We start from the raw sequence: 141,636 nt of genomic DNA, 5'->3' as shown, positions 1-141,636 counted from the left end.
ACTCACACAACTGTGGGTATGCATGAGTCCAAATTCTGTAGAGCAGTCAGAAAACTGTCAACTCCAAGGAAGATGTCTGATGAACTCCTTGGGAAACGAGCTGGCAACTTCGACGAACTCCTCAGGAAATGAACTGGGATCTTCGACAAACATGTTCGATGAACTCCTCAGGAAATGAACCAGCAACTTTGAAGAACTCCTCAGGAAATGCTTCACTGGGCAGCCAAAGAAGAAGTGAAGGTCCTCTATCTGTCTCACTTATAAATCTTCAACTGATTAATTGGATTAAATCCAGCCAATTGCATTCTCTGGTGAAAGACATGCCATTTGATGAGTCATCAGTCACAGCTGCAGTCAATTGACTGAAGATTGTATAAACCAGCCACAAATGTCCTCATAGCAATTGTTAGGCCAGTGTTTGCTTGACCAGACATCTGGGTACTATCACCTGGCCAAATTGACACAGGAACCTCTCCCTTATATCCCCCTATTATGGACTTAGCTTTGGTGTATTGCCTTTGTTACAATTAAAGAAAGCATATTATTATGTTACTGTAAACTATAGACTTCAGTTTGCATTGATCATATTTTCCCCCATACCATCCAGGTTTCAACACCTTGCAATGATGACATTAATTTATTCTGCCTCATGTTAAAACATTCTTATATTAGTACACTTAGTCACCTTCAATGAATACTCTAAGCTTCACTAAGTTATACAGTCCCAGTCTTTATCCTCTATTTTTCTTTCTGGTATCATGCATGGCCTTACTCTTCCTCTTTCACCCATACTCACACTCATCTTTATTCAGATTACTTACAATATTGTGCTACCATCACACAGTATTATGCTGTGGATCTATACCATCAATCCTGTTGAACATTCTGTACTCTTTCAGCATCACATACCTGATCACTACACTCTTTCTATCTCCTGAAAACCTGTGTTCTCAACTTTAGCTTTCAAGGTTCTCTCACTAATATCACTTCATATTGTGCGACCATACAGTATTTGTCCTTTTGTTTCTGGCTAATTTCACTCAATGTAACATCTACTGTCTACCATTTTGTCTTTTGGATTTTATAGGACATATTTTATTTTATTTTCTCTCTCTCTCTTTACCATTACTGGCAGTTTTCATTTCTACACTCTTCTCCAAACCTCTCTCTCCTGTCTTTTCCTATCTTCCTGTAGTACTCCCTTCACTATTTATTGCAGAGCTGGTATCTTGTTCACAAACTCTCTCAGCATATGTTTGTCTGAAAATATTTTAAACTCTCCATCATTTTTTAAGGACAATTTTGCCAGATATTGAACTCTTGGTTGGCAGTTTTTCTCTTTCAGTATCTTAAATATATCGTACCACTGCCTTCTTGCCTCCATGTTTTCTACTGAGAAATCCACACACAGTCTTATTGAGCTTCCCTTGTATGTCATAGGTAGCTTTTCTCTTGCTGTTTTCTTTGACTTTGACATTTGATAATCTGATTATTAAGTGTCTTGGAATAGGTTTATTTGGGTCTATTCTGTTTGGGGTACACTGTGCTTGTTGGATATGAAATTTGATGTCTTTCATAAGAGATGGGAAATTTTCAGTGATCATTTCTTCCGTTATTGTTTCTGTCACTTCTCCTTTCTCTTCTCCTTGGATATCCATGAAATGTATACTCATGCTCTTCATGTTGTCATTCAATTCCTTGAATCACTGCTCATATTTTTCCATTCTTTTCCCTATCTGTTCTTTTGTTCTTTTGTGTTTTGGATTTCAGATGTCCTGTCCTCCAGTTCATGAATCATTTCTTCTGCCTCTTCAAATCTGTTGTTTTATGTCTCCATTGTGTTTTTCATCTCTTCTGTTGTGCCTTTCATTCCCATAAATTCTGCCATTTGATTTTTCAAGCTTATGAATTCTTCTTTATGATCACTCAGTGTCTTATTTATATCTTTCATCTCTTTTGCCACACTTTCCTTCAGCTCATTGATTTTATTTAGAATATTTGCTTGAACTTCTGTAAATAGTTGTTTCAACTCCTGTATCTCATTTGAAGTGTAAGTTTTTTCCTTTGACTGGACCATATCTTCATTTTTCCTAGTGCAATTCATAAATTTTTGTTGTCTAGCATCTGGTTTTCTTGATTACCCCAGTAAGATTTTTCCAGACCAGACAGGCCCAGGTCTCAGGAAGAGGGTGAAATCAGTATCAGGTTTCCCTGGAAATGAGCATCAGCAGATTGTCAGACTTTCCTGTGACGCCTCTAGACTCTGTGTTTTGCTTAGCCTGCCCTGCAGGTAGTGCTTGTCAGCCCACACTTCCCATTGGTGTAAAGAGGGTCAGGGCCTTTAATTCTCAGCATACTCTGTCCCCACCAGAGGCTAAGGGTTTCAGAAGCCAAGTTTAAGCTTTTTCTGTGTTTCTTTTTTCCCCAGGCCCTGGGGTCTGAATTCTTTGGGGGAGGGCAGCCACTTGAGCTGAGCCCCACCTACCTGTTCTTAGGAAAGATATGACCTTTAGGAAATTATTTCCTACACTGACTTCTTCCTTTGTCTCTCTGAATCTCTTAACCTCACCCTTGCCTGGGTCAAGCTTACAATTGAAAATGCCTGAGGCTTTCTCTAATTAGCTACTTAGAATGACAGGGAAAAAAAGAAAATAGAAAGAAATCCCCTTTTCAGAGCTATTCCATAGCACTCCAATTTCATAGGTTGAACAGAGTTGGTACCCAGTTCTAAGTGCCCCTTTTCTTGGGACACAGTTGTTTTCCAGTATTCTGTTCTCAGCTGTCTCCAAAAGCCTCTGTTTTTATTTGTTAATTGTTATTATTTTCCATGAGTCCTGCCTCCTTTCTGCTGGGCAAGACCTCAGGATTCCTTTTGTACTTACTCCAGGTTTTTCTGTGCTCATAGCTTGTATTCAGTAGTCCAAATTTGTTAATTAAAACCATACTTGAATATTTTTCAGTGAATGAATGAATGAATGTCTCTGGGCCTGCTATTTTGGAAAGCCACTTATGAGCTTTGGGCAGCTTGCAATCTGACACTACATCTATTCTGCTCTCCACAGATATACATGTTTATACATAGAAACTGAATGCATACTATTAAAACATGATCTATAATACCTGTGCCAGTTTGAATGTATTATGTCCCCCAAATGCCATTATCTTTGATGTAATCTTGTGTGGGCAGACGTTATCAGTGTTGATTAGATTGTAATTCTTTGCGTGTTTCTTTGGAATGCACCCCACCCAGCTGTGGGTGATGACTCTGATTGGCTAATTTCCATGGAGGTGTTGCTCCACCCATTTGGGGTGGGCCTTGATCAGTGGAGCCATATAAATGGACAGAGGGAACTCAGTGCAGCTGTGAGTGATGTTTTGAAGAGGAGCTACAGCCAAGAGGGACACTTGAAGAAAGCACAGGAGCTGCAGATGAGAGACAGTTTGAAGACAGCCGTTAAAAGCAGACTCTTGCTCCGGAGAAGCTGAGAGAGGACAGATATCCCAAGTGCAACTAAGAGTGACATTTTGAGGAACTGCAGCCTAGAGAGGAACGTCCTGGGAGAAAGACGTTTTGGAACCAGAACTTTAGAGCAGACGCCTGCCACGTGCCTTCCCAGCTAACAGAGATTTTCTAGACACCATTGGCCATTCTCCAGTAAAGGTACCCTTTTGTTGATGGACACTTATGGCCTTAAGATTGTAACTGTGTAACCAAATAAACCCCCTTTTATAAAAGTCAATCCATTTCTGGTGTTTTGCAAAATGGCAGCATTAGCAAACCAGAACAATACCCTTTTCCTGTTTAATTTTTTTGAGTAATGAATATGTTCAAGTGCTGATTGTGGTGCTGAATGCACAAGTATATGATGATATTGTGAACAACTGATTGTACACCATGAATGATTGTATGGTATGTGACTATATCTCCACAAAATTTCAGGGAAAAAATAATAAACAGAGGGATACAAGTGCTGGAGGAAACATGGAGAGAGGGCTGTAACTATTTACTGTGGAGAAGTAGAATGGTGTAGCATATCTGTAGGACAGTGTGGTGGTTCCACAAGAAGCTAAGTATGTGGGTGACATAAGGTCCTGCAACCTCATTACCAGGTATTTACTTGGAAGATCTGAGAGGAGGGACATGAATGGACCTTTGCACACTGGTGTTTATGGCAGTAGTTTTCACAATTTGCAATGGATGGAGGTGACCTAAGGGTACATTGACTAATGAACAGAATAGTGAACTGTGGTGTATGCATACAATAGAAAATTGAGGACTGCAAGAAGAAATGAAGTTGTGAGTCATACAACTAGGTGAATGGATTTTGAGGACAGCATTTTGAGTGAAGTATGCCAGAAACGAAAAGACAAACATTATAATGCCTCATCTAATATGGACTAACTATAATGTGCAAACTCTGAGAATTCAATCTTAGAGCATAGATTATCAGGGGAAGGCTTAAAGTAAAGGTCCTAGATTGTAAGCTCTTAACAGCAGTCACATCTATTCACAAGTTGTAATGCTTATTTCTAAATTCTGAGATGCTGAGCTCTTTGTGTATAACCTAGTTAGTCTCTGGAACCTTGGGTATCTGTGTGACACCCAAAACTCAGAGCTAGAGCCTGGCAGCTATGGATGTCAGTATTACCTCATACAGCAACTGTTAAAAATGCTGAAAAAGAGTTCAGACTTCAATTAGAGATATGAATGAAGCAGATCTGGTTAGGACTAAGGCAAATGAGGCCAAAGGATAAAGGACGATACTCACTGTGTTTTAAAACTTCAACTTCTCGCAAGATCAGGGAAGAGATGTTTATTTGGTGCAGGATCTATATTTTCTGCAGCACAATGAATAATTTAACTTGTACCGTCAGTTTGTTTGAACACCACAGGTACATGGAGCTTTGAATGGGACGTGAGATCTGGTGGGTTTGTACAGGTTGGGGTGAAATCCTGATATATCCCAAAGTGATTTGGGCAGAGAATAAAAATATATTTGTGAGGCCCTCCTGAGGAACTCAGGAAAAATGTGGAAATGTTGGACTTCCCCACCTGGGTTATTACTGATATTCTCACAAACATTGAGGACTGAGAATTTGATATGCCCGGCCCTCAATTTGGAGGCTTTCCCTTATGAGGCTTGTTACTGCAAGGGAGAGGCTAAACCTACTTATAACTGTGCCTAAGAGTCTCCCACAGAGAACCTCCTTGTTGATCAGATGTGGCCTCTCTCTCTCTCTAAGCCGACTTGGCAGGTGAACTCACTGTCCTCCCCACTACATGGGACCTGACTCCCAGGGGTGTGTAAATCCCCCTGACAACACGGGACATGACTCCTGGGGATGAGCCTGGACCTGGCATCATGGGATTGAGAAAATCTTGACCAAACGGGGGAAGAGAGATGAAACAAAATAAAGTTTCAGTGGTTGAGAGATTTCAAATGAAGTTGAGAGGTCACTCTGGAGGGTATTCTTATGTGCTATATAGATATCTTTTTAGTTTTTAGTGTGTTAGAATGGCTAGAGGGAAATACCTGAAGCTGGAGAACTGCAACCCAGTTGCCTTGTTTCTTGAAGATGATTGTATAACTTACACAGTGTGACCATGTGATTGTGAAAACCTTATTGCTCACACTCCCTTTATCCAGTGTATGGAAAGATGAGTAGAAAAATGGGGACAAAAATTAAATTAAAAATAGGGTGGGATGTGGAGATAGACTGTTTTAGGTGTTCTTTTTTACTTTTATTTGTATCTTTTTGGGAGTAAGGAAAATTTTCAAAAATTGATTCTGGTGATGAATGCACAACTATATGATGGTCCTGTGAGTAACTGACTGTACACTGTAGATGACTGTAGAGTATGTGAATGTATCTCAACAAAACTGTATTAAAAAAAGAATAGTTCATACTGATTTTTCTCTTTAAAAAAAAATTAAAGAGCAAACTATTGTGAAATTCACCAACAAGAAACCTATATTAGTTTCTTCTCTTATTAAAAAAGGTCATTTTTTATTATTGCAAATATTCATATTCTTTGTATAAATTGAAAAAATTAAAACAAAAATGACCTATGCTTTCAGTCACTTATAATCATTTCAGATAGATAATAAATATTGTTTCATTTACTAAAAAAAAAAAAAAAAAAAAAAAAAAAAAAAAAACCATACTTGAAGCTTGGTTGTGTTACTTTCCCTTGTTTCAGGTAGCCTGCTTCTTTTTTCCACAGGGAAGTGTTCCTGAGTAGCCTGCCATGCCAGTGGAGGAGGGGTGCTTTACTTACAGTTCTATGTTGCAATGTCAGCCATTCCACCCATTCCAGACTGGTGTATGATGTGTGTCCTGTCACAGATTCCCCCAACAGTTGTTCCAGGCTATTTACTAGTTGTTTCTGGCTATTTACTAGTTGCTCTAGAGGACTAAATTGACAGCTAAGTTTTTAGTCCATTGAATTTTCCTTCATGATAATTCTACATGTGTTTCCTTTTACATTGAGCAAAGATATATCTTGTGACCACATATTGTTTCATGCCTTTGCTTTCCTTGCTAAAGTGAAGCCCAGAAGATGGAACTTCCATTAGTCTTGCCCCAAACATACACTTGGCAGACTATTGTGCTTGATCCCATAGACTTCTCTTTTTCTCATTGCCTGTTTTTCCCTATTTATGAAATGTTCAAAGTGGAAAATATTCAGGTCTTCTAAATCCAAGGAATTCCTTAGTACTTCAAGGGAAATGCCCCCCATTTTCACAGAGTAAAGAGAATTGCTTTTTATTGTTTATATTGTTTGCTTGAAGTGAATATAGAATTTTCATTTGAATAAAAGCAGGTTTCCTGCCATATGTGATAAAGTAAGGTTGGGTATTAAAGGAAAAAGTGAACTATTTCTTGAAAAATGTGCAAAATATCTGTAACTTTTTACTCATTAAAGTGCTTAAATAGGTTACATAGTCTTCCTGGTTAGAATTGACTAACAATTGAGGTACCAGGTAATTAAAAACTAATAGGGTGATTGAGTACAGGGAGAGTAATGAAACTATTTTGAACTGAGCATATAAACTGGGTTACTAAGAAATAGCAAAGCTTCCAAGCATGAAGATATAAATACATATACAGATGTTCATTTTTATAAGATTATTTTCCATCTGTAGTGGTTTGAAGCTATATATACCCCAGAAAAACACATTCTTAAATTTAATGCATTCCTTTGGGTGTGAAACCATTGTTAAGTATGACCTTTTCATGAGGCTACTTCCTTTATGATGTGGCCCAACTCATTTAGCATGAGACTTAATCCTCTTACTAGAGTCCTTTATAAGAGAATCACATTCAAATAAAGAGAGAGAGAGGCATGGAAGCAAGAAGCTAAAATCAAAGGAAACCTTAAGAAAAGGGTGAGAAAAGGCAGCTGCTGCCATTTGCCTTGCCATATGAGAGAGAAGCCAATGATCACCAGCAGCCAGTCTTCAGGAAGAAAGCATCAGCTGGATAATGCTTTGAATTTGGACATTTTTCTGGCCTCAAAACTGAAAGCTAACAAATTTCCATTGTTAAAGCCAAGTCATTTCATTGTATTTGCTGATGCAGCCTAGGAAACTAAAACAGATTTGTTACCAGCAGTGGGGTGCCTGACCATCATAGCAATGCTTGAAGAGCATGGTGACTTTACCCCAGCGTTTTGGAACAGCATGGCCACTCTCTCTCCATCAGGCCTAGAGGATAAATCATTGTTCCATAGATGACACACAGACCTTGAAATCTAATGGAGTATGCCTTGCAGGTTTTAGGAATTGTTTGGTATCTGTGACTGTTTTCCTTCCAATTTCTCCCTATGGGGATGGGAATGTTTCTCCTGTGATTGTCCCTCCATTGTATATTGCAAGCAAATAACATGTTCTCCAAGTTTTGTAGGCCCACAGGTGGAGTGAAATTGTGTCCCAGGACAGCCCAAACCTTTAACCAATTTTAAAAGCAGTTTTATTGAGATATATTCACATACCATAAAATCCATCCAAACTGTATAAATCATTGCTCACAGTATATTCACAGAGTTGTGTATTTACCACCACAATCAATTTTAAGACATTTTCATTAATCCAAAAGAAAAACTACATACTCTTTATACTACCTTATTATTGACATTTGGCTTGGTGTGGTACCTTTGCTACAACCAATGAAAGAATATTGAAATATTACTGTTAACTATAGTCCATAGTTTGCATTAGGTGTATTTTCCCATATACCCTCTATTGTTAGCACATTGTAATAGTGATGTACATTTATTATCATTCATGAAAGAACACTCTTTTATTTGTACTTTTAACCACAGACTTCATAAAAACAAGGTTCACTATGCTACACAGTCCCATGTTTTATCTTCTAGCTTTCCTTCTAGTGACATACATGACCCTAAACTTCCACTTCCAACCACAATCATACCCATAATTCAACACTGTTAATTACATTCACAATAGTGCTACCATAACCTTAATCCATCTCCAAATATTGAAAACCAAAGTAATTAAAATTGTGGACAAATTATGCATCACCTCCCCGTTCTTCACCTCCCTTCTATCTCCTGGTATCCTATACTCTAGATTTTAGTTCTATGAGTTTGCTTATTACAATTAGATCATATTAGTGAGGTCATACAATATTTGTCCCTTTGTGTCTGGCTTATTTTAATAGACATAATGCCCACAAGGTTCATCCATGTTGTTGCAAGAATCAGGACTTCATTACTGAAAAATATTCCATCATGTGTATATACCATATTTTGCTTATCCGTTATCTATTCATCAGTTGATGGATCCTTAGGTTGCTTGCATCTTTTGGCAATTGTGAATAATGCCATTAGGGACATCAATGTGCAAATATCTGTTTGAACCCCTGCATTCAGTTCTTCTGGGTATATACCTAGTAACAGGATTGCTGGATAGGATAACATGGCAATTCTATACTTAGCTTCCTGAAGAAACCACCAAACTTCCACAGCAACTGCACCAATTTACATTCCCACCAGCAGTGAATGAGTGGTCCTATTTCTCCAACACTTGCAGTTTTCCATTTTTTTTTTTTTAATAATGGTTATTCTAATCATTGTGAAATGATTTCTCACTGTGGTTTTGATTTGCATTTCCCTAACAGCTAGTGATATGGAGCAACTTCTCATGTGCTTTTCAGCTATTTGTATTTCCTCTTTGGAAAAATGTATAGTCAAATCTTTTGACCATTTTTAATAGGGTTGTTTGTCTTTTTATTGTTGGGTTGTATGATTTTTTTATATTCTGGATATTAAACCTTTATCAGATATGTGGTTTCCAAATCTTTACTGCCATCAATCAGGCTGCCTGTTCACTTTCTTGACAAAGTACTTTAAAACACAAAGTTTTTAATTTTGAGGAGGTCCCATGTATATATATTTTTTTTATTTTTTTTTTTAATCATTTTATTGAGATATATTCACATACCACGCAGTCATACAAAACAAATTGTACTTTCGATTGTTTACAGTACCATTACATAGTTGTACATTCATCACCTAAATCAATCCCTGACACCTTCATTAGCACACACACAAAAATAACAAGAATAATAATTAGAGTGAAAAAGAGCAATTGAAGTAAAAAAGAACACTGGGTACCTTTGTCTGTTTGTTTCCTTCCCCTACTTTTCTACACATCCATCCATAAACTAGACAAAGTGGAGTTTGGTCTTTATGGCATTCCCAATCCCACTGTCACCCCTCATAAGCTACATTTTTATACAACTGTCTTCGAGATTCATGGGTTCTGGGTTGTAGTTTAATAGTTTCAGGTATCCACCACCAGCTACCCCAATTCTTTAGAACCTAAAAAAGGTTGTTTAAAGTGTGCGTAAGAGTGCCCACCAGAGTGATCTCTCGGCTCGTTTTGGAATCTCTCTGCCACTGAAGCTTATTTCATTTCCTTTCACATCCCCCTTTTGGTCAAGAAGATGTTCTCCGTCCCACGATGCAGGGTCTACATTCCTCCCCAGGAGTCATATTCCACGTTGCCAGGGAGATTCACTTCCCTGGGTGTCTGATCCCACGTAGGGGGGAGGGCAGTGATTTCACCTTTCAAGTTGGCTTAGCCAGAGAGAGAGGGCCACATCTGAGCAACAAAGAGGCATTCAGGAGGAGACTCCTAGGCACAAATACAGGGAGGCCTAGCCTCTCCTTTGCAGCAACCGTCTTCCCAAGGGTAAAACTTATGGTAGAGGGCTCAACCCATCAAACCACCAGTCCCCTATGTCTGTGGTCATGTTAGCAACCATGGAGGTGGGGTAGGCGAATACCCATGCATTCTCCACAGGCTCCTCAAGGGGGCACTACATCTTTTTTTTTTTTCCTTGTTTGTCTTTTTTCTTTTTTTTTTTTTTTTTTTAACTTTCCCTTCTTTTTTAAATCAACTGTATGAAAAAAAAGTTAAAAAGAAAACAAACATACAATAAAAGAACATTTCAAAGAGACCATAACAAGGGAGTAAGAAAAAGACAACTAACCTAAGATAACTGCTTAACTTCCAACATGTTCCTACTTTACCCCAAGAAAGTTACATAATATAGCAACATTTCAGTGAACTTGTTCCTACTACATCCATCAGAAATTAACAGACCATAGTCATTTCTGGGCATCCCCAGAACGTTAAATAGCTTATCTGTTCTTCTTGGATTATTGTTCCCCCTTCCTTAATTGCTCTCTACTGCTAGTTCCCCTACATTCTACATTATAAACCATTTGTTTTACATTTTTCAAAGTTCACATTAGTGGTAGCATATAATATTTCTCTTTTTGTGCCTGGCTTATTTCGCTCAGCATTATGTCTTCAAGGTTCATCCATGTTGTCATATGTTTCACCAGATCGTTCCTTCTTACTGCCGCGTAGTATTCCATCGTGTGTATATACCACATTTTATTTATCCATTCATCTGTTGAAGGACATTTGGGTTGTTTCCATCTCTTGGCAATTGTGAATAATGCTGCTATGAACATTGGCGTGCAGATATCTGTTCGTGTCACTGCTTTCCGATCTTCCGGGTATATACCGAGAAGTGCAATCGCTGGATCGAATGGTAGCTCTATATCTAGTTTTCTAAGGAACTGCCAGACTGACTTCCAGAGTGGCTGAACCATTATACAGTCCCACCAACAATGAATAAGAGTTCCAATTTCTCCACATTCCCTCCAGCATTTGTAGTTTCCTGTTTGTTTAATGGCAGCCATTCTAACCGGTGTTAAATGGTATCTCATTGTGGTCTTAATTTGCATCTCTCTAATAGCTAGTGAAGCTGAACATTTTTTCATGTGTTTCTTGGCCATTTGTATTTCCTCTTCAGAGAACTGTCTTTTCATATCTTTTGCCCATTTTATAATTGGGCTGTCTGTACTATTGTCATTGAGTTGTAGGATTTCTTTGTATATGCAAGATATCAGTCTTTTGTCAGATACATGGTTTCCAAAAATTTTTTCCCATTGAGTTGGCTGCCTCTTTACCTTTTTGAGAAATTCCTTTGAGGTGCAGAAACTTCTAAGCTTGAGGAGTTCCCATTTATCTATTTTCTCTTTTGTTGCTTGTGCTTTGGGTGTAAAGTCTAGGAAGTGGCCTCCTAATACAAGGTCTTGAAGATGTTTTCCTACATTATCTTCTAGGAGTTTAATGGTACTTTCTTTTATATTGAGATCTTTGGTCCATTTTGAGTTAATTTTTGTGTAGGGGGTGAGGTAGGGGTCCTCTTTCATTCTTTTGGATATGGATATCCAACTCTCCCAGCCCCATTTGTTGAAAAGACCATTATGGCTCAGTTCGGTGACTTTGGGGGCCTTATCAAAGATCAGTCGGCCATAGATCTGAGGGTCTATCTCTGAATTCTCAATTCGATTCCATTGATCTATATGTCTATCTTTGTGCCAGTACCATGCTGTTTTGGCAATTGTGGCTTTATAATAAGCTTCAAAGTCAGGGAGTGTAAGTCCTCCCACTTCATTTTTCTTTTTTAGAGTGTCTTTAGCAATTCGAGGCATCTTCCCTTTCCAAATAAATTTGATAACTAGCTTTTCCAAGTCTGCAAAGTAGGTTGTTGGAATTTTGATTGGGATTGCATTGAATCTGTAGATGAGTTTGGGTAGAATTGACATCTTAATGACATTTAGCCTTCCTATCCATGAACATGGAATATTTTTCCATCTTTTAAGGTCCCCTTCTATTTCTTTTAGTAGAGTTATGTAGTTTTCTTTGTATAGGTCTTTTACATCTTTGGTTAAGTTGATTCCTAGGTACTTGATTTTTTTAGTTGCTATTGAAAATGGTATCTTTTTCTTGAGTGTCTCTTCAGTTTGTTCATTTCTAGCATATAGAAACATTACTGACTTATGTGCATTAATCTTGTATCCCGCTACTTTGCTAAATTTGTTTATTCGCTCTAGTAGATGTATCGTTGATTTCTCAGGGTTTTCTAGATATAAGATCATATCATCTGCAAACAATGACAGTTTTACTTCTTCTTTTCCAATTTGGATGCCTTTTATTTCTTTGTCTTGCCGGATTGCCCTGGCTAGCACTTCCAGCACAATGTTGAATAACAGTGGTGACAGCGGGCATCCTTGTCTTGTTCCTGATCTTAGAGGGAAGGCTTTCAGTCTCTCACCATTGAGTACTATGCTGGCTGTGGGTTTTTCGTATATGCTCTTTATCATGTTGAGGAAGTTTCCTTCAATTACTACCTTTTGAAGTGTTTTTATCAAAAAGGGATGTTGGATTTTGTCAAATGCTTTTTCAGCATCTATTGAGATGATCAATTGATTTTTCCCTTTCGAGTTTTTAATGTGTTGTAATACATTGATTGTTTTTCTTATGTTGAACCATCCTTGCATGCCTGGAATGAACCCCACTTGGTCATGGTGTATGATTTTTTTAATGTGTCTTTGGATTCGATTTGCAAGTATTTTGTTGAGGATTTTTGCATCTATATTCATTAGGGAGATTGGCCGGTAGTTTTCCTTTTTTGTAGCATCTTTGCCTGGTTTTGGTATTAGATTGATGTTAGCTTCATAAAATGAGTTAGGTAGTGTTCCATTTTTTTCAATGTTTTGAAAGAGTTTGAGTAAGATTGGTGTCAGTTCTTTCTGGAAAGTTTGGTAGAATTCCCCTGTGAAGCCATCTGGCCCTGGGCATTTATTGTGGGAAGATTTTTGATGACTGATTGGATCTCTTTGCTTGTGATGGGTTGGTTGAGGTCTTCTATTTCTTCTCTGGTCAGTCTAGGTTGTTCATATGTTTCCAGGAAATTGTCCATTTCTTCTACATTATCCAGCTTGTTGCCATACAGTTGTTCATAATATCCTCTTATAATTTTTTTAATTTCTTCAGGATCTGCAGTTATGTCACCTTTTTCATTCATGGTTTTGTTTATATGGGTCTTCTCTCTTTTTGATTTTGTCAGTCTAGCTAGGGGCTTGTCAATCTTGTTGATCTTCTCAAAGAACCAACTTTTGGTGATATTTATCCTCTCTATTGTTTTTTTGTTCTCTATGTCATTGATTTCTGCTTTAATCCTTGTTATTTCTTTTCTTCTACTTGGTTTAGGATTGGTTTGCTGTTCATTTTCTAGCTTCTTCAGTTGATCCATTAGTTCTTTGATTTTGGCTCTTTCTTCCTTTTTAATATATGCGTTTAGTGCTATAAATTTCCCCCTTAGCACTGCTTTTGCTGCATCCCATAGGTTTTGGTATGTTGTGTTCTCATTTTCATTCGTCTCTATATATTTAGCAATTTCTCTTGCTATTTCTTCTTTAACCCACTGATTGTTTAGGAGTGTGTTGTTTAACCTCCTGGTATTTGTGAATTTTCTAAGTCTCTGATGGTTATTGACTTCTAATTGTATTCCATTGTGGTCAGAGAATGTGCTTTGAATAATTTCAATCTTTTTAAATTTATTGAGGCTTGTTTTATGTCCCAGCATATGATCTATTCTGGAGAAAGTTCCATGAGCACTAGAAAAGTATGTGTATCCTGGTGATTTGGGATGTAATGTCCTGTAGATGTCTGTTAAATCTAATTCATTTATCAGATTGTTTAGGTTTTCAATTTCCTTATTGGTCTTCTGTCTGGTTGATCTATCTATAGGAGAGAGTGATGTGTTGAAGTCTCCCACAATTATTGTGGAAACATCAATTGCTTCCTTTAGTTTTGCCAGTGTTTCTCTCATGTATTTTGTGGCACCTTGATTGGGTGCATAGACATTTACGATTGTTATTTCTTCTTGCTGAATTGCCCCTTTTATTAGTATGTAGTGGCCTTCTTTGTCTCTCAAAACATCCCTGCATTTGAAGTCTATTTTATCTGAGATTAATATTGCTACACCTGCTTTCTTTTGGCTGTAGCTTGCATGAAATATTTTTTTCCATCCTTTCACTTTCAGTTTCTTTGTGTCCCTGTGTCTAAGATGAGTCTCTTGTATGCAACATATTGATGGTTCATTTTTTTTGATCCATTCTGCGAATCTATATCTTTTAATTGGGGAGTTTAATCCATTTACATTCAACGTTAAAACCGTGAAGGCATTTCTTGAATCGGCCATCTTATCCTTTGGTTTATGTTTGCCATATTTTTCCCTCTCTCTATTAATATCCTTTATTGTACCCATACCGAATCTCTTTAGTACTGAACCTTTCTCCAAGTCTCTCTGTCCTGTCTTTGTTTCTCTGTCTGTAGGGCTCCCTTTAGTATCTCCAGTAGGGCAGGTCTCTTGTTAGCAAATTCTCTCAGCATTTCTTTGTCTGTGAAAAATTTAAGCTCTCCCTCAAATTTGAAGGAGAGCTTTGCTGGATAAAGTATTCTTGGCTGGAAATTCCTCTCACTCAGAATTTTAAATATATCGTGCCACTGCCTTCTTGCCTCCATGGTGGCTGCTGAGTAGTCACTACTTAGTCTTATGCTGTTTCTTTTGTATGTGGTGAATTGCTTTTCTCTTGCTGCTTTCAGAACTTGCTCCTTCTCTTCTAAGTTTGACAGTGTGATCAGTATATGTCTCGGAGTGGGTTTTTTTGGATTTATTCTATTTGGAGTTCGCTGAGCATTTATGATTTGTGTATTTATGTTGTTTAGAAGATTTGGGAAGTTTTCCCCAACAATTTCTTTGAATACTCTTCCTAGACCTTTACCCTTTTCTTCCCCTTCTGGGACACCAATGAGTCTTATATTTGGACGTTTCATATTATCTATCATATCCCTGAGGTCCATTTCGAGTTTTTCAATTTTTTTCCCCATTCTTTCTTTTATGCTTTCATTTTCCATTCTGTCATCTTCCAGGTCACTGATTCGTTGTTCAACTTCCTATAGTCTTGTACTATGAGTGTCCAGAATCTTTTTAATTTGGTCAACAGTTTCTTTAATTTCCATAAGATCATCCATTTTTTTATTTAGTCTTGCAATGTCTTCTTTATGCTCTTCTAGGGTCTTCTTGATTTCCTTCATATCCCATACTATGGTCTCATTGTTCATCTTTAGTTCTTTGAGTAGCTGCTCTATTTGCTCTGTCTTTTCTGGTCTTTTGATTTGGGTGCTTGGGCTTGGGTTATCCATATCGTCTGGTTTTTTCATATGCTTTATAATTTTCTGTTGTTTTTGGCCTCGTGGCATTTGCTCAACTTGATAGGGTTCTTTTAGGGTTTGTAGACCTATTGAAGTCCTTATCTCTAATTTATCAGATCTACAGCTTCATGGAGTACACTTTCTCTAACTAACCAGCAGGTGGTGTCCACGAGCCACCTGTTCTCCACAAGCCAGATCTCCCCTGCTTAGCCTTTTTGGTGAGTGGGGGAGTGAGTCTTGTGGGGCCCAATTGGTGTACCAAGCTTGCGTGTGTAGTTGGTGTTGCCTGCCCTGTATGTGGGGCGTGTTTCTGGGCAGTCGGGGAGGGGGGGTGGCCCTAACAATCAAATCTCCCTGATGATCCTAGAGTTTTAAAGCTGCTGCAATAGTCTAATCCTTCAGTTCAGTCCTGCCACAGTTTGTCTCTGCCACTGACCCACAAGTCCTTGGTATTGGCGTATGGCTCCTGAGACTTGCAAGTGGGCCCTTCTTCCAGGCTGTGCACCCCGGGTCCTCTGTTGAGGGATGACTGTGCTATGTCACAGGTGAGTGCCGTCCCCCCAGGGCAGTTCTGCGCTGCTGGGCTGTGTTGGGAGGCTCCCAGTCTGCTCAAATGATGGCTGAATGGGGCTTTGTTAATTCACACTACTCCACCTTCCCAGCTCTGGGACATTCAGCTGAGGTTGCAGGGAAGGCTAATGTCCACGCCCAGTTTTGTGGTGTGTGCCTGTTATTTGAAGCACTTCCGTCACACTGGGTTGTCTGGGGCAGCTCTGGGCTATGGGGCTGGCGATGGGCAGGAGTGTTTCCTGTCCACCAGGATGGTGGCTGTGAGCGGACACCCCCCTTTTCTTGGGAAGTTGTGTTGTTTAGTGAATTTTCTCAGCGACTGGATTATTGCCTTTTGTCTCAGAGCTCTCTTAGTTCTGCTCTTGACTTGACGTGCCCAAATTTCAATTCTTTGAAGCTTTCTGTATTGAGCTTCTTAGAGTAATTGTTTTAGAAAAAGCAAAAAGGATTTAAAAAAAAAAAAAAAAAAAAAAAAAAAACGGCCCTCCTCAGAGATCTAATGGGTTATTGAAATGCTAATAGACAAAGCAACCAGGGCCATTAAGGAAAGGTGCACAGGGCAGAGAGATCAGCTTTCCTTCGGGATTTGCATATGCGTCTCAAGGCCTGAGCTCCACCCTTCCCCTTTCTGTGTTCACCAGAACTCCAAAAATCCTCTGCTTTTATTTTGGAGTTTTTCGTGTTGTTTTTTTTCTATGCCTGTCTCCTCTCTGCTGGGCTGGCTGCTCTCAGAGTCTCTGGTGTCTGGTCTCAGTCTATCTATGGTTGGAGTTTGAATCAGTAGAATGAGTTTTCGATAAGAGCAGCCACTGCAGTTCTCCCTTCTCCTTCCCGGAGCTGACAGCCCCTCCTCCCCCGGGACTGAGCCTGGCAGGGAGGGGCGCGGGTCCCCTGGCCGCAAAAACTTACAGATTTCGCTGATCTCAGCAGTTCCACGTTTTCATGAGTGTTGTATGAAGTATGCCCAAAGACAGATTGCTCTGTGGTGTCCAGTCCACGCAGTTCCTGGCTTTTTACCTACTTTCCTGGAGGAGTAACTAAAACTTACAGCTCACCAGTCTGCCATCTTGCCCCGCCTCCCCTATATTTTTCTTTCTTTGTTTCTGTTTTCGGTGTAAAGTCTAAGAAACCATTGCCTACCACAAGATCTTGAAGATGTTTCCCTACATTTTCTTTTTTCTTTTTTTTCATTTTTATTGAGATTGTTCAGATACCATACAATTATCCAAAGATCCAAAGTGTACAATCACTTGCCCCTAGGTACCCTCATACAGCTGTGCATCCATCACACTTAATTTTTGTTCAATTTTTAGAAACTTTTCATTACTCCAGATAAGAAATAAAGTGAAAGATGAAAAAAGAAAAAAAGAAAAGGAAACTCTAATCCTCACCTATCCCTAACCAACCCCCCTCAATTGTTGACTCATAGTATTGATACAGTACATTTGTTACTGTTTATGAAAAAATGTTGAAATACTACTAACTGTAGTATATAGTTTGTAATAGGTATATAGTTCTTCCCTATATGCCCCTCTATTATTAACTTCTAATTGTATTGTCATACATTTGTTCTGGTTCATGGAAGTGATTTCTAGTATTTGTACAGTTGATCATGGACATTGCCCACCATAGGATTCAGTTTTATACATTCCCATCTTTTGACCTCCAACTTTCCTTCTGGTGACATATATGACTCTGAGCTTCCCCTTTCCACCTCATTCACACACCATTTGGCACTGTTAGTTATTCTCACATCTTGCTACCAACTCCCCTGTTCATTTCCAAACATTTAAGTTCATCCTAATTGAACATTCTGCTCATACTAAGCAACCACTCCCCATTCTTAAGCCTCGTCCTATATCTTGGTACCTTATATTTCATGTCTATGAGTTTACATATTATAATTAGTTCCTATCAGTGAGACCCTGCAGTAATTGTCCTAATGTGTCTGGCTTATTTCATTCAGTATATTGCCCTCGAGGTTTTGTCATCGACCCATTATTTTTTAATATGGTTTTGCTCTTGCACCATAGATTCCATCCCAAGTAAATAATCGGTGGTTTTCTGCATGGTCATACATTTATGTGTTCATCACCTTCACCACTATCTATATAAGAGCATCTACATTTCTTCCACAAGGCAGGAGGGAGTCAAAGAAGGTAGAGAGGCAAAAGAAAGAGGAAAAAAAAATGACAGCTAGGAAGCAGCAAAAGGAAAAATAACCTTAAATCAAAGTAGAATAAAGAATCAGACAATACCACCAATGTCAAGTGTCTAACATGCCTCCCCTATCCCCCCCTCTTATCTGCATTCACCTTGGTATATCACCTTTGTTACATTAAAGGAAGCATAATACAATGATTCTATTAGTTACAGTCTCTAGTTTATGCTGATTGCATCCCTCCCCCAATGCCTCCCCATTTGTAACACCTTGCAAGGTTGACATTTGCTTGTTCTCCCTCATATAAGAACATATTTGTACATTTTATCACAATTGGTGAATACTCTAGATTTCACCAAGTTACACAGTCCCAGTCATTATCTTTCCTCCTTTCTTGTGGTGTCTCACATGCTCCCCACCTTCCTCTCTCAACCGTATTCATAGCTACCTTTGTCCAGTGTACTTACATTGTTGTGCTACCATCTCCCAAAATTGTGTTCCAAACCACGCACTCCAGTCTTCTATCACCCTGTAGTGCTCCCTTTAGTATTTCCTGTAGGGCAGGTGTCTTGTTCACAAAGTCTCTCATTGTCTGTTTGTCGGAAAATATTTTGAGTTCTCCCTCATATTTGAAGGACAGCTTTGCTGGATATAGGATTCTTGGTTGGTGGTTTTTCTCTTTCAGTATCTTAAATATATCACACCACTTCCTTCTTGCCTCCATGGTTTCTGCTGAGAGATCCGCACATAATCTTATTAAGCTTCCTTTGTATGTAATGGATCGCTTTTCTCTTGCTGTTTTCAGGATTCTCTCTTTGTCTTTGACATTTGATAATCTGATTATTAAGTGTCTTGGCATAGGCCTAGTCATATCTCTTCTGTTTGGAGTACGCTGCACTTCTTGCATCTGTAATTTTATGTCTTTCATAAGAGATGGGAAATTTTCATTAATTATTTCCTCTATTATTGCTTCTGCCCCCTTTCCCTTCTCTTCTCCTTCTGGGACACCAATGATACGTACATTATTGTTCTTTGTTTCATCCTTGAGTTCCCGGAGACATTGCTCATATTTTTTCATTCTTTTCTCCATCTGCTCCTTTGCATGTAGGCTTTCAGGTGTTTTGTTCTCCAGTTCCTGAGTGTTTTCTTCTGCCTCTTGAGATCTGCTGTTGTATGTTTCCATTATGCCTTTAATCTCTTGTGTTGTGCCTTTCATTTCCATAAATTCTACTAGTTGTTTTTTTGAACTTTTGATTTCTGCCATATACATGCCCAGTGCTTTCTTTACAGCCTCTATCTCTTTTGCAATATCTTCTCTAAACTTTTTGAATTGATTTAGCATTAGTTGTTTAAATTCCTGTATCTCAGTTGAAGTGTATGTTTGTTCCTTTGACTGGGCCATAACTTTGTTTTTCTTAGTGTAGGTTGTAATTTTCTGTTGTCTAGGCATGGTTTCCTTGGTTATCCAAATCAGGTTTTCCCAGACCAGAACAGTCTCAGGTCCCAGAGGGAAGAAATATTCAGTATCTGGTTTCCCTGAGGGTGTGTCTTACAAAATTGCTCTACCCTTTGATGCCTCGGGTCACTGTGCTTTTCTTCCCAGCAGGTGATGCCTGTTAGCCTATAGTTCTTGACTGGTGTGACGCGGTATGGCCGTGTTCCCCCAGGCTCTGGGGTCTGGTTCTGAATGGAAAGGGCCCCACCCCTTTCCTCCTAGAGAAGACAGACCCCTCAGGTGGAGGTCATTAGCATTTCAATGGTCTCGCTCTCTGCTTGTGGTGTCTCCACCCTTCCCCGAGTCACAGCCCTGGAAACTGAAAATGACTGGGGCTTTCTCCACTGAGCCAAAAAAGAAACAGATAGTCTCCTTCAGACCCAGTCCAAGGCAACCCTCCGGCTCTCCCAGGTCAGTCGTCACCCAAAGCCTCTGTCTGTTTTTTGGGGATGCGTACCTGTAGTGAGCAGTTCACACTCGCTACTTAAAACCCCAGTTGGAGCTCAGCTGAGCTATATTCACTTGCTGGGAGAGAGCTTCTCTCTGGTACCATGAGGCTTTGCAGCTCGGGCTATGGGGGAGGGGGTCTCACGACTTGGTTCCACAGGTTTTACTGACAGATTTTATGCTGTGATCTTGGGCATTCCTCCCAATTTAGGTTGGTGTATGATGAGTGGATGGTCTCGTTTGTCCCCCCGCAGTTATTCTGGATTATTTACTAGTTGTTTCTGGTTTTTTTGTAGTTGTTCCAGGGGGACTACTTAGCTTCCACTCCTCTCTATGCCGCCATCTTGCCCGAGTCTCCCTACATTTTCTTCTACGTGTTTTATGGCCCTGCTCTTATTTTTAGGTCTTCATTCCATTTTGAGTTAATTTTTGATAAAGTGTGAGATAGAGGTCCTTTTTCATTCTTTTGGGTATGGGCATGCAGTTCTCCAAGCACCATTTTTTGAAGAGGATCTTCTGTCCTAGTTGAGTGGACTTGGCAGCCTTATCAAAAATCAGTTGACCATATAGTGAAGGTCTATTTCTGAACTCTCAATTCAATTCCAATTATCAGTATGTATATCTTTATGCCAGTACCATGATGTTTTGACTGCTATAGCTTTGTAATATGCTTTATAGTCAGGATATATGAGTCACCCAACTTTATTCTTCTTCTATAAGGTGTTTTTGGCTATTTGGATAGAATACCTTTCCAAATAAATTTGATAATTGCCTTTTCCATTTCTCCAAAGTAAGCCATAAGAATTTTGAGATTGCAAATCAATTTTGGGTAGAACTGATGTCTTAATGAGATTTAATCTTGCAATCCATGAACAAGGAAAGTCCTTCCATTTATTCAGATCTTCTTTGATTTCTTTTAGCAATGTTTTGTAGTTTTCTGTGAACAGATTCTTTACAACCTTGGTTAAGTTCATTCCTAGATATTTGATTCTTTTAGTTGCTATTGTAAATGGAATTTTTTTCTTGATTTCCTCCCCATATTTCTCCTACCAGTGTATAGAAACACTACTGATTTCAGGGTGTTGATCTTTTACCCTGCCACTGTTAGCAACTCATTTATTAGCCTAGTAGCTTTCTTACATATTTTTCAGGACTTTCTACATATAAGATCATGTCATCTACAAATAGTGAAAGTTTTCCTTCTTCCTTTCCAATTTGGATGCTTTTTATTTCTTTTTCTTGAATAACTATTCTAGCTAAAACTTAGCAAAATGTTGAATTATAGTGGTGACAGTGGGCATCCTTGTCATGTCCCAGATCTTAGAGGCAAAGCTTTCTGTCTCTCACCATTGAGAATGATGTTAGCTGTGGGTTTCTCATATATGCTCTTTACCATGTTGAGGACATTTTCTTCTATTCTTATCTTTCAAAGTGTTTTTTTTTTTCAAAAATTGTTGCTGGATATTATTCTAATGCATTTTCTGCATCAATCAAGATGGTTGCATGATATTCCCCTTCAATTTTTAATGTGGTATATTACATTAATTGATTTTCTTGTGTTGAACCCATCCTCTGCACACCAGGAATAAAACCCCCTGATCACATGCATAATTGTTTTAATGTGATGTTGGATTCAGTTTGCAAGTATTTTGTTGAGGATTTTTGCATCTATATTCACTAGATAAATTGTGCTATAATTTTCTTTTCTTGTAGTATCCTTGTGTTAGGGTTATGTCGGCTTTATAGAATGGGTTAGGTAGTGTTCCCTCCTCTTTAATTTTTTGGAAGAGTTTGGGCAGGATTGGTATTAATTATTTTTGGAATGATTGGTAGAAGAATTCACCTGTGAAACCATCTTGTCCTGGGATTTTCTTTTTGGGGAGGTTTTTGATGACTGATTTAATCTCTTTACTTGTAAAGAGATTAGATATTTACTAATTTTTCTTGTAATTTCTTCTTTGACTTTCTGATTGTTTAAGAGTGTGTTGTTTTATGATGATGCTGTGAACAATTTATTGTACACTGTGGATGATTGCATGATATGTGAATGTAGCTCAATAAAATTGCAGGGAGAAAAAACAGTGTGTTGTTTATCTTCTATATATTTGTGAATTTGCCTGTTATGGACTTCCAGCTTCATTCCATTATGGTCAGAGGAGACACTTTGTAAAATGTCAATCATTTTCAATTATCAGGACTTGTTTTGTGACCCCCCATGTGGTCTATCCTGAAGAATGATCCCTGAGCACTTGAGAAGAATGTATAGCCTGCTGTTTTGTTGTGCAATGTTCTGTGTATAGGTCTGTTAGATCTAGTTCATTTATTGTATTATTCAAGTTCTCTGTTTCCTTAATGACTCTCCTTTTAGATGTTCTCTCTACTGATGAAAGTGGTGTATTGAAGTCTCCAACTACTACTGTAGAGGTGTCAATTTCTCACTTCAGTTTTGCCATTTATTGCATCAGGTATTTGGGGGCACTATGATTAGATGTATAAATATTTATGATTGTTGTTTCTTTTGGTGAATTGCCCTTTTTATTAATATAAAATGTCTTTCTTTATCTCTAAACATTTTTGCATTTACAGTCTATTTTTTTATAGCTACTCCAGCTTTCTTTTTTAATCACTGTTTGGGTGGAATAACTTTTTCCATACTTTCACTTTCAATCTCTTTGTGTCCTTGGGTTTAAGGTGAGCCTCTTGTAGACAGCACATAGATAGATTGTACTTTTTATCCACTTTTCCAATCTGTGTCTTTTCATTTAGGAGTTCAATCCATTAACATTCAGTTATATTACTGTATAGGCAGTACATCAATCATTTTATGCTTTGGTTTTTATACATCATTATATTTTTGTCTTTTTACCCTTTTAGTTACCCTTATGGATAATCATCATTTCTATACTCTCCTCCAAGCCTTTTTCTCCTGTCTTTTCCTTTCACTCTGCAGAACTCCCTTTAGTATTTCTTTTAGGGCAGCTCTTTTGTTGAAAAACTCACTCAGTTTCTCTTTAGCTGTAAATATTTTAAACTCTCCCTCATTTTTTAAAGATAGTGTGCTAGTTTGGATATATTATGTCCCCCCAAATGCCATGTTCTTTAATGCTATCTTGGAGGGGCAGAAGTATTAGGTATTAGTGTTGATTAGGTTGGAATCCTTTGATTGTTTCCTTGGAGATGTGACTCAATCAACTGTGGGTGCAATGTTTGAATGAATTATTTCCATGGAGACATGGACCCTGCCCATTTAGGATGTGTCTTGATTTATACGACTGGAGTCCTATAAAAGAGCTTACCAAGAGCTCACAAACAGAAGGACCTCAGAGAAGCTGAGAATGACATTTTGGAGAACAGCTGAGACAGACATTTTGGAGATGGTCACTGAAAGGAGACTCTTGCTGGCACTTTGGAGATGCGAGCCCAATGTTTGCTCCAGAGAAGCTAAGAGAAAACAAATGCCCCAAGAGCAACATTTTGAAGAATGCACAGGGGCTTGAGAGGAGCTGGAACACAACCTGGGATCAGCAGATGCCAGCCATGTGCCTTCCCAGCTAGCAGAGATTTTCTGGATGCCATTGGCCTTCCTTCAATGAAAGTATATTCCTGTTGACATCTTAATTTGGACATTTTCATTGTCTTCAGACTATAAATTTGTTATCAAATAAGCCCCCTTATAAAAGCCAATCCATTTATGATATCTTGCTTAACAGCAACATTAGCAAAACAGAACAGACAGTTTTGCCAGATAAAGAATTTGGGGCTGGCAATTTTTCTTTCAGTATCTTAAATACATCATATCACTGCTTTCTCACCTCCATGGTTTCTGTGGTAGATTGAAGCTGTTTTGTACCCCAGCAAAAGCCATGTTCTTTTAATCCATTCCTGTGGGTGCAGACCTATTGTAGGTGGGACCTTTTGATTAGGTTATTCCAATTTAAATGTGACCCACCCCATTCAAGGTGGGTTCTAATCCTTTTACTGGAGTCTTTATTGGAGGATAGAAGCCACAGAGAAGCTGAGATGAAATTCAGAAAAGCACACCAAAAAAGACAGAGAAGCTAAGAAAGGAAGCCACAAAAAGAGGAGCCAGAATCTGAAGCAATGACACCTAGGAGAGAAGGACAAGCAGATGCCAGCCATGTGCCTTCCCATCTGACAGAGGTGTTCTGGATGCCAGCAACCTGCCTTCAGAGAAGGTATCATCCCATTGATGCCTGAATTTGGACATTTTCATGAACTTAGATTTCTAAACTTATATGCTAATAAATAGCCATTGTAAAAGCCAACTTATTTCTAGTATATTGCACTCTGGCAGCTTTAGAAATCAAAACAGTTTCTGATGATAAATTAGCACTTAACTGTATTCCATTTCTGTTGTATGTGATGTATCACTTTTCTCTTGCTGCTTTCAGGATTCTCTCCTTATCTCTGGCTTTTGACATTCTGATTAGTATGTGTCATGGAGTCAGTCTATTAGGATTTATTTTGTTTGGGATACATCGAACTTTTTGGACAAGTATATTTATGTCCTTCAGAAGAGTTGAGAAATTTCACCCATTATTTCCTCAAATATTCTTTCTTCCCCTTTTCCCTTTTCTTCTTCTTCTGGATATATATGTTTGAGTGCTCCATGCAGTCATTTGAATCTGCTCAATTTTTTCCATTCTTCTTTTTTCTATCTTTCTTCTATCTGTAATATTTCAACTGTCCTGTCTTCTCTCTCACTGATCCTTTCTTCTGCTTCTTCAAATCTGCTATAATATGCCTCTAATGTATTTTTAATCTTTTTTATTGTGCCTTTCACTCCCATCATTTCTGTCAAACTTCTTTTAATGTTTTCAAATTCTTCTTTCTGCTCACACAGTATCTTTTTAATATCCCTTAACTCTTTAGCCATATTTTCCTTCATCTCCTTGAGTTGATATTGGAATATTTTTTAAATATCTTTGACTAGTTGTTGCAAATTCTGTGTCTCCTCTGAAGTTTTAATTTGTTCCTTTGACTGAGCCATATCTTCCTATTTCTTAGTATGGCTTGTAAGATTTTGCTGATTCCTGGGCATCTGATTACCTTGATGAGTTTACTCTGGAGGTCAGTTTCTCTCTATGCCTAGGGTTTTCTTGTTGATTGGCTTTGTGCTAAGGCATTTCTTTGACACATGGTACAATATGATCTATTTTTAAAGATCTACTCATGTTGCTGTGGAATGGCCCAGGTATCTAAAAGCTAGGAAGCAACCAGAAAGCAAACAGCCTCAACTTTACTATAAAGTAAGAGAAGTCTTGGGTCTGAAAAATCCCTGTAATCAATTTTGATGGGACTTTGTACTTAGTATTGTTACTGAAATGACATAAGACTTTTGGAAAATGGTGATGGAATGAATGTATTTTGCAAATAGAAAACACCATGTCTTTTTTTTGGTTCCAGTGGGTGGGGTGTGGCAGTTTGAAGCTATGTATGTCCCAGGAAAACATGTTCTTAAATGTAATCCATTCCTATGAGCGCAGACTCATTGTTAAATAGGACCTTTTGATGCAGCTCTTCAGTTAAAGTGTGACCCATGTTAATCAGGATGAATCTTAATCTTCTTAATGGAATCTTTTATAAGAGAATGAAATTCACACAAAGACACAATGAGAGAGAAAGCCACAGAAGCAAGAATCTAAAATCTATGAAACCCAAAGAGAAGAGAGAGACCAGCAGATGCCCATGTGACAGTGGAGCCAAAGATTTCTGGAAGCCAGTTTATGGGAAGGAAGCATTGTCATGAAGATGCCTTGATTTGGACATTTTTCCTGCCTCAAAACTGTAAGCTAATAAATTCCCATAGTCTAAGCCAACTATTTCATGGTTGCTGGAGCAGCCTGGACACTAAAACATCATCTATCAATGACCTTCAAGGATGGAACCATAGTCACCGGGGCAAATGTTGCAAAGAAGTAAGAAAAGAAAGAAGTACATTTACTGAGTTTGGCTACCAGGTGTTTGAGCTTAGCAAGAACAGTGTGCATGGAATTTTCAGGTTGCATTCTAGATGGAAGCATGCTAAAAGTAATATTTTCCCTTACTGGATTGTACTTTCCCATTAAATAGTCTGAAATGATGTTGAGTTTGCCAAAACAACCTCAAAATGTGTTCAACCCATACTATGTCATATACAAAGCACATTGAAATAACATCATTGTCTACAGTTTTTCCTCACAGCCTTATAACTCAATGACCATTGATAAGTATTTATTGAATGCCTTATATGCAAAGCACATTTTGCATCTCTGAGAGATAAATAGATTTATGACAAGTTTCCTGCTTTAAAGAAGCTTACAATCTATTGGGAAAACAACAAATGACTGGTAAGAATAGAAGAGTCTGAGGTGTGTAGGGAGGGAGAAAAAAAGTGTGGTCTGAGGTGACTATATGGAGAAGAAAATATGTGATTGGATGTAGAAGAAAGGTCAGAAAATAGATGAAGGAGAATCAGAAGGAGCATTTCAGTCAGGGACACAGAAATGCCTAAGGGTCAAAGGGAGAAGTCTTCACACCGTTATCTGTGGAACCACAGGTAAGTTGCTTGGTTGAGAAATAGGAGATATGATTGAACACGGACAGTCATCAGGCTTGGGAAACCCTCAGTTCAGTTTTTGTTCTTTCCTGCACATAAGAGACACTGAAGGTGTAGCATATGTGCCAATCTAGAAAATTAATATACCTGTAGTGGTAGATAGATTGAGGTTGGATGAGGAGACCAAATATAATAAATTGCCATGAGATATCAGTTAGAGAAATGATAGAGATAAGCCCACAAAGGATGGATACAAAAAAACTATCAGGTAAGAATCATCAGGATTGGTGTCTGTCATGTGAAAAGACTCGTAGATGACCATAGCTCTGCAGGTCAAGGTAGAGGTGAAGAAGAAGAAACCTACTGACACATGCAGAGCAGCAAATGAAAATGGTCTTAGAAAAGAAGTGGGCCATCTCTCAGACACATGGATTTTTGAGGTGACACAGGCATTGAAAAGATGTCCAACAAGCAGCCATGGGACTTCAGGTCTGAGGTGTCAGAGGAGACATGGTGGACATTCCAGGCAGAGGCAACAGTGGGAAGTATGAAAATGAAAAATATATCTCAGAGGAAAGTACCAGAATATGTTCACATATTTTGGGTAAAAGAAAGAAAGGTTTATTTCAAGAATGCCCTTGAATGCGTTTTAACTTAAACTCTCTCTCTAACGTTTAGCCTTCTTAATTCCTTTAACAAATTTGAGCTTGAGCACCATTCCCCAGCCTAGTCCTCCCTGGTATGAGCTGAACAAACATAAAGTGCCCCCCGATTCCCCCACCACGTGCATACTGCCTGCACATAGTAAGTTAATGATAAATGTTAGCTGCTTTTTTTACTCTCCATATCCTTTCATGTACAAAGAAAATAAATAAAAAACCAAAGGAGCTATTGAAATATTTTTGCAAGAGAAACCAAAGCTTTTGTGACTACAGCTGCCCCACAATGAGAATATGACATCACAAGACACAGGAGCATGGTGAGAGTCCTCCTCTCTGAGCTCCTAAGCGGGGCTTACACTTTATCTGTCAGGTGTACATGTGTTATAGTACACATTGCCTCTAATATTGTCTTGAACTGTTACTCCTAGGTAATATTTGAAGGGCTTATGTGTTGCCATTGCAAAAACTGAGTTATTGCATGTATCTAATTCCCCCAGTAGCTAACATAGTACAATACATACTAGTATAAGATAGCAAATAAAGACATGTTACTAAATCTTTTGCCAGTTTAACATTGATAATAGTTGGCAATAAATTACACATTACTGTGGAGTTGTCAAATTTCATTATGTGTATCACACCTATGCTAAAAATTTACAAGGCAAACCAATACAACAGAAGTAAAAAGTACACTTATCAATCAGACTGAGGGTGATAAAGGAAATATCCTCTTTGGTTTGAATAGGTAATAGGCTTTATAGCATAAACTGGAGCTAAAATGCAGGTGGCTGAGCAAAACTGAAATTTCAAAAAGAATAGAGCTGATTTCCTCAATACTTATCAAAGAGATAGTAGTTAAAATAAAAATGAGTCTCCATTTTATATATTATTTCCACATAATTTTAAAATGTAAATATATAATTCACAAAAGTGGTCAAGTTATAGTGAAATTGTTGCACATCCCCGGGACCCTAGGCATTAGCATATTTACTATAAATTTTTATTTTCAAAAACAGTTGTGGAGGTCCATAGCATGTAGTGTTTTCAATGTAGCTGAGGCACAAATGTGAATTATTAGCCATGAGAGCCAAAGTTCAGGGACAAGTGAGCCTTATTGCCTGCCCAGGGTCCTTATTTCCATTCAATTCTGTTGCTGTCTACACATCATTAAAGAAGCTATCATTCCTGTGAAGTAGCCATAAAATGTTTCCCCCATATAACACTTTCCAAAGTGTTTGGTTTAGCAAGTGGTGAAAAAATAAAAAGGTTTAATTAATTAGTTCATTAATAAAAATTCATTTTACATAAAGAATGGAATAATAGTGAAAGTGATTTTATTGGCTGGTACCAACTAGTCCACTCTCTGGGCAATTAGGAAACAAGAGAAAATGACTCATGAAACAGGGTGCCATAACAGGTGTCAAAGTTAAACATTAAATGAGAAGTAAATAATGAAGAGTCTGAAATAATTCACATAAAATTTTCAGTTACTTCCCTGCATTTTGGGAGCAGGGAGAATTTATACAATAAATCTAGTAAACTTGATTACTTGTAACACCTTGAAAATACAATGGACATTACTTGCAGAAGTATGAATGTGTGCAACACTCTGGGAAAGCAAGAGTCTAGGAACTCCCCCGACACAGTGAGAAAAGAAAAAGGAGTGAAGAGCCACAGCACCCCCCACTGGAACAAAACTTGATGACTCCAATAATTCCCCATCTTGCCAGTTTTCCAGTTACACTGGGGGAATGCGATGGTCAGTTGGTTTAGTACTTCAGGAAGGTGGGGGGAATCTCTGGTCTCTATTGATAACGGAGTCTGTAGAATCTCTTTGTTACATTTCCAGAACTGTAAATAAAGTCGGTTGAATTTTAAAATGAGTAGAATTCTCTACTTATATAAATATCAGAAGTAAATATAAATCATTTTAGCACTTACACTGTGTATAGGAATTTCTAAATTATGTTAGAACTTGTTTCTAACTTTTCCTTGTATCATAATATTTTCTTCTTCAAACTAAATTTACCATTTAAAAAAATTTTTTGCAAGTAGTGTTTTATTATCAGTTTCTTCTATGCCCTCTTGAAGTCAAAAACTTATACAAAGTGACTTTCTCATCTCTACTCAGTAGTCTCCCTCACAGTAAGCAGGAAATTCAAAAATTCACCCTTTTCCTTGAAGCCTTTCCTTACTAATAGACACCAAGCACTCCCTGAACATCAACTCCATAGATTACATGTAAAATTTTATTCTAAATTTGTAAAAAAAAATTTAAATGCACAGCATAGATGATTTATATTAAAAAACATTTCTTCACAAATGTAAGAGCTTTATTTGCAGTGTAACAAATTTCTACAAAATTAGCACCATAAAACAATACCTATTTATTATCACACAGTTTCTGCAAGTCAAAATTCCAGGCATGGCTTAGCTTATTCCACTATCTTGCAAGGCTGAAACCAAGGTGACAACTGCTCTGCATTCCTGTCTGAAGTTTGGGATTCTTTTTCAAGCACATGTGGTTGTTAGCGGAATTCAGTTCCCTGAATTTGTAGAACTGATGCCTCATCTTTTGCTGAATGCTTCTTTGACATGTGGCTTGCCCCATATACCCTCTCACACTTTGAATTTCCTGACTTCTAATAATCCGACAATGTTTATATGGTGTCTTGTATAAGGAAGCATAATCCTGAGAGTGACCCTCCTGTCCCCATTTATTTGTCATATACTAGAACTTTTAATGTGTGTGAATATCCCATCATATTCACAGGGTCCATCCACACTTAAGTGTAGGGGCTACAATGCACATGCACCAGGGTATGGAGAGCTTGGGAGTCCTCTTAGAATTCTGCCTAGCACACCATGACAATAGAGTTCATACCTGGTAATCCGTGAGGCCAAGCTTTTATAACTTATTAAAGCATGAGAATAACTGCAATTCAATTACCATGCCTCTCTTCAAGACTTTCAACAATATCTGGCCTATCATTAGTTTTATGTGTCAATGTGTTTAATCTATAGTACCCAGTTACACAATTAAACACAAATCTAGGTGTTACTGTGAAAGTGTTTTGCAGATGTGGTTAACATCTGCAACCAGTTGTCTTTAAGAAAAGGAGATTACTCCTCTTGTAGGTTCAATATATTTTAGGTTCGATAATGTGGGTAGCACTCATTCAATCAGTTGCAAGGTATTACAGGCAAAACTGAGGTTTCCCTGAAGAAGAGGAAATTCTGCCTCAGCACCGCAGCATCAGCTCCTGCCCAAGAGTTTCCAGCCTTATGGCCTACACTCTGCATTTTGAACTTGCTAGCCCCCATAATTGCATAGACCAACTCCTTAAAATAAGGTTATATATTACCTTACCCAAAGACTAGCATATTTGGCAAAACAATTTTTACTATGGTGCAAATTGTTTAAATATTTAAGTATATATATTTATATATAAAGCTATTCCAGCACAGAATTACTCATCATCTGTAATAATTTATTTCCAAAGAGAAATGGCAGATGACATGAGTGTTGAAAATAAGTTTGGGAGCAAACGAGAAAAGGTGAAGAGATGGGAGAAAATGTGAATGGTGGGTGAAAATCTATTGTTGTGATACCTTTACTTCTTATGAGACATATCAATTCAAATAGAGAAGGAGATTGACTTTAATAATTTCATGAAAGTATTTTTAAAATGCTGGCAACACATATTATTGAGAAAGAATTATTATCTTGATAAGATAAAGACAAAAACTCAAGAACAAAATGGCCAATAATGGGAAAAAAAATGGCCAACAAGCATATGAAAAGGTGTTGTGCCTCTTTGGTAGTGGCCATTGAAACAGAAAAAAAAAAAAAAAAGTGGAGATATAGCTCTACCCACTTACTAGTTTATACTACTGGTGGAAGTGTAAATTATTACAGATTTCTGAAAAGTACTATCAATATTTATTAAAATTTACCACTGTATGACAATGAGATGTGGGCAAGAGAGAAGTGTCTGATTGTCCTCTTCTGAGTCATTTGAAGGATGGGCAGTGACTCTGGAGTCTAGCCTTAATAAAGCATGATGTGCCAAGACTCGAATTGCCAGAACTGACTCAAGCACTGGATAACTGTGGGACTCTTAGCATGTCTCCTGATAAAGTACATTTCTCTGCCCATTTGAAGCAGCAAACTTACCCCTCTCAAGAATCCTAAAATCTCTGGATAACTGGAATCTCAGAAAGATCTAGTCCCGCTAGGCAACCTGCGAGAGGATGGGACGGCAGGTAGACACCCACTGTGGTCAAAGTGTTAGAGGAGCTCCATTTTGCCAAGGAAGATGCTACCAGAGCTCTGTTGCAGGTTTGTCATCTTTGTCACAAGAAGGAATTTAAGGGTGAAACAAGTAGGTATAAGCAAGTGAGAAACGTTTATTGAGGAAAGTGAAAGTACATGCTCTGAGGGTTATATACTTTCACTTTTTTGAGCAATGCATGCTCGAGAGAGACTACAGACGAGCCACATGTGGTTGGGCACAAGGGCTTTTTATCAAATCAAACAAAGGGACCTGGGGTTTGAGACACTGGTACACTTGGCCCATTGTGATTGGTGAGTAATCATTCAAATTAAGTAGAGTTAATAGGCTATTGCGATTGATTGTCTCTACCTTCTTGTGATTGGTTAACAAACATATAAATTAAGGTTCATAAGTAAGCTATTGCAATAGGCTTAACATACATTTAAACCAAGGATTGTGAATGGGTTACTGTGATCGGTCCATGCAGCATGGTTGAACAATGTATTTGTTCAACCTCCTTGGGTTTTGGGAGCCAGGCTGTTCTCCCCAGATGCCCCTCCCGTCCCTGCACTGAGTCCAAAGGTGCCTCAGTCTGCAAGATGCTTTTCCTACATCTAACCTGCCTCAAAAGTAGCTGCTATAATAAAAGTTTAACTTGAGGAAGACCTGACCACACCAGAGAGATTAGGCAGAACTGAAGTGCCCATTTTTCAAACTTCTCTGTGCCATATTCTTAGGAGAAGACAAAAGCCCAAAGAAAACCTGGCAAGGACATGGAAGGATTTACCTCATGATCTGAGAAACTCAAACATTTAAAATATTTATTTATGTATTAAAATTATAAAAAATTATAAAATGTACATGTCCTTTCCCTAGTAATATTATACTTGGGAGTCAACCCCATACAGATTAAAGTATTTCTTCCTAAGATATAAAGACAAGTTTATTAGCTGCCATCTTGTTTGAAGAGGAAAAAAAACTCACCCAGTTGATTGACAGGCAGCCAATTACATAAGGAATCAGAAATTCTTATTTTGGAATGTTATATGTTGAAGAAGGATGTTTATGGTATATTCATTGAGTATAAAGAGCAAGGTACAGAATAATGTGCAATGTATGATCCAATTTTTGCACAAGACAAAAGAATTAAAATCCCTATTTATCAATATATAAGTTCGTATAAGAGTGAAGAAAGCAGAGAAATGTACAAAACAGGCTGTTTACCTCAGGCAACTGTAACTGAAGGGAGTTGCAGAACTAATGTTTATTTTTTAACTCCAAGTGTTTTGTTTGTCAAAATGAGCTTCACATATAGCTCTATTATTTTATTACTTACATTATAAACATAGAAATGAAATAAAGATTTGAGTTACCAATATTCATATATAATTGTGAAATTACTTACAGTTACTGTGATTCTTGTTTAAACCTTTAAAAAAAAATCAAAAACACCATCTGACCAAATAATTGTCAAAATAACACAAATTGATATCAGCTGCCTCTAAAGCCTTGCTAAGATTTTTGAAACTCTTTGTCTAGTTGCATATTACTTACAGAGTTATAGATATATTTATTTTCTTACTAGATCATTTAAGAACCTGAGTTTATCTAAAGCAGATATATGAGGTAACATATATCCAAATTTTCACAGGTCTTAAAAGAAAATATTTAGAGCTATTAAACATTATATTATAATGTATTCTAGATTTGGTTAATAGTCTTAAGATATTAATAGAATGGACTTTCTGGATCTACCTGCATAGTTCTCAGTTCTGTGTTTTTTTTCCCCATGTGACTTATATTTGAATCTTCAAGCACCCCTGTGGTATAATGAAAACTTGGCTGGTCTTTGTCCCCTATTTCTGGAACAGAAACCTCCAAATCTTTTGGAATTTCCCTTAAGAGGAGGGTTTTTTGCTCCTCATGGGGAGCCAAGTAGAACACAAGAGAGTTACAGGATGGGACTGACCAAACATGCAGTCTTGGGGTGGGGACTGGGCACACCAGAAAGACCAGCTGAATGATTAGGGTCTTGGGGCTTTGAGCCAGGTGGTATCATCCCACCTGCCACAGTTCTGGGAGGACAGGGGCCTGCAAACTGAAGTGCAACAGCGTGGTCATTAGGTCTATCAATCATGCCTATGTAATAAGACCCCATGCAACTTGGGACACTAGACGCCCACAAGAGCTTCCTAGGATGATAAGGTACATCTCTGTGCCAAGAGGGTGATGCAACCTGACTCCATGTGGAGGACACCGAAGACTGTTTGAGACCCTCCTGGTCATGTCTCTATGCATGTCTTCTTTTGGCTTCTGTTTATTTACTTCCTTTTAGTATAATAAAACTATAATTATGTTCACAATGTTGTGCTCCCATCACCTGAAATATATATCTGAATGTGATCAATAGGTGAATTGTTAGATTGCATATCTGGTAACAGAATAAAAATTAAAAGGAAAAAATCCATGGAACAATACTACACAAAAAGTGAAACCTAAATTATACCATGGACTACAGTTAATAGTACAATTATAAAAATGTGCTATCACCAATTGCAATAAATGTTCCATACCAATGCAAAGTGTTAATAATAATGTAGTAACTGGGAATCCTGTATTTAATGCATGATTACCTTGGAAACCCACTACTTCTTTGATATTAAAAAAAAAAATCTATGTCATGCTTTAAGTGAGCGCTGTGGGTCAATCTAGAGAATTTTCAAACATAAGGGGATGTTGGGAACCCCTAATTTGTATCCAGTTGGTAAGAAGTGGGGGCAGCTGGGCCCCAGTACTTGTGGCTGGTACCAGAAGGCCATCTTATAGAAGATTGCCCTCAACCTGTGGAGCCTGGCCTACTTCTGGGTAAAGTCAGAATTACATTACGTTACTCCAGTCTTTACAATTGGTGTTATAAGATGTCTTTCCAGAAGTTGTGGAAGTTGTAGGAATTTCTGCAGAATGCACGGACCCCATAGCCCAGTCAAACCCTAGGGTGCCTGCAACTGAGCTTATATCTTACACATTGAATATTGGAACATCCTCTGAAAATCTGACCAGCCCAAAAGAAAAGATCTAAACTTCTTGACATTGCAGATTCCCCAACAATAAAGCCCAGCAGACAACAATACGATGAATCCCACAGGCAGCAATCCCACTCATGTGTTTATTGATTGCAGACAGGTTGTTAGTGTCCTAGCCTTCAACATAAGCAGAAAAACAAATTCTCCAGGTGTCAGATGTGAATCTATATTTCTAATATGAGAGTTAGTAAACAAAGCAAACATAAAGAAAAAAGAAATTAGTGTAAACAATGCATAAATTGTAAAAACAAAAAATTTTCAAAACAGCTATATTTATATTCTCAAAGAGACAAGGAGATAATTGTAAATGACGAAATTAGAAAACTTTGCATAAAAAATTAACGTACAATATAAAGAGTTTGTGGGTATTAAAAATTATGATAGCAGGAATGAAAATCCTGTAAATTTTAAAACAACAACTAATTTCTCTACCAATGCACCATTTCTCAGGACACTTCCTAAGGAAGTGGGCCACAAATCATCACTTAATTCATGAGAGAGAAAGAAATGGGATTTGGGAAGAGTCTGAATACCCTGCAGAAAGTATAGTGATTCCCCAAGAACAGGGTGGGAAAGCTCCCAGGACAGCATGTGTGCCCAGAAGAAGAGTTCACCCAGGCAATACTGTAGCAAGTCTGCAATTCCAGGAAGACATGTGGCTGTTTATAAAATTTCCAATGATTATTTCAACTCTTGATTGAAAAGCAATTGCATCTTAAGCATCGTAGTTGGAAGGAAAGGTGACATGGTCTGGAAAACAGTGCTATAAGTAAAGAAATTAAAGCAAAAAGTAGCTTTAATTATGACAGAGACACTATTGATAAATACTCATTGGTAAAAAAGGATAATAGTAGTACTTACCTTCTATAGTGAAGTGTAAATGACTCGATAAATGTCTGTCACAATTGGCCAAATGAATAACATTTGTAGTCTACATTTATGGAGGGTTTTCCTGTCTGCTGGACTCCATGAAAGGTGCTTCATGGATTTTCTCACTTGTTCACCAAACAGCCCAATGAGGTGGGTACTATTATTCTTCCTTGTCTTTCAGTAAGGAAACTGAGGCAAGGAAGAGTTAAATAATGTGTCCATGTTCACACAACTAGTCAGAGAAAGGGTCTGGGGTCTGCCTAGACCCAAAGACCATAACATAGCCACTGCACCATATTGGCACCTGGTCAGGGTAGAGGCCATCTCTTATTCATCTTTGCCATATCCGTGGTGTCCAGAACAGCATGCACAGAGAAGTGAATGTTAACTGGTATTGAGTGGAGCAGAAATCCCAGGGGCAGTTAGCATCTATGCGTTGAATGCTTGGGTGTCTGACTTTTCTGACCTGAAGAGGAGAGTGCTGAATCAAATACATTCCTTTTCCTCCAAGCTCTCTCTGTCCTACCTCATGCGTTCTGCTTCTCTACTCTTTATACCAAACTACAACAAAGGGTTTGGAAACTCTAGTTAAGGAAAGACTAAGAGAAAACAGAACACTGTACTACTTTTATGGAATTAAGGGAGGGAAAAATATGAAATAGCAAAAAGGGAGAGAGTGATTAATGTTTATGTGTAGGGAAATATGTAACCTAAAGAAATTAAGAGAGCTGATTTTGGTGTATTGCAAACAAAGTTGGGCTTTGAAAACTGGGTCAGTGTCCTTTCCCAACTGATTCGGGTTGTCTGAGAATAGAGTGGTGGGTGTGGCTTTAAAGACCCCTGATCACATGTGTAAAACTGGGCATTACACAAGCGAACCAAATAACTGGCAATAACTGCTTTGTGTTCTTGAACAAAGAAGTGGTCCACAAAAATTCATTAGTGTTCCAGTCAGCAGAAAAGACTGAAACGTGCATAGCAGGAAAAGTAAACAAAAACAAATTTAACCTTAAAAATATTGCCTCCATTATATGTAAATAAATACAAATTTATTGTATAATAAAGGTATACAATTTTAACGAATAATTTAAATTTCAGGTCTAAATTAGAACCTATACAAAGTGAAATACAATGTAAAATTATGCTACAACATGCAATGCATCCTGTCCCTCAGTGAAAATGTTATTGCCATGTACATCTCAATCCATATTTATTAAGTTTGCTCTCCTTCTGTTAAATAAATGTGCACTAGTAGAGTGATAGTTTATCCAAGTCAATTGTTACTAACTTGTAAACCTAAATTAGAAATGTTTATAATCAAGATATTATCCTTCTATTCAAAAACTATAATTTAAATGTGTTATATAGTAATGTGAAGATAATGTTAATTCTTGGAACAGCCAGATTTGTAACTTTGGGAAAACTACTCAGTCTATTTCAGCCATAAGGCCAGAATCCAGTAGTTTCCCCCAGCCCCCCTACCCCATGCCACACACCATTGCATCCCTGGAAAGGTTAAAGAATTAGCATGGAAAGCCCCCAGGACAGGATACAGTGTGCCTATCAATCATACACACCAACACTCAGGACCTACTGCCATCAGTGTACATTTTCCAAGAGCTCTCATATTTATTGTGGCATTGGCCATAGCAAAAAGCCTGAAAATTGGAAGGATTTGAAAAATAGATGGAAATGAATTTCAAAGGAATCAATTTCAGTCTAATTGTTTTTATCATATTTGCATGTCTGTCAATTCTCTATTTACAAAGCACTCATATGCTTTCATCTGCCTTGAAAATGGGTTTTAAGGACCTTCTCAAACATTGAAAGTATGTGTTTAGCTCTTATTTTGAAGAATATCTATGGTCAAGCTCTCTGAGTTAGAAATTCAAACACAAGCACAGTTCTCCTGATTTTCAATTATATATGTATTCATAAGGGAGTGTATGTTTGTATTTTTCAGTGTGTGCTTTAACCTGTGCATTTTTGGTTCAAATGTATTTTAGAAGGAGTTCCTACACATAAGATACTAAAACAGATGCACAGGGCAAAATTCCAAATAAGTAATGAAAATAGAAGCACACAGAAGTGGTGGTAAAGGAAAAATCAAAGAAAGAGGCAAGCAGGGAAACAGACAAAGAAAACTTTCCTAGGCAGGAGGTAAATAATATCTCTTTTCATAAATTAACATAGTTTCAGATTAAGCAAAAAATTGAGCCAGAGGGCAGTAGGTTCTAGGTGAATACATACTTAATCTTTCTGTGAAAGTCAACAAAATAACAGTGACACAGGTCTTCATATCCAAGCCAACAGTTTGGATCAACAACCCATTGCAGGACAGTATTAGAATATATCAAGAATAAATGACCTTGGAGAAAAGAAGACATTTAAAAATGATCTCCTTATGGCTAGTTTTGATTTGTAACCTTCCTTCTAAGTTCTGAAACAGGACAAAGATGTACACTATCACCACTGTAATACAACATTGTGTGAGAAATTCTAGCTAGAGCAATTAGGCAAGAAAAAATGAAAAAATCATGAGGATAATTAAGAGTACTGAAATGTGAATGAATGTGGTCGAAAGAGGTAGTCTGAAGTCATCATGTATGTCACCAGAAGGATAGCTAGGGGTGAAAACATGGGAATGTATAACATAGTAAATCTTCTGGTGGAGGATAACTGTGATTAATAGCACAATTATTAAAAAAATTCTCTTATGAAACTAAATACAACAATTACAACATTATTACAACAATGTTCAACATTATTACAAAGGGTTAATAATAGAGGGGTATTTGGGAGTAAATGTACCTATTGCAAACTAAAGACTATAATTAACAGCAATATATTAATATTTTCTCATCAACAGTAACAAATGGTACCACATTGATACTAGTGTGCAACAAAATGGGGGGATAAGGGTTACAGGATAGTTTGGATTTTCTTTTATACTATTAGTAGTAGTAGTATTAGAGTAATGAAAATGTTTTAAAATTGAATGTGGTGATTATTGTGCAACTATGAGATGATACTGGGAGCCACTGATGGTACACTTTGGATGGATTGTATGGTATGTGACTATATCTCAATAAAATTGCAAATTACACATCTTATTTTGCAGAATTGGAAAATCTAATTATCAAATTTATTTGGAAGGGTAAAGGGACTCAAATAGCCAAAAACATATTGAAAAAGAAGAATTAAGTGGGAGGATTCATGCTCCCTGACTTTAAAGCATATTATAAACACAGTGGTCAAAAGAGCAGAGTACTGACATACAGCTAGACATATTGATCACTAGAATCAAATTTGGAGTTCAAAAATAGACATTTATATCTGTTGTCAATTGATTTTTGATAAGGATGCCAAGTCCACTCAGATGGGCCAAAACAGTCTCTTCAATAAATGGTGCTAGGAGAAGTGGATATCAATACCCAAAAGAATGAAAGAGAACCTCTATCTCACACTTTATACAAAAATTAACTAAAAATGAATCAAAGACCTAAATATAAGAGCCAGTACCATAAAACTCCTAGAAGAAAATGTATGGTAACATCTTCAAGATCTAGTAATGGGTAGTAGTTTTTTAGACAGTACAACCAAAGAATAAAGAATAAGCAATGAAAAAAAAAAAAAGATAAATGGGATCTCCTCAAAACTGAAGACTTATGCACCTCAAAGGACTTTGCTAAATGGGTGAAAAGGCAGCCATCCCAATGGGAGAAAATATTTGGAAACCACATATCTGGTAAGAGTTTGATATCCAGAATATATAAAGAAATCCTATATATATAAATCCTACAATGAAAAGACAATCCAATCAAAAAATGGGCAAAAAACATGAATAGACAGTTTTTCCAAAGGGAAATTACAAATGGCTAAAAAGCACATGAAAAGACATCCTCTTCATTGCTATTAGGGACATGCAAATCAAAACCACAATGAGATATCACTTCACACCTACTGGAATGGCTGCTGTTAAACAAACAGGAGACTAAAAGTGTTGGAGAGGATATGGTGAAATAGGGACACTTATTCACTGCTGGTGGGAATGTAAACTGGTACCGCCTCTGTTTAAACCTCTGGGAACACCTGGGAGGTTTGATTATTAAAGCTCCCCTACCTCCCTAACCACCCAGACACATGCCCCACATTCAGGGCGGACAGTACCATCAACACACCCAAACTTAGTGCAGCAGTTGAACCCCACAAGAATCAGATCCCCACACACCACAAAGACAAGTCGGGGAGAACTGACTTGAGGGGAATTGGTGACTTGCAGACGCCATCTGCTGGCTAGTTAGAGAAAGTGTATGCCACCAAGCTGTAGAGCTGACAAATTAGAGATCAGTATTTTTTATATCCGGAAAGAACCCTATCAAGTAAAGCAAATGCCAAGAGGCCAAAAACAACAGAAAATCTTAAAGCAGATGAAATGGCGAACCCAAACCCAAACACCCAAATCAAAAGATCAGAGAGACACAGTACTTGGCGCAATTAATCAAAGAATTAAGGACAAACAACAGAGCATGGCACAGGATATAAAGAACATGAAGAAGAGCATGGCACAGGATATAAAGGACATAAAGAAGACCCTAGAAGAGCATAAGGAAGAAATTGCAAGAGTAAATAAAAAAATAGAAGATCTTATGGAAATAAAAGAAACTGTTGGCCAAATTAAAAAGACTCTGGATACTCATAATACAAGATTAGAGGCAGCTGAACAATGACTAAGCGTTCTTGAGGACCACAGAATGGAAAATAAAAGAACAAAAGAAAGAATGGGGAAAAAAATCAAAATGGATCTCAGGGATACAATAGATAAAATAAAACATCCAAATTTAAGACTCATTGGTATCCCAGAAAGGGAAGAAGAGGGTAAAGGTCTAGAAAGAGTATTCAAAGAAATTGTTGGGGAAAACTTCCCAAACCTTCTACACAATATAAATACACAAAGCATAAATGCCCAGCAAACTCCAAATAGAATAAATCCAAATAAACCCACTCCAAAACATATTCTGATCAGACCGTCAAATACTGAAGAGAAGGAGCAAGTTCTGAAAGCAGCAAGAGAAAAGCAATTCACCACATACAAAGGAAACAACATAAGACTAAGTTAGTGACTACTCAGCAGCCACCATGGAGGTGAGAAGGCAGTGGCATGACATATTTAAAATTCTGAGAGAGAAAAATTTCCAACCAAGAATACTTTATCCAGCAAAGCTCTCCTTCAAATTTGAAGGAGAGCTTAAATTTTTCACAGACAACCAAATGCTGAGAGATTTTGCTAATAAAAGACCTGCCCTACTTCAGATACTAAAGAGAGCCCTACCAACAGAGAAACAAAGAAAGGAGAGAGAGAGATAGAGAAATTTAACAGACATGTATAGAACATTACATCCCAAATCACCAGGACACACATTCTTCTCTAGTGATCACAGATCTTTCTCCATATGCTGGGGCATAAAACAAGCCTCAATAAATTTAAAATAAATTGAATTTATTCAAAGCACATTCTCTGACCACAATGGAATACAAATAGAAGTCAATAACCATCAGAGACTTCTAAAATTCACAAACAACTGAAGGGTAAAAATGAAGGGGAGATGAAAACATTCCCAGATAATCAAAAGCTTAGGGACTTCATCACCAGTACATCAGTCCTATAAGAAAGGCTAAAGGGAATTGAGCAGATGGAAAGGAAGGGACACGAAACAATTGACTGAAACCACATGAAGAAATAAAGATTTCCAGTAAAGATCGCATGTTAAATATAGATACCAATACTACTGTATTTTTGATTTGTAACTCCACTATTTACTTCCTACAGAATCTAAAATACATAAACTGTAATGATAAATCAGTGGTTTTGGACTCAATGTAAAATATGTAATTTTTGACAAGAACTACATAAAGGTGGGGGAATGGAGGAGTATAGGAACATAGTTTATGTGTCCTATTGAAGTTAATTTGGTATCGAAGAAAAACAAGATTGTTACAGATTTAAGAGGTTAAATTTAAGCCCCACGGTAAACACAAAGAAAGTATCAGAGACTATCACCATAGAGATGAAAAGTAGAGTATGGATTATGAGAAGTGGGGGAAGGGGCAATGGGGAGTTAAGAAATAAGTGTAGGGTTTCTGTTTGGGGTGAAGGGAAATTTCTAGTAATGGATGGTGGGAAGGTGATAGCATTGCAACATTCTAAATGTGATTAATCCCAGTAATGGTATTCTAGGGAGGGGTTGGAATGGGAATATTTAGGCTGCATATGTTTCCACAATTGAAAAAAAAAAGGCAGTCTAAATAGATAATGACAATTAAATGCCAAGGATGATCCGGATGGGATCAGAGGATGGAGGAGAGGAGGCTCAAAGGGACACAGTTGGGACATAAGAAAGGAAAAAAAGGAAATATAGAATGCAAGCTTTGTATCAATGTTGAATTTCTTGAACTTCTTAGCTGCGCTTAACGGAATTGCATAAAAGAATGTTCTTGTCCATGGGAAATGTATATGTGAATTATATTGTTTGTTCAAGGATGTGTGCAACTTGCTCTCATACGTTCAGAAGACAGAGCAATAGATGATGGATGATAGGGACAAAGGGAGGGAAAGAAAAAAACAGTGTAGCAGGATGTTGAAGTTGGTGGATCGGGGTATCAGGAGAGGGGGGTCGGTGTATGCTGGAGTTCTGTGTATAGGGTTTGTATTGTTTTTGCAACTGTTCCTGTAAGTTTGAATTTATTTCAAAACAAAATTAATTAAAAAAATGAGGATATTCTGTTGAGTGAAATAAGTCAGACACAAAAGGATAATATTGTACAACCTCATTAACATGAACTAATTACAATATGTATATCCATAGAGTTAGAATCTAGGATATTGGTTACCAGGAAATAGAATAAGGTGAGAGAATGGAGAGCAGCTGCTTAAAATGTGCAGAATTTTTATCTAGGTTGAATTTAAATGCTTGGAAATGGAAAGAGGTGATAGCAGCACATTATTGTGAGTATAATTAACTGAATTTGTGTGTGAATACAGTCAAAAATGGAAATTTAGAGCCATGAATGTCACCAGAAGGAAAGCTAAAGATTAAAACATGGGACTGTTTAACCCAGCAAATGTTGTGGTAGACAATGACTGTGATTAACAGTACAAATATAAAAAATGGTTTTCATGGCCTAGAACTAATGTGAAACACCATAGCAAGGAGTTAATAATAGAGGAATACATGGGAGGGAAATGCACGTATTACAAACTATGGACTATAATTAACAGTAATATCTATCTTAACATTCTGTTATCAACAGTAACAAATGTACCACACCAATGCTAGGGGTCAATAATGGGGGGAGGGGAAAAGGGGTATGAGATGTTTTCATTTTTTTTTTTTTTTGGAGTAATGAAAATATTTTAAAATTGATTGTGGTGATGAATGCACAACTGTGAGATGATACTGTGAACCACTGATTGTACACTTTAGATGGATTGTATGGTTTGTGAATATATCTCAATAAAATTGCATTAAAAAAAACTAACAGTGTGGTTTGAAGTACAAGGATAGTAATGAAATCTGTGTGAACTCACTGTGTAAAATGGGTTACTAAGAAACAGATGAGCTTCCAGGCATAAAGATGTATACACAAATACAGATGTACATTTTTACAAGATTCTTTTCATCCATTAACCACCTTATATTAAATCATTCAATAACCCTGGCATTGGTTGAATAAACTGAAAACACCTTATATTAAATCATTCAATAACCCTGGCATTGGTTGAATAAACTGAAAACCTATTTTACCTGTTTGATATTGCTTTACCACTCACAGGGGAAGATTTGCAATTTTTGCTTCAAGGTGTCTTGAAAAGTTTAGTTATAGTTATATGTTTATTTTCAAATGTGCTATTTGTTGCCATATCTACTATCTACTTGATATTATGGTGAGGACTCCAGACGTAGAGACAATGATCTACTACTTACCGTGTTACATTCAATAAGTCACTCAAACGTTATGAACCTGTTTTACCTTTGTTTTAAAAAACTTATTCCAGCCACCCATTACATCTTTATGAAGATTACACGGATGATGCTGGAGGAAGGGTTGTGTAACTGCAAAGCACCATGTGAATTGGGGAATAGTTTAATTATGCTGTCAAAGATTCTGAAGAAGATATTGAGGGTCAAGGGAGGCTTCTGAATGTCCATGAAATAAATGATGAGATACTGACCGTTGCTGGGTTCTCTGAGATTTTTATATTGGTGGTGATAGTGTGGGATTCAGAGAAAAGAGAGAGTTTTCTAAATGCACATGACAGGAGAGTAGGCAAAAAATCCCGCTGGTTTTACAAAGAATGCATCCAGCTCCAATCCATCACCCTCACAGATTGTGGGGAGTAGAGAAGAGTTGAGAGCAGGTGGGCACTGTCAGTCTTCTCACAGACTGGCCAAGGCCCCCATGGGGTGTGGAGGGCGGGGCCTAGGTACCCTCTGTAACTCTGTGAAGTGCATTAGCTTGCACTTTTAGCCACATTTGGAATATTAAACCAGGGGGAAGGAAATGTTCAAAGTTTGAAGATAAAGCATTTCATGTTGACAGTTGATATAATAGCTCTGATGCACTGACTAAATCCCTCCAGCAACAGTATGTAAACAAGTAATGCAAACACAAGGGAACTCTGGATTACCCTTTGCTACTTTGCAAATAACGTAACTGCTCTAAGATTAGAAAAAAAATCAATGTGGGAGAATCAGTAAAAAATTACTCAGAAATTGAAGTAGAGGGAGGACAAATCTATGTTTGATGATTGCATACTAAAACATCTGACATTTATTAACAAATGATTATTGCACAAATAACTACTGTTCAGTATCCTCTGAAATTTTAAAGTCACAATTTTATTGAGCTGGCTTACATTATATTTGTCTATCAAATACCTCACAATATTTAGGAGTAGGCCATTGCATGAGAAGAAAAACCAAATTGGTAGAACAAAAAATGAGATGGAAATAGAATGGGAGCTCTAAAGCTGGGGCCAAACACTCTTTTGATGAGATTAATGGTCATACCAATGGACTTGGTTTGCTCAATTCATTCACATGGGACTCAAAGTGCACAAAACTATCTGCACAGTGATATCACAAACATCAAGAACACCCAGAGGTCGCTTGCTACTTTGCACTCAAAGTTAAGTGGAGAGAGAAAATGTCTAGTGTTCTTCTGCAGGCTTGCTCTTTAATGTATGCAACTGGTCAACAAATAACTCATTAGATTAATCATGAATGATAGCAGAGCAGAAGATCACCAAATAATTTTACCTTATTATGATGTTTGAAGTCCGACATTCACAAAGAAAGCAGTAATTTGCAATGTTTTTGGAAGTATCCAATTGTTTGAAGGTATATAATTACAGTTTCAAAACAAAAAAAAATAGTTAATGCTAAATTAAAATATAAATATCCCCTAGATAACACATATTGCAGGGTGGTTGGGAGAGAGGTAGGGAAGAGCCTGCAAGCTAAGTATTTCTGAATCCAAGTTTCAGGCAGCTGGATATCAAGGGAAAGCTGGAATGAAGAAAATTCCTTAAATAATAAAAGGAAATAGGGAGGCATTTGCTTTTATCTTTCCAAAATCTTTAAACATTAATGAGTGACAAAGAATTTAGAATAGTTGTCCATTTGTTTTAAATTCACTCACTTTTCCTCCCTTGGTAGGCTATTAAAATATTTTTTAATATTTTTTGTGACAGCAGCTTCCTCACAATGAGAACATGACATCACAAGACACAGGAGTGGTGAGGTTCCTCCTCTCTGAGCTCCTGAACAGAGTTTACAGTTTATATGCTCGGTGTTCACGTGTTGCTTTACACATCACCTCTAATATTGCCTTAAACTGTTACCCCTACATAACGTTTCCAGGGCTTGTGTCTTGTCGTGGCAATAACCCTGTTTTTGCATGTCTATTTCCCCCAGTACCTAACATAGTACAATACATAAAAGTAGGAGGCAGAATAAAGATATGTTACTAAATATTTGCCAAATGAACATTGCAGTTGGCAAAAAATCACATATTACTATGGAGTAGTTAAATTTCATTAGGTCTATCACACCTAGGCTGAAACTTTACAAGGAAAAATAGGAAACAGAAGTAGCGAGAATACTTGTCAATCAGGCTGAGAGTGAAGAAGAAAATGTTCTGTTAGGCATTAATGCAAAAACTAGAGCTAAAATAGAGGTGGCTCAGCAAAACAAAAATCTCAGGAAGAATAAAGAATCAATTTCCTCAATACTTAATGAAGAGATAAAGTTCAAATAAAATCCAGTCTCCTTTTTGTGTATTAATTCCACATAAATTAAAAATGTAAATATATGAATCCCCAAAGTAGTCACGTTTTAGTGAAATTGTTGCACATGCCCCAGACCCTTGGCATTAGCATATTTAGTATGTTAAGCTTTTACTATTAAAGAAAGCTGTGGAGGTCCATGACAAATAGTGTTTTCAATGTAGCTGAGGAATGAATGTGAATTATGAGCCATAGAGCTAATAATTCACAGTGTAGAGACAAGTCAATCAGGCCTTGAGTGAGCCTTATTGCCTACCCAGGGTCCTTACTTCCATTTAGTTCTGTTGCTGTTTATACATCATTAAAGATAGTTTATTTCCTGTGAAATAGCCATAAATTTTTATTCCCCATAAATCACTTTGCAAAGGGACAATTCTATTTCTTTTTAATTTGGCAGGGAGTAAAAGAAACACAGAGATTTCATGAATAAAATTCATGAAATAAAAATTCATGAATAAAAATTCATTTTAGAAAAGGAAATGAATAATAAACAATGAAGGTGATCTTTTTGTGTCCGTGTTCTGGGCAATTAGGTAACAAGAGAAAATGATTCATGAAACTGTCCTATCCAGAGTCAAAATTAAACATTAAATAAGAAATAAATCATAAAGAGTACAAATAAATACATTTAATTTATTCAGTTACTTCCTTACATTTTGGGAGGGGGGAAATTTATATAACAGACCTACAAAACTTGAGAATTTGCAACACCTTGAATATAAAGCGGGCATTGCTTGGAGAAGAGTGATTCTCTGCAACTCTATGGGAGAGTGAGAGTCTTGGAGTGTCCACCACATTCTTGAAAAGAAAGAAGAGAGAAGTGATGACCCACTATACTCCCCACCAGGACAAAAACTCATGGCTCCAACAGTTCCCCCTTTTCCCTTTCCAATTTTCCAGATATACTGGGGAACGGGAGGGTCAGTTTGGCTTAGTAATTTATGAGAGAAACCTCCGGTCTTAATTGATAATGGAGTCCATAGAGAGTCTTTATTACACTTCCAGAATTGTAAAAATAGTTGGTTGAGTCCTCTACTTAAAACTCCTGTGTATAAATATCAGAAGTAGAAATAAATCATTGTAGCATTTACCCAGTATATAGGACTACCTAAATTACGTTAGAACTTGCTTCTAATTTTTCCTTGAATCATAACATTTTCTTCCTTAAACTAAATTTTTCATTTCTTAAAATTTTTTAACAACTAGTATTATATTGTCAGTTTTTCCTATGCCCTCCTGGAAGTCAAAATCTTATCCAAAGTGACTTTCTCATCACTACTCAGTAGCCTCCCTCCCATTACTAGGAAGTTCCAAAAATTCACTGTCCTCCTTGAAACTTTCCTTATTAACAGAAACTAATCACTTCCTAAATATCATCTCCCTTGATTACACAAGAAATTTTACTCTAAATTTGTAAAAATATATTGGGAAAAAAAAAAGTATAAGTGATTAATATTATAAAACATTTCTTAACGTGGTTTTCAGTTTTCTATTGCTGTGTAACAAACTTCTCCAAAATTAGCGTCTAAGAACAATACTCATTTATTACCTCACAGTTTCTGTAGGTCAAAATTCCAGGCATGGCTTAACTAGTTCAGTGTCTTCCAAGGCTGAAACCAAAGTGACAACTACTCTGCATTCTTCTCTGGAGCTTGGGATTCTCTTTCAAGCACATGAGATTGTTGGCAGAATTCTGTTCCCTGAAGTTGTAAAACCTAAGCTGCATCTTTTACTGACTGTTGGGAGGGGTTAGTCTCAGATCCCAGAGGCTGCCCATAGTTCCCTGTCATGGGGCCCACTCCACATGCCTCTCATACTTTGAATCTCCTGACTTCTAATAATCCTCCAACCCTAATATAGGGTCTTATATAAGGAAACATAATCCTGAGACTGACCCTCTTGTCCCCATTTATTTGCCATATAATAGAACCTATCATGGGTGTGAATATCTCATCATATTCACAGGGTCCATCCACACCTAATTGTAGGGGCCACAAGGCACGTGCACCAGGGTATGGGGCTTGGGAGTCCTCTTAGAATTCTGCTTAGCATACCAAGACAAGAGAGTTTATACATGGAAATCTATGAGGCCAAGCACTTATAATTTATTAAAGCATGAGATTGACAGGAATTCAATTACCATGCCTCACTTCAAACACTTTCAAGAATATCTGGTGTGATGATTAGTTTTATGTGTCAACCTGGCTAGTCTATAGTATCCAGTTGTGCAATCAAACAAGAATCTAGGTGTTGCTGTGAAAGAATTTTGTAGATGTGATTAATGTTTGCAATCGGTTGTCTTTAAGGAAAGCAGATTACTTCAATAACATGGCTAGCATGCATTTAGTCAGCTGCAAGGACTTACAGGTAAGACTGAGGTTTCCCTGAGGAAGAGGAAATTCTGCCTCAGCACCGCAGCATTGGCTCCTTCCCAAGAGTTTCCAGCCTTTTGGCCTACCCTACAGCTTTTGATCTCACCAGCCCCTCCAAAATTGCATAAGCCAACCCCTTAAAATAAGTCTATATGTTACCTTACCCAAAACCGTTATATTTGGCAAAGCAATTTTTACTATGAGGCAAATTGTTTAAATGTTTAAGTATATACATTATATATAAAGCTATTCCAGCACAAAAATTGTTAGGTCTGCAATCAATTATTTCCATGACATGACATGAGTGGTCAAAATAGGATTTTGGAGCAAAACCAAAAAGGTGAAGAGATAGGGGAGAAAATGTGAATGGTGCATGATTCTTTTACTTCTCATGAGATATATCAATTCAAATAGAGAGGGAGATTGACTTTAATAATTTCATGAAAGTATTTTTAAAATATTGGCAACACATATTTTGACAAAGAATTCTTAATCTTGGTAAGAAAACAGCAAACATCTCAAGAGCAAAATGGCCTTCATGGGAACTCATAGCAGAGGAATAAAAATTGCTAACAAGCACATGAAAAGGTGTTGTACCTCTTTGGCAGTGGCCAGTGATACAGAAAAAAAAAAGTAAAGGAGATATCACTATCCACCTGCTAGCTTATACTGCTAGTGGAAATGTGAATTATTACAGGTTTCTGAAAAGCACTATCAATATTTATTAAAACTTACCACTATAAGAGAAAGAGATGTGGGTAAGATGGAAGAGTCTGACTGTCCTCCTGCTAGTCATATAAAGGATGGGCAGTCATATAAAGCATGACGTGCCAAGACTCGAGTTGCCAAACCTGACTCAAGCACTGGATAACTGTGGGACTTTTAGCATGTCTCCTGATTAAGTACATTTCTCTGCCCATTTGAAGCAACATACTTCTCCTCCTTCAAGAATCATAAAATCTCTGGGATAATTGTAACTTCAGAAAGGTCTAGTCCCACCAGACAACCTAAGAGAGGATGGGGCAGCAGGTAGACATCCCAGTGTGGTCAAAACAGCTGCTTTAATAAAAGTTTTACTTCAGGAAGAACTAACTACCACAGATGGATTAGGAAGAACTGAAATGCTCATATTTTCAAACTTCTCTGTGCCATATTCTTAGAAGGAGACAAAAGTCCAAAGAAAACCTAGCAAGGACATGGAAGGATTTACCTCATTACCTGGGAAACTCAGATAGTAAAAATATTTATTTATGTATGTATTTATTTATTTATTAAAATTTTAAAGCCTACAAGGCCTTTTCCCTAATAATATTACACTTGGGAATCACGTCCACAGAAGTAATAAGATATAAAGACAAGCCTATTTGCTATTGTCTTGTTAGGAGAGGCAGGTAAAAAAAAAAGAAAAAAAACTTCTTTAACCCACTTGGTTGATTGACAGAGAGCCGAATGAATAAGAATCAGGCATTCTTATTTTGAAATGTTCATTGGATATTTAAAAGAGCAGATTATATCTTACAGAGGGATTTATGATGTATCACTGAGTGTAACGACAAGGTACAGAGTAATCTGCGATATATGATCCATTTTTTGCAAAAGAGAAAATAAAGGAACTAAAATCCCCATACATTCATATAAAGTTTTATACAAATAGAATGGAGAAAGGAAGAGAAATGTACAAGACAGTCTTTTTACTTCAGGCACCTGGAAGTAATGCATTTTTTTAGCTCAGCTTTTGCTATGGTAAAAAGAACAGTCACCAGGGTCACTCAAAGTCTTTGGCAGTTAAACTTGGAGAAAGGCCACAAGAAAACACTAAGCACACACAATCACTCTGAATGAATTGTTTCCTTTTCTTGTAATTGATTTGCTTTTTAAAATTGAAGAAGTTTTAAACAAACAGGCTCTCATTTGGTCATCCTTGCAACCCATTTAGTTCTAGTTTGGAATCTGACAAATTGAACAAAAAGAATCTTGAATTTGGTGCATACTTTCGTTTTTGCATTGCTGCTCTCATGATCATCAGCAGGGACTCAGAAAGAACTCAGTGTGCAAAGCAGATCCCTGAAATTGGCAGGCTTCACTTCATGACAAATTGCTGTGTTTTCACATTTTTCTGTTCAGGACTACTAAATGCTAAAATGTGGATACATACTGAAATAAAAGCAATTCATTATGTTCTAAAGTTTTGTTTTTTTTTAAATTTTGTATTTGTGTAAAACCACCTTTCAAAAGCTGCAAATATCTAGTCTGAAAAGCGATTGATGTTTCCATGAGTCTTTTTCTGGGGAAAACCTTAATTTTAAGAATTTAACACCCTGTAAGTAAAGTTTTACTTTATTGTTGTCAGACCATCACCAAATTTAATTTTTATTATCAAACCATCACCAAATTTCAATATACTAAAAGCTACTGGGGTGGGCGGGGCAAGATGGCAGACTGGTGAGCTGTAAGTTTTAGTTACTCCTCCAGGAAAGTAGGTAAAAAGCCAGGAACTGCGTGGACTGGACACCACAGAGCAATCTGACTTTGGGCATACTTCATACAACACTCATGAAAATGTCGAACTGCTGAGATCAGTGAAATCTGTAAGTTTTTGCGGCCAGGGGACCCGCGCCCCTCCCTGCCAGGCTCAGTCCCGGGGGAGGAGGGGCTGTCAGCTCCGGGAAAGAGAAGGGAGAACTGCAGTGGCTGCTTTTATCGGAAACTCATTCTACTGATTCAAACTCCAACCATAGATAGACTGAGACCAGACACCAGAGACTCTGAGAGCAGCCAGCCCAGCAGAGAGGGGACAGGCATAGAAAAAAAACAACACGAAAAACTCCAAAATAAAAGCAGAGGATTTTTGGAGTTCTGGTGAACACAGAAAGGGGAAGGGCGGAGCTCAGGCCTTGAGGCGCATATGCAAATCCCGAAGAAAAGCTGATCTCTCTGCCCTGTGGACCTTTCCTTAATGGCCCTGGTTGCTTTGTCTATTAGCATTTCAATAACCCATTAGATCTCTGAGGAGGGCCGTTTTTTTTTTTTTAAATCCTTTTTTCTTTTTCTAAAACAATTACTCTAAGAAGCCCAATACAGAAAGCTTCAAAGAATTGCAATTTGGGCACGTCAAGTCAAGAGCAGAACTAAGAGAGCTCTGAGACAAAAGGCAATAATCCAGTAGCTGAGAAAATTCACTAAACAACACAACTTCCCAAGAAAAGGGGGGTGTCCGCTCACAGCCACCATCCTGGTGGACAGGAAACACTCCTGCCCATCGCCAGCCCCATAGCCCAGAGCTGCCCCAGACAACCCAGTGTGACGGAAGTGCTTCAAATAACAGGCACACACCACAAAACTGGGCGTGGACATTAGCCTTCCCTGCAACCTCAGCTGAATGTCCCAGAGCTGGGAAGGTGGAGCAGTGTGAATTAACAAAGCCCCATTCAGCCATCATTTGAGCAGACTGGGAGCCTCCCTACACAGCCCAGCAGCCCAGAACTGCCCTGGGGGGACGGCACTCACCTGTGACATAGCACAGTCATCCCTCAACAGAGGACCCGGGGTGCACGGCCTGGAAGAGGGGCCCACTTGCAAGTCTCAGGAGCCATACGCCAATACCAAAGACTTGTGGGTCAGTGGCAGAGACAAACTGTGGCAGAACTGAACTGAAGGATTAGACTATTGCAGCAGCTTTAAAACTCTAGGATCTTCAGGGAGATTTGATTGTTAGGGCCACCCCCCCTCCCCGACTGCCCAGAAACACACCCCACATACAGGGCAGGCAACACCAACTACACACGCAAGCTTGGTACACCAATTGGGCCCCACAAGACTCACTCCCCCACTCACCAAAAAGGCTAAGCAGGGGAGAACTGGCTTGTGGAGAACAGGTGGCTCGTGGACACCACCTGCTGGTTAGTTAGAGAAAGTGTACTCCACGAAGCTGTAGATCTGATAAATTAGAGATAAGGACTTCAATAGGTCTACAAACCCTAAAAGAACCCTATCAAGTTCAGCAAATGCCACGAGGCCAAAAACAACAGAAAATTATAAAGCATATGAAAAAACCAGATGATATGGATAACCCAAGCCTAAGCACCCAAATCAAAAGACCAGAAGAGACACAGCACCTAGAGCAGCTACTCAAAGAACTAAAGATGAACAATGAGACCATAGTACGGGATATGAAGGAAATCAAGAAGACCCTAGAAGAGCATAAAGAAGACATTGCAAGACTAAATAAAAAAATGGATGATCTTATGGAAATTAAAGAAACTGTTGACCAAATTAAAAAGATTCTGGACACTCATAGTACAAGACTAGAGGAAGTTGAACAACGAATCAGTGACCTGGAAGATGACAGAATGGAAAATGAAAGCATAAAAGAAAGAATGGGGAAAAAAATTGAAAAAAATCGAAATGGACCTCAGGGATATGATAGATAATATGAAACGTCCAAATATAAGACTCATTGGTGTCCCAGAAGGGGAAGAAAAGGGTAAAGGTCTAGGAAGAGTATTCAAAGAAATTGTTGGGGAAAACTTCCCAAATCTTCTAAACAACATAAATACACAAATCATAAATGCTCAGCGAACTCCAAATAGAATAAATACAAAAAAACCCACTCCGAGACATATACTGATCACACTGTCAAACATAGAAGAGAAGGAGCAAGTTCTGAAAGCAGCAAGAGAAAAGCAATTCACCACATACAAAGGAAACAGCATAAGACTAAGTAGTGACTACTCAGCAGCCACCATGGAGGCAAGAAGGTAGTGGCACAATATATTTAAAATTCTGAGTGAGAGGAATTTCCAGCCAAGAATACTTTATCCAGCAAAGCTCTCCTTCAAATTTGAGGGAGAGCTTAAATTTTGCACAGACAAACAAATGCTGAGAGAATTTGCTAACAAGAGACCTGCCCTACTGGAGATACTAAAGGGAGCCCTACACACAGAGAAACAAAGACAGGACAGAGAGACTTGGAGAAAGGTTCAGTACTAAAGAGATTTGGTATGGGTACAATAAAGGATATTAATAGAGAGAGGGAAAAATATGGCAAACATAAACCAAAGGATAAGATGGCCGATTCAAGAAATGCCTTCACGGTTTTAACGTTGAATGTAAATGGATTAACTCCCCAATTAAAAGATATAGATTCGCAGAATGGATCAAAAAAAATGAACCATCAATATGTTGCATACAAGAGACTCATCTTAGACACAGGGACACAAAGAAACTGAAAGTGAAAGGATGGAAAAAAATATTTCATGCAAGCTACAGCCAAAAGAAAGCAGGTGTAGCAATATTAATCTCAGATAAAATAGACTTCAAATGCAGGGATGTTTTGAGAGACAAAGAAGGCCACTACATACTAATAAAAGGGGCAATTCAGCAAGAAGAAATAACAATCGTAAATGTCTATGCACCCAATCAAGGTGCCACAAAATACATGAGAGAAACACTAGCAAAACTAAAGGAAGCAATTGATGTTTCCACAATAATTGTGGGAGACTTCAACACATCACTCTCTCCTATAGATAGATCAACCAGACAGAAGACCAATAAGGAAATTGAAAACCTAAACAATCTGATAAATGAATTAGATTTAACAGACATATACAGGACATTACATCCCTAATCACCAGGATACACATACTTTTCTAGTGCTCATGGAACTTTCTCCAGAATAGATCATATGCTGGGACATAAAACAAGCCTCAATAAATTTAAAAAGATTGAAATTATTCAAAGCACATTCTCTGACCACAATGGAATACAATTAGAAGTCAATAACCATCAGAGACTTAGAAAATTCACAAATACCTGGAGGTTAAACAACACACTCCTAAACAATCAGTGGGTTAAAGAAGAAATAGCAAGAGAAATTGCTAAATATATAGAGACGAACGAAAATGAGAACACAACATACCAAAACCTATGGGATGCAGCAAAAGCAGTGCTAAGGGGGAAATTTATAGCACTAAACGCATATATTAAAAAGGAAGAAAGAGCCAAAATCAAAGAACTAATGGATCAACTGAAGAAGCTAGAAAATGAACAGCAAACCAATCCTAAACCAAGTAGAAGAAAAGAAATGACAACGATTAAAGCAGAAATAAATGACATAGAGAACAAAAAAACAATAGAGAGGATAAATATCACCAAAAGTTGGTTCTTTGAGAAGATCAACAAGATTGACAAGCCCCTAGCTAGACTGACAAAATCAAAACGAGAGAAGACCCATATAAACAAAATAATGAATGAAAAAGGTGACATAACTGCAGATCCTGAAGAAATTAAAAAAATTATAAGAGGATATTATGAACAACTATATGGCAACAAACTGGATAATGTAGAAGAAATGGACAATTTCCTGGAAACATATGAACAACCTAGACTGACCAGAGAAGAAATAGAAGACCTCAACCAACCCATCACAAGCAAAGAGATCCAATCAGTCATCAAAAATCTTCCCACAAATAAATGCCCAGGGCCAGATGGCTTCACAGGGGAATTCTACCAAACTTTCCAGAAAGAACTGACACCAATCTTACTCAAACTCTTTCAAAACATTGAAAAAAATGGAACACTACCTAACTCATTTTATGAAGCTAACATCAATCTAATACCAAAACCAGGCAAAGATGCTACAAAAAAGGAAAACTACCGGCCAATCTCCCTAATGAATATAGATGCAAAAATCCTCAACAAAATACTTGCAAATCGAATCCAAAGACACATTAAAAAATCATACACCATGACCAAGTGGGGTTCATTCCAGGCATGCAAGGATGGTTCAACATAAGAAAATCAATCAATGTATTACAACACATTAAAAACTCGAAAGGGAAAAATCAATTGATCATCTCAATAGATGCTGAAAAAGCATTTGACAAAATCCAACATCCCTTTTTGATAAAAACACTTCAAAAGGTAGGAATTGAAGGAAACTTCCTCAACATGATAAAGAGCATATATGAAAAACCCACAGCCAGCATAGTACTCAATGGTGAGAGACTGAAAGCCTTCCCTCTAAGATCAGGAACAAGACAAGGATGCCCGCTGTCACCACTGTTATTCAACATTGTGCTGGAAGTGCTAGCCAGGGCAATCCGGCAAGACAAAGAAATAAAAGGCATCCAAATTGGAAAAGAAGAAGTAAAACTGTCATTGTTTGCAGATGATATGATCTTATATCTAGAAAACCCTGAGAAATCAACGATACACCTACTAGAGCTAATAAACAAATTTAGCAAAGTAGCGGGATACAAGATTAATGCACATAAGTCAGTAATGTTTCTATATGCTAGAAATGAACAAACGGAAGTGACACTCAAGAAAAAGATACCATTTTCAATAGCAACTAAAAAAATCAAGTACCTAGGAATAAACTTAACCAAAGATGTAAAAGACCTATACAAAGAAAACTACATAACTCTACTAAAAGAAATAGAAGGGGACCTTAAAAGATGGAAAAATATTCCATGCTCATGGATAGGAAGGCTAAATGTCATTAAGATGTCAATTCTACCCAAACTCATCTACAGATTCAATGCAATACCAATCAAAATTCCAACAACCTACTTTGCAGACTTGGAAAAGCTAGTTATCAAATTTATTTGGAAAGGGAAGATGCCTCGAATTGCTAAAGACACTCTAAAAAAGAAAAACGAAGTGGGAGGACTTACACTCCCTGACTTTGAAGCTTATTATAAAGCCACAGTTGCCAAAACAGCATGGTACTGGCACAAAGATAGACATATAGATCAATGGAATCGAATTGAGAATTCAGAGATAGACCCTCAGATCTATGGCCGACTGATCTTTGATAAGGCCCCCAAAGTCACCGAACTGAGCCATAATGGTCTTTTCAACAAATGTAGCTGGGAGAGTTGGATATCCATATCCAAAAGAATGAAAGAGGACCCCTACCTCACCCCCTACACAAAAATTAACTCAAAATGGACCAAAGATCTCAATATAAAAGAAAGTACCATTAAACTCCTAGAAGATAATGTAGGAAAACATCTTCAAGACCTTGTATTAGGAGGCCACTTCCTAGACTTTACACCCAAAGCACAAGCAACAAAAGAGAAAATAGATAAATGGGAACTCCTCAAGCTTAGAAGTTTCTGCACCTCAAAGGAATTTCTCAAAAAGGTAAAGAGGCAGCCAACTCAATGGGAAAAAATTTTTGGAAACCATGTATCTGACAAAAGACTGATATCTTGCATATACAAAGAAATCATACAACTCAATGACAATAGTACAGACAGCCCAATTATAAAATGGGCAAAAGATATGAAAAGACAGTTCTCTGAAGAGGAAATACAAATGGCCAAGAAACACATGAGAAAATGTTCAGCTTCACTAGCTATTAGAGAGATGCAAATTAAGACCACAATGAGATACCATCTAACACCGGTTAGAATGGCTGCCATTAAACAAACAGGAAACTACAAATGCTGGAGGGGATGTGGAGAAATTGGAACACTTATTCATTGTTGGTGGGACTGTATAATGGTTCAGCCACTCTGGAAGTCAATCTGGCAGTTCCTTAGAAAACTAGATATAGAGTTACCATTCGATACAGCGATTGCACTTCTCGGTATATACCCGGAAGATCGGAAAGCAGTGACACGAACAGATATCTGCACGCCAATGTTCATAGCAGCATTATTCACAATTGCCAAGAGATGGAAACAACCCAAATGTCCTTCAACAGATGAGTGGATAAATAAAATGTGGTATATACACACGATGGAATACTACGCAGCAGTAAGAAGGAACGATCTCGTGAAACATATGACAACATGGATGAACCTTGAAGACATAATGCTGAGCGAAATAAGCCAGGCACAAAAAGAGAAATATTATATGCTACCACTAATGTGAACTTTGAAAAATGTAAAACAAATGGTTTATAATGTAGAATGTAGGGGAACTAGCAGTAGAGAGCAATTAAGGAAGGGGGAACAATAATCCAAGAAGAACAGATAAGCTATTTAACGTTCTGGGGAGGCCCAGAAATGACTATGGTCTGTTAATTTCTGATGGATGTAGTAGGAACAAGTTCACTGAAATGTTGCTATATTATGTAACTTTCTTGGGGTAAAGTAGGAACATGTTGGAAGTTAAGCAGTTATCTTAGGCTAGTTGTCTTTTTCTTACTCCCTTGTTATGGTCTCTTTGAAATGTTCTTTTATTGTATGTTTGTTTTCTTTTTAACTTTTTTTTTCATACAGTTGATTTAAAAAAGAAGGGAAAGTTAAAAAAAAAAAAAGAAAGAAAAAAATAAAAATAAAAAAAATAAAAGCTACTGGGTACAAAATTATCATAACAGGAAGGAAACTCCAATAGAAACTTAAAGGACATCAAAAAAAATTATTTCCCAGTGCACTATTTATCAGGAACCTACCTGAGGAAGTGGGCCCCAATTGATCAATTAATTTAAGAAAAAGAAAGAAACGGGATCTGGGAAGAGTCAGCTCACCCTGGAGAAACTGTAGAGATTACTGAAGAGGAGGGTGAGGAAGCTCCCAGGACAGCACATGTGCCCAGAAGCAGAGTACATCCTGGCGATACTGTCACCGATTACAGAAAGATATGTGGCTAGGTATAAAATTTCCAATGACTGCATTAACTCTTGATTGAAAATGAATTGTGTTTTAAGCACCGTAGGTGGAAGGAACATTGACATGATCTAAAAAACTATGCTAGAAGACCCAAAATGTGGCTATAATGTTTGCAAAGAAAATGTTATAAATATTCTTCTTTAAAAAGGGATAACAGAAATTCTTGCCTCATATAGTAAAGTGTGAATGAGTTTATAAATGTAAAATAATTAGATTAATACCTGATAACACTAAGAGTGACAATGATATTGGCTGTGATCTTGATGATGCTGATGATTATGATTAGTGGTATATGCATAGATTCTGGAGTTAGGCCTCTGGGAATTCTGGCTTCTATATTAGCTGTGTTCCTTTGGAAAATTTAAGGAAACTGTAAGCCTCAGGAATTTCATCTGTAAAATATGTGTTGTGATGTTATCTATCTCATAAGTTAACTTGAGACTTGAAATAAATGACAATGCTTGATATCATTTTCTGACTTCCTGCTAACCAACTGAGGGTGCAGTAATCTGTGCCAGTAACAATAGAAAACTAATGAAGTAAACATAGCCCCTAAGTCACATCTGCCTCTCTAAACACAGCCAGGAATGCTTCTCCAATTTTGAGACCATTATGATTAGATTTGGATCACCTGGATAATTCAGGATAATGTCCAAATTTTGTCTTTAACTTAATCACATCTACAAAATCCTTTTTGCCATGTAATGTGACAAATTCATAGGTTCCAGGGATGAGAATGCAGACATATTTGGGAACCATTATTTTGCCAACCACATGGGGATTCCCTGACCAAGCTGAACCACTCATATTCTCTCTCCCCAGAATCTGAGTTTAGGAGGTGATGGATGCTTGAATAGAAATGTGATATAAAACTGGGATTGGGTTACAGAAAGAGAGAAAGAGGAGTAGAGGTGGGTGATAGCCTGTGAACCTTGAGGGTTTTACAGGATTACTTTTGGACAGTCTACATAATGTTCCAGGCCTATCATTGTCATGCTGACTTTGGAACGTTGATATCCTACCTTGAGCCCTCTGCTTTCCCCACCTGCCCATCTAAAATTCTAGATGGGAGAGTGAGGGGTGAGCACAGAGAAAACGCCAGATGGTATCAAGAAAAGTCACCTGACTCAAGGAAGTTTGTCCCATTGCATCTGAGGAACTTCATGAACCCATGAGTTCCTAGAGTGACAGAAGCTCATGACAGCTTTCAGGGTTCCAATTTCATGCGGGCCTTGAATATAAGGTGGGAACTACTGTAAGTACTGCAAACTCTTCCTCTCCCCATATGGAGAGAAGTAAAAAAGAAACCACGTAAAAGAAGGTATTAAAAGAAAATGATTTGCTCAAGATTCTTTGTCCATGCTGTTGAATTCATCTATTTCTCTCATTTCCAATTCACGTTTTGAGAAAATTCTTAATAAATATCTTAACTTTCTTTCAAGGCTACCCTTAGTGAAAGTAGAAGTTGCTCTTTCAGTTTTCTCAACAAATACCTGAGCACTCACAGGATACCCATCTTTGAGTCACATATCGAGAAAGCTCAAATGAAGATGCACACTGTTGTGTTCCTCCTCTGAACTCCAATTTAGAACCTTCTCCTGGCACTGACCACTTTGCCTCTCACATGAGAGTTCCCTGTCATGTCTGCCTGACCTCTGCTGACCCACTGCTGATCTTCAAGCACTAACAAGAAGGAACTGGATCCTGTTCATTATGAGATTCCTGGGTATTTCTGTCCTAAGGTAAAGAAGCATAATTATTCAACAACCATTAAACACCTGCTGTATGCATGGCATTGTACTAGGTACAATTGACATTGTCAATGAAATTTAAAAGGCCTCTGACCGGAAATTTCCAGAGTTTGAGTGATTGATCTCCACACTAACACAGGGAGCAACAGAAGGGAATGGGTCCCAATGATGGAGAGATGCTAGAGCTAAAGGGATGCAGAGAAGGAAGAGTGACTGTGAGATGGAGCAACCGTATCTCCAAGAGGGGGGACTTGACCAGAGTATCAGTTAGGGTTGGAGTCGATGGAGCCAAGAGGTGTAAAAGTGGAGAAGGAACCTGGTAAGAGAGGGCTTGAGTGTGGAAGGGGCTTAGATTTAGGAGACAATAGAGATGCAGATTTTTAAAGATCACAAATACTAGGGATGAGCAAGGAGGATGAGAAGTTTAGAGTAAGACTATGATGGGCCTTGAATGCCAGAGACAAGATTTAGGACGTTCCACTTTCCTCAACTTTCCTAAGTAGTAGCACCCTGAAATCATAGGACCTCCCTTATCTCTCTGCTGGGGAAATGCTTTCTAGCCCTGGTGTGATTGCCAACAAATACATCAAAAAAACAGTGCTCCCACTGCAGTAAACCAGTCATGAAATTCTTCATTTGGCAATTCTAGAGAGATGTCTTTTATGTTATAATATACATGTGAATATTATATCTAATAACTACATGCATTATGGATTACAGAACTTCCAAGTATGGAAAAAGAAATTCCAAATTCCTGCACTATGGATACCCTACACATAACAGTTACCATGAATCAAAGACAACAGAAATGACAAAGTGAGGTTTTATCTCTGTTTTCCAAGATGATTTAAAGTCTAATTCAAATGACTGCTCCTGTACAAAACTTTCTTTTTAGAATCAGTCTTTTATTCTAAGCACAATATCTCTCCCCCCATTCTCACCCCTAAAATACTATCTTATTCCTAATACACAGTACTTCCTGGATAAGCTGACATGTATAAGACTGTGTCCCATGCCCATAGATTGTAACATTCTTTCATGAATAATAATTGCAGCCACATTTATTGAGGGTTTTCATATCTGCTGGGATTCATGAAAGATGTTTTATGGATTTCTCATTTATTCACCAAGCAGCCCTGTGAGGTGGGTACAATTATTCTTCTTTGTCTTACAGATAAGGAAACTAAGGCAAAGAAGAGTTAAATGATGTGTCCATGTTCACACAACTAGTCAGAGAAAAAGTCTGTGTAGACCCAAAGACCATAACTGCCCCATACGGGCACCTGGTCTGGGTAGGGGACATCTTACTCGTCTTTGCCACCCACATGGTATCTAGAACAGCCTGACACAAGGTGGTGCTCTGTTCAGCACTGACTGGGATTGAGTGAAGCAGAAACGCCAGGGCAGTGAGCACCTCTGCTGTGACCCTTTGGGTGCCTGACTTTTCTGCTCTGAAAGGGAGAGTGCTGGATCAGATACCTTCTTCTAACTCACAGCTCTCCTTGTCCTGCCTCATCTGCTCTGCTTCTTTACTGTTTGTACCAAACTACAACAAATGGATTGGCAGTTGGAATTTATTACAGACAAAGAGAAAATAACTCTGTACCACCTTTGCAGGATTCAGGAAGTGATAAATATGAAATAGCAAAAATGGAGAGCTTGATTAAAGCTCACGTGTAGGGAAATATGTAACCTAAGGAAATCAAGATATCTGAATCTGGCATACTGCAAACTAAGGCAGGTTTTGAATACTGGGCCAGTGTCCTTTCCTAACTGATAGGAAGTTGTCTGAGAATAAAGAGGTGGGTGTGGCTTAAAGACCCTTGATCACATGTGTGGACTTGGGCATTACTCAAGCAAATAAAAGATGTGACAATGTATCAGCTTTGTGTTCTCGAACAGGGAAGAAATCCACAAGAATTTACCAGCATCCAAGCCTGCAGAAAAGACAGAAATCAACATGAGCACAGCAGGAAAAGTAAGCAAAAAAAATTTTACCTTAGAAGTATTTTTTCCATTGCAGAAAAATAGATATTAATTTATTATATTTATTGTGTAATAAATAAAGGAATACAGTTTTTAAAGAATAATGAAATTTCATATCTAATTAGAAACAATGGATAGTGAAATACAATATACAATTGTGCTACAATATACAATGCATCCTAAACCTCAATGGAAATAAGTTGTATCCATATACCTTTGCCAGAATAGATATTATCTGTCTTTATTAAGTTTTCTCTGCTTCCATTAAATAAATGTGCACTAGTTAGAGTGATAGTTTATTCGAATCTATCATGACTAATTTGTAAACCTAAATTAGAAATGTTTAATCAAGAAATTATCACATTTCAAAAACTATAATTTAAATGTGTCATGTAGTAGTGAGAAGATAAGCATGGATGCATCTTATTTTTGGGGATAGCCAGTTTGCAACTATGGGAAAACTAATCAGTTAATTTAAGCCTCAACATTTGCATCTGTAAAATAAGGCCAGAATCCAATAGCCACCCAACCCCAGAATCCCTGAAAGAGTTAAAGAAGAAGCATGGACAGGCCCAGGAAAGGCCACAGTGTGCCTGTCAATCATAGGCACCAACACTCAGGACCTACTATCATCAGTGTACATCTAGCAAGAACACTCATTTTAATTGTGGGGTTGGCCATAGCAAAAAGCCTGAAAATTGGAAGGATTTAGAAATGAATTTCAAAGGAAAAAATTTCAATATAATTGAAATCATATTTTTAAGTATATCAATTTTCTACTTAAAAAGCACTCTTACTGCACAAATTTTGCCTCCTTGGAAACAGGTTTTAAGGACCTTCTTAAACATTGAAAATCTGTGTTTATCTCTTATTTTGAAGAACATCTATAGTTAAGCTTTCTGAGCTAGAAATTCAAACACAGGCACAGTTCTCCTGATTTTAAATACATATATATAGATATATATATTCAGGCAAGAGTGTGTGTTTGTATTCTTCACTCTCTAGCCTTAAGCTGTGCATTTTTTATTCAAATTTATTCTGGAAAGTGTTGCTATGCAGTAACCAGATAATAAAACAGATATTCAAAGGCAATGTTCCAAAGAGTAATACAAACAAGAAGCACACAGAAGTGGTGGGCAAAAATCAAAGAAAGTGGTAATCAGGGAAACAGTGAAACAAAGAAAAGATTCCCTAGGCAGGAGGCAAATAGTACCTGTTTTCAAAAATTAAGATTGTTTTGGCTTCAGCAAAAAATTGAGCAAGAGGGCAGTAGGTTTTACGTGAATAGACAATCTTTCTGTCAACATTAATGAAATAACAATGCCACACGTCTTCATGTACATACCAACAGCTGGGGATCAACAACCCATTCAGGGAAGCATTAAAATATATCAAGAATAAATGTCCTTACTAAGGTAAATCAGAATACAGGGTAAAAAATGATATTGTCTTTATTTTAAAACTTCAACTTCTGTGTAGGACTAAAGGAAGAGATGTTTATTTGGGCCAAACTTTAAATTTTCTGTAGCATACTATCCAATTTAACCTGTCTGGTCAGTTTATTTAAACAACCTAATTTCATGGAACTTAGAATAGGGAATTAGATCTTGTTATTCTGTATAGGTTATTGTAATACCCTGATATATTCCTGAGTATTTGGGCATAAAATAAAAAAGTATTTGCAAAGTCCCTTGAGTGACTGGAGAAAAAGTGTGCAACCATTAAACTGCCCTACCTGGGAAATTCCTGATATTCTCTCAAGCATTAGGGACCCCCAATTTAATAACCCAAACCCTCGATCTTGAGACTTGCCCTTATGAAACTTATTTCTGTAATGGCAAAGCCAAGTCCATTATTATTCCTATGAGTCAACCCCAGAGAACCTCTTTTGTTGCTCAGATGTGGCCTCTCTCTCTCTAAGCCAAACTCTGCAAATAGACTCACTACCATCCCCCCTACATGGGACATGACTCCCAGGAGTGTAAGTCTCCATAGCAATGTGGGACATGAATCCAACGGATAAGCCTGGCCCTGGTATTGTGGGATTGACAGTGCCTTCTAGACAAAAAGGAGGAAGGAAATGTGCAGTCGCGGTTACTACTTCTAGGGGGAGAGGCGGCCGGTAGCCGAGCCCTCAGCTCTCGGGGCTGCTCAAGGGGTACCGGCGGCGGGGGCTCTTTCCCGGAGGCGAGGGCGAGGCGGAGGACGTGGCCGGGGTCCTCGGCGGGAGGCGTGCAAGGTATGGAGGGCGGCGATAGGGACGAGACACTCTTCATCCAGTAGGAGTATGCGCCAAAGAGATTTATTCAGGGGTGATTACAGGTTATATAGGCTGGTAAGAAGGGCAGGGCTGGAAAGGAGGTGAAGCAGCCTTAAATGGCAATATTGAAGGGATAGGGGCTAGGATTGGTTCTGAGAGAACGCCGGAGCCGTTGCAGCGGGGCGGGGGGTTGTTCTGGCCACGGGCATGCGCGCTGGCGGTGGCAGGAGTGGCCTTGGCACCAGGGAGTGAGTGGGTAAGATAAGGAAGTGGGGAAAGGGCAGTTGGGAGAAAGGCGGTTTCCTCCAGCAAGCCTCCCCTGCCCGTGACATTTTGGGTGAGGAAAAGGGAGCTGCCTTGACCTCGCTCCCCAGGCTCGGGGGGGCTGCAGAGGGCATTCACGCCCGTACCTACTACCCTCCCCAGGGGGTGATATCAGGTCCCCTGGCCCAGGCCTGGTAAGTTGAGGTACAAGCTCAGTCACCCGCAATTCCCCTTTCTTTTCTAATTAGAGGAAGAGGCTTTACCGGAGAGGCCCGCTACGGGTGAGGGAAGGGGGAGGTCAGGGAAGGGAAAAAGGGGTTGACGGTGGCTCAGCGAGGCTGGAGCTCAGTGTTGGTGTGGTGCCCGGGCGCTTGACAATGGCTTCGCTGCAGCGGGCTGGGCGAAGGTGAGGGGTTTAAAGTTCAGGGGTTCAGAGAAGCTGGAACTCGAGGCGAGAACGATGTTCAGGTAATTGAGAAGGGTCTCGCGGTTGGCGAGTCGACCGGTGGCGTTGAGGTCGCGGAGGGTTGGCGGTCATCTTGGAGTGGGGGGCGTCAGAGGTGGCGAGTCGCTGATACTGGATTTGCACGAACGAGGAAAAAATGGCATCCGTTTGTTTTCTTACAAGCTGGACAATTTTGCGGATGAGGCAGGGTCCTAAGATGAGAGCTAGAATAATTATTAATAAGGGGCCAAGAAAAGGAAGGATGTATGGGAGGATGGGAGTGAAAAAACTGGACCAATAACTGGTGGCTTCACGATCTCTTTTACGCTTTTCCAGTCCCTCTCGGACCCTTTTTAGGCTGTCCTCGACGAGACCTGTGGAATTGGCATAAACACAGCACTCTTCTCCTAGGGCGGCGCAGAGGCCTCCTTCTTTGAGGAGGAGAAGGTCAAGACCTCGGCGGTTTTGGAGCACTACCTCAGAGAGGGAATCGACAGAATTTTTTAGATGGTGAATAGCGTTTTGTAAGTGATGAATGTCTTCGTCAACAGCCGCCCTGAGGTGAGATAGGGCGGAGCCTTGACTGGCTAGTGCAGCAATTCCGGTGCTAGTGCCGGCAAGACCTAGGAGGGAGGCAATTGTAAGGACGGTGATGGGCTCTCGCTTTTGCAGTGGGGCAGGAGCCGCAGTTTTTTCCAGACGGAGGAAGAAGTCTTCTTCGCTGTGGTATAAGACCCTAGGGATAAGGACAATTAGGAGGCAAGTTTCTTTATATTCACTGATGATATTTGTGCTGAGACAGGGGGTAAGTCCTGTAGAGGAGCAGAGCCATTGGGAGGAGTTATGAGGAATGAGAAATTTTGCAGAGCTGCTGGGAGATGAATAACTGGCACAGGCAGTGAGGTCGGGAGAGTTACTGGAGCGAGGGCGGACGCACTTTCCTGTATAGGAGACTGAATGAAAGGTCAGGGGGACGGCAGAGGTATTCCAAATGCATTCCAAGGGGTTGTTTTCTGTGCTTTCTGAAAAGGAGAGGTTGGAGGCAACGGGCTCGTACAGTGAGGAAGAGGTGGAGAGGCAGAGCCAGCAGGATGAGGTAAAATTGGGGTTGGAGGAGTTTACTGAGGCAAAGGCGGCTTGGATGAGGCTGAGGAGGGGAGAGGAATAACGAGAAGGGGGCAAAGGAAGCTGGGGTGGTGGGGTTGGCGATGCGTTGTTTGCAGCTGAGGTGCGGCTGGTTGGAGTTGAGGTGAGGCTGGAGAGCTGTGGAAAAAGGGGGTTAATGACTTGGTTGGGACCTATGCCAGAGGGTGTTTTTAAAGCAGTATTTTGGCCTGGTTGGTTTGCAGCCTCTTTTTTTATTAGAATAAGTGATCCTCGGTCGGTTCCTTTCTCATAGATTTTGAAGCCCCAAGTTTGACCGAGTAACCAAGAGGGATTAGTGGGGAGCTGCACTGTAAGATTAAGATGTGTGCAGGATCCCTTACTTTCTTGGCTGAGCCAGTTAACAGTAGGGAGTTTGCACCCTGTAGGGGCCCACTTTAGGGTAAGGTAATGATTAGGAACAGGAGGCTTTCAATTAGTGGTTAGTGTTTTACACCCCCAGTATGCACAGTAGTACTCGTTGGGGGAATTACAGTACGATTTTCCAGGATTTGAGGATGGACACATGTAATATTGGGCCTGGGGATCACTTACCTTTCGAGCGCAGGTTTCTTCGACTCTGGAGACAAAGGTGGCGAAAGGCTTACTCGGCTCCTGGAAGAGCTTGGTGAATTTATTAGGCCGACAGGCAGAGCAATTGGCAAACGTGCATAAGGTGATGCCTCTGAGGACAGTCCAGAAGGTGGCAGGGACATTAATATAAGCAGACGCATTTAGAAACGCTCCAGTGCCCAAATAGGCTTCAGGGGGATGATAGACTCCAAGGGCTGCGTCTTGCTCACTTTGCTTAGCTGCTTCCGCCTGGAAGTGAGCACGCCAGTCAACAAACTGACCAGGGTTAAGAATGGAACGGGCAAGCGAGGCCCAGTCTTGGGGGATGCAATAGTCCATGCCGAGATCCTGCAGTATTTGGGAAGCGTATGGGCTACCTAACCCGTCCTCCTTGACGGCCCTGCGAAGCTGCTTGATAGTATCTGAGTCAATGGGATACCAGTCATACGGTTTCTGTGGGGTGGGGGCAAGGTTAAGAGGAAAGCAGCGAAAAGCACGAGAGAAAGGAGGACGCGCTTGAAGAGGGCTTGGCGCGGGAGTGGGGGTAGGTGGAGCGTTGCCCCAAGGGTTGCCTTGAGGTGTAGAAGGCAGCCAGGGGTTGTTAGCCGGTGGGGTGGAAGGAGCGGCGGCAGCTGCCGGTAGCGGCTCCGAGGGGGAGCTCGCCGAAGGGGGAGGTGGGAGTGGGAGGCCCCAAGCGTCGCAAGATGGCGGCGCGGTGGGCGTGGCTAAGACACAAGATGGTGGATCAGCCCCGCCCTGTGAAAGGGCGGGTTTCAAGGCATAAGATGGTGGACTAACTCCGCCCTGTGGAAGGGTGGGGTAAAGCGTATGCGGTTTCCGGCCCAGCTTAGGGCTGATGTCATTGCCGGAGCATTTCCTCCCCTCGATGGAAGAAGAAGGAGGAAGTTCGCCATCTTGGCGTGGCGCAGTGTTATTTTGCTTTTTGGGAGTCATCTCGAGCGCGTTGTTAATCTGCTTGACTAAGGACTCCGTGTCTGAGTTATGATTTGAATTAGTATCGCTATCTGAATCTGTTGGCTGGGTTGATAGGGCCTCCTTGGATTTAACGAGGCCTCGATCAGGGGGGAGGGAGCCTTGAAGGCAGGAGCGGATGGTTATCAAGGTGGGGAGCAAGCCGGGAGGGAAGCGCTTGCTCTCATGTTCCATGGCATTAGTGACTCAATCAATAAGACGATCATAAGTAACAGGGTCCCAAAGATGGCAAGTGGTGAGCCATGGGTTAAAGGGCAGCAGGAGGTCCCAGTACACCTGCAGCTGCCGGACAGACACTTTACAGCTATGCGTGTCTAGGAGACCCGCTAGAGCACGAACTTGAGGTGCCTGACACGTAGATATACGATTACCCATAGCTGAGGGGGGAGGAGGGGGGGTTACTCCCGAGCCGGGCCGGCCTGGCTGGCGGGGAGGAGGAGGAGGAGGGAGGAGTTGTTTACCGAGCAGAGAGAATGAGATAAGCTGTGGCCGCGAGGCTGAAGGAGACGGCGAGAGCAGAAAGCAGTGCCCTTTGGCAACGGGAGTAGTCGGGGGGGGCGGTTGCAAAGAGGCACACGGCACCAAATGAGGAAATAAAGATACAAAGAACTACAGCAAAGTAATGGAGGGGAAGAGGGAGAGTGTTAGGAGGAACAGGGGTCATAGAAGTGCGCATACAAAAGGACGAAGAGAGCGTAGGGGAAGGGAGGAGTTCCTACTGGATGAAGAGAGCGTGGGGGAAGGGATGAGCGGCTTCGGAGCAGTGAACCTTCCACGGCTCCAGAAGCGGCGAAGGAGAGGCGGCCCTACCTTGCAGGCGAGGAAACGGGAAGCTGGAGAGGCGTCCGGGCGAGCGAGCGACCTGCTGAACTGTTGTGTGGAGACGTTCCTCACACGGGGCACCAGTTGCGGTCGCGGTTACTACTTCTAGGGGGAGAGGCGGCCGGTAGCCGAGCCCTCAGCTCTCGGGGCTGCTCAAGGGGTACCGGCGGCGGGGGCTCTTTCCCGGAGGCGAGGGCGAGGCGGAGGACGTGGCCGGGGTCCTCGGCGGGAGGCGTGCAAGGTATGGAGGGCGGCGATAGGGACAAGACACTCTTCATCTAGTAGGAGTATGCGCCAAAGAGAGTTATTCAGGGGTGATTACAGGTTATATAGGCTGGTAAGAAGGGCAGGGCTGGAAAGGAGGTGAAGCAGCCTTAAATGGCAATATTGAAGGGATAGGGGCTAGGATTGGTTCTGAGAGAACGCCGGAGCCGTTGCAGCGGGGCGGGGGTTGTTCTGGCCACGGGCATGCGCGCTGGCGGTGGCAGGAGTGGCCTTGGCACCAGGGAGTGAGTGGGTAAGATAAGGAAGTGGGGAAAGGGCAGTTGGGAGAAAGGCGGTTTCCTCCGGCAAGCCTCCCCTGCCCGTGACATTTTGGGTGAGGAAAAGGGAGCTGCCTTGACCTCGCTCCCCAGGCTCGGGGGGGCTGCAGAGGGCATTCACGCCCGTACCTACTACCCTCCCCAGGGGGTGATATCAGGTCCCCTGGCCCAGGCCTGGTAAGTTGAGGTACAAGCTCAGACACCCGCAGAAATGAAACAAAATAAAGTTTCAATGGCTAAGAGATTTTAAATAGAATCAAGAGGTCATTCTAGAGGTTATTCTTATGAAAGCTTCAGCCAGATATTACAAATTGCCACAGTATGCCAAGCCCCAACCAACCAATAGTATTCCTGAAAACCCTAAAGGGTACCTTGGGCTCTATCTAAGACTCTATAAAATTTTTACCCTTTAAGTTTATTTTTTCAGAAACTTAAGGCCTCCAAATGGCTCCTGTGCCAAATAAGCCCTGAAATTCAATGTTCTGTCCAAGAGCATCAACCAATTTCATTCCTCTGCCTGATAAGGTCAACACCCCTTTCCAGCATGAAGAAGTTAAAATGGTCATTGCTCAGATATCCCTGAAGATTGAGAGAATGATCAAATGAGAGGGAGGAGTTGTGAATGAGAAGTTAGGATTTAGAAAACGACTATGACTACTGACTCATTATACAGAGATTCCTTTTTAGTTTCTCGTACATTAGAATAGCCAGAAGGAAATACCTGATATCGTTTAATTGTAATCCAATGGCTTTGATCTTTGATAATCATTGTAAAACTACATATCTTTCATCTTGTGACCATGTGATTGTAAAAACCTTGTGACTGAGACCCCCTTTATCCAGTGAATGGGTAGATGAGTAATAAAAATAAAGACTTGCAAGAAAAAAAAAATGAATAAATATCCTCGGAGGAAAAAAAGACATGTAAAAATGATCTAGAAAAATATATTTACCTCAATGTCTACCAATGGCTGCTCCAGCTTCTATCTCCTCAAGTCATTGCTTTACAGGTTGTTGTTTTTTTGTTTTGTTTTTTTTAAAAAAAAAACAAAAGGATTTTTGTTCTTTCACCAACCAGAGGTTGTTCGTATCTATATAGTAGTTATTCATACTGGATATGGGGCTAAATATTGAATATACACAGATGAAAAGACACAATCTCTGACTTCAAGATTGGGAGAAAACAAGTAATATCTTGTGTTGATTTTCCAGGTAATAAAATGCAAAGCTGCTGTGCTTTGGGAGCAAAAGAAACCCTTTTCCATTGAGGAGGTGGAGGTGGCAGCCCCCAAGGCCTATGAAGTTCGCATCAAGGTGAAAATTTTTCTGTCTCTATTAAATTTAGGCTTATAGAAACCAGAGAATATTAGAAACAGGAAAAAACAAAAAATCCACTAAGCAGGGCTTTTTATATAACATGATAATCAGAACAATAGAATTACATTGGTTGTTACAGAAAAAAATAAATGGCATATATTGTTAAATTTTTTTAAATGACCGAAGTAATTCCAGTAAAATGTAAAAACAAATTATGTGTTTATAGAATTACAGTGCAAAATGATATATAAAAAGATTTCAATATCAGTTAGCAATTCATGGTAGACTATAAAGACCATTTTCATTATGCTATTATGCAATTTCTACTTCTTTGGAAAACTTGCATTACTATATATTATATAAGACTTACAAAATTACCTAAACAATTATTTTGTAGATTATTCCAGATTATCTAATCTGGAAAGGAAAGTGCAGGATGATTTTAGACTGAATAGTCTTAGGGGTAAATTGAATTTTTTTGAGAAGAGTAGATGTTAGCAACAATTTTGAAAACTCTTTAGAAGCCCAGTTGAGGGAATTCTGTAAAATAGGCACATGTGGAGGCCATAATTCTCTCTGAACCCAATCACTCTCCCTTCCCCTCCTAGATGGTGGCCACAGGAATCTGTCGCTCAGATGACCATGTGGTCACTGGGCATCTTTTCACACCACTTCCTGTGATCTTAGGCCACGAGGGAGCTGGCATCGTGGAGAGCATTGGTGAGGGGGTGACTGCAGTCAAACCAGGTACAGGATTCTCACTCAGGGATTGTGTCTCCATTCAGCCCTCCCAAGGTCATGCAGCCTGGAGGGGGAAACTGAGGCAGTGAGAGGTGAACGACCTGCACAGGGTCCAGCAGCAGCCAATGGCAGATCAGGACTAAACAGGGATGTCCTTGTTGCCCCTCTCCCTGCCTCACTTCCTCCCTGTGTCCAGCCATGGCCCCAGGACAGACCTCATGATTCTCTCCTTCAGCAGTGACTCATGGGTTCCTCCCAGACATCAGGAGTCAGAGTAGATCCTGGGGATGCTGGGAGACCAAGGGACACAGAGAAACTGCCACCCTAGAGTTCACACTCTAATAATGCTGTTTCAGTGTTCCTGAGCACTGCCTTCCTTCAGGGCCCAAAACAGAACTACATGTGGGGCAAGGGAAAACTATTTGAGTCGAAGAATAAAACTACCTCCATGTCCGGAGACTCTGGGTTGGTATAGGGCAATTGTGACTTGCTGAGTTCACAGAACGGGGCTGGGAGGCTCTGGCTGAATCACCATGAAATCTTTTATGTCCAGCAGTGGAGCCTGTGCACTGATTCCTCTTCCTTTGTGGCCTCCCTTCTTGAATATGGAGCAAGTAAAACAGATCAGATGGAGGAGGCCTGGCAGAAGGCATCCTGCCAGAAGAGTGTCTATTTTATCACCTTTAACCACAGCTAAAAATTTTGATTATAAATTATAAACTAAATATTTTAGTTTTAATATTTATTTTATCTTAATTATGTAATAATATAGGCAAATATTTTAGAGGTAAGGGGTGAATACAATAGAAAATTTCCATGTTATCATTTCACATAAATGTAATGGTCCAATCATTATTTTGACCATATAGAATGGGTAGCATAGATGATTAAAAATAAAATTGTATTTAATTCCAAAACTCTCTTTAGTCAATGGATTCAATCTCTCTCTATTTCAGATATTTAACTGACCGATGAACAGAAAAAAATAAGTTGTCTAGATTGAATTCGAAACTTTATTATCTTTTTAAAAAAATAGAAATAATAAATTGACACCCTTACTTTTTATCCCTACTCCGTCCACCCCAGGAGAAAACAGATAATTCACAAATGAAATTAACCAGTAAAATCAATTTAAATCAGGATATTTCTTATCATACAATAAAGTTCCTACCTCGGGAATGTGAGATATTCAGAGAAATTTCCCAAATTCCTCCTCTTTGACCCACTCTTATTAGCATTCTTTAAAAATAACTAATTAAAAATAAGAACTAACAAAAATAGTAAATAAAAAATAAGCATTCACTTCATAGTAAAGACAAGCACAGTCTCTCCTAAAGGCCAAGAGATTTTGTAAATTATGGTTATAAAAACTCTCATATTATTGTAACACAAACTATTACATAATATCAGAACTTCATTATGATGGTATGCTTGGCAAATAAAATTTATATACTTAAAATTTAATTAACTAAGGTTTAAATAAGACAAAGTATGTAAAACCCCAGTAGAAATCTAGACACAACGAAAGATAATTATTCATACAGTACAAACAACACAAATTCATGTGGTTAACCACAGTCACACATTTCTTCTTTGGGAGTCTCAGGCCCATAAAAAATCAGGCTGATAAAAAACTACTGACAGGCAATCATCAAAGACATTGTGGTGATTACACTGTATTTCTTGGGAGACCTTTCTAAGACATATGCCTCTAATATATACACCTAAGCTTTAAGTTCTTGCTCTATAAATTCATGGACAGAAATTTAAAATGAATATGTTTATCTTCTTCCAGGTGATAAAGTCATCCCACTGTTTATTCCCCAGTGTGGAAAATGCACCATTTGTAAACACCCAGAAGCCAACTTATGCTCGCCAAAAGTGTACGTTTCTGATACTTTGCATATAGAGCCAATAAGTTTGCATATCACTTAAGCTCCTGTCTCATGCCCTTCTGTTTCTGTCTGACCAGCCATCCGGGGACCATGCAGGACGGCACCACCAGGTTCACCTGCAGAGGGAAGCCCATCCACCACTTCGCCAGCACCAGCACCTTCTCTGAGTACACAGTGGTGGATGAGATCTCAATAGTCAAGATCGATGCAGCCGCACCACTGGAGAAAGTCTGCCTCATTGGCTGTGGATTTCCCACTGGTTATGGGTCTGCAGTCAAAGTTGCCAAAGTAGGAATGAGAAGAGTTGATAAAATCAATTATATTCAAACTATCAGGAACCAAAAGGGAAAAATTTTCTCCTAGTAATAAGAAACTATTTCCATAAATTAAGTGATAACTTTCTGCCTGCTACCACAATAGCATTGATGTTTTCTATAGAATTTGGGGATATGATTATAGGTAGAATTCAGCACCAGAAGGAATTAAGAGAATGATCTACTTGCTTATCACAGATAAACAAGGTGTACTTGCTTATCACAGATAAACAAGGTATTGATACTTATTCTAAACAGAATGAGATTTAATTTTCATTAGTTATTCTTCTATTGAACTTTTTGGATTTATTACGTTTTAGAGCTGGGAACTCATTTAATCATTCATTCTACACATAAAGGATCAGCTAAAGAAGGTTCTGCTAGGTTCTGAGGCAGCCAAGTTAAAGGAAATGCAGAGTTTGTCTTTAGGGTACTTCTAATAGACGGATCCCCTGCTCCCAGAATTAGAAGCAACAGTAGTTTCAAAGCCTTACCTGATCACACCTCCAAACCAATGTCTCCAACACAATCATTCTGTGGCATTTTCCAGGATTCCTAGGGGGAAATTAATGAAACTTCAGTAGTGCATTTATTCTACTTCATTTAGGATTCTACTGCCACATTTCACACCTCTGCAATGAACACACACACATATATTCACACATATTATCATATACAAACACATTTCACAAGTGGTAGATTTTAAGATGAAAATCTTTAAAGGCTCCCCTTACCAAAAGGTTTGAGAACTACAATCTAAGACTATCATCTCATTTGGATGATAATAAAACATGAGGTGCAGAGATGTAAAGCTGTATGTCCAAAGCTCACAGCTAGTTTTGAGAGAGCTGAGATTAAAATATATTCCTGAAAACACCTGCAATATACATCATAATACTTAATTTCCATCACTTTGAAATCACAATCACAAACCTTGTATATTTCTAAATAAGGCAGGTAGTGGTGTAGTGTCCCTATAGAATTTAATAACATTTGGTGAATGGATGAGTGAATAAACCCTCCTCAGAGAATCTTACAAAGAGTTCACTTGGAACACCAGAATATTTTACCCACATTGAAGATAGACCTTGAAGATTAGATTTATGGAATGGTACAGAACCAATTACAATAGAGAGCATATCTTCTCCAAATTTCTGTGATTCTAGCACTAAGTCCCTCCTCCAAAGTGCATCATCTAAGTACAAGTGAGCCTACACACAGAGCAAGATCTGAGGTCAATCATATTAATGAATACAATGCATTTTTAAAATGTAGACCAACTTTTCATTGCATGATTGTTCATTAATGTTTTTTTAAACCTGGGGGAAAAGCCCTAAAATCACATAGATTTCAAGCGGTATTATCTTAAAATTACCTGTTGAATATCAACAGTTTTTGAATTTACTTCAAGCTAAGAATAAATCCACTATATTTAACAGCTAATTTCTGTTCACATTTTAATGGAACTGCCTACTGTAAGTTAATGAACCAAAGAGTTCATTTTTGAGGGATTGATTGGATTTCTTCTGTCTCCTAGAATATCCTTTGCATTTATTATTTCAATTGCCTTTCTGTATATATGGTAAAATGAAGATGAATATCACTGGATTTGAGCCACTAAGATTCTCTTCAAGATTAGAGTCAGTCATTCAGAGCTCAAGGATCATCTAATCCATTGATTTCCAAACTGAGCTGCCTACTTGCAAAGATACTATATAAGTGGTATGCATTATGGCTGGGTTATTGGGATTTGTAAAGCTCCCCGGGTGAGACTACTTTGCAGCAAAGTTCAGGACCTATGGTGTAGTTCAAACAGAACTTAAATTTTAAGCATGAAGCAACTGAAAAAAAAAAGACATTTTCATTGCAGATTGGATGGAGTGCAAGTAATTCCTGATAAAGATCAATAGTTGACACAGCTTAGATTGTTGCTAACAATCATTACTTAATCCATTCTTGTCCTTTGTGAAAATGCAGGTCACCCCAGGCTCCACCTGTGCTGTGTTTGGCCTTGGAGGAGTCGGCTTGTCTGTCATCATCGGCTGTAAGGCAGCTGGAGCAGCCAGGATCATTGGGGTGGATATCAACAAAGGCAAATTTGCAAAGGCCAAAGAGCTGGGGGCCACTGAGTGCATCAACCCTGAGGACTTCCAGAAACCCATCCATGAGGTGCTGATGGAAATGAGCGGGGGTGGTGTGGACTTTTCCTTTGAAGTCATTGGTCGGCTGGACACCATGGTATGTATCATGACATGCCCTGATTCATGCATCTTTTTGTTTTTAAATAGCAGAATATTAATATTGTGTATAAGTACTAATTTTCAAATTATGAATTGCAATGTTTTATGTCTTGTTTCTTACCTACCTTTACTTTATTCATTGTTATAAGGAATCTCTCATTCCATCAGCTAAGGAAACATGTCTCAAGTCATAGTTTCCCTTTAGAGGTAGTTTTATATTAAGCCATTATAAACTTATTTTATCAAATTTTAGTAAAAATTTCAAAATGAAGGAAATATAAATAATACAAATTCTCTTTTCAAACTGAGAAAATTTAATTTTCCCCACATTCTTAAAAAATTTTAATGATTTTATATGTCCAATGAATTCAGATTTGTTTTAAGCCAAAAATCATTTTATTAATAAAACTTTGCCCTAAAGAATGTTTACTGCCTCAATGCATCACTAGATATTCCCACAGCAGGCAGAACAGTGCCTGGCACTTGATAAGCACCCAATATCTACGTGTTGGACTGAAACCTATAAAGGAGGACAGATTTTACTGTCAAACAAATTTATGACATATGTATCTCTAGCATTGCATGCATGTAAAATAGCATTAAAAGAGCATACATATCTCATAGCATTACAACCATAAAACAGCCTTGCATACCATTACATGCATGAGAGACACTGAGCACAGGGCCACCTGGCTACGGGTAAGCACTCAACAAATTTTAACTGGTGTTATCATAGTCAAATGCTATTTCCAATCTTAAAATGCTTACAACATCTTTGGAATATTCATGATATACCTTTAAAATAAAAATAAGTATGATCAATTGTGATGGGTAACATATCTCCAGTCATTTACTTCCTAACCAGAACTCTGTTGAACCCAAATGAGAAAGTCCCCAGAGATCAGTCAGTCCCCATTGTTGAGATTCCCCAGTAAATTCAAGCAGCGTTAGTGCTGTGGAACATCACCCGGAGAGTAATGATCTTTGCAGCTGTGCTCTGGGACAATATGCCACAGACAAATGAAGTTCCAAGGGAATCCAACTTTTTGCAAGATGGCAGTTTTTCTCCTCAGGTTCTTTTATATTGTTTTTCTCCCATTCTCTCCATGGACAACAGTGTTACTCTAATTCATGATTCCAAATGTCTGATAGCCACACGTTCTATGGATATCTGATCTTCCAAACTGCATACTTGAAACCCAAAGGATTAGTAATTATATATTCCTGGAGAATCCTACACCATTTTCTTACTATAGTATGTGTTCAAAAGCCAGATGGGAGGGCAAAGACTCTCTGGAATATCTTTTGAGATTCAAGAACAATAGGTGTAGTTTAAAGTAAAACCAATACACAGTTTTGGGAATTGGATGTAACATTTACAACACATCCATTTTAGAGATAGAGAGTAAAATAAGGATCCATTAAAAACGGAGAGCACCATGGGAACACAAGACAAATTTTGATGATGTAATCAACATTACATCTTGTTCACCATCAAAATGCCTAGTCTGAGGTTTAAATTGCCTCCTAAATAAATAAATGAAACATGATCAACCAACTCATAGAAGGCCTAACAGTCATGTGGTGAAGAAATAGCCATTGCTTGAGAACAAGCTTTATATATGTTTACGATGATGTTTACTTCTTTAATATTTATGAGTAAATATCATGTAGACAAAAACTCATCCATCCATTCTCTCAGCCAAACATATTTTCTGGGCATTCACTAAAGCCACAGCACTAGCTTACACACAAATGGGAACAAAGAAACAAAAGACAAAATCTCTATACCCTCCACATACTCACAATCTAAGCTGACCTTACGTGAGTTCTTAGTGTGTTGTGAGTGGGAACAATCAGAGGACCTGTTGTTACGATGCTGAATACTGATTTCATTCCAGGCGGAGGCCCTGTCATGCTGTCATGAGGCATATGGTGTAAGCGTCATTGTAGGGGTGCCTCCAGTTTCCCAAAACCTCTCCGTGGACCCCATGTTGCTGCTGACTGGACGCACCTGGAAAGGGGCACTTTTTGGCGGTAAGTAGTTGGACTTACAGGCTGAATTCTTACTAACCTCAAGATTTTTCCATTTTGTAAGTGACAGGGCAAGTTTTGAATAGAAATGTGGTCAAAGACGAATTAAAAGTCCTGAGCTACCTTTAGGCTCCAAATCAAATAGATGTGGAACTAATTCAGACTGACGTTCCCAAGACACATCTTCTGATGTCCCGAGAACTATAAGAAAATCTGTATCGTTGGTGGTGACTGAATAAAGCACTGAAATACCCAATAGGACGCAGGAATCCATAACAATTGTTCATGTCTGCACTCATTGCCCAAATTTAGACAACTCCTAAATTGGCTCCCTTAATTTGGGCACAGTCATCTGTACTATAATTTCTTAATGAGAGAGCTGATAACAAAGGGCCTTTATTGATTGGGGGTTAAATCAACAACTCAAAAAGTCAAATTGTTGCAAAAGGATTAAAGCCCACTGTATTTTATAAACCCCGGTAGTGGCAGTTAGTGGAATGCAGCTTGGTTTATATACTTTGATTTTAATTCCATTCGAACAGTCTCCTCTCCAATTATCCTACGTACCCCTGTCTGAATCTACCAATGATATTTCTCTCATTTCAGGGTTTAAGAGTAAAGATTCTGTTCCAAAACTTGTGGCTGATTTTATGGCCAATAAGTTTCCACTGGATCCATTAATAACACATGTTTTACGTTTTGAAAAAATAAATGAAGGATTTGACCTGCTTCGCTCCGGAAAGAGGTAGATTTTTTCTCTCTCTCTCCTTATAGGGGGTGGGGTAGCCTTACAGGGAAAATTTTGCTCAGAGATTTGACATATCCATGGGACGGTAGAAGGTTGAGGAAAACAGTGGAGTGGAGTGGTTGGTTTTCCCTTACCAGTTCATTTGCATGTAGAACATTTTACATCTTATTGTGAGAAGCCAAGAACAGTTGCATTGCATTTCCTATTCTGCTAAAGCCAAATTTTATGGCTTGCCACAAATCTGAATGATCAGAGCAAATCAGCCCTGTGACAGGTGGCTCTCACACTTGAAAAGAAAGGCAGACAGACTCACATAGTCATCATCAGATCACGGGCATCTGCAGCTTCTGCCTGGACCCTCATGCACTGATGGATGGAAATTTAGATTCTAATCAGGACGTCCCAAAATTTTCATTATAAGAGTAAGTGAAGCTACATTGGGATTGATTCCTATACAAATCTCAGTAGTTTTTTTCATACTTCTTTTTGCAGTTTTCCAAGATATTTTTCACAAATAAAAGTTACTTTAAAAGGGTAGGATGCGAAAAGCTGTTTAAAAATCTAACTTAGAAATATGTCAATACTATTTTTAACCTCTAACGTTCAACTTTTACAATAATCTAATAAGATAAATTTTTTCACTTGCATTTATATGAGGCAAAACTTGTAATAGGCAGTTTTATTCAACCCCCAATTTCTAGCTCTACAGTCCCTGCTTTTCTGTGGCCTCACTCTTCTCATGAGGTTTTCAAATTTAATAGTATTCCTTAGGCCAGTACACAATATAATATTATACTAGACACTGCACCTGACAGAAGATATACCTATGTATATTCCTGAAAAATCTAAAAAACTAGCATCCACAGAGCAACAACTACTCCACTAACTGTCTTATCATCATTACTGCATCTAAATCACAATAAATGCTGACATGCTAGTCTCAATTTCACTATTTTAGAGTGGAGAAAACTGACACTCAGAGAGGACATATGGTTACTAAGCAGAACCAGAATTCAAAGTTAGACCTGTTTCTTAGCAAAGCCAATTTATTTTCCATTTCCCTGCACTGACTCACAAGAACGCATACATTCATATATAACATACAGACATTATATATATATATATATATATATATATATATATATATAGTGGAAAACTGTAGTCAGGGAATCTTAGTCATTGTCTCTTGGCATCTTTGCTTAGTTTGAGGTTTAAATGAAATAATACATGAAAAGCAGCTACAAAGTGCATGGCAGATAACAAGAATTTATTACATGTTATTAGCCATTGTTGTTTTATATTCATTAATATGCCAGACATTTGGAGCTTCAAAAATGATATTTTGAAGATGCTAATTTTGAATGAAGTCTAAAATGAAGTCATAATAGGATGTGATGAGTGACCTTAAGTCTGAAGAGAACCAGTAAAAGATGAACTTCCTTTTTACTTGTTTCCACTTGAATATATAGGGATAGGGATAGGGATAGGGTGGCCAAAAACACAAGCAGGCTTCCCCTGAGGCACATCAAATCCTCCTTGGACTATCACAAGGAAGAGTATCAAATACCTGATGTTAAAATAATGAATATATTTCATTTTCTATTTCAGTATCCGTACCGTCCTGACATTTTGAAGCCATGCGGATGCTTTCACTTGCACCCGCCTTCTGACTGCCCCATGGCCTCATCATCTAGAGCATGAGATCAACTCCAGCACTAACCTGCCCTTCAGAGATGCTATCAATAAATGCACATGGGGGTATTCCAAAAGAAACAGAAATGCCTGGGAAGCTTTTCTTTAAGTTTGTTAAACACAACTTATTTCTTAGAGCACTTCAGTTTACAAAAAAATTGCACAGAAAGTACTCTCCATATGCTTATTCTCCCCCACACTTATAGGCAATCTCTCCTTTTAATGATATCTTGCATTAGTGTGATACATTTGTAAAAGTTTCTGACCCAATTGGTACATATTATTATTATTAATTAAATCCATGGGTTACTTTAGGTTCACACTTTGTGTTGCACAGCTCTATGGGTTTTTTGAAAATGCATCATTTCGTGTACCCATCATTACAGTATCATACAGAATAGTTTCCCTGCCCTAAAAGTGCCCTGTGCTTCCTGAAATCAATTCTCAAGCAAATGTTTGAAATCTAAGTGGGAGAGAAAGAGAATGAAATGTTCAGTATCAGCTGGGTAATTGAAGCCAGTAAACTTTTCTTCTTGATCATTCTATATATGTTGTATTTCCCATTGAGCAAAGGTATTTCTTGTGATTCCATATCCTTCTTGTACCTTTGCTTCCCTTAGTCATTAAAGCCAAGTGGAAGGAACACTCATTCCTTTTGCCTTCAAAGCAAAAGTGGTGGTCTATTATGCTTGAAGCCATCAACTTCTACTCTATTCCCACTATCTATGTTTCCCTTCTTATGAAATGTTCCAAAATACTGGGGTAAAAACTGCAGCATAAGACAGTATGGACTCAGAATTAAAAGTGGAGAGGTTCCAGGTCTTCTAAATCCAGGGAAATTCTTAGTAACCTAAGGGAAATGCTAGCCATTTTCATAAAGTATTGGAAATAGTTTTTAAGTGTTTAGACGGCTTGCAAGCAGTAAATATAGAATTTTCCTATTAAATTAAAGCAGATTTCCTGCTACATGTGATAAATGAAGAGTTTTGATATTAACAGGAAAATGAATTATTCTTAAAAGTATATCCAAAATTTCTGTAATTTCTATTCCTTAAAGTGTTTTATTAAATAGTCTTCCTGATTAGAGCTGACTAAGAATTGAGGTATAAGGTAATTAAAAAGTAACAGAAGAGGGATCCAAATGGCAGAGTAGGAGAGACAGAGCAAAATACTTCTCCATGAAAAACACTAAATAAAAGACGGGAAGTGCCCAGAATACCAGTTCCAGCATTGTACCAGCTGCACGAGTTCAGCTAAATCCACAGGGACTGTGCACCTGGTGAAACCGAGAGTCTGCGCCCAGAAATGAGTGAGTGAGGCTGCTGGGGAAACAGCAGCCATGCTGCAGTGGGGAGAAATTGGGGGTTGGTGTTTGGAGACAGATTAATTTTAAAACCCCAAAAGTGGCTGTGGATTTAGCAATTTCTCTTGCTATTTCTTCTTTAACCCCCTGATTGTTTAGTAGTATGTTGTTTAACCTCCAGATATTTGTGACTTTTCTAAGTGTCTGATGGTTATTAACTTATAATTGTATTCCATTGTGATCAGAGAATGCACTTTGAATAATTTCAATCTTTTTAAATTTAAAGAGCCACACAGTGGAGCGCAGTAGGGAGTGCCTTCCACGTCCTGGGCACCCACCTCAGTAACTGGCGTGGATGATAGCCTTTCACACACCTGCAGCTAATTGTCCAGAGCTAGGAAGATGGCAGGCCATGAAAGGGGGAAATTACCACTCCCCATACAGCCATATTTTCAGCAGGCTGGGAACACCCCTACATTGTGCAGCACCCTGGCCCAGAGCTTCCCTAGGGGATTGCACTCACCTGTGATGTTGCACAGTCTTCCCTCCGTGGAGCCCACAGAGGGTCCTGCACGGAAGTCCCAAGACCATAAACCAATCCCAGGGACTTGTGGGCCCATGGCAGAGAGAGACTGTGGAGAGTCTAAGCCAAAGGGTTGAACTCCTGAAACAGCTTTAAGTCTCCAGGAACAGTTGGGAGATTTGAGTTTTAAAGCCACCTCCCCTCCTAACTATACAGGGCACACCTTCCACCTTCAGGGCTGGCTGCACCAACTACACACAGAAATTGGGTGCACTGATTGGACCCCCACAAGATTTGGATCCCCACGCACTGCACAGATGAAGTTAGGGGGAATTGGCTTGAGGATAATACGTGGCTCAGGGGGTGTCATCTGCTGGTAAGTGAGAGAAAGTGCACTCCACCAAGCTGTAGCTCTGACAAATTATAGATAATTGTTCAAATAAGTCTGCATATCCTAAGTGAACCAAAGCAATATAAGCAAATGCCAAGAGGCCAAAAACAACAAAATTTTAAAGCATACGAAGACACCAGAAGAGATGGATAACCCAAACCCAAACACCAAATCAAAAAATCAGAGGAGACACAGTACTTGGAGCAATTAATCAAAGAAGTAATCACAAACATCATGGCATAGGATATAAAGGATATGAAGAAGACCCTAGAAGAGCATAAAGAAGAATTTGCAAGAGTAAATAAAAAATAGATGATCTTATGGAAATAAAAGAAACTGTGGATCAAACTAAAAAGATTCTAGATACACCCAGTACTAGGTTAGAGGAATCTGAGGAAAAAATAAGTGAACTCAAAGAATGCAGAATGGAAAGTGAAAGTACAAAAGAAAGAATGGAGAAATATATCAAAAAAATCAAAATGGATCTTAGGGATATGATAGACAATGTAAAGTGCACAAATATAAGACTCATTGGTGTTCCAGAAAGGGAAGAGAAGGGTAAAGCTCTAGGAAGAATATTCAAGGAAATTGTTGGGGGAAAACTTCCCAGTCCTTCTAAACAACATAAATATGCAAATCATAGATGCCCAACAAACTCCAAACAGAATAAATCCAAATAAACCCATTCTGAGACATATTCTGATCAGATTGTCAAATGCTGAAGAGAAAGGAGCAAGTTCTAAAAGCAGCAAGAGAGAAGCAATTCACCAAATACAAGGGAAACAACATAAGACTAAGTAGTGACTACTCGGCAGCCACCATGGAGGTGAGAAGGCAGTGGTATGACATATTTAAAATTCTGAAAGAGAAAAATTGACAACCAAGAATTCTTTATCCAGCAAAACTCTCTTTCAAATTTGAGGGAGAGCTTAAAATCTTCACAGACAAACAAATGCTGAGAGAATTTGCTAATAAGAGACCTGCCCTACCTGAGATACTAAAGGAATCCCTACCAGCAGAGAAACAAAGAAAAGAGAGAGAGAGAGATGGAGAAGAGTTCAGAGCTAAAGAGATTTAGTAAGGGTTTACTAAAGGAAACAAGGGGGGGGGGGGTGGATATATCTGACAAATATAAACCAAAGAATAGGATGGCTGATTCAAGAAATGCCTTTGCAGTAATAACATTGAATGTGAATGGATTAAACTCCCCAACTAAAAGATATACATTGGCAGAATAGATTAAAAATATGAACCATCAATATGTTGCTTACAATATATTCGTCTTAAACACAGGGACACAAAGAAATTGAAAGTGAAAGGATGGAAAAAAATATTCCATCCAAGCTACAGCCAAAAAAAAAAGCAGGAGTAGCAATATTAATTCAGATAAAATAGACTTTAAATGCAAAGATGTTATAAGAGACAAAGAAGGTCACTATATACTAATAAAAGGGACAATTCAACAAGAAGAAATAAAAATCATAAAAGTCTATGCACCCAAGCAAGTTGCCCCAAACTACATAAGACAAACATTGGCAAAACTGAAGGAAGCAATAGACGTTTCCATGATAATTGTGGGAGATTTCAATACATCACTCTCTCCTATAGATAGATCAACAAGACAGAGGACAAATAAGGAAACTGAAAACCTAAAAAATCTGATAAATGAATTTGAATTAATAGACATATATAGAACACTACATCCCAAATCACCAGGTTACACATTCTTCTCTAGTGTTCATGAAATTTTCTCCAGAATAGATCACATGCTGGGCCATAAAACAACCCTTAATAAATTTAGAAAGATTGAAATTATTCAAAGTGCATTCTCTGATCACAGTGGAATACAATTAGAAGTCAATAACCATCAGACACTTAGAAAAGTCACAAATATCTGGAGGTTAAACAACATACTACTAAACCAATCAGGGGGTTAAAGAAGAAATAGAAAGAGAAATTGCTAAATATATAGAGACAAATGAAAATGAGAACACAACATATCAAAACTTATGGGATGCAGCAAAGGCAGTATTGAGGGGGAAATTTACAGCTCTAAATGTATACATTAAAAATGAAGAAAGAGCTAAAATCAAAGAACTAATGGAACAACAGAAGAAGCAAGAAAATGAACAGTAAACTAATCCTAAACCAAGCAGAAGAAAAGAAATAACAAGGATTAAAGCAGAAATAAATGACATCAAGAACAAAAAAACAATAGAGAATAAATAACACCAAAAATTGGTTCTTTGAGAAGGTCAACAAGATTGACAAGCCCCTAGCCAGACTGACAAAATCAAAAAGAGAGAAGACACAAATAAACAAAATAATCAATGAGAGAAGCAACATTACTGTAGATCCTGAAGAAGTTAAAAAATTGTAAGTGGATACTATGAACAACTGTATGCCGACAAACTAGATAATGTAGAGGAAATGGACAATTTCCTGGAAACACATGAACAACCTAGACTGATCAGAGAAGAAATAGACGATCTCAACCAAACAATCACAAGCAAAGAGATCCAATTCGTCATCAAAAATCTTCCCACAAGTAAATGCCCAGGACCAGATGGCTTCACAGGGGAATTCTACCAAACTTTCCAAAAAGTACTGACACCAATCTTACTTAAACTCTTTCAAAACATCAAAGAAAATGGAACACTACCTAACTCATTCTATGAAGCTAACATCACTCTAATACCAAAACCAAGTAAAGATGCTACAGGAAAGGAAAACTTCGGCCAATCTCCCTAATGAATATAGATGCAAAAATTCTCAACAAAATACTTGCAAATTGAATCAAAGACACATCAAAAATGTCACACACCATGACCAAGTGGGGTTCACTGCAGGCATGCAAGGATGGTTCAACATAAGAAAATCAATCAACGTATTACAACACATTAACAAATCAAAAGGGAAAAATCAAATGATCATCTCAATAGATGCGGAAAAAGCATTCGATAAAATCCAGCATCCTTTTTTGATAAAAACATTTCAAAAGGTAGGAATTGAAGGAAATCTCTTCAATATGATAAAGGGCATATATGAAAAACCCACAGCCAGCATAGTATTCAATGGCAAGAGATTGAAAGCCTTCCCTCTAAGATCAGGAATGAGACAAGGATGCCCAATGTCACCAGTGTTATTCAACATTGTGCTACAAGTGTTAGCCAGAGCAGTCCTGCAAGACAAAGAAATAAAAGGCATCAAAATTGGAAAGGAAGCAGTAAAACTGTCATTATTTGCAGACGATATGATATTATATCTGAAACACCTTGAGAAATCCACGACACAGCTACTTGAGCTAATAAACAAATTTAGCAAAGTAGCAGAATACAAGACTAATGCACATAAGTCACTGATGTTCCTATACACTAGAAATGACCTAACTGAAGAGACACTCAAGAAAAGATACCATTCTCAATAGCAACTAAAAAAATCAAGTACCTAGGAATAAACTTAACCAAAGATGTAAAAGACCTATACATAGAAAACTACATAACTTTACTAAAAGAAATAGAAGGGGACCTTAAAAGATGGAAAAATATTCCATGTTCATGGATAGGAAGGCTAAATGTCATTAAGATGTCAATTCTACCCAAACTCATATACAAATTCAATTCAACTCCTATCAAAATTCCAACAACCTACTTTGCAGACTTGGAAAAGATAGTTTTCAAATTTACATGGAAGGGGAAGATGACTTGAATTGCTAAAAACATTCTAAAAAAGAAAAACAAAGTGGGAGGACTTACACTCCCTGACTTTGAAGCTTATTATAAAGCCACAGTAGTCAAAACAGCATGGTACTGGCACAAAGATAGACATATTGATCAATGGAATCAAATTGAGAATTTGGAGATAGATCCCAGATCTACAGTCGACTGATCTTTGATAAGTCCCCCAAAACCACTGACCTGGGACATAACAGTCTATTCAACAACTGGGGCTGGGTGAGCTGGCTATCCATATCCAAATGAATGAAAGAGGACCCTTACCTCACACCCTACACAAAAACTAACTCAAAATAGACTGAAGATCTCAATATAAGAGACAGTACCATAAAACTCTTGGAAGATATTGTAGGGAAACATCTTTAAAACCTTGTATTAGGAGGTCACTTCCTAGACCTTATACCCAAAGCCCAAGCAACAAAAGAAAAAATAGATAAATGGTAACTCCTCAAACTTAAAATCTTCTGTACCTCAAATGAATTTGTCAAAAAGGTAAAGAGGTAGACAACTCAATGGGAAAAAATTTTTGGAAACCATGTATCTGACAAAAGGCTGATATCTTGCATATATAAAGAAATCCTACAACTCAATAACGATAGTACAGACAGCCCAATTATAAAATGGGCAAAAGATATGAAAAGACAGTTCTCTGAAGAGGAAATACAAATGGCCAAAAAACATATGAAAAATGTTCAGCTTCACTAGCTATTAGGGAGATGCAAATTAAGACCACAATGAGATATCATCTCACACCAATTAGATTGGCTGCCATTAAACAAACAGGAAACTACAAATGCTGGAGAGGATGTGGAGAAATTGGAACTCTTTTTCATTGTTGGTGGGACTGTATAATGATTCAGCCACTCTGGAAGACAATCTGGTGGTTCCTTAGTAAACTAGATATAGAGTTACCCTTTCGATCCAGCAATTGCACTTTTCGGTACATACCCAGAAAATCTGAAAGCAATGACACGAACAGATATCTGCACGCCAATGTTCACAGCAGCAATATTCACAACTGCCAAGAGATGAAATCAACCCAAATGTCCTTCAACATATGAGTGGCTAAACAAAATGTGGTATATACACAAGATGGAATACTATGCGGCAGTAAGAAGGAAGGATGTCATGAAACATATGACAACATGGATGAACCTTGAAGACAGAATGCTAAGAGAAATAAGCCAGGCACAAAAAGAGAAATATTGTATGTTACCACTAATGTGAACACTGTGAAAAATGTAAATTAAATGGTTTATAATGTAGAACGTAGTGTACCTAGCAATAGACAGCAAATAGTGAAGGGGGAACGATAATCTAATAAGAGCAGATAAGTTATGGAGGGTAAACTTAATGTTCTGGGAATGCTCAGGAATGACTATGGTTTGTTAATTTCTGGGAAGGAGGTATGATAGGAACAAGTTTGCAGAAATGTAGTTATTTTAGGTTATTTGTTTTTCTTATTCCTTTGTTGGGTTATAGTCTGTCTACTTTCTTGGGGTAGGGTAGGAACATGTTGGAAGCAATGTAGCTATTTTAGGTTGCTTTTTCTTATTCCTTTGTTTTGGCCTTGTTTGAAATGTTGTATTTTTATTGTTTGTGTTTTTTTAATTTTTTGATAAAGTTTAAAAAACAATGAATGAATGTGAAAAAGAGGAAATGAACAATGGGGGGAGGAAGGGAATCGAATGTTTTGAATGTTCTTTTCTACTCTAATTTTTATTTTATTTTTGGGGAGTAATGAAAATGTTCAAAGATTGATTGTGGTGATCAATGCACAACTATGAACAACTGATTGTACACTTTGAAGGACTGTATGTTATGTGAATATATCTCAATAAAATTGCATTAAAAAAATAACAGAGTTGCTTGAAGTACAGGGATAGAAACGAAGCCATTGTGAACTCACCATGTAATGTGGGTTATTATGAAATGGCACAAGCATCCACATCTTGTAGATATATACACAAATACTGATGTACATTTTTACAAGATTATTTTCCATCTATTACCTACTATGTCTTAAATCCTTCTATAATCCTGGAATTACTTGAATAACGTGAATATATAAAATCTATGGTGCTTATTTGACACTGATTTCTACTCAGTGGAAGATTTGCATTTTGAGCTTTTTCTTTAAAGTGTCATGAAAAGTTTAGCTATAGTTAGATATTTATTTCCAAATGTGCTATTTATTGCTATTTCTACTATCTATTTGAAATTGTGGAGATGATTCCAGACTTGTGAAAATCATCTATTCTTACTGTGTGATCTTAGTAAGTCACTCAATCATTCTGTGCCTCTTTTACCCTGTTTTTTAAAAATTACTCCACCAACCAATTATATTTTTATGAGGATTACAGAGATGATGCTAGTGGAAGGTTGTTTAAACTGCAAAGCTCCATGTAAATTTGGTAATCATGAAGGAGATATTTGGGGTCAAAGCAGCCTTCAGAATGTCTCTGAAATAAATAATAGAACACTGTCTGTTGCTGGGTTCTCCATGATTTTTATATTGGTAGTGGTGATGTGAGATCCAAAGAAAGGAGAAATTGTTCTAAATGCACATGACATCAGAGTAGGCATAAAAACCCACAAGTTGCAGAGGCCTCCATTGACCTCCAACACTGTTCCTCCCAGATTGTGGAGCGTATAGGAGAGGGGGAAGTGGAAAGGCCCTGTCAGTATCAGAGGCCCCCCCATCTGAGTTTGAGGATGGGGGGCATAGGTGCCTTCTGCACCCACACCTGGCTCTCTGTTATAATTAACACTGTTGGGGAAGGAGGCTGGTTAAAGTCAAAGTAAAAAGGGAACCCCAGAGTGGCTTTTATCCAGATGGGCCTGTAAGGATATATATGGTCAGGGTGTCCTAGTGACTCCCAGAAGTTTTATTTTTATTTTAGAATTTTATTCCATTCTAGAATCAAGAACTCAGGGCAATGGGAGTTTGGCTAAATGGAGGGGGGGCGGGGTGCAGATTGTTGATGGGATCAGATTGCCACATTGGCAAACACATTCTTCTGGAACTGGGTAGTGTGCACAAAAGGTAAGCAGAGGAACAGAGAGAGTAACAAGGCTTTAGCTATGTGGAGGCAAAAGAGAATTGAGCCTGAATTAGAGCAATGTTAATGGGGAAGAAGAATATCAGATCTATCAATCGTACATTCTTAGATGCACACAAAATATGATTCTGCATCAAGATTACATGAATGTGGTGCACAAGATGGAGGTGCGGGAATCAAGGCTGATTCCAATATGTTTGTCCTGACCACTGGGTGTGGATGACAGGCCCATTCAGCATCTTGGGCTCTAAACTTTCTCTGTTCCATCACATGTTTCTTAGTGAATATTAATTTTGGAATTGAACTTGGACAAGTTGAACATCTAAGATGTTCACATGAGTCATCTACATGAAGTCTGGAGCCAAGAAGTATCTTCTGAGCAACCTATATAGATTTTGGGTCAATTTTCCTTTTGATAGTTTGGCATAGTGTAAATCCTCTTTTCCTAACATTGAAAATAAAAACTACAGGGTGCATAAGTGTGACTGATGTTCTTGCAATCAAATACACGCCTGAGAGGCCATGATCCAGACTGCTTTTGCCAGGAAGAGGCTGGATTTGGAGCATCCATTCTGCTGGGGTAGATAACAGTTGGGCAGGGAGATCTGGAGTCAGCAGAGGTCCTTACAAGTCTCTGGTTGGCAGCCTACTGATCAATTCAGGTAAACCTGTGCTGAATTTTTTTCCTTAAAGCTCAGCTTAGAATATGTTTTATCAGCCTCTCAATGATTGTGAAAGCTACGTACAGCCCTCAGTCAATGCCTTTTGAGTAAACCAACTTGCAGGAATCTGTTCTTTTTAAAAATGAACTTTGACAATGACAAGCTGAATCCCTGGGGATAGATAATATTGTTCAAGGAGACAATTTAGGATGCTAGGGGAAGAATTCAGGAGATAGGTCCTTGAGGGACAGTAATGGTTATAGGACGTCTTATGAATAAAGGAGACTGCAACAGTGACCAAGGTAATACAAATAATTTGAAAGGTCTGATGATAACTGAGAGAGTTCATTGTCAAGGAAAACTAACTTTTAAGGTTTCATCAGTGGAAAGCATAGAAAAGAAGAAAAATGGGGACAAAAACAGTATCCAGTGAGTTTGGCAAGTACATGATATTGGTGACCCTAGCAAAAACATTATCTATGGAGATTTCTGGTTGGATTCTAGATGGAAATAGTTGAAATATTATTTTTCTCTACTGAATTGTACTTTCCCATTAAATAGTCTAAAATAATGCTGAGATTGCCACAATAGCCTAGAAAATATGTTCAACCTATACTATATTACATACAGAGTACATTTGAAATAAGAGTACTTTTTATCATTTTTTCTCACAGCCTTATAAAGTAATTGCCATTGACAAGTAATTATTGAATGTCTATATATGCAAAGCGCATTTCATATCTCTGAAGAATAAAAAGATTCATGACTAAGTTCCTGCTTTCAAGGAGCTTACAATCTATTGCAGAGACAGCCAACCAAGGGCTAAATCAGTTGTAAAGATAGGGAAATTTGAGGAGTGCTGGGATTGAGAATCACTGTGTGGGCTGTGGTTACTGCATGGAGGAGAAAAAGTGTGATTGGGCCTTGAAGAAAAGTTAGACCATAAATAAAGGAGAATCAGAATGGGCATTTCAGTCAGGGAGAAGGAAATGGCTAAGGGCCAAAAGAAGGCGTGTTCACAGTTTTCTGTGGAACCACGAGTAAGTTAATTGGTTGATAAACAGGAGATATGATTGAACAGGAAGAGTCACCAGGCTGAAGAGATCCTCAGTGTCAAGTATTTGTTATTTCATGTAGAGAAGATCCATTGATGGTTTAGCATATGTGCCAATCCAGAAATTGGAATGTTGCAAAAGAAAATGTTTTGAATACTGGTTCAGTGCTCTTTTCCTTCTGATTTGACATGATCTGAGAACAAAGTGTGATAGGTGTGACTTAAAGACCCAAGATCACAGGTGTTGAACTGGGCTTTAGACAATCAAACAAAATATACATCTACTACATCTGCTTTGTGTCCTCAAGTAGGGAAGAAGTTCACCAGGAAGAACTCACCAGTCTCCTGGCCTTTCAGAGAAGACAGAAACAACATGAGCACAGACAAAAAAATTTACTTTGGGAAATAGATTATCATTAAAATAATAAATAAAATGAAATAGTATTTAATGAATAATTTTAAATTCATATCTAAATTGGAAACAATATATACAAAGATAGATTATATAGTGAATATATATATAATTATAGGCTACAATATACAATGTATATTGATTACAATGGAATAGGCTATTTCTATATATCTTTAACAAGAATTTTAACATCTGAATCTATTCAAATCTTTCTTTCTTATATTAAATAAATGCAGAAGTCTGTGCAACTTTTTCCAGTACATTATTCGGTTGCAAGTGGATCACAAAGTATATTGTCTTGCTATAAAAACTCAATTTAAAGATTCTGAGGCTGCTACATGGATACTGTGTGACAGAGCAGACATATTTCCATAAGATGGGTATACAATCACATGATTGGCCAATTGTCAGTTTTCTCATTCCAATTCTTTATTTTAATTCATTACAGATTAGCACTTACAATTGTACATTCCAAATGATAAAGCAATAGGAAAAGGAAAAATTAAATATCCCAAAACTCTGCTTAAAACAAATAATAAAAAGTTGATAGAGCAAAAGAGTAAACTAATTGTATTAATGAAAATCATAAATAATGAAATAAGTTAATATTACTAATGCAACATCAGTAGCTTAGCTTAGTGACAACACTTCATATGTTTATCCTTCTGCAATTTACTTAGCTCAAATATTAAATGGGTATAGTAATAATACCTACCTCAAAAAAATGGTTGCATTTAATGAATTAATACTGTAAAGCACATAGAATAGTGACTGCTTCATAGAAAAAAGCTCAGTAAATGTTAGACACTGCTATTATTATTATTGTTGTCATTGTTATATAACTTTTTGTTAAGGTATTTGGACTTCATAGAATAGCGAAAACATAAGGCTGCATTGATCTTAATTTTCAAGACGACAGTTTTGTGACTCAAAACTATTCAGTCAATTTCAGCCTCAATCTATTCACCTGAATATAAGATCAATTATCCAATAATACCAGCCTGGTAGCGTCCCTGTAAGGGTTAAATATCTAGCAAGGAAAGCTCCCAGGACAGAAGATGATGTACCTGTCAATCATAGGCACCAACACTCAGAACCTACAGCCATCAGTGTACACTTTCCCCATATATATTCATATATATATATATGTGTATATATATATTTATAGTGTAGTCATGTCAACTCTCCTTGTAAAAAGCTTTCTTAACAGTACAGGCTTTGAAACAATGAAGACAGTTTATAAAGTACATTCTCAATCACAAAAATATGTGTTCAACTTTTATTTTGAAAAGCATCTATACTTAAGCTGTCCTAGCTAGAAATTCAAACACAAACACAGTTCTGCTGGTTTTAAATATACATGTATTCATATTGGAGTGTGTGTTTGTATTTTTCATTCTCTACCTTTAAGCAGTGCATATTTGGCTTCAAATGTATGCTGGAAGGAATTACTACATATAAATCTAATGATAAAAAGCTAAGTCCTTAATAAGTAATACAAACATAAAGCACACAGAAGTGGTAAGCAGGGAAAATTAAATAACAGAACAAGCAGTGAAAAATAAGAAGCATGCTAGGCAGGGAAGCAAGTAGTAACTATTTTCATAAATTCAGATTGCTTTGGCTTCATAAAGAATTAAGCAAGAGGACAGTAGGTTTTATGTGAATAGACACTGACTCTTTATGACAACAAAATACAGTGATATAGAATGTCACATACAAGCCCACAGTTGTAGATAAACAACTGATTTCAGGATAGAATTAGAAAAGAGCAGGAATAAAAATCCTTGGACAAAAAAAAGAAAAAGTGGTTTAGATGAATATATTCAACTGTATCTCAGCATGGTATTATGATTAACTCTGTTTTTATTTTGTGTTATTGCTTTGCACTCTGAAAAAAAAATTATTCTGCTTATAAACTGGAGGTTGTTCATGTCTATAAAACAGCTATTTTTACTAGACCTGGAGCTAGAAGTTGCACATACAAAGATGAAATTACATAATCCTTGACATCAAGAGTGGAGGAAAAATGCCGTCTTTCTGTTCCATTATCCAGGTAATAAAATGCAAAACTGCTGTGTTATTATAGCTAAAGAAATCCTTATCCTTCGAAGAGGTGAAAGCTGCACCCCACCAAAGCCTTTGAAATTCATATTAAGGTGAAACTTTTTTTTCCACTTCTATTTAATTTTAGATTTAAGAAAAACAGAGAGTAATAAAAAGGAAACAATCAAAAATCTGTTAGGAGAAGTTTTTCATAAAAGTTAGGGTTATCTAGAATTTTATGTAAAGGTAAGATATAAATACTTCATATTATTAAATTTTTTAAGTGTGAACAAAGAACATGTACAATATAGCCCCAATAAAATAAAGAAGAATTTAAGTATTTGTACAGAAAAAAAACACCAAAGAATATTTCAAGATTTCAAAATCAGTTAGCAAGAGATGATAATTTTGAAGTGACTTTTATTGGGGACAATCTGCAATTTCTATCAATATAAAAAGTATGCATTCTTATATATTGTATCTGACACATATTGTATATTTTCTTGTATACTCTTTAATATTGTATTACATTTGTATCTTATATGTGACAAATATTTCAGAAACAAATATTTCTGAGATTATTCCAGATTGTGTAAAGCAGGAAAATAAAGTAGAAGAGGGTTTTTATTGGAGGAACTGAATCTTTTTTTACTCGGAAAGTGAAGGGATTAGCAAAATCCTCAAAATTCTGAACATCATCAATATGGCCATGTAAAACATTGCGTGGAAAAGTCTTTCCTTAGAAACAAATAATAAAAGGACAAATCCCACTTGCTTGGGATTCTGTAGGATGACAGAGACTAGAGAAGGATTGCACAATGAATAAAAGAAAAAGAAATAAAAGCACCCAAAAAAGGCAGCATACCTATGATGCAGACACAACAGTCTGGACCCCTGCCCCTCACGCAGCCCCACGCATCTTAAGAGTCACTCGGAGGCAGCACGACCCAGGCACCTCCTGCTGTGAATGCAGACCAAGGAGCCACTCACAGCAGTGAGTTAGAAAACCACTCACATCCAGGCACAGGGCCCCAAGTCCACAGAGACCCACGGTGGAACATGAGTGGCTGGCGAAACAGAAGAGACTGCAGCAGAACTGCTGGCAAGATGTGCACACAGTCAGCCCAGGCTCTTACTGTTGGATCATCTAAATTTAGAAATAGACCTTTTTGGATGGAACCCATCTGGCTCCCTGGGGCAGGATGCCATATCATGAAAATAATCAGAGGCAGAAAAGACTTATGAAAAAAAAAAGGGGGGGGGGGCGGTACTGCTATAAGGCAGGACAGGGTCCTAGAACTGAAAAGTGTAATGAAAAGGGAGAACTAAGTGAGGGAAAGAAGTCAATGACCTCACAGAAATAAAAAATTGTCATAAGAGGATACTATGAACAGCTGCATGCCAACAAAATAGACAACCTAGATGAAATGCACAAATTCCTAGAAACATATAAGCAGACTACAATGACTCAAGAAGAAACAGAAGACCTCAGCAAACCAAGTACAAGTAAGGAAATTGAAACAGTAATCAAAAACATCCCAACAAAGAAAAGATCAGGATAAGATGGCTTCACAGGTGACTTCTACCCTCAAAACTATTTACAGATTCAATGCAATCCCAGTGAAAATTCTAACAGCCTTCTTTGCAGAAATGGAAAGCCAATCCTCAAATTTATATGGAAGGGTAAGGGGCCCCAAATAGCCAAAATCATGTTGAAAAAGAAGAATGAAATTGAAGGACTCTCAATTCCTGACTTTAAAACTTAGTACAAAGCTACAATGGTCAAAACAGCAAGGTACTGTCAAAGGAGAAATATATAGACCAATGGAATCAAATTGAGAGCTCAGAAATAGACCCTCCATATCTATAGCCAATTAATCTTTGGCAAGGCTGTGAAGTCCACTCAATTGGGAAAGAATAGTCTCTTCAACAAATGGTGCTGGGAAAACTGAATATCCACATGCAAAAGAATGATGGGGACCCTAATCTCACACGATATATAAAAATCAACTCAAAATGGACCAAAGACCTAAATACAAGAACCAGGATTATAAAATTCCTGGAAGAAAATGTAGGGAAGCATCCTCAGGATTTTGTGTTAGGCAATGGGTTCTTAGACTTTACACCCAAAGCACAATGAAGAAAGAATAGATAAATGGGGCCTCATTAAAAGAAAAAGAACTTTAGTACATCAAAGGATTTTATCATGAAGGTGAAAAGACAATCTACTCATTGGGAAAAAATATTTAGAAAACCCCAGGACTGATAAGAGTTTAATATCCAGAATAAATAAAGAAATCATACAACTCAACAATAAAAAGACAAAAAACCCAATTTTAAAGTGGGCAAAAGAGTTGAATAGACATTTCTCTACAGAAGATATATAAATGGCCAAAAAGCACATGAAAAGATGCTCAACATCATTTGCTATTAGGGAAATGCAAATCAACCACATTGAGATCCCATTTTACACCCACAAAAAAAGGCTACTATTTAAAAAAAAAGAAAACACAAAATTGCAAGTTTCAGAGAGGGTGTGGAGAAATAAGAATGCTCATTCATTGCTGATGGGAATATAAAATAGTACAGCTGTTGTGGAAGTCAGTTTGGCAGTTCCTTAGAAAGTTAAGTATAGAATTATCATATGACCTGGCAATATCACTTCTAGGAATATACCCAAACAATCTGAAAGCAGGGACTCAAACAGATATCTGTACACAGTTCTTCATAGCAGCATTATTCACAATAGCCAAAAGATGGAAGCAACCCAAGTGTCCATCGACCAATGGATAGATAGGCAAAATGTGGTATATAAAATCTATAGAGTATTATTCAGCAGTAAAAAGGAATGAAGTTCTGATATATGCAACAAAATGGGTGAACCTTGAAAACATCATAGCTTCCCTTGTAATTGCAAAACAGTAGCTTTATAATAATATTATGACCTTGTGCCTGCCCTTTATCTTATCTTTTGTAACTTAACAGTTTTATGATCCTGCTAACCATCCCTCATGTTTATTAATGAAGAAACCTGAGTAATCCACCCCAGTTCTTGTTTCTTCTTTTCCTAAATAAAGCCAGTTTCCACCAGAATTGACCCTCTAGACATGCACAATAGCACAGAAACTTACCCTAAAGTTAATTATAATAGTAAAGTTCACACTCACCAATCAGCCTAAGTCACCATTTCTGAACGTGCAACCAACATGAAGTAGCATGATTTGGAACTGCACATGCTCCACTTAAGCCTTCCCCTTAACCCACATCAACTTGTCTTATCCTATCCATTCCCTAGACCCACCTACCTGAAATTGCAAAAACCCCTCAAACCTCTTCTGCTCAGGCAGACTTATCTGAGACTTGCCTCCAGTCTCCTTACTGGTTGACTGTGCAATAACCCCTTTATTTTCTTGAAAGCCTGGTGTCATGGCATTAACTTCTGTGCACACTGGGCAAACAAGCCCACTTTGTGTTGTTTATAACCTAGGACTTTTTATAAATTATTATGAGAAATCTTTCATTTCATCAGCTAAGCAAACATGTCTTAAGTAATAGTTTCCCTTTAAAGATTGTTATATATTGAGTCACTATACATTTATTTTATTAATTTTTAGCAAAAAATTTCAAACTCAAGGAAGTATAAATAATACAAATTCTGCTCTTTAATTGAGCAAATAGGTTGTCCTCACATTCTTAATAAAAATGATTTAGCATCTTATATTTTTTAATGAATTCAGATTTTTTTTCACAGATCAAATTTTGGCCAAAACAAGTAGTGAGCAATTTTAGAACAAGCATCATTTTATTAACAGAAAATATATCATAAAGAAGTGACTTTTTTAATGCATCAGTAGATTTCCCCATAGTAGACAGTCGGGGGCTGGCACATAGTAAGTACCCAATATCTATGTTTTGGATGAATCCTTTAAATTGTCATTAGATTTTACCCCAAAAACCTTTAAGATAAATATATTTCATAGCATTACATAAGATAATGCACTTAAAAAAACAGCACTGTGCCACCTGGCTTATGGTCAACTCTCAATAAATATTAACCGGTATTTTTATTATACAATATTATTTCCAATCTTGAAGTGTTTACATCATCTTTGGAATATACACGATATTATGTTCCAATAAAGACAAATTATGATCAATTTTGATAAGGAAGACATCTCCAGCTATATTCCACACAACCAGAATTCTATAGAATCCTACTGATAAAAGCCCCCAAAGACCAACAAACCCCCAATGTTGAAATTCTTCCAGTAGATTCCAGCAGCATTAGTACTATAGAGCAGCACTCTGAGAGTAATGATCTTTACAGCCCTGATCTGGGACAATATGCCAGAGACAACTGAAGTTCCAAGAAAAATCAACTTTTTTTAAAGCTGCAGTTTTTCTTCCTATACTCTTTTTGTATTGTTGTACATCCCATTTTCTCACATGGACTGAATTGACAATTTTTGTGATGATACCAAATGACTGATAGCCACATGTTCTTTGGATATCTGATCTTCCAAACTTCATACTCCAAACCTAAAGGATTAATAACTATAAATTCCTGGGGAATCCTAAACCATTTCCTTACTACAGAATATGTTCAAAAACCTGACAGGAGGGAGAAGCCTCTCTGGACTGACTTTTGAGGTTCCAGAATAATAAATGCAATTTAAGGCATGATAAACATTTTTTAGAAGTAAAAGCAACACTTACATGTACATTTTAAAAATGGTCAGTGAAACAGGGATTCATGAAAAGGTAAAGCATTTGGGAAACAAATTTTGATGAATTAAGCAGCATTACATTTTCTAACATTTATTGGATGTTTATTATGTAAATTATGTCAGTCTTTTTCACATACTTCATCATGTGTTCTTCATATGTTACTTAACATTTTTACATTTTATAGTGAAATATATATACAGAAAAGTGATAACTTTCAAAGTTTGATTTAATGAGTATCTAGGGAGCAAATTTCAAAGAATGTTATGGGTTACTGTTCCACAATTTCAGTTATTTCCTTATTGTGAAATATATAAAAATATGGAACACTTCACGAACTTGCGTGTCATCCTTGAAGCGTTACCTTTTGTTCACTGTTAAAATACCTGGTTCAAAGTGCTGGGTTCAAAGTACCTGCTTAATAAATCACTGAAGAATGATTAACCAACTCATAGATTGCCTAAGAGTCATGTGATGAAAAAATATTACCTTTACTGAGGAACCAACTTTATATAACCTTGTAATGATTTTTGGCTCCTTATTATTTTATAAAGAAGAATTATGTACACTCAAATTCATTCATCCATTCTCTCATTCAAAAAAATATTTTCTGGGCATTCCCTAAAGCCATAGCACTCACCAACGTGCAAAGTGGAACAAAGAAGTAAAAGATATAATTGCTTCCCTTCGTAGGCTCATATCTAACTAAGTCAATATTGCATGAGTGGGGACTATTGGGGAACTAATTTTAATGATGCTAAACATTAATTGCATTCCAGATGGAGGCCCTGTTAAGCTGTCAAGATGTTTATGCATAAGCATCATTATAGGGGGCCCTCTAATTCCCAAAACCTCTCCATCAACCCTCTGTTGTTATTGACTGGATGCACCAAGAAAGGAGCAATTTTTAGTGGTATGTAGTTAGCCTTGAGGGCCAAATTCTTTTTAATTTCAGGACTTGTTTACAGGTGACATGGCCAGGTTTTGAAAAGCACTGTGACTAAAAATAAATTAAATGCTTCATGTATCTATAGACTCAAAATCAACTAGATGTGGAACTAATGCAAATAGAAGATCCCAAGGTCCAAGAAATCCATAGCAATGGTTCATGTCTGCATTTATTATCCATATTTAGACAACTGCTAAATTGGAGCCTTGACTTTGGGCATAATCACATGCACTACAATTTCTCTATGAGTAAACTGATAACCAAGGACCTTAGCTTATCTGGAGGTATTGAAAAATAAGTCAAATGGCTGCAAAAGTATATTGATGCACATTAACTCTTATTAAGCCCAGATGTAGCAGACAGTGGAATACAGAACTTCTCATAAAACTTTCTCCTTTCCAATTCTCCCACGTACCCCTGACTGAATCTAACAATGATATCTCCTACTTTTCAGGCATTAAGAGTAAAGATTCAGTCCCCCCAAACTTGTGGCTCATTTTATGGCCAACAAGTTTCCATTGGACCCATTAACAACCCATGTTTATCTTTAGAAAAAATAAATGAAGGATTTCGCCTGCTTCATTCTGGAAAGAGGTAGATTTTAAGATTCATTTTGTGGTGGAGGATTTCTTACGAGATAAAAAATTCTTTTTGCTCAAAGACTTTACATATCTATGAGAAGGTGGATGAGGAAGACTTCAGAGTGTCTTGGTTTCCCCATACAAGTTCACTCCTTGCATGGAGAACATTTGACATCTTATTGTGAAGAGCTAAGAACAGTTGCTTTGCATTTCCAATTCTGATGAAAACAAATTTTACTGCTTACAGCAATAAATGATCAGATCCACTCACACCCTTGACAGAGAACACCCACCCTTGCAAGGACGGAGAATCAGAGTCATTTGGTCATCACTCTACCTTGGAGCCCCTGCAGCCTCTGCCTGGCCTCCTAATGAGGGCTGACTGATAATGACTGGAAATGTAAATTATATTCTACACTACCAGCTCTGATACACTGACTTAGCTCCTCCTGGAATAGTACATAATACACACACACACACACACACACACACACACACACACACACACACACAGAGGAACTCTGGATTTACCCTTTGCTACTTTACAAACCACACAAACTCCTCTACTTAGAAAGCAAGTCAATTTGACAGAATCATTAGAAAATTACTCAGAAGTTGAAGTAGAGTAAGGGCAAGTCTATATTTGATAATTACATACCAAAGCACCTGATATTTAGTTCATTTGCTAATATTATTGCACAAATAACATTTATTAAGTGGTCTCTGAAAATTTTAAGATACATGCCTTGAAGTGAGTTAAATTCTATTTGTCTCCTGTTTCAGTTTCCTCAATATTAAAGCAAATACCATGCAACAGGTTGGCTTAAACAATGGAAATTTATTGGCTCATGGTTTTGAGGCTAGAAGTACAAATCAAGGCATCATCAAAGTGATGCTTTCTTTCCAAGGACTGGCATTCTGGGGCTGGTTGCCAGTGCTCTTTGGTCCCGAGCTCTTATGTCACATGGCAATGCACACAGTGGTCTCTCCTGGCCTCCCTTTCTCTTCAGGGTTCTGTTGACTTTCAGCTTCTTGCTTTCCATGACTTTCTTTCTACATATCTGAATTTCATTCTGTTTATAAAGGAAACCAGTAATAGGATTAAGACCCATCCTGATTTAATTACGCCAACACCTTAACTGAAGCAACCTCATCAAAGGTCTTACTTAAAATGAGTTCACACCACAGAACTGTATTAAGTTTAAGAACATGTTTTCCTGAGATACATAGGCTCCAAATCACCACCTCTCCCAAATCTCACAATACTCAGAAGGTGGGTCATTGCATAAGAGAAACCAAAATTGATGGGCAAGAATAAACCAGAAATAGAATGAAAGCTCTATAGCTGGGGCCAAACACTCTTTTGATGAGATTAATGGTCAGATATTTGCACTTGGTTTCCTTATTTCATTCACTCAGAACTCAGGGACCAGAAGACAATCTACATGGTGGTGTCACAAACAACCAGGAAACCCAAAGGTAGCCTACTAACTTACAAAGATAACTAGAGAGAGAAAAAGAATATCTGGTGTCCTTATCCAGGTTTGCTGTTTGAGGTATTGTGAAAATGGAATGGTTAATGACTACCCGTATTTGCTTGAGCTCTCATGCTATCCAGGGGAGAACCAAGTCAACTGGTAATCTGATGGAGCAGCTCCAGCTTGACATACCTGTGATCCCTTGTGTGCCAAGGACATTTCTGTAGCTACAGCAATCTGCAAGACCAGAAGGAACTAGTTTAAGCTAGCCGCAAAAAGACAAGTCCACTAATGAACATACTATTTTTGTGGTACCTGAAGTGGCCAGGTCCAAGGACACCCCACTGTGCTGTGGTATCTGAACTGGCCAGTTGTGTCCAAGGACATCTGCCCTCAGACCACTCCTAGCATTGCCCAATCCCCTTCCCAAAGCAGCCCAGGTCTCAGATAGCCCATATAAGCTGCTCCTTAAGTTCCAATTCTTAAGCAGGTGCTACTTTCTGGCTCTGCTTCACATGCATGTTTGCTCTTGCTCAATAAAACTTCATTCCTGTCTTTTCAGCAAGTGTCCTGGTTATTCCTTTCTTTGACAGCATGTAGCAGGTCAACAAATAACTCATTAGATTTATTGTGAATGAAAACAGGTCAGACAGATCACCAGATAATTCTTATCTAAAGACAACCACTCACCCAGAAAACAGTAATTTACAATTTTGGGGGGTATCCAATTGTCTTCAGGATATATAATGACAGTAACAAAACAAAACAATTCTACTTTACTCTAAATTAAAATAATAAATATCCCCTCGGTTACAACACAATTAGGGGTGGGTGGGATGGGAAACTTGGGAAATAACTGCAGGACTAAGTTTTCTTTTTAAACCTGAATTTAAGCCTCAGGGAATTGTAAGCCAAAGGAAATAGGCATGAAGTAAATTCCTTCATTAATGGGAGGAAATACTATGTAATTTGGTTTTATCCAAACAAATGAATAGCAGAGAGGTTTTGAAGTAGTTGATAACCATTTAATTTTATATTTTCTATCTTCTCCTTCAGGGACATTCCTAAGCAGAGGACATTTAAATGTTGGCTGACACAAGTTTGAGAGATATTTGAGACTCTCTGAGCTATATGTATCTCCAACTTTCTAATAGTTCTGAAGAAAAAGAAAGGAATGAAAAAGGAAGTGGAGGAGATGACAATTATGTGCAATACTAATACCTAAAAGATAAATCTGAAATGTTTTACTTTAAATTTGCAATCTGTGATTATGCTGATTGTCTTATCTAGAAACAGATATTTACACCTAAATTTAGAGGTTGAGGAGGTGATTACAGAAGGAAAATTTGGGGATGCCAGACAGGGCATGAAAGAGCTATTCCATATATTTTTTTAAATCTAACTCCTTATTTTAAAAGAATTTCAAACTTACAGGACAGTTGCAAAAATAATACAAACCCCAAAAAGAGAACTCCAACATACCCCCACCCCAAATACCCAGATCCACCAACTTTAATATTTCACCATTTTTGCCATATAACTCTTTCATTCTATCTGTGATGGCTGGGTTCATGTGTCAACTTAGCCAGATGATGGTGCCCAGGTGTCTGGTCAAGGAAGCACTGGCCTAACATTTACTGCAAGGAAATTTGTGACTGGTTAATAAACCAGAAGGTTGGTTTATTAAATCATCAGTCAATTGATTGCATCTGTGACTAATTACATCATTCTTCAATGAGAGAATTCAATCAGCTGGATTTAATCCAATCAGTTGCCCAAACCGCCAGCAGCAGAGACCCACACTCAGTCCCCGATAGGGCACCATTCCCTGAGGTGATCAGCCTGCTACCTGGTGGTAGGTTGATTACATTGGACCATTTTGATCATGGAAGGGACAGCAATTTGTTCTAACTGGAACAGAAACATACTCTGAATATGGGTTTGCCTTCACTGCACACAATGCTTCTGCCAAAACTACCATCGTGTAATTACAGAATGCCTTATCCACTGTCATGGTATTCCACATAGAATTGCTTCTGATCAAGGAACCCACTTCATGGCAAATGAAGTATGAGAATGGGCACATGCTCAAGGAATTCTCTGGTCTTACCATGTTCCCCATAATCCAGAGGCAGCTGGGTTGATAAAATGGTGGTGTGGCCTTTTGAAGACTCAATTATGGTGCCAGCTAGGTGGCAATACCTCGCAGGGCTAAAGCAGTGTTCTCCAGGAGGCTGTGTATGCTCTGAATCAGTGTCCACTCTATGGTGCTGTTTCTCCCATAGCCAGGATTCATGGGTCAAGGAATCAAGGGGTGGAAATGGGAGTGGCACCACTCACTATAACTCCTAGTGATCCACTAGAAAAATTTTTGCTTCCTTTCCCTGCAACCTTAAGCTCTACTGGTCTACAAATCTTAATTCCAAAAGGATGAGTGCTCCCACCAGGAGATACAACTATGATTCCATTGAACTGGAAGTTAAGACTGTCACCTGGACACTGTAAGTTTCTCATATCTCTGAGTCAACAGGCAAGGAAAGGGATTACTGTACTGGCTGGGGTGATTGATCCTGACTATCAAGGGGAAATAGGACTGCAACTACACAGTGGAGGTAAAGAAGAATTTTCCTGGGATAAAGGAGATCCCCTGGAGCATCTCTTAGTATTACCATGCCCTGTAATTAAAGTGACTGGAAAACTGCAACAACCCAATCCAAGTAGGGCTACCAATGGCCCAGAAAATTTAGGAATGAAGGTTTAGGTCACCCCACCAGGCAAAGAACCACTGCCAGGTTAAGTGCTTGCTGAGGGTAAAGGAAACATGGAATGTGTAGTGGAAGAAGGTTGTGATAAATGTGAACTACAACCACATGACCAGTTACAAAAGTGAGGACTGTGATGTATTTAAGTTATAAGATATCAAATTTAAGAGTGAATTTTACCTAGGGACTTGCACCCGATTCTGGAGAGATTTAGTGCATTTCTGGTTGTACACAGGACAGCTGAGTATTGTTAAGCAAAACATGTCTGTTATTGTGTTCTATTTAGAGACCTAAGTATGGTTTAAGGTGAAGTGTATAGCTGCCAAGTTGACAAGGTGTGGACTGTGATGGTTAGTTCATGTGTCATCTTGGCCAGGTGATGGTGCCCAGGTGTCTGGTAAAGCAAGGACTGGCCTAACTGTTACTGCAAGGACATTTGTGGCTGGTTAATAAACCAGAAGACTGGTTTATTAAATCATCAGTCAATTCATTGCATCTGTGGCTGATTACATCCTACAACAAACTAAGGGAGTGTCTTCCACAATGAGAAAATCCAATCAGCTAGATTTAATCCAATCAGTTGAAGACTTTTAAGGGAGAAGAGAGAACTTTCACTTCTTCAGCCAGCCAGCCTCTCCTAGTGAGTTCATTGAGGACCTTCCTTGGAGTTGCCAGCTAGTGACCTGCCCTACTGAATTTGGACTCATGCATCTCCACAGTTGCATGAGACACTTTTATAAATCCCATATTTACAGAAATCTCCTGTTGGTTCTGTTTCCCTAGAGAACCCCAACTAATACAATCATGTAGGAGGTAAAACATGGAGTTATAAATTAAAAATACAATAATACTGGTATTTATATTTACCCATGTCACTATCTCTACCAGGGATTTTTATTTCTTCATGTAGCTTTAATCAAGCATCTAGTACCGTTTCCTTTCAACCTGAAGAATTCCCTTTAGCACTTGTTGTAGGGCCAGTTTAGTGGTGTCAATGTTTCTCCACTTTTGCTTATCTGGGTATGTTTTAATTCCTCCCTTGTTTTTAAAACACAGTTTTACCAGATACAGAATTCTTGGTTGACAATTTTTTGCTTTCAGCACTTCAAATATCTTTTCCCACTGTCTAATACATTAAAAATTTTAATTGACTTGAATACTTGGGTTGTTTCCATCTTTTGGCTATTGTAAATAATGATGCAACCATAAAATAATAACAGGGTATTACTATTTTTGAGGGATCATTCAAGAGGGAAAAAGCTATTGGAAATTTGTAATATGTTACCAGAAATATAAAAAAAAGAAACTCAACAGAAGAGTCTGAAGATAAGTGTGAAGAAACCTACCAGAAAGTAGAAGAAAAAGACAAAGGGCTGGAAAACTGAAGAGAAAATAAAATTAGAAGACTAGTCCAAAAGGTCTAACATAGATTAATAGGAGTTCCAAAAAGAGTAAATAGGAAAAAATCTGTCCTTTAGAGTTCTTCAAGATTTGACATGCTATTCATTCATTAAGAATTTATTGAGCCCTACTATATGTTTGGCACCCTTCTGAGAATAAAACAACAGAGACATGGTTTATGCCTGCATGACAATCTTGTGAGGAAAAGCTTAATACTACACAAACAATACAATTCTGATGAGTGTATAAGAGAGTAGTACAGGGAAGGAACTAATTAAATAAATAATTTAAGAAAATTACCCACAATTGAAAAGCATTTTTCAATGGAGAAAAACAATTGGCAATATTTCTTAAAATGTAAAAACATACATGCCCTTTTCCTTAGCATACTACATTTGGGAATGAATTCCATATAAATAAAGGTATCTGAGTATAAAGATACAAAAACAAGGTCATTTACTGCAGCCTTGTTTGAATTAAAAAAACATCTTTAAACCTTCTGATTGATAAATGTCCATTGGAATAAGGAATGATATATTTCAAATTTGGAACATTAAGTGGATATTTAAAAGAACAAATTGTATTTTCAATATGTGGAGAGATTAATGTGAAGTATAATTAAGAGAAAAGAGCAAAGTACAGAGTAGTGTGTATTGTATAATCCAATTTTCAGAAAAGACAAAATAAATTTCAATTTCCATCAATTCATATACTAGGTTGTATAAGCATGGAGAAAGGTGTAGAAATATACAAAACAAGCACATATGTGAACTGTTACATTTTTCTTTATGGAAAACCTTATTATTTATCTCTATGTTTTGTGAAGACATTCATTCACAAAAACAAAGACCCAAGATGATTTGTGCCAGTTGTGATACTCTTTCTTAGGCCCTTGTAAATTATGAGGCCTCTGTGGGAAAAGGAGACACTTTGGTCTCTTGTAGAGATGCTGGTCTTTCCTCCATAAACTTGGGAGTCAAATCCCACCACTACTCATTGTTAAGCTGTATAACTGTAATAGAGATGTCATACCTTGCCTAGCTACCTACCTTCTGAGTCTGTGGTAATTTTTTACAGCAACCATAGAAAACTAATGTAGCCCCTGTTGCAAAACATGGGCATGTAGGGGCTGTGAGTAGTCTCATCTCCTTCTCTGACCACAGTCCAGAAAGTTTCTCCAATTTTAAGAATCCATGTAATCAGATTGGACCCACTTGGGTAATCCAGGATAACCTCCTCAACTTAATGACATCTGCAAAATCCTTTTGCCATGTAATGCCATGCATTCACAGGTTCCAGATTAGGATGTGAACATCTTGGGGACCATTATTCTGCCCACCACAGGGAGAGTCCTTGGCCAAGATGAACCAATCATATATCACATCTTCTCTCTGGGTAATATGGTTTTAGAAGACAACAGGTGCTTGAAGTGAAATGTTATATAGAATTGGAGCTGACTAATGAGAGACAAGGAGAGAGAGAGAGAGAGAGAGAGAGAGAGAGAGAGAGAGAGAGAGAGAGAAGAGGGGAGGGATACCCTGGGCCCTTGAGAGAGTTTCAAGATTACCTTTGGATATTCCAGACGTTGTTTCAAGCCTGTTATGGCACTCCTGATATTGGAATGCTAAAACCAAATCCTGATCCTCTATTCCCCCTGACTGTCCATCTAAACCTCTAGAAAGCTGGGAAAGGGATGAAAGCAGAACACTTACCCGTTGGTTTCAAAAAAGATTAACTGACTCTACAGAGTTTGTCCCAAAGTGCTTGAGGTACTTCATGAAACCATGTGTTCATGGAATCACAGAGCACATGATTTGGGATCAGGATTCCAATTTTATAGGGGCCTTGAAAATAAAGTGGTAATGGCTATAATTACCTCCAACCCTATCTCTACAGGTATGGGAGAGGAGTAAAAAAGGGAAACCTGTATTGAAGGAGGTAAGGAAAAGGATTTGTCCAAGGTTTTATGTCCATGCTGTTGACTCCATCAATACCTCTCAGTTCCAACTCATAATTCAATATAAGTCTCAATACATTACCTTATTTTCTTTCAAGGTTTCCCTGGCTATCAATGTAGAAGTCACTCCTTCCACTTAGTCAACAAATATCTGAGCACCCACTGTATGACAGGCCTTGAGTCAGGTGCTGAGAATGCACAAATGAAACCACAGGGTGTGTCTTCCTCCTCTGAACACCTCTTTGGAACTCTCTCCTGGCACTGAACACTTCAAGCCTAACAGAAGAGTGTTCTGTATGGTCTTCATGAGCACTAATGACCCACTGCTAATCTTCAAGTCCTTAAGGAGAAGACACCATATCCTATTCAAATTAGACCCTAAGCTAAGCCCTAAGGCAAAAAAGAACAACAATTCATCAATCATTTATTAAACATCTATTTTTTATGTGGTATTGTACTAGGAGCAATTGAGACTATAAAGGAAACATAAGAAGTTTTCTGACCAGAAACTTCCAGTAGAGTTTGAGAGATTGATCTAAACACAGATAGCAACAGAAGAGAATGGGTCCCAAATGCAGAGGAAGGATGCCAGTGCTAAAGGGATGCAGGGAGGGAAGGATGACTGTGAGCTGGAGTGACCATATCTCCACAAGGGGTCCTTGACCTGGGTCTCCATTAGTGTAGGATGTGAATGGGCCAAGGGGAGAGAAAAGGGGAGAAAGAACATGGTAAGCAAGGGTTTGAGTAAGGGATGAGCTTGGGTTTGGGGGACAAAGGTAACATAAGTTTTTAAAGAACACAGAATCTGTACCAGAGACTAGGGAGGTGCAAGGTGGATGAGAAGTTTAGATTAAGATTGCAAATGGCTTTGAATGACAGACACAAGATTTGGGACCTCTTTCCTTTATACCTTTCCTAACTGGAAGTGACCTAAAATCATAGGACCTCCCTTTCCTCTCTGCTGGATGAATGTTTCTCAGCCCTGATGAGACTCTCAACAACTACATAATTAAAGCATATTTCACACAGTCATGAACTAGTCAGGAAATTGTCCCCTTGGAAATTCTACAGAAATACATACTTTATGTTAATCATCCATATTAACACACTACATCTCATTAAATAGCTGAATGCAGTAGGTGTTAGCAGACCTCCAAGTGTAGATGAAAGATAATCACACTCCTATTCTCTGGAAACCATACACAAACTAGTTACACTGAACCAGGACAATAAAACTGCCCAAGTGGGAATTTTTCTGTATTTTCCAAGATTATTTAGAGTATAGTCTAATGCCACTCCCCACTCCCACCCCCCTCATGCTCCCAAAGCACGATATTGCACTTCTGATAGAAAACTTCCCAGACAGGCTGACATGTGGAAGACTTGATTGACTGTCTGTCTTTCCTCATAGATTGTGAGCTTCCTTACATGAGTAATAATTGTGGCCTATATTTATTTGGGGTATTCTTATCTGCTTGGTTCCATGATTAGTAGTGCTTTATGGCTTATCTCATTTATTCACTATGCAGCCCTTTTGAGGTTGTTACTATTTCAGTTTGCTAAAGCTGCTGGAATGCAATATACCAGAAAAGGTTGGTTTTTACAATGGGGATTTATTAACTTATAATTTACAGCTCTAAGGCCATGAAAATGTCCCTATTAAGGCACCAACAGGATGATATCTGGACTTTGAAAACAGGCTGCTGGCATCAGGAAAGCCTCTGTCCCTCTGTTATTTGGGAAGGCACATGGCTGACATCTACTGGTCCTTTACTCCCAGGTTTCATAGCTTTCAGCTTCTGGTTTCAGTGGCTTCCTCTGTGGGTCTCTCTTAGCTTCTCCAGGTTTTTTTGCTCTGAGCACTCTGGGCATCCTCATAAAGGATTAAGACCCACTCTGCTGGTTTGAATCCATTATGTCCCCCACAAAAACCATGTTCTTTAATGCAATCTTATGGAGGTGTAGACTTATTTAGTTTTTTGATTAGGGTGGAAGCTTTTGATTCGGTTGTTTCCATGGAGATGTGACCCACCCAACTGTAGGTGAGACCATCTGATTAGATCATTTCCAAGGAGGTGTGACCCCATCCATTCCAGGTGAGTCTTAAGTAGATCACTGGAGTCTTTTAAGTGAGCTCATGGAGAGAGGGAGCTCAGAGAAGCTGAGAGAGACATTTTGGAGAGAAACTAAGATATATAGTCTAGAGTATGCCCCTGGGAGAAGCTAAGAGCTGACACAGACACAGACACTTGGAGATGTAGACAGAAAGACATTTGGAAATGCTAAGCTAAGAGATGAAGCCCATAGTTTGCCCCAGAGAAACTAAGAGAAGATCCCCAGATGCTTAGAGAGAAATGCCATGGGAGAATAAGCAAGTATGCACAGGAGCTGGGAAAGAGAAGCTAAAAATGACAGAAGCCCAGAGACATTTTGGAGAAAGCCATTTTGAAACCAGAATCCAGAAGCAAAGGACCAGCAGATGCCAACCACATGCCTTTCCAGCTGACAGGTGTTTCAGATGCTATTAGCCTTTCTTCAGTGAAGGTATCCTCTTGTTGATGCCTTAGTTTGGATACTTATGGCTTTATAACTGTAAATTTGTAACCTAATAAATCCCCTTTATAAAAGCCAATGCATTTCTGGTATTTTGCATAATGGCAGCTTTAGCAAACCGGAACACCCACCTTGAATGGAATGGGTCACATCTTAACTGAAATAACCTAACCAAAAGGTCCCTCTCACAATAAGTGTATATCTTCGGGAAAGGATTAAAACACATGGCTGAATAGTCCTGAAGATGGCAGCATAGAGAGGAGTGGAAGCTAAGTAGTCCCCCTGGAACAACTACAAAAAACCAGAAACAACTAGTAAATAATCCAGAATAACTGCGGGGGCACAAACGAGACCATCCATTCATCAAACACCAACCTGAATTGGGAGGAATGCCCGAGAACACAGCATAAAATCTGTAAGTAAAACCTGCGGAACCAAGTCGGGAGACCCCCTCCCCCATAGCCCGAGCTGCAGAGCCGTGTGGTGCCACAGAGAAGCTCTCTCCCAGCAAGCGAATACAGCTCAGCTGAGCTCCAACTGGGGTTTTAAGTAGCAAGTGTGAACTGCTCACTACAGGTACGCAGCCCCAAAAAACAGACAGAGGCTTTGGGTGACGACTGACCTGGGAGAGCTGGAGGGTTGCCTTGGACTGGGTCTGAAGGGGACTATCTGTTTCTTTTTTGGCTCAGTGGAGAAAGCCCCAGTCATTTTCAGTTTCCAGGGCTGTGACTCTGGGAAGGGTGGAGACACCACAAGCAGAGAGCAAGACCATTGAAATGCTAATGACCTCCACCTGAGGGGTCTGTCTTCTCTAGGAGGAAAGGGGTGGGGCCCTTTCCATTCAGAACCAGACCCCAGAGCCTGGGGGAACACGGCCACACCTCCTCACACCAGTCAAGAATTACAGGCTAACAGGCGTCCCCTACTGGGCAGAAAAGCACAGTGACCCGAGGCATCAAAGGGTGGAGCAATTTTCTAAGACACACCCACAGGGAAACCAGATACTGAATATTTCTTCCCTCTGGGACCTGAACCTGTTCTGGTCTGGGAAAACCTGATTTGGATAACCAAGGAAACCATGCCTAGACAACAGAAAATTACAACCTACACTAAGAAAAACAAAGTTATGGCCCAGTCAAAGGAACAAATGTACACTTCAACTGAGATACAGGAATTTAAACAACTAATGCTAAATCAATTCAAAAAGTTTAGAGAAGATATTGCAAAAGAGATAGAGGCTGTAAAGGAAGCACTGGACATGTATACAGCAGAAATCAAAAGTTCAAAAAACCTACTAGTAGAATCTATGGAAATGAAAGACACAACACAAGAGATGAAAGACACAATGGAAACATACAACAGCAGATCTCAAGAGGCAGAAGAAAACACTCAGGAACTGGAGAACAAAACACCTGAAAGCCTACACGCAAAGGAGCAGATGGAGAAAAGAATGAAAAAATATGAGCAACATCTCCGGGAACTCAAGGATGAAACAAAGTACAATAATGTATGTATCATTGGTGTCCCAGAAGGAGAAGAGAAGGGAAAGGGGGCAGAAGCAATAATAGAAGAAATAATTAATGAAAATTTCCCATCTCTTATGAAAGACATAAAAGTACAGATCCAAGAAGCGCAGCGTACTCCAAACAGAAGAGATATGAATAGGCCTATGCCAAGACACTTAATAATCAGATTATCAAATGTCAAAGACAAAGAGAGAATCCTGAAAGCAGCAAGAGAAAAGCAATCCGTTACATACAAAGGAAGCTTAACAAGACTATGTGCGGATCTCTCAGCAGAAACCATGGAGGCAAGAAGGAAGTGGTGTGATATATTTAAGATACTGAAAGAGAAAAACCGCCAACCAAGAATCCTGAATCCAGCAAAGCTGTCCTTCAAATATGAGGGAGAGCTCAAAATATTTTCTGACAAACAGACAATGAGAGACTTTGTGAACAAGACACCTGCCCTACAGGAAATACTAAAGGGAGCACTACAGGGTGATAGAAGACAGGAGTGTGTGGTTTGGAACACAATTTTGGGAGATGGTAGCACAACAATGTAAGTACACTGAACAAAAGTAACTATGAATATAGTTGAGAGAGGAAGATGGGGAGCATGTGAGACACCATAAGAAAGGAGGAAAGATAACAACTGGGACTGTGTAACTTGGTGAAATCTAGAGTATTCAACAATTGTGATAAAATGTACAAATATGTTCTTTTACAAGGGAGAGCAAGCAAACGTCAACCTTGCAAGGTGTTAAAAATAGAGAGGCATTGGGGGAGGGATGCAATCAGCATAAACTAGAGACTGTAACTAATAGAATCATTGTATTATGCTTCCTTTAATGTAACAAAGGTGATATACCAAGGTAAATGCAGATAAGAGCGGGGGATAGGGGAGGCATGTTAGACACTTGACATTGGTGGTATTGTCTGATTCTTTATTCTACTTTGATTTAAGGTTATTTTTCCTTTTGCTGCTTCCTAGCTGTCATTTTTTTGTTTCCTCTTTCTTTTGCCTCTCTACCTTCTTTGACTCTCCCTCCTGCCTTGTGAAAGAAATGTAGATGCTCTTGCTTAGTATGAGCAGAATGTTCAATTAGGATGAACTTAAATGTTTGGAAATGAACAGGGGTGTTGGTAGCAAGATGTGAGAATAACTAACAGCGCCGAATGGTGTGTGAATGCGGTGGAAAGGGAAGCTCAGAGTCATATATGTCACCAGAAGGAAAGTTGGAGGTCAAAAGATGGAAATGTATAAAACTGAATCCTATGGTAGGCAACGTCCATGATCAACTGTACAAATACCAGAAATCACTTCATGAACCAGAACAAATGTATGACAATACAATTAGAAGTTAATAATAGAGGGGCATATAGGGAAGAACTATATACCTATTACAAACTATATACTACAGTTAGTAGTATTTCAACATTTTTTCATAAACAGTAACAAATGTACTATATCAATACTACGAGTCAACAATTGAGGGGGGTTGGTTAGGGATAGGGGAGGTTTAGAGTTTCCTTTTCTTTTTTTCTTTTTTCATCTTTCACTTTATTTCTTGTCTGGAGTAATGAAAAGTTTCTAAAAATTGAACAAAAATTAAGTGTGATGGATGCACAGCTGTATAAGGGTACCCAGGGGCAAGTGATTGTACACTTTGGATAATTGTATGGTATCTGAACAATCTCAATAAATATGAAAAAACAAAAACAAAAACAAAAACAAAAACAAAAAAAACTTTATTGCCCATACATTCAACAGCTTAGATGAAATGGACAAATTCCTTGAAAGACACAAACTGCCAAATCTGATATGAAAAGAAATAGGAAAGAGAAATAGCCCTCTATCTATCAAGGAAATTGAATCCAAATTTGTAATTTAAAAACCTTTCCTCCAAGCTGGTGAAGAATGCAGGGGTGTTGGGTTTCCCCACCTCAATGGTTGCTGATGTACTCACAGACATAGGGGACTGGTGGTTTGATGGGCTGAGCCCTCTACCACAGGACTTGCCCTTGGGAAGACTGTTGCTGCAAAGGAGAGGCTAGGCCTCCCTATAACTGTGCCTAAGAGCCTCCTCCCAAATGCCTCTTTGTTGCTCAGATGTGGCCCTCTCTCTCTAGCTAAGCCAACTTGGCAGGTGAAATCACTGCCCTCCTCACTACGTGGGATCTGACATCCAGGGCAGTGAATCTCCCTGGCAACGTGGAATATGACTTCTGGGGAGGAATCTAGACCCAGCATCGTGGGATGGAGAACATCTTCTTGACCAAAGTAGGGACATGAAAGGAAATGAAACAAGCTTCAGTGGCAGAGAGATTCCAAAAGGAGCCGAGAGGTCACTCTGGTGGGCACTCTTACGCACAATATAGACAACGCTTTTCAGGTTCTAATGAATTGGAATAGCTAGCAGTAAATACCTGAAACTATCAAACTACAACCCAGAACCCATGAATCTTGAAAACAATTGTATAAAAATGTAGCTTATGAGGGGTGACAATGTGATTGGGAAAGCCATATGCACCACACACCCCTTTGTCTAGTTTATGGATGGATGAGTAGAAAAATGGGGGAAGGAAACAAACAAACAAACAGACAAAGGCACCCAGTGTTCTTTTTTACTTTAACTGCTCTTTTTCACTTTAATTATTCTTCTTGTTACTTTTGTGTGTGTGGTAATGAAGGTGTCAGGGATTGATTTTGGTGATGAATGCACAACTATGTAATGGTACTGTGAACAATTGAATGTACGCTTTGTTTTGTATGACTGCATGGTATGTGAATATATCTCAATAAAATGAATTAAAAAAAAAAAAAACATGGCCTTTTTTGGGTTACATAAAGTCTCCAAATTACCGCATTATTATTCATGCTCATCTTAGAGATAACGAAAACTAAGACACAAACATAAATAATGTGTCCTCTTTCACTTAGCTACTAAGGAACTACGTCTACATGGGCTCAAAGGCCATGAACAGGGCCACTGCCTTATATCGCCTCTAGGTCTGGGTAGAGCCCGTCTCTTATTCATCTTTGTCTTCCCCACGGTACCTAAGATTACTGCTTGACACGGGTGTGTTCAGTACAGATGACTGGTGTTGAGGGGAGCAGAAATGCCAGGGACAGTGAGCACCTTGCTGTGACCTTTGTGTGTCTGTGTCTGACCTCTCTGCTCTGGAGAGAAGAGTGCTGGATCAAGCACCTTCTTCTAGATCACAGCTCTCTCTCTCCTACCTCATTTGCCCTGCTTCTCTACTCCTTCTACCTAACTGCAAAAGCGAATTGAAGCTTAGTGCAGACAAAAGGAAAACAGAACTCTGAATGACTGAGTGAGCTTGAAGGAGGAATGTGAAATCCAGGAAGTAAAAATGAGAACTTAAGATTTTGTGTAGGAAAATAGTTACCCTAATGAAATCATTACATCTGAAATTGGCATATCACAAACAGTGTCAAGGTTTCAAATGCTGGTTTAGTGTCCTTTTTGTTCTCATAAGATTTTTGTTGAATAATATATGGTGGGTGTCACTTAGACTCAAAGTCATTTGTTTCAAATTGATGAATGTATTTGTGTTTTCCAGTAAGGCAAAGAATTTGTTGAAATCTCCTGCAATGCAGAGAGGATGGAAATCACATGAACACAGCAGGAAAAGTATGCAAGAAAGGTTTCAGGTGGAACTATATTTTCTGTATACGGATAAAATAATAGAGATAAAGAAAGGCTTAATATTTATATTTAAGTTAGGAATAATGTATTCCATGCTGACATATTTGAAAAGCATATGTCTATGTCTAAATATCCCAAAATGCATGGCATCTTATCAATGTTTTTTTTCTGTATCTCTGAAACTAATTTTATTGAGAGTTTATTCTAAGCTAAACATGACTGATTTGGTAAATCTAAGATTAGAAAAGTATCTAACCATGAAGTATATTTAGTATATTTATATGAAGAAGTCATAATTTAAAAGAGCTAGCTATCCTTAGAGTTTTTATACACATGAAAGTTTAAACTGACAAATGATTTTATATTAAGATTTAAAATCAGGGCTTTGAATCAATCCTATAAAATCTCATACCAAATCACTAAGGAATATCAAAGTCAAAGTATTAGAAATATCATAATTAAGCAAGCCAATTAACATAAGTACCAAAATTCTTATTACATATATTACATATATAACATCATTCAGAAAATTTCAACAGAGCTTCTTTGTAATAGTACCTTCATTCTAAAAAAAGTCAGCACAATCCTTATAATAAATGAATACAAACGCAATCTTAATAATTTATAAGCACTAAAAATATATCCTTTAATTTTATGTAGACACATACTTAAGTGTACAATATATAAGCAGATACAGAGAATACACACATAGCCAATGTATAAAATGTATTTTACTTAACTCCAAAACCCTGGTAGCTATTTCATCATACTTGCTATGAAATCATTTGTAGCAATGACAATCTAAGTCAGGGCTTCTATGGTTTCTAAGCAGAATACAAAAGCATGGTAGGTTAGTTAGGATCAGATAATAAGGAACCTGTTTTCAATTACTTTATTCCAACTCTCTTTATTTAAATATTCATTTCTGATAAGCACTTACAGTTGAATAGTGAATTTCAAATGAGGTGGAAAAAAACGATTGGTAAAAAAAATTAAATGTGTCAATATTCTGGCTGAAAAGAAATATGAATAAAGAGCTCATAAGACAAAAGCATAAACCAATAATATTGGAGAAAATAATGTGTTAAACAGGTGCTAAACCCTCCTTGCCTATAAGCCCCATTAGTCCTTACTAAGTTTTGCATTTAGCACTTCTACCTTCTACCTATGCTTACCCTCACTAGACCTCAGCTCCCTCAGAAGTTAAATAAATAGTAACTCATAGAGTTGTTATGAAGATTAAATGATCAGCAGAATAAAGCATATAGTGCTCGGCACATAGGAAGAGTTCAATAGACGCCAGGTATTTACACTGTCATTATTATTTAACTTTTCAATAAAACATTTAAAGACACCATACAATGAAGGAAAGAACCAAGTCTAGAGTTTTGGAGTCTAACAAAGCTGGATTCCATCTCGGTTACCAGCTATGCGGTCATGGGAAAATTGCTTATTCACTCTGACCCTCAGTCCTTTCATCTGTAAAATAAGGCCTACTATTATTTTTATTATTTCCAAAGCATATGATAGGAAGAACATCTGAAAGTGCTGACATTATGAAAATGAATTGTCGAAGAAATACATTCCAAATGAATATTTCTTGGCATATTTGAACATACGTCAACCTCTCTATTGAAATGTTTTGACTGGTAGTAGCCTTACAACAATTGAAATACGAATTGGTATGGATGAATACCAATTTAATTCAACACCAAACTTTAAGCACTGAGACTATCTAAGCAAATTTAATCCTTAGAACTATCATTAAGCTGCTGTGGGTGAAGACTCAAACACAGTTCTCCCATTTAGCAGAAGAAAAGGAGGAAGAAAAGGGAGAAGAAGAAGGTTTCATTTTGTAGTTTTGACTTCTGTATTTCTTGACTCAAATATAACCTAGTAAGCAGTTCCCACATATAAAACAGACAACAAAATATGATATGCCTACTAAGTTCCAAATGAGTTATGTAAACAAAAATCCCCTCACTAGTTTCGTGGAGAAAGAGCTAAAGAAGGGTAGAGCAAGCATATAAAGAGTGAAGAAGCAGCTATTCCAGTCAGGCAGGAGAGAGAAAGAGAAGCAGAGAAACGTGAAGATCCATGGAGTAACAAACACAGCTTGGTTTGGCTTAAGCAGAGGAATGCGGAAGGGGGCAATTGGGATTATATAAATACACATGATCTTTTTATCAACCAAATATTGACAACATAAAACTTCACACGCAGACCCTCAGTTGTGGTTAGACAACCACTTCTAGAATGGCATTAGGAAATACTAGAAATTCATTATCATTGAAGAAAAATAAATTTTTAAGAGTAGCCTGAAATTCAATTTTATCTGAGTATATTAGTTTATTTCTGTTTAATTTTATTTCTCTTTTTTATATAACATTGCTCTTCATATTAATAAATTAATTCCTCTTGCAAAATGGTGCAGCCACTGTAGAAGACAATTTGGCAGTTCTTCAGAAAGTTAAGTATAGAATTGCCACATGACCCAGCATTCCCACTACTAGGTATATATACCCAAAATAATTTAAAGCAGGGACTTGAACGTATATTTTCACACTGATGCTCATAGAGGCATTATCCACAATTGCCAAAAGATGGAAGCAACCCAAGTGCCCTTTAGCCGATGAATGAATAAATGAAATATGGTGTATACAAACAATGGAATATTATTCAGCAGTAAAAGAAATGAAGTTCTTGTTCATGTGACAACATGGATGAACCTTTTGGACATTATATTGAGTGAAATAAGCCAGACACAGAAGGACAAATATTGTATGATCTCACTGATATGAAATAATTAGATGGTGGTGATGGTAGCACATTATGAGTGTAATTTCAAAAGTTGCAAGGCTGCACGCTCTCATTACATATTTCTTTGTTACTCTGGGAGTTTTGGCTATCATAAACTTTTGTCATATGATCTTCTTTTTTTTGTTTTATTTGACCCCTTCCACCTCTTTTTTGTTTTTTCTTCCCTTCCTCTTCCCCTGCTTGTCCTTGACCCTTGCTAATTCCAGCTTCTTGTTTGGGTGAATTTTCTGTGCTAAGTTTTGCAAACTCATTTGGAAAATTCTTCTCTAACCATTGCCTACATTTAGCAGCACCAGGCATATATTCACAGTACTCTGTTGGTAATGAATAGACTCTGCAATAAAGGACCCAAAGTGAGTAATAAGCATCTAACTTGGCCTTGCTCCCCAGGTCTCCCTTGCAATCAGTCCCACTGGACTCAGAAATGCCAGCAGCTGTCCCACAAACCCAGGTGGTTGCAGAGCTTCTGCTGCCTCTGCTACCTCCAGCTGTGGTGACACATGCAACTCCTCTGCCCTAGCCAGGGCCACCTGAGAGCCTGTCTGCCCTGTAGTTCCTCTTTTAACCACATTCACATAAATAATTCAGTGCTGTTAATTACACTTATAATGTTGTGCTACCATCACCACCATCCATTTTCAAAATTTTACAATCAACCCCAATGGTAAGTCTGAGAAAATTAAGCTTTAACTCCCCATTCCCAACCCTCAAATCAGCTCCTGGTAACCTATATTCTAGATTCTAACTCTATGAGAGAAATTGGCCTTTCTCTGTTTTCTGAAAAGTTTGAATAAGATTAGTATGTAGAGACTACAGCAACATTGGAGGTCCAATAAATTTGAAATTTAGATGAAATTACAGATTCATAGAAAAACACAATTTACCAAAAGTGATAAAAATTGACAAAAGAGGAAACGGAAAATAAGAATACTCCCATATTTAGTTTTTTAATGAAAACTATAATTTAATGCATTTTTTAAAAAAGAAATTCCAGGTCCAAATGGTTTCAACTGATTAATTTTTCCAAACACATAAAAAAAGAATTCATATTAATCTTATTCAAACTTTTCAGAAAACAGAGAAAAAGAGGACACCTTCTAACTCATTTATAAGGTCAATATAACTTTGATAAAAAACATCTGACAAAAATATCATTAAAAGAAAAATTGAAGACCAATTTCTCTCATGAACCTAGACCCAAAATTTCTCGACAATATTATTAACAAATTGAATTCAGCAATATAGAGAAAGGATAATACATCATGACCAACTGAGGTTTATTCTAAATATGCAACATTGGTATAACAACTGGAAATCAATCATGTGATTTGCCACATTAATATATTATGAGACAAACTATATGATGTCTCAGGACATGCAAAAAATTCATAAATTAAACATCCATACTTTACAAAAGCTATCAGAAAACCAGCAATAGAAGGGAAGTTTCTTAATATGATAAAGAGTATCTACCAAAAATACTTCAGCTAACATTATTCTTGAATTTGAAATACTGTACTCATTTGCCCAAATTTGGGAACAAAATAAAGCTACCTACTATTACCACTTCTATTCTACATCATACAAGAGGTCCTAGCAAGAAAAATAAAGACAACATATAAAGATTGGAAAGCAAGAATTGAAGTTGTATTTATTTATAGAATGTGTGGTTGTATATAGAAAGATAAACAAATTATTAGAATTAATAAGTAAATGTCACTGAATATAAGGTCTATATACAAAAAGGATTGTATTTCTATACACTAGCAATAAGCAACTAGAAATTAAAAGTTTAAAAATACCATTTACATTAGCACCAAAAAAATGCATATACCTAGGAATATGTAGAACAAAAAATAAATGTGCAAGACTTATACACTGAAAATTACAGCATATTACAACTTATCATATCATATCATATGAATTAAAGAAGTGAATAAATGTAAGTGTATGCCATTTTCACAGATCAGAACCCAATATTCTGAACATATAAGTATCCCCAAAACAATCTACAGATTTGTTGGAACCTCAAGCAAAGGCCCTTTAATAGGGTAATTTATGCATGTGTGTGTGGAACTGACAAGTGAGAAGATTATTCAAAAATGTGTATGAAAATACATATGACCATACAAACAAGAATCATGATCCTTGGTATTTTCTCTAATGAGTTGAAAATGTATGTCCACAACAAAAATCTGCACATTTATGCTAATGACATCTTTATTCATGATTGTCAAAAATTGGAAGCACCAAGAAGTCTTTCAATATATTAATGGAAAAACAAACTGTGGTACATCCATGTGTTTTCATTTCCTAGGCTGTTGAAAGCTTATACCATGAAATAGGTTGACTTAACAATGGGAATTTATTAGCTTATGATTTTAAGACAGAAAAAATGTGCAAATCAAAGCATCATCAAGGTGATGCTTTCTTCCTGAAGACTGGCTTCCAGTGATCCTTGGCTCCTCTGCCACGTGGCAAAGCACATGGTGTTGTCTGCTGGTCTTTCCCTTCTCTGAATTTCATTCCTTTCACCTTCTTACTTCTATGGCTCTCTCTGTCTCTATCTCTGTCTTTCTCTGTGTACTAATTCTGTTTAGAAAGGACTTCAGTAATAGAATTAAGTCCCATCCTGAATGAGATGGGTCACACCTTAAACTGAAACAGCCTCATCAAAAGATCCTACTTAAAATGAGTTTACACACACAGGAATGGATTAGATTTAAGAACATGCTTTTCTGGGGTACATATAGTTTCAAACCACCATACCCTGCAATGGAATATTATTTTATTAATTAAAAGAATTAAATTATTAAATTAAAAGAAATGAGCTATCAAACCACAATGAAACATGGAGGAACTTTAAATGCATATTACTAAGTGAAAGAAATCAATTTGGAAAGGCTACATACTGTGTGATTCCAACTGTATGATTCTAGAAAAGGAAAACTATAGACACAGTAAAAATATTGGTGGTTGCCAGAGATTCAGGGGGAGGGATAAAGAGAGGAATAGATGGATCACAGGGAATTTTTAAAGCAGTAAAACTATTCTCTATGATACCATAATAGTGGATACATGACATTATGCATTTGTCAAAACCCATAAAATGTACAATACAGTTGTACAACACTAGTGAAACTGAATAAATTATGGACTTAAATAATAATGTATCAATATTGACTCACCAATTGTAATGAAGTACCACACTAATGCAAGATGTTAACAGGGAATTGTGTCAGGGGAGATGGGGGCATATGGGTATACATTCTCTGTACTTTCTGCTCAATTTTTCTGTAAACCTGAAACTACTCTAAAAAATAAATTCTATTAGTTAAAAAAACAAGTAATCAAGAATAGCCAATGTATCTTGAAGAAGTATAAAATTGAAGGACTTAATTGCCAGATATAAGAAATTATTATTAAGATGGAGTATTAATTCATTGTGGCACTGAAGCAAACATGGATTAAAAGACAATTGAACAAAATAGAAAGTCTAGAAATAAATCCACATACATACAGTCATCTGATCTACAACAAGAGCATCACTGCAATGCAGTGGGGAAAGGATGAACTTTTCAGTAAATGATACAAGGGCAATGATTTTCCTGAATCCACAACATGCTGCAATGTCAGAATTCTTTGCAAAGTTATCTCAGGACATAGTAAGCCATTTTCTAGCCTAAGGTTTTCCAACCATCCTATGTCTCTACCCACAAAGTGGTGAGGCAGGTTTCCCATCTACTTCCAAACATACACATGCACTTGGGAAATCTTGCCACCCCCACCACCATGGAAAAAGGACAGGGCTCTCTAGAGGAACTCACCCATACCTACAACCTCATCGCTTACTCTTCAAGTCTTTTCTTGTCACCAAACCAGTATAATCATTTCCTTATTTGTGGTTGGGATAGTGGAGGAGAAGTAAGAAACTTAGCTCCCCTTATCTTACTTTTTCTTCTTCTTTTTTTTTCATCTCTGTTGTGAATCATGTCCATTCTACTTAAATCCTCAGCTTTTGAAACACAAAAGCTAAGAAGAAAATTCTTTTTATCATTCTGTTTTCAATTGCAATATCCCTTCCTGCAAATTGAACACAAAATGGCCTAATTGACTTAATAGGGGAAGAGAATGCATGAGCCTTTTTTAATGAATATTTTAAATATGACCCTGCCAGGCTAGCTCTTGCCTTACCAACCCCTTCCCCTGTCTGACTCTCAGTTCTCACATTGATTAGATATGATTAGAGAGACAGACTCTCAGTTCTCACATTGATTAGATATGATTAGAGAGACATCAGGTGGGGTCTATTTCACCCCAAATAACCCAGGTCATACACAGACTCCAAAATCAGTCCAGGGAGGATGGAGTATTCAATAAATACGCATATAATTTGCTTCTGACAACTGTCTAAATTGGAGGTAAAGAAGGTGGATTAAGTTAGATTCCTTGTACTCACTACACTCAAAAGTAAAATACAGATAGATTAAAAATTAAAATGTAAAAATTAAATTATAAACTATTAAATTAAGGTGAAGGCAAAAATTTTTTACATTGGAGAAGGCCTTTCTTAGCATGACACCAAAGATAAAAATAAAGAACAAGTTTATATATTTGACCTCCAAAAAATTAAAACTTACATATATATATAAAGGTATGTATATATATATTCATGTATATATAAAACAACAAACAAAAAATAAAAACAAGTAGAAATTAAAACTTTGGCCTGGAGAAAAAGATCCTAAAAATGCAAAAGATACATAAAAAACTGAAGAAAAATATTTTTGTCATATGTAACAAATATATGAAATCTTATATAAGATATATGAATATATAAATATCTTTTACAAATTAATAAGGATATAATGAACATCTCAATAAAATATTGAATAAGGGTCAATAATAGATAATTCATCAAATAAGAAATACTAAATAAAATAGTGAGTTAGTAATTCTCCATATCAGGGAGGCAAACATAAAATGAATGATGATATTCAGCATATGCCAGGATGGAGAAAAACAGGATCACTCATGCTTCTATTTGGAGGTAAGCTGGCATTATGTATCAAGAGTCTTAAGCATTCTCTGACCCAGAAATTTTTCTTCTAGCAATTTATCCTAAGTACATAACCAAAACAATAGATGCTTCCATCTAGTTCAGTACATGTTTTTGAGAACCTACTATGTGCCATGCATGGGGTATACAGCAGTGAACAAAACGGTGTCCTTATCTCCACCTCTCATGAGTGTTAACAGTCAAAAAGGAGAGACTTTGGGATAAACGTATAGTAAGCAGTATAGCACAGGTAAGTCGAGGTGCTGCTGGAGCATGTAGTTTCAACAAAAGCAAATCCTGAAGAACCAGGGAATGTACCCAGAAGAAATAATCTCAGTGGAGTGGCACTAAGTAGGTGAAAAGAGTATTCTAAGAAGAAGGAGCAACAGGAGCAAGTGCTCTGAGGCAAAAGAACACATGGTGTGTATGAGGAATGAAAAGTTTGTAGTGATTTACATAGAGTACAAGTTTGGAATTAGCAATGGACAAGACTAGAGAGGTTAAGAAGGGGCTTATCAGGTATTACATGTTTGTACAAGGACGATCATCAAAACATGTAATTGGAGGCATTTTTAATTGTTCAATATTATGAATTGATTAAATAAATTATGATTCATTTATACAATGTTATGGCACACAGCTTTTTAAAATGATGAAATTGTTCTCCCTTTGTTGATATGGAAAGAAAACCATGATATGTCATTAGGTTTTGTTTTTTTTATTTAAAGGCAAGATACATAAGGCAGCTTACAAAACAACAGGTGTGTTTATAATATTGTTTTAGTATGGTTAGATAGATAGATGATATTACAGAGGTAAATGATAGATGATAGAGCAATAGATTGATAGTAGATCAGTAGATAGATAGAGATGAATCTGTAAGTTTTGTTTCAAATGTTAAAATAGCTATCTCTGACTAGAAGCATTACAGTGATTTGGGAGAAAACAGTGAGCAGTTTTTAAAATATCTTGATTAGGAATATAATGGGAGCCTCTTTGGGTAACATCTCTGTGGATCCTCTAGAAGTAAACTGTCAAAGAACGATTCAAAGACATTTAGCTATTTTGCAAACAGAGTATTTGGTTGTCTGTGAGGGAGTCTCTTGGTCAGAAGGAGTAAAGGACAAAAGCAAATATAAGACAAAAATGGGGAAGAAGGGAAAAAAGAAATCTGCAGGAAAAATCTACAACAATGAGTAGCATTTGCACATTTAGGGAGGTAAAATGATTATGAGGGAGCTAGCAGTCAGTCTGGGCATTCTCTCTTTGGATAGGCTTACTTGGGTTCTCAAAGAAAATGATTTCTGTAGTGATGGATTCCCCAGAAGCGCTGAGGATTTAGGTGTGGAACATGTGGACCAGGTTGTCTCCGTAATGTCTGCCGGTTTCCTTCCTTCGGTTGGTCCAGGTGTGCATCCTCTCCCTCATCAGAATTTCTCATCAAGTGGAGTTCACTGGCTGCAGGTACCTTCATATCTAGAGGGTTGCTGTATCTCAGAACGTTATAGCATGGGGGATACATTCATTAAGAGTGACTGGAGCTGCACTATGAAAAGAAATCAATGTAGGTTACTAGAGTGTGTTTTCTATAATGGAACACAGATACTATAAGGTGGGATTTTAATATAAATTTCCAATTTCACCCTAATAAGAAACACAAGACCATCCTAACCCAGTATTGTAGTCTAGCCCAATTTGTGAATCTTTCTTCAGCATGCAGGCTTTGCCTTCTCTCTTTTTTGACTTAACTGTTGCTTTCACTTACCTATCTCTTCCTCTATGATTGACCTCTGGACAATTTCATAAAGTAGACTCTGAGTTAGCTGTGTTTCTGTGGGCCTCATTATGTCTGTTTTCTACCTGATAGCACTTAGGGAGGTTCCCTCTATTTCAAATACTCTCTTGCAAATATTCCCAGCTATTACTGAGAATATCATCTCTTTGCACCGTTACCTCTTCTCTGCCTGTTTATGGCCAGTTGCCTCATGTTCTAGCCTCCCTGGAACGGCAGGTAGGTTTTATATCCTGCCTACTTTTGAAAAAAAAAAAAAGTTTGAATCAAACAGTTTCCTTAGAGTAAATAATTATGAATTTCATGACATTTCTTGTGTAACACCATTAAACATCCTTCTCAGACTTCAAGAACTCAGAGTGTTATGTGGCCATCAATTCTACTATAAAATCATGATATTTCCATCACACTATTATTATCTCCCAGTTTATCCTATGAAAGGTCCTGTGCCTTTCATCTCTTTATTCCCAATATCTAACAGAGTAAATGCTCAATGAATTTTGTTGAGAGATCAAATGAAAATAACTTAATGCCAAATTAAGATCTGCTCAATGCTGCAGGCTAAAACAATGACTGTTTTCACAAGGGAGGAAGGAAGGAAGGAAGGAAGGAAGGAAGGAAGGAAGGAAGGAAGGAAGGAAGGAGGGAGGAGCGGAAAGGGGGAGGGAGGGATGGAGGAAGGAAATATATTGAATAAGAGTCTAGGAATCACCAATTCAGAGAGCACTGGAACAACATACAGAAAGAAGAGATGATGGAAAAAGTCTCTGGAATGGATAAGGATTCATATCCATTACTGTTATATTTAAAAGTGGAGAATAAAAAAAAATTATCTTCTTGGTTCCTTCAATTATGATCTACTATATATGATGATAGATGCCAAATGTACAAAGAATAATGTGACATGTTCCCTCCCTCAATAAGCCACCAAAGATAGCTAACAATTTGTGAATATTAGTAAGCACTAGTCACTCTGCTTAAGTGCTTCATAGGCAACATTTAATCCTCATCACAACCCACATTTCACAGGTGAAATAACTGAGACAGAGAATGATTAATTAATTTGCTGAATAGCAAACAGTTGAGTAACACAGCCAAGATTAAGTAGGCTATTAAAAGTTTTAGCCAGACGCTCCTAGGCACAGGTTTCAACAACCAGGAATCTCTTTCATCATGGCCCAGAACAACTCCACAAACAACATGATCGCTACACACCAAAGGTTCAGTCGCACCAAATTCACAGCCGACCAGTTGAAAATCCTCATCGACCCCTTACCTGGGTCATGCCACCAAACAAAAACTTGCTTTAGAAATTAATGCTGAAGAGTCGAGAATCCAGATTTGGTTTCAGAATCGAAGAGCTCGACAGTCATTCCAGAGAAGAACAGAACCCGAGCAGGCCTTGGAATCAAGCCAGGCCCACAGGCAACACCTCCCCACAGAGATTCAAGCTACTCTAGATAGACGGTGCCGCACCTGCTATACATCTTCCCAATTACGCACTGTCATCAAGGCGTTCAAGAACAACCCTTACCCTGGGATTGATTCCAGAGAACAACTTGCTAAAGAAATTGGGGTTCCAGAGTCAAGAGTCCAAGTTTGGTTTCAAAACCGAAGATCTAGATTATTTGCTCAGAGAAAAAGAGAACCTGATGAGATCTTAGAACAAATACAAGACAAGGGACAAAATCCCTGAGATGAGAAGGTTCAAGGCATAGAAGTGATGCAAAATATCACCAACCTCACTAGCAACTGTTTTATTTCTCTAGAACCAGAATGAGGGGGCACGGAAACTAGTTCAGTGTATCTGATATCATCATCCTGAGCCCCAAATATTTCTCACTCTTGCTGGGGATGCACCCTTCCTCTGAGACTGCAAGTTGACCATTCTGGAAATGTTAAGCAAGACTTCTGGGACAGAGATGGGTCCAAGAGGCTCTGCACAGCACTACTGACCCAGCCTGGACCCAGAGTTCAGCAGAGCTGAGGACAATGAAAATAAAATGAATACATATCATTTCATAATCATCTCAGTAATAATTGAGTCAGGCAAAAAACATCAGTGTATGTAAAAATTTCAAAGTGAATGTTTTATTAAGAACAAGATATATATTGTCTCAAAGAATCTACCCACAGATTACTTATTAATTAAAAAAAGGAAAACTGATAAATTTGCAATGGAAAAACCTGACAGATTCCACCTTAACCAAGTGCACAATATTCACTTTACCAACAGTAATACAGTAATGCCTTTTAAAAGTAGATCACTTTTCCATTGACTCTATTTGCAATATTGTGCTACCATCACTAACACCCATTACCTCAACTTTTTCATCACCTCAAAGAGAAACTGCACCCATTAAGCAATAACTCCCCCTCCCCACACCCTCCTCTTCCCCACCTCCTGCTGCCATGGTCACTGGTATCCTTTAATCTACAACTGTTGCTGTGAAGTTTGCTTATTACAGGTATTTCATATAAACTCTATCATACAATCATAAAAAAAAAAGTTTTAGCCATAGTTGTAGATGTAGAAAGAGCCAGATAGAAATATATATACTTAAACAGTAACAGAATTGTGAGCTATTTTAAGTGAAAGGGCCCTCAACAACATTCAGTTGATCTCATTAACCAGAAGACAGCATGTGCCTCACACATCCTGGGTTTAAATAACACAATAACTCAAGTCTGTTTTCAGGAATATTACACTAATATTGGCTCAAGGCCCCAGTGAAAACCTGGAGAAGTACCGGTAATTAAACAAGTCTATCTTGTTTATCTTTTAAATACCAGTAACTAACTCAGAGTTTGGCTCACCAGAAATGATTTTTAAATATTTGCATAATGAATTAATGGATCCATGTGAGTAACCAGGCCACTGTTAATGTCTTTTTTCTGAAGTGGAGTGAACTTTGTCTGAAATCAGGCACCTGAGCTATCCAGAATTACAAGAACGGAATTAAGAAACTGCATGTTAGAAATTTTGAAAAGACTTCTTTCTCCATTTTAGGTTGAATATGAAAGATACAGACCTATTATTTCTTTCTTCCCAAAATGTGCCCAAACCAATCATATTGCCCAGAAAATTTACAAAAATACATGAATATCCATTTCTGAATAGCTTCCTGACTGGAGAAAACATTAGCCCTATTTATTCATTGGAACATAGACCACTAATTATCCCCCATATCCATTTTCTTCTTCTTCCTTTAGTAATAGAAACATTGAATATTAGCTTTCCAGAATAATTACCACATTTACAAGCCTCACAGGTGGATATGGCAATGTGACTAAGTTCCAGTCAATGGGATGTAAGCAGAAATGATGAATGAATTACCAAGTAATGCCTTTTAAAAGTAGATCACTTTTCCATTGACTCCTCTTCCAACTAGCTGGGATAGGATTGGAGTAAAGCAGCCAGAGCGGCCATCTTGGGCACAAGATGGAAGCTGCCTGTTGAAGATGGTAGAGCAGTATGATGGTAGGGATCCTGGGTCTCTGATGGCTATGGAGCTGCCCTGACAGCTCTGGGAAGCCTACCCAGACTCTCACAGGAGAGAGAAATAAACTTCCATCTTTTGTAAGCCACTATGATTTGGGGTCTTTATGTTAGAGTAACCAAATAATATCTTATTTATTACATTGTTAGAAGGTCACTCATACATTAAACAACTTTTACTATCAAATTTTAGATGTTGCTTATTATTTAAAATCAAAGCATACACAATAAATTAAATAAGAGACTATAAAAATTTTAGCATAGGAACTGCTGAGAAGCAGGGCAAGATGGTGGCATAGGGAGGTGTGGAATTTAGTTAGCCCCCAAGAGAAACTAGTAAATAGCCAGGAACAACTAGAAAATAGTCTGTAACAACTGATGGGGTGACATCCATGACAAGATAACATCATACACCAGTCAGGAATGGGTGGAATGGCTGAGATTGCAGCATAGAATTGTAAGTAAAGCTCCCCAAACTGCAGAGCTGGCTCCTTCACCAGTTCGGCAGGCTGAGTTGCAAAATTTGCTGTGGGAAAAAGAAGCATTCCCTGCTGGGAGCAAGGGAATGTAGCTCAACCAAGCTGCAATTGTTGCATTAATTAATAAATTTGGACTACTGAATACAGTCTATGAGCACAGATAAACCCAGGACAAGCAGGAAAGGAACCTGGAGGTTTATCCTGGAAGAGAGGAGGCAGGGCTGATGGGAAAAAATACATAAATAAATAAAAACAGAGGCTTTTGCAGTCTGCTGAGATCAGAATACTGGAAAAAGGCTGTGCCCCAAGAAAAGGGAAACACAGAACCAGGTACAAATTCTGGTTCTTGCCTGGTTAACTGGAGGACTGAAGACTGGCTCTGAAAAAGGGACTTCTTGCTTTTTTCCCTTTTTCTTTCTCTGATTCTAAGTAGCTCATTAGAGTTAGCCTCAGGCATGTTCAATTGCCAGCACTGACCCAGGCAATGGTAGAATTAAGATAGTCAAAGGAAAAACTCAAGTGTAGGAAACAATTCCCTAAAAGGCTTATCTTCCTTAAGAAAAGAGGGGAGCAGGGCCCAGTTCATGTGGTGGCCCACCCTCAGAAAATTCAGACCCTAGGACCTGGTTTGTGGGGAGGGTCAGAACAGCTTAAGCTTGGCTTCTGACACTCTCAATCTCTGGCTGGGACAGGGTCCACTGAGAATTAAATACACTGCACCTCTTTTTGCCAGTGGGGAAATGTGGGCTGACAAGCACCACCTGCTGAGTGGGATAGGAAAAGCACAGAGTCTAAAGAACTCAAACAAAAGCCTGATAATCTGCTGAGTCTCACCCTTAAGGAAACCTGATACTGAATACAGCTTGCTCTTAAGACCTGGGCCTGTCTGATCTGGGAAAATCTGATTGGGGTAATCAAGGAAACCAAATGCCTAGACAATAAAAAATTACAATCACACTAGGAAAAACAAAGATATGGCACAAAGGAGCAAACTGAGATATGGGAATTGAAACAACTAACTATCAATCAAACAACTGTCCTAAATCAATTCAAAAATCAAATCAATGAGCTCAGGGAAGATATGCAAAATATATGAAGGATATTAAAAAGTCATTGGGCAAAAATAAGGAAGAACTCAAAAGTTTGAAAAATCAATTGGCAGAACTTATGGGAAAGAAAGGAACAATAGAAGAAATGAAAAACACAATAGAGACATACAACAGCAGATTTGAAGAGGCAGAAGAAAGGATTCATGAACTGGAGGACAGGACATCTGAAATCCTAAACACAGAAGAACAGATAGGGAAAAGAATGGAAAAATATGAGCAGGGTTTCAAGGAACTGAATGACCACATGAAGTACACACATATACATGTTATGGGTGTCCCAGAAGGAGAAGAGAAGGGAAAGGGGGGCAGAAACAATAACGGAGGAAATCATCACTGAAAATTTCCCATCTGTTATGAAAGACATAAAACTACAGATCCCAGAAGCACACCATTCCCCAAACAGAATAGATCCAAGTAGACAGACTCCAAAATACTTAATAATCAGATTATCAAATGTCAAAGACAAAGAGAGAATTCTGAAAGCAGCAAGAGAAAAGTGATGCATCACATAAAAGGGAAGCTCTGTAAGATTATGTGCATATTTCTCAGTAGAAACTATGAGTGAAAAGGCAGTGGTACGATATACTTGAGATACTGACAGAGAAAAACTGCCAACCAAGAATTCTATATCCTACAAAACCATCCTTCACAACTGAGGGAGAGTTTAAAATATTTTCAGACAAGCAGAAACTGAGTTTGTGAATAAGATAACTGCTCTACAAGAAATACTAAAGTGAGCACTACAGGCAGATAGGAAAGGACAGGAAAGAGAGGTTTGGAGATGAGTGTAGAAATGAAGACTATCAGTAAGAGTAAAAAGAGGTGGGGGGGATAAAAATAAAGTGAGATAGACATACAAAATCCAAAAGACAAAATGGCAGACAGTAGACATTACCTTGAGTGAAATTAGCCAGAAGTAAAAAGGACAGATATTGTATGGTTTCACTAATATGGACTAACAATGATGAGTGAAATTTGAGAGTTAAGAACACAAGTTATAAGGAAATAGAGGTTAGAGATCAGGCATTTGATGCTGAAGGAGTACAGAAGGTTCAACAGGATTAATTGTATAGATCCAGACATGGATACCAAAATAATGTGTGATGGTAGCACAATATTGTAAGTACTCTGAACAAAAATAAGTGTGAGTATGGGTGAAAGAGGAAGGCTAGGGGCATGTATGACACCAGAAGGAAAGCTAGAAGATAAAGACTGGGATTGTATAACTTAGCGAAACCTAGAGTGGTCAATGATGGTGATTAAATGTATAAATAAAAGAATGTTTTTAAATGAGGGAGAGCAAATGAATGTCAACATTGCAAGGTATTGAAAATTGGAAGGTATTGGGGGGGAAAAATACAATCAATGCAAACTAGGGTCTGTAGTTAATGGTAACATTGAAAGAGGCTTCCATTAATTGTAACAAAGGCAATATACCAAAGCTAAATGTCTATAAGCGGGGTATATAAGGGAGTGATATGGGATTATTGGTGGTGGTTATGTTGTCTGATCTTTTCACTGTGCTTTATTTTTAGTTTTCTTCTATATTTTGTACTTTTATTCATTTTTTCTCCTTTTCCTCTTTCTTTGGGGAAGAGGTGGAAATGTTCTCATATAGATTGGGTTGGTGAATGCATAATTATGTGATTATACTGAGAATCATTGTTTACTTAGGGTGGACCCAATGTTGGGTGAATAAAACTGTTAAAAAAAAATAGAGGGATTCAAGTGCTGGAGAAAATGTTTAAAAACATTCTTTTATTTATACATTTAATCACTATCATTGACCATCATTCCCTGTTGGTAGGGAAGTAGAATGACGCAGCCCAGCTGGAGGGCAGTGTGGTGCTAGCAGAGGAAGCTAACTATGGGGTTGCCCTACAGTCCTGCAACCCCGTTATTGGGTGTATACTTGAAAGAACTCAGAGCAGGGACATGAGTGAACATTGCAGACTGGCATTTATGGTGGCAGTATTCACGATTCACAATGGATGGAGGTGGCCTAAGGGTACATTGACTGATAAATGGGATGGTAAACTATGTGTATACATACAATGGCATACCAAGTGGCAAGAAGAAGAAATGAAGCTGTGAGGTATTCACCTAGGTGAATGTACCTTGAGGACAGTATGTTGAGTGAAATAAGCCAGAAGTGAAAAGACAAACATTATAATGCCTCACTAACATGGACAAAATATAATGTGCAAACTCTGAGAACTGAATCTGAGAGCACAGATTATCAGTGAAATGCCTATAGTAAAGTTCCTAGATTGTAAGCTCTTACAGCGGTCACATCTATTCATGAGTTGTAATGGTTATCTCTAAATGTTGATATGCTGAGCTGTTTGTGTATAACCTGGTTCGTCCCTGTAACTTCCAGTATCCGTGTGACACCTGAGACTCTGAACCAGAGTTCAACAATGCATTTATGCATTGTTCTAGTACTGGAGATACAGTAGTCGACAAGGAAGATAAGGTCCCCACTCTTCTTTTCTAGGCATATGGGTGTAACATAATGAACAAGTAAATAAATAAATGAACAATATGACTGCAGATAGTGAGCATGGTTATAAAGAAAATAAAAGAGGGTGATATGCCAGAGATTGTCTGGGAAAACTGTTCTTGAGTATATGTGTATGTGTGTGTGTGTGTGTGTGCATGCATGCATGCAAACAAAGGATAAATGTGAACATATTCAGGATTCTGCATCTAACAATAAAGAATTTGTAAACAAAAAATCATGAAAGCATAGAATTTTTGGAGCTGGAAGGAAATTCAGATACTACAGGTCAGTCTCTCATTTCATAGGCAAGGCAAATGAAGTCTGGAGCTATCACTAGCCCTGTCCAATGTGAAAATATTAATTAAAAGCAGAGCATGCACCAGAGTCTGGGTCTCTTCACTCCCAGCTCAGAGCTATGTTCTCTTCATCAAAACTGAAGGATTTACTTTCATCAATTCCCTTTTGATGGTTTTAGACTGCTTGTCACATAGCTGGGCAAGGAAATATTGAGTTGAACCAAAATCGATTTCCTTGAGCTGAAAAAAGAAATCTCAATCTACATAAACTAAATGACTGATACATTTGCTCTAACTGCAAATCAGGCACATTAGCTGTGAATGCAAGGGTGGATGGAGTGGGGAATAGAAACAGCATTTATTATTAGTAATTCCCAGGCACATCCTAAAATACTGTGGTAGGTAGAATTATAGCCCTCCAAGATTTCCTGCCTTAATCTCTGGGACTGTGAATATGATAGATGTTATTGCACCAATTATATTACATGGCAAGGGAGAGATTATCTAGGTGGGCCTCATCTAATCACAAGAGCCCTTAGAAAGCAAGAAGTTTTCTCTGGAGGGTAGCAGAAGGGGAGCCAGAGAGATCATAAACACCAAAAGGATCCAGTGCCTGCTGCTGGCTTGAAGATGGAGGGGATCATATGCAAGGACCAGAGAGAGTCCTCTAGTTGATGACAGCAGCTGCTGAGTAAAAGGTTGCAAGGAAATGAGGACTTGAGTCCTGTAATGGTAAAGGCCTGGATTCTGAAAACCACCTGAATAAGCTTGGAAGAAGATTCATCTCCAGAGTCTCCAGAGAAGATCCCAGCCAAGCCAATATCTTGATTTTAGCTTTGGGAGACTCTGAGCAGAGAACCCAGTCAAGCCCACTTAGACTTCTGACCAATAGAACTGTGAGAAAATAAATGGACACTGTTTTAAGCCACTAAATGTATCAGATTTTTTGTTTGTTTCTTGTTTTGTTACACAGCAATAGAAAACTAATACAGCTTCAACCTAATTTGTTCTTCTTTAAACCACAATAAGGGCATAAAGAGTAAGGTATTATTGACCCCTTTTTCAAATGAGAGGGGGAAAGGTGTGGAGATATGAAGTGACTTGCTTAAAGTCACACAGTAGAGGAACTCAAATTTGGTCTGTCTTTACAAAGAATATATGTGTGTCATTTAGCAAGTCAATATCCTTTTAAGTAGATAACTCTCAGACAACCGGACAATAATATTTTGAAATGAAAAACTAACCATTCCAAATAATCATTCTAACCTACAAATTGGTAAAAGTTGCAGGCATTTTACAAACTTCATATGTTTTATTTGGTGCCTAAAATCCTCATGTTGTTTTCATTTTTACATCACTTTATTTCTTCCAAGTAATATATATGAAATGAAAAGGAAGATCTGGTATTATTAAAAGTGAACAGGTTTTTACTGAGTTCCAAGTCTATGATATTCAGAGCAACTTATTCTAATTTTGAATGTTTTGTAATATGTTTATCACATAGATTAAAAAATACATTTTGAAACTGGTTAGATCTGCTTCCTCTAGTGTTTAATTCCAAATGACAGATTTTGAAGTGATGAGGCTAGAATTCAAAAAGCATACCAGCAATCAGAAACTTAAAATTATCAAAATACTGACCTCAAACTTCCCACTAACGGATTTCTGAAATTTCACTCTAGATCTGATAACACCCGGAAGGATTTATTTGTTGTCTCAATCAAGATACAAACCGTCAAAGGAATGTGTGGTAAGAAATCATAAACAATCACATCAAATCACCACATCTCTAGAAATAAAAAGATTTGGGAAATACAGGAAAAAAGTGTTCACTAATTAAATGCATTTTTCAATAAAATTCTCATAATTACCTATAATTCTTAAATAAACCACAGTAAGATATAAAAAGTATATTTTAGGGTTTATTTCAAGGACTCCAACTGTCCAAAATAGTTTGATTCTCCTCTTCATGGGCAAACAAAGGAGACAAAAAGCCTGGCCTCAGCAATCTTTCAGTGCTCTGAGACTTTTGAAGAAAATGGTCTCATTCTTGGTGAGTATAGGTTTGTGACCATTTTTAAGTCTCCCCCAGTGAACAATTTCTCAGAGATCCTCTCATATGGGATATGCCATTCTCTTGCCAGCTTCTCTACATATCATACAGTTAGGAATATACAGGGAGCTAAGCTTCGAACCAGCCACCCCATGAAGTGAGATATAGCCCCTTGATATCGCATTTTCCCATTACTAAATTGGGAGGTTCAAAACCGCCTGATTCTCCTCCTAAGCCAGTCATGAGACTTGGTATGGAAGCTCTTCCTTGGATGTGACTTCCTGAAATGTTACTTTTATCATGTGATTATTTAATTAGTGTCTCTTTTTCTATTAAAGTTTAGTTTCCCTGAGAGAACAGACTATTTTTCAATCAATAAATTCCCCCACACCTAGCACAGTGCCTGACTCATCCCAGGCATCTCTAAATCTATTTTCTTATAAGAAAAAAGAAGGAATAACTAGAGAAATTTTCTTAAGAAGTTGAATTATCTGAGGAAAAACTCTGCTATTACCTAGAGTTCAGAACACCTTACTCAGACATTGAGACTTCCTGAGCTTGATGGTCATTCCCCTGCCTAGAGACATTAAAGCAATACACATGTGTGCATGCACACACAACACAAACTCACACATTCCTTTACACAAAGCTCATAGATAGGCTTCTCAGTCAGGAGAGAAGCTTATAAAGGAGTATATCAACCTACACTACAGTAAATTAAAACAAAGATAGCTACTCATACTAAGCAGACTAGTCCTTCATTCATGAATCAGAATAGACCAGGATCAAAACTATATAAGGAAATCTAACATTATAAAATTATTAGGAACAAATATCCAACAAAAAATAACACAGCAAATAGAAGAAAACTGAATTTTTAAAAAATCAAATGGTTTTTCTCAGAAAAGATAGAGATTATATTGATTTTATGAAACAAGAAAAGGATGATATGAAAAGGGAACAGAGAAGAATGAGCTCTTGGAAAGTTAAAATATGATTTCTAAAACTGAAATAAAATGATGGAAGAACTAGAAGACCTATTTGAGAAAAACTTTTAGAAAAAAAGAAAAAGACACAAAAGAGAAATTACAATAGGAAAAAAGAAATGGAGGGAACCAACACAGGATATCAAGCATGCAACTAATAGAAGTTTCAAGGAGAGAAGAAGCAAAAATAAATAGAAAATTTCAATTGAAAAGCCCTCACCACATGTCCAAAACAATTAATGGATGAAGACCCACAACTGAGATATCATTGTGATGCTTCAGAACATCAAGGTGTATAGAAGATTTTTTTAAAAAATAGCTTCCAAAGAGAATAAAGCATGTCACTAGCAAAGAGATAAAGCAGTCAATCAAGGAATCCAATAAATAAATCTCAGGGTAATAGCATACCTCTTATCAGCTACAATGGTACTAGAAGAAAATGATTAGGTAGTTTAGAATTATAAGGAAAATTATTTTGAACTTATTTTCTATACCCAGCTCAATGTCAGTCAAATGTGATATCAGAATAAAGTCATTTTCATAATGTAAGGACTAGAAAATTTACCTGACCTGCATCCTTTCTGAGGAAGTTATTTGAACATTTTCCAGCTAAAGAGAGAGAAAGAAATCTAAAAAAGAAATATATGGAACCTGAAAAACAGAAGTTTAGTGAAAAGGATGTCCTCCCATAATAATTATATATGAGGCATAGAAAACAACAGATGCAGATTAGAGTAAACGGACACTGGAATTTGGAAGAGATTCTCCAGAAGACAGTGGATCCTGTGTAAAAGAACATATTACTGAAAGCTTAGACACTGCAGATATCCCTGGCACATATCTAATATTTAGTTTATTTCTTTTTGCTTGCACTTAGTCATTACCAACTATGTTTTACTTCATAATGGTCACATTTCCAGATTTTAATTAGAATATAGGTGTTGCAGATTTCTGCAGTTTTGGCCTCACTAGGATATAATTGCCATTCTTCATGTACCAAGATCCATTTTTTCTTTAGAATAACACTCGACTCTTAGCTCACATGGTTGTCTGGTTTCTGAACTGAGAAACAAGATTATGAGATTCTACCTAAGATTAGAGCATAGGGAAAGAGTTGAGCTATTTCTACCAAGATTATCAAACTGTTAGACCCTTCTCTGTAGCTTAAGGTTACAAAGACTGCTGACCTTAGAGTGAAACCAACACACAGGTAAGGGAATGCAAGAGATGTAGGGAAGCTGCATCCTCATCACACTGCTTTTATTCACACTGTATAGACTGGACCTAGCATAGTGCCTCATATACCAAGTTATTGCAGAGATGTGTGACTGAATGACTAATGTAATCAATTTACACCTGCTACAGTTTGTGCTTTCTTTTTTTTGTTGCCTTTTCTAATGTTTGTGCTTTTCTATTATGTTTGTGTTTTTCTATTATGTTTTTGCTTTCTTTTCTGTGTTGTCTTTTCTATTCCTGTTTCTTCCCTTTCTTAACTTCATTTGAATTAACTGAACACCTCACACCATTCTTCCTCTCAGCTATGTTGGAAGTTACACTAGACTTTTATATTCATTTTATTGAGATATATTCACATACCTTCCAGTCATACAAAACAAATTGTACATTCAATTGTTCACAGTACCATTACATAGTTTTGCATTCATCACCAAAATCAATCCCTGGCACCTTTATTACCACGCACATAAAAATAACAAGAATAATAATTAAAGTGAAAAAGAGCAATTAAAGTAAAAAAGAACACTGGGTGCCTTTGTTTGTTTGTTTGTTTGTTTCCCCCATTTTTCAACTCATCCATCCATAAACTAGACAAAGGGGAGTGTGGTCCTTATGGCTTTCCCAATTCCATTGTCACCCCGCATAAGCTACATTTTATACAATCGTCTTCAAGATTCATGGGTTCTGGTTTGCAGTTTGATAGTTTCAGGTATCTACTGCCAACTACCCCAATTCATTAGAATCTAAAAAGGATTGTCTATATTCTGCATAAGAGTGCCCACCAGAGTGACCTCTCGGCTCCTTTTGGATTCTCTCTGCCACTGAAGCTTATTTCATTTCCTTTCATTTCCCCCTTTTGGTCAAGAAGATGTTCTCCATCCCATGATGCCAGGTCTACATTCCTCCCCAGAGTCATATTCCACATTGCCAGGGAGATTCACTCCCCTGGGTGTCTGATCCCACATAGGGGGGAGGGCAGTGATTTCACCTGCCAAGTTGGCTTAGCTCAAGAGAGAGGGCCACATCTGACCAACAAAGAGGCATTTGGGAGGAGGCTCTTAGGCACAGTTACAGGGAGGCCTAGCCTCTCCTTTGCAGCAACAGTCTTCCCAAGGGCAAGTCCTATGGTAGAGGGCTCAACCCATCAAATCACCAGTTCCCTATGTCTGTGAGCACATTAGCAACCATCGAGGTGGGGCAGGCCAATACCCCTGCATTCTCCACCAGCTCCTCAAGGGGGCTCTGCATATTTTTTTTCCTTGGTTTTTTTTTTTTAAATTAACTCTTTTTTTTTTTAAATCAACTGTATAAAAAACAAAAAATTAAAAAAATTTAAAATTTAAAAAAACAAACAATAAAAGAACATTTCAAACAGACCATAACAAGGGAGTAAGAAAAAGACAACTAACCTAAGGTAACTCCTTTACTTCCAACATGTTCCTATTCTACCTCAAGAAAGTAACCTAATATAGCAACATTTCTGTGAACTTGTTCCTACTATACCCATCAGAAACTAACAGACCATAGTCATTCCTGGGCATTCCCAAAACATTAAATTTACCCACGATAGCTTATCTGTTCTTATTGGTTTATCGTTTCCCCTTCCTTAATTGCCCTCTATCGCTAGTTCCCCTACATTCTACATTATAAACCATTTGTTTTACACTTTTCAAAGTTCACGTTAGTGGTAGCATATAATATTTATCTTTTTGTGCCTGGCTTATTTCACTCAGAATTATGTCTTCAAGGTTCATCCATGTTGTCACATGTTTCACGAGATCGTTCCTTCTTACTGCTGCGTAGTATTCAATTGTGTGTATATACCACATTTTATTTATTCACTCATCTGTTGAAGGACATTTGGGTTGTTTCCATCTCTTGGCAATTGTGAATAATGCTGCTATGAACATTGGCGTGCAGATATCTGTTCGTGTCACTGCTTTCAGATCTTCCAGGTATATAACAAGAAGTGCAATCGCTGGATCAAAGGGTAACTATATCTAGTTTACTAAGGAACCACCAGACTGACTTCCAGAGTGGCTGAACCATTATACAGTCCCACCAACAATGAATAAGAGTTCCAATTTCTCCACATCCCCTCCAGCAATTGTAGTTTCCTGTTTGTTTAATGGCAGCCATTCTAATTGGTGTGAGATGGTCTCCCATTGTGGTCTTAATTTGCATCTCTCTAATAGCTAGTGAAGCTGAACATTTTTTCATGTGTTTCTTAGCCATTTGTATTCCCTCTTCAGAGAACTGTCTTTCATATCTTTTGCCCATTTTGTAATTGGGCAGTCTGTACTATCATCATTGAGTTGTAGGATTTCTTTATATATGCAAGATATCAGTCTTTTGTCAGATACATGGTTTCCAAAATTTTTTTCCTAATGAGTTGACTGCTTCTTTACTATTTGACAAATTCCTTTGAGGTATAGAAACTTCTAAGCTTGAGGAGTTCCCATTCATCTATTTTTTCTTTCATTGCTTGTGCTTTGGGTGTAAAGTCTAGGAAGTGGCAACCTAATACAAGGGCTTGAAGATGTTTCCCTACATTATCTTCTAGGAGTTTTATGGTGTGATCTTTTATATTGAGACCTTTGATCCATTTTGAGTTAATTTTTTGTGTAGGGTGTAAGGTAGGGGTCCTCTCATTCTTTTGGATATGGATATCCAACTCTCCCAGCCCTATTTGTTGAAAAGACCATTATGACCCAGTTCAGTGACTTTGGGGGCCTTATCAAAGATCAGTTGGCCATAGATCTGGGGGTCTATCTCCAAATTCTCAATTAAATTCCATTGATCAATATGTCTATCTTTGTGCCAGTACCATGCTGTTTTGACAACTGTGGCTTTATAATAAGCTTCAAAGTCAGGGAGTGTAAGTCCTCCCACTTTGTTTTTCTTTTTTAGAGTGTCTTTAGCAATTCGAGGCATCTTCCCTTTCCAAATAAATTTGATTACTAGCTTTTCCAAGTCTGCAAAGTAGGTTGTTGGAATTTTGATTGGGATTACACTGAATCTGTAGATGAGTTTGAATAGAATTGACATCTTAACGACATTTAGCCTTCCTATCCATGAACATGGAATATTTTTCCATCTTTAAAGGTCTCCTTCTATTTCTTTTAGTAGAGTTATGTAGTTTTCTTTGTATAGGTCTTTTACATCTTTGGTTAAGTTTATTCCTAGGTACTTGATTTTTTTAGTTGCTATTGACAATGGTTTCTTTTTCTTGAGTGTCTCTTCAGTTTGTTCATTTCTAGCATATGGAAACATTACTGACTTATGTACATTAATCTTCTATCCCACTACTTTGCTAAATTGTTTGTTAACTCTAGTAGCTGTATCATTGATTTCTCAGGGTTTTCCAGATATAAGATCATATCATCTGCAAACAATGACAGTTTTACTTCTTCTTTTCCAATTTGGATGCCTTTTATTTCTTTCTCTTGCCGGATTGCCCTGGCTAGCACTTCCAGCACAATGTTGAATAACAGTGGTGATAGCGGGCATCCTTGTCTTGTTCCTGATCTTAGAGGGAAGGCTTTCAGTCTCTCACCATTGAGTACTATGCTGGCTGTGGGTTTTTCATATATGCTCTTTATCATATGGAGGACGTTTCCTTCAATTCCTACCTTTTTAAGTGTTTTTATCAAAAAGGGATATTGGATTTTGTCAAATGCTTTTTCAGCATCTATTGAGATGATCATTTGATTTTTCCCTTTTGATTTGTTAATGTGTTGTAATACAGTGATTGATTTTCTTATGTTGAACCATCCTTGCATGCCTGGAATGAACCCCACTCGGTCATGGTGTATGATGTTTTAATGTGCCTTTGGATTCGATTTGCAAGTATTTTGTTGAGAATTTTTGCATCTATATTCACTAGGGAGATTGGCCAGTAGTTTTCCTTTTTTGTAGCATCTTTGCCTGGTTTTGGTATTAGATTGATGTTAGCTTCATAAAATGAGTTAGGTAGTGTTCCATTTTCTTCGATGTTTTGAAAGGGTTTAAGTAAGATTGGTGTCAGTTCTTTTTGGAAAGTTTGGTAGAATTCCCCTGTGAAGCCATCTGGCCCTGGGCATTTATTTGTGGGAAGCTTTTTGATGACTAATTGGATCTCTTTGCTTATGATGGGTTGGTTGAGGTCTTCTGTTTCTTCTCTGGTCAGTCTAGGTTGGTCATATGTTTCCTGGAAATTGTCCATTTCCTCTACATTGTCCAGTTTGTTGGTATACAGTTGTGCATAGTATCCTCGTATAATTGTTTGTAATTTAATCAGGATCTGCAGTAATGTCACCTTTCTCATTCATTATTTTGTTTATATGGGTCTTCTCTCTTTTTGATTTTGTCAGTCTAGCTAGGGGCTTGTCAATCTTGTTGATCTTTTCAAAGAACCCACTTTTGGTGTTATTTATCCTATTGTTTTTTTGTTCTCTATGTCATTTATTTCTGCTTTAATCCTTGTTATTTCTTTTCTTCTACTTGGTTTAGGATTGGTTTGCTGTTCATTTTCTAGCCTCTTCAGTTGATCCATCAGTTCTTTGATTTTGGCTCTTTCTTCCTTTTTAATATATGCGTTTAGTGCTATAAATTTCCCCCTCAGTACCACTTTTGCTGCATCCCGTAGGTTTTGGTATGTTGTGTTCTCATTTTCATTCATCTCTATATATTTAGCAATTTCTCTTGCTATTTCTTCTTTAACCCACTGATTGTTTAGGAGTGTGTTGTTTAACCTCCAGGTATTTGTGAATTTTCTAAGTCTCTGATGGTTATTGACTTCTAATTGTATTCCATTGTGGTCAGAGAATGTGCTTTGAATAATTTCAATTTTTTTTAAATTTATTGAGGCTTGTTTTATGGCCCAGCATATGATCTATTCTGGAGAAAGTTCTGTGAGCACTAGAGAAGAATGTGTATCCTGGTGATTTGGGATGTAATGTTCTATATATGTCTGTTAAATGCAATTCATTTATCCGATTGTTTAGGCTTTCAATTTCCCATCCTTTCACTTTCAATTTCTTTGTGTCCCTGTGTCTAAGATGAGTCTCTTGTATGCAATGTATTGATGGTTCTTTTTTTTTTATCCATTCTGTGAATCCATATCTTTTAATTGGGGAGTTTAATGCATTTACATTCAACATTATAACCACGAAGGAATTTCTTGAATCAGCCATCTTATCCTTTGGTTTATGTTTGTCATATC

At 38.0% G+C, this 141,636-nt stretch overlaps 2 protein-coding genes, 1 long non-coding RNA gene and 1 pseudogene across 3 annotated transcripts; 2 read left to right on the top strand and 2 right to left on the bottom strand.

The window, feature by feature from the left end:
- Positions 1 to 28,819: 28,819 nt before the first annotated feature.
- On the bottom strand, positions 28,820 to 94,172 carry LOC119529685. Its single transcript, XR_005215914.1, has 3 exons — positions 93,888 to 94,172; positions 73,616 to 73,676; positions 28,820 to 29,353 (listed from the first exon to the last, which is right to left on the bottom strand). It is a non-coding gene; the product is annotated as an uncharacterized LOC119529685 (long non-coding RNA).
- On the top strand, positions 61,669 to 80,380 carry LOC119529682 (alcohol dehydrogenase S chain-like). Its single transcript, XM_037830307.1, has 9 exons — positions 61,669 to 61,804; positions 70,067 to 70,168; positions 70,780 to 70,918; positions 72,708 to 72,795; positions 72,885 to 73,095; positions 75,099 to 75,359; positions 77,263 to 77,398; positions 78,002 to 78,140; positions 79,752 to 80,380. Exons 1-9 carry the CDS (start codon positions 61,787 to 61,789, stop codon positions 79,774 to 79,776), a joined length of 1,119 nt encoding a protein of 372 aa, XP_037686235.1. The 5' UTR covers positions 61,669 to 61,786; the 3' UTR covers positions 79,777 to 80,380.
- Positions 94,173 to 114,459: 20,287 nt separating the features above from the next.
- LOC119530377 (density-regulated protein-like) lies at positions 114,460 to 123,954 on the bottom strand. Its single transcript, XM_037831462.1, is given in 4 exon segments — positions 114,460 to 114,541; positions 117,431 to 117,540; positions 117,542 to 117,937; positions 123,949 to 123,954. Coding segments are annotated over 4 exon segments (594 nt in total).
- A 1,491-nt stretch (positions 123,955 to 125,445) lies between these two features.
- LOC119530376 lies at positions 125,446 to 126,052 on the top strand (annotated as a pseudogene).
- The last annotated feature ends 15,584 nt before the right edge of the window (positions 126,053 to 141,636 follow it).

Source organism: Choloepus didactylus, chromosome 3 (assembly GCF_015220235.1).
Source record: "Choloepus didactylus isolate mChoDid1 chromosome 3, mChoDid1.pri, whole genome shotgun sequence".
Classification (NCBI taxonomy): domain Eukaryota; kingdom Metazoa; phylum Chordata; class Mammalia; order Pilosa; family Megalonychidae; genus Choloepus; species Choloepus didactylus.
The sequence above is the reverse complement of the archived record's forward strand: the minus strand, read 5'-3'. Positions and strand labels throughout refer to the sequence as shown.

Coding starts and splice junctions, on each gene's coding strand:
- LOC119529682 (XM_037830307.1), top strand. Junction 70,919..72,707: donor GGTGACTGCAGTCAAACCAG/GTACAGGATTCT, acceptor ATCTTCTTCCAG/GTGATAAAGTCATCCCACTG. Junction 75,360..77,262: donor TTGGTCGGCTGGACACCATG/GTATGTATCATG, acceptor ATTTCATTCCAG/GCGGAGGCCCTGTCATGCTG.